Source organism: Mustela erminea, chromosome X (assembly GCF_009829155.1).
Source record: "Mustela erminea isolate mMusErm1 chromosome X, mMusErm1.Pri, whole genome shotgun sequence".
In the NCBI taxonomy this organism is placed as follows: domain Eukaryota; kingdom Metazoa; phylum Chordata; class Mammalia; order Carnivora; family Mustelidae; genus Mustela; species Mustela erminea.
In genome coordinates, this window is record NC_045635.1 from 14013231 (window position 1) to 14135126 (window position 121896).

The following is a 121896-nucleotide window of genomic DNA, read 5'->3' on the forward strand; positions in this document are numbered from 1 at the left end:
TCCATATTGTTTCAAATGGCAAGATTTCATTCTTTTTGATGGCAGAGTAATATTCCATTATATGGACTATTCCATTCTTCTTTATCCATTCATCTGTCTATGGACGTAGAGGATCCTTCCATAGTTTGAGTACTGTGGACTTTGCTATAAACATTGGGGTGCAGGTGCCCCTTCAAATCACTACATTTGTATCCTTTGGACAAATATTTGGTAGTACAATTACTGGGTCATAGGGTAGTTCTGTTTTCAACTTTCTGGGGAACCTCCATACTATTTGCCAGAGTGGCTGCACCAGTTTACATTCCCACCAACCGTGTAATCTCTGCATCCTCGCCAACATCTACTGTTACCGGAGTTGTTCTTTGTAGCCATTCTGACCAGTGTGAGGCAGTATCTCATTGTGGTTTTGATTTGTATTTCCCTGATGCCAGGTGATCTTGAGCATTTTTTCATGTGTCTGTTCGCCATTTGTATGTCTTTTTTAGAGAAATGTCTGTTCATGTCTTCTGCCCATTTCTTGACTGGATTTTTTTTGTTTTGGGGGGGTGCTGAATTTGAGAAATTCTTTATGTATTTTGGATACCAGCCCTTTAACTGATATGTCATTTGCAAATATCTTCTCCCATTCCATAGGATGCCGTTTGGTTTTGTTGACTGTTTCCTTTGCTGTGCAAAAGCTTTTTATCCTGATGAAGTCCCAATAGTTCATTTTTGCTTGTGTTTCCCTTACCTCTGGAGCGGTTTCTAGCAAGAAGTTGGTACAGCTAAGGTCACAGAGGTTGCTGCCTGGGTTCTCCTCTAGGACTCTGATAGACTCCTGTCTCACATTTAGGTATTTCATTCATTTTGAATTTATTTTTGTGTATGTGGTCCAGTTTCATTCTTCTGTATGTGGCTGTCCAATATTCCCAGCACCATTTGTTGAAGAGATTGTCTTTTTTTCCATTAGATATTATATCCTACTTTGTCAAAGATTAGTTGATGACAGAGTCGAAGGTCCATTTTTGGATTCTCTCTTCTGTTCCATGGGTCTACGTGTCTGTTTCTGTGCCAGCACCATCCTGTTTTGATGATTACAGCTTCATAATAGATCTTGAAGTCCAGAATTGTGATGCCTCCAGCTTTGGTTTTCTTTTTCAGCATTACTTTGGTTATTTGGTGTCTTTTCTGGTTTCATAAAAATTTTAGAATTGTTTGTTCCAGCTCTCTGAAAAATGTTGGTGGTATTTTGATAGGGATTACACTGAACGTGTAGATTGGTTTTGGTAGCATAGACATTTTAACAATGTTTTTTCTTCCAATCCATGAGCAAGGAATGTTTTTCTATTTCTTTGTATCTTCCTCAATTTCTCTCAGAAGTGTTCTGTAGTTTTCAGAGTACACATCTTTTACATTCTTGGTTAGGTTTACTCCTAGGCATCTTATGGTTTTTGGTGCAATTGTAAATGGGACTGATTCCTTGATGTCTCTTTCTGCTGCTTCATTGTTGGTATATAGAAATGCAACAGACTTCTGTGCATTGATTTTATATCCTGTGACTTTGCTGAATTCTGGCATCAATTCTAGCAATTTTGGCGGTGGCAGTAGAGGGGAGGGTCTTTCAAGTTTCCTACATAGAGTATCATGTCATCTGTGAAGAGTGAAAGTTTGACTTCTTCTTTGCCAGTTTGGATGGCTTTTACTTCTTTTTGTTGTCTGATTGCTGAGACTAGGACTTCCAGTACTGTGTTGAACAACAGTTGTAGTTGCCGTATTTTTTAGTATCAAATGTTCTGAGCTTCTGAACTAGTGAGGTTAAGCTAGGATATGCTGCAGTAATTAATTGCCAATTCTAACATATATTACTTCTCACACAAAATCCAGCATGGGTGTTCTTGTTGACAGGCTCTCCCTGGTGGCTTTCCTTCAAACCATGACTCAGGGGTCCAGACTCTAACCTCATAAGCCCGTCATTCCCTACATGCTTGGGATTCTCTAAATTTGGTTAGCTAATAAATAAAGTGACTGAATACAGATGATCACATGGTATGATTTAGGGGCCAGACTTAGAAGTGATGGACAGCACTTCCAGCCACTTTCAGTTAGCAGGAACAGATCACATGGCCCCAACCTAGAAAGTTGAGAAATGCAGTTATAACTGAGTGTGCAAGAAGAGCAAATGGGTCAGACAAGCATCTAGCCAATCTCTGTCAGAGCCCTATGCCATGCACCAAGAGAAACCACAGTGCTCTCTCCCACAAAAATATATTATTAAATATCATTATATGTAGTATTCTACATCGTGTTGTAGCAATGATTCACAGCTGAGGGTGATCTGCCTTCTCTCCAGAAAAAAACCTGGCAGTTTTGGTTGTCACAAGATGGCAGATGGCAAACTTCTGGTTTCTGTCCAGCATGTGAGAATCTTGGAAGTTACTACTCCCATTCTCACAATAAGAAAAAAGCTGAAGAAACTGAAAATCAACAACTTCTCTTAGGTCCATCCAAAAATTGAGGTCACAGTGCAAATCCAAAAATTTAAAGAGATAAAATCACAGATACAAAGAATCACAGCTTACTATCAGGAGCAGAAACCAGTACTGGAACCCGTACCCGGGCAGGAAAATGTACACTTCAATTGATGAAATGCTGATGGCAAAGTATGGACAAGGCTGTGAAAATTAAAATCATGGAGGGGCCCAGCCCTAAGGTGAGCCCACACTTTTATGAGTTTTACCTTCAGGAGCCCTGTCAGGTTCTCATAGTTAAGACAGATGTGGGGCAGGGGGGCAGGGGGGAGTCTCCCCTTGCTTCTAGTAGGGGGAGAGGAAAAGTGGTCATTTTAAAATATGCCCAGAGCATGCTGTTTTTCTTAACAAGACCTACCCTTAAGAAAAACTATTTTGCTAGAGCATAACCAATTAGGTGTTTTACTAGAGCCTATGTGATCTGGGAGAAGGGAAACACCCAACTTTAGCCCCATCTATCCTTCCTGTTTCACCTAAGGTTGGGGAGGGATGAAAAGCACTTGTGGAGGCCACAGCCCAGGGGCACAGACTCATCAAAAGGCCAAGACCTAATCATAGGGTTACAAAATGTGTCCCACCACCAACATCTTACCATCACATCAGTAGGGTTCTTGTATAATAATAGAGGAATACAACTGAGAGACCTGCACATCTCAGAGCATATTTAAGAAGTCTGTAGGGAAACCCGAAGGCAACAGCAGTACAAATATAAGGACACCAGAGAAAATTTTAGCCTTTCCACCTACAGCTACAGCAAACAGTAAACACAGTCTAACTCCTAGCCAGGTAGAACATAAAACCTCATATTAGTGGCCTATTTACCTCAGTTCCTTTTACCCATTATATCACATCTGGCTTTCTTAAAAAAAAAAATTACAAAGCACACAAAAAGGCAAAAATCACAGTCTAAAGAGACAAACCAAGCATCAGAACCAGACTCAGATATGGTAGAGATTTTGTAATTATTAGACTGAGAATTTAAAGCTCCTATAATTAATATAACAAGAGCTCTAATAGAAACTGTAGACAACAGAAAGAAGCAAACAGATAATAGAAGCAGAGACATGGAAATCCTAAGAATCAAAAGGAAATGCTGGAGGTAAAAACACTAAAAGAATTGAAGAATTCCTCAGATGGGCTCAGCAGCAGGTTAGAAATGGCTGAAGAAGGAATCAGTGAGCTTTAAGACATGTCAACAAAAACTTCTAAAACTGAAATGCAAAGAGACAAAAATGAAAAGAGAGGGCGCCTGGGTGGCTCAGTGGGTTAAGCCGCTGCCTTCGGCTCAGGTCATGATCCCAGGGTCCTGGGATCGAGTCCCGCATCGGGCTCTCTGCTCAGCAGGGAGCCTGCTTCCTCCTCTCTCTCTGCCTGCCTCTCTGTCTACTTGTGATCTCTGTCTGTCAAATAAACAAATAAAATCTTAAAAAAAAAAAAATGAAAAGAGAGACTGGAACCATAGGATAATTACAAAAGTGTCACATACACATACTGGAATACCAGAAGGAGAAGAAAGAGAGGAAGGAAAAAAGAAATATCTGTAATAAGAATGACTGAGAATTTTCCAAAATTAATGACAGACATCAAACCACAGATCCAGGCATTCAGAGAACACCAAGCAAAATAAATATTTAATTCAGAAAATCAAAGACAAAGAAAAATATTGAAAGAAGACAAAGGAAAAAACACCTTACTTACAGAAGAGCAAAGATAAGAATTACATCTGACTTTTCTTCAGAAATCATGCAAAGAAAGTGAAGTAAAATACTTAACATGTTGAAAGAAAAAAACCCACCAACCAAGATTTCTATATCCAAAAAAATTATCCTTCAACAGTGAAGGAGAAATAAAGGCTTTATCAGACAAACAAAATTAAGGGAATCTGTTGCCAATAGACCTGTCTTGCAAGAATTGTTCAAAGAAGTTCTTCAAAGAGAAGGAAAATGGTACAGGTCAGAAGTCAGATCTACATAAGGAAAGGAAGGATGCTAGAGGAAGAATAAAGAAAGGAAAAATAAGACCTTTTATTTTTCTGAGTCTTAACTGACCTAACAGAATACACTTTGTTCAATATAGCAATAGCAAGAACATATTCAGCAAATACAGCTTATAGATAAGTGAAATAAATGAGAGCAGTGCTATAATGGATTGCGAGGATGGAATGGGAGTATTCTGCTATAAGGCTCTTGCACTACTCATGAAGCAGTACAGTGTTATTTGAAAGTGGACTAGAAATAGTTATATATGTATACTGTAAGTTCTAGAGCAGCCACTAAATAAAAGTTATTTTAAAAATTTAACTGTTATGCTGAGTGGAGAGAAAATAGAATCATACAAAATGCTCAGTTAAAGCCAGAGAAGACAGAAAAACAGTGGAAGACCAAGGAAATAAAGAACAAGAGGAATGAATAGAAAACAGTGACACCTAGAGATATGCTACTGGCATCTAATAAGAGATCAGAGATGCTACTAAACATCCTAAAATGCACAGGATAAGCCCCCACAACAAAGAATCATTCAATCCAAAATGTTAATAGTGTGGAAGCTGAGACACTCTGTATTATAACAAATTCTCTTCTACCCCATGGATTACATACCTGAAAATCTGCTTAGTAAATGTGGCAGAGACAGCTAATCATACAATAAAAATCATACATTCCCTTCCATGATATAGAATTATTGTTAGGAAATGCCTTTTCAGCCAGGTTCTATATTTCCAGCATCTAGGTAGAGCAATATAGCTAGTTTTTGACAAAGGAAGGTGAGCAGAAGTGACGTGTGCCCCTTCTGAACCCAGGGGATTAGAAAACAGGTGTGCTTTCTCTACTTTCTTTTCTTCCACTTGGCTACTAGCTAAATGCAAAAGATTAAACATTGAAGTGTGATGCCCTAGGGACAGCAAAGACACAAGATGCAAGGAGCCTGGTTCCCTGTATGACTTCATGGAACACCGACTGCTGACCAGGAACTTTCTCTTGAATAGTTAGGAAGGCAAGAACAAATTCTATTTTGTTAAACCACTAAAACTGGGGGGGGGGGGGGGCGGGCTACCTTTCATAGCACCTAGAGTCTCCCTAGCTAATACAGTAAAAGTTTATTTTTGTTTCTGTTTTAGAGAAGGAGAAAGAGGGGAGGGAGTGGCAGAGGGAAAGAGAGAATCCTAAGCAGGTTCCACACCCAGTGTGGAGCCCAATGCAGGGCTCCATCTCACAATCATTACCTGAGCCGAAATCAAGAGGTGGACAATAAACCGACCGAGCCACCCATGCACCCTCAGCAAAAATTTTAAAAGGCACTTTCTTCCAAAAGAATTCTGAATTACCAACATTCAAAACTTAGCAAACTCAACACCCAAAGAACAAATAATCCAATCAAGAAATGGGCAGAGGACATGAACAGACATTTCTGCAAAGAAGACATCCAGATGGCCAACAGACACATGAAAAAGTGCTCCATATCACTCGGCATCAGGGAAATACAAATCAAAACCACAATGAGATATCACCTCACACCAGTCAGAATGGCTAAAATCAACAAGTCAGGAAATGACAGATGCTGGCAAGGATGCGGAGAAAGGGGAGCCCTCCTACACTGTTGGTGGGAATGCAAGCTGGTGCAGCCACTCTGGAAAACAGCATGGAGGTTCCTCAAAATGTTGGAAATAGAACTGCCCTATGACCCAGCAATTGCACTACTGGGTATTTACCCTTAAGATACAAATGTAGTGATCCGAAGGGGCACGTGCACCCGAATGTTTATAGCAGCAATGTCCACAATAGCCAAACTATGGAAAGAACCTAGATGTCCATCAACAGATGAATGGATAAAGATGTGGTATATATATACAATGGAATACTACGCAGCCATCAAAAGAAATGAAATCTTGCCATTTGCGACAACATGGATGGAACTAGAGCGTATCATGCTTAGCGAAATGAGTCAAGCGGAGAAAGACAACCATCATATGATCTCCCTGATATGAGGAAGTGGTGATGCAACATGGGGGCTTAAGTGGGTAGGAGAAGAATCAATGAAACAAGATGGGATTGGGAGGGAGACAAACCATAAGTGACTCTTAATCTCACAAAACAAACTGAGGGTTGCTGGGGGGAGGGGGGTTGGGAGAAGGGGGGTGGGGTTATGGACATTGGGGAGGGTATGTGCTTTGGTGAGTGCTGTGAAGTGTGTAAACCTGGAGATTCACAGACATGTACCCCAGGGGATAAAAATATATGTTTATAAAAAATCAAAAAAAAAAGGGAAAAAAAACTTACTATTGGGGCACCTGGGTGGCTCAGTGGGTTAAAGCCTCTGCCTTCAGCCCAGGTCATGATCCCAGGACCCTGGGATCGAGCCCCGCATCGGGATCTCTGCTCAGCACGGAGCCTGCTTCCTCCTCTCTCTCTGCCTGCCTCTCTGCCTACTTGTGATCTCTCTCTGTCAAATAAATAAATAAAATCTTAAAAAAAAAACTTACTATCAAGGTAACACATCTCTTGAATCAATTTCTTGAACTGTTTTAAGACACTGCAGAGTCTGTCATGAGGGCTATGTTATGAAGATGCCACAACTCAAAGTTTTCAAATAAGTTTTTGTTATCTTGAAATAATGACTTTTGCATGTCATTCTACTTTATCCTGCTCCCCAACCCAGTTTAGTAAGATGTATCTATTTTTTAATAGCAGCCCGTAACTAAATTGCCTAGGAACTCTAGAAGCCTATAGGTCAATGACCTTCCAGCACTTCCATGAAGACAACTGTAGGTGCCAACTCACTTGCTAGTAGAAAACCAGTTCTGTTTCTTTTCTCTAGAAGACACTGATCCAGTAGAGTCTGGTCAGTCCTTGTTAATACTTTGCATATTAAAAGAAGTGAATCCTTACCTATATCTAAACATATCCCACTTAAAGCTATAGTGAACTGTGACAGACAAATACATATAAGAATCTGGTATATAACAAAGGTCATCATACTAATCAGTGGTGAACAAAAGCGTTATTATATAACTATCCCAGGTTAAGTAGTTGACTCAATCAGAAAAAAAAAATAAAACAGTTAAATTCATATATCCCCTCATAACACAAAATAACTTCTTGATGGGTTAATGACTAAAAAAGACACACAAATTTTAAAACAAATGCTTAAATCACACTGACATCGTATCAAATTTTCTAAGTATAAAAGCAGAGGAAAAGATACTTTCAGGGAAGATGGAGGAGCAGGAGGACTCTAAGCTCACCTTGTCCCACGGATACAACTAGATACACTCATATCCATGTAAATAACCCAGAAAACAACCAAAGACTAGCCAAACAAACTCCACAACTAAATGTACAGAAGAGGCCACATGTAAAAGAGTAAGAAGGGTCAGAGATGCAGTGGGGAGCTAAACTCCATGGGACTGGCTACTGGAGGGAGGAAGCCCCAGGCACGGAGAGGAATGAGAAATAGACTATCACACCCGGGAGGCTGCATGGGGAAAATAAATCCCCATAGCACTTGGCTTTGAAAATAAGACAGGCCAAATTTTGTGAGTTTTTACAATCAGTGGGACTTAAAGTCTAGAACTTTCAAAAAAAATTAGCAGGTTCAGCTCTGGGAGAGCCCAGAGGGCAATAAGAAGCTAAGTCTCTGCCTTTAAAGAGACAGCACAACAAACAGCCTGTGGAAATACACTAGAGAAGCAGTAGTTTAAAAAACACCTGGGGCGTGTGGGAGAGTTATTTAGTTATTTAGAATTCCTTGAGGGACTTCTCCAGAAAAAGAGTTGCTGCTAGGCACAATTTCTCTTCCCCAACCCCAGCAAAAACACACCACTACCCGTAGGAAACAGCCTGGAACCAGCTTTCCGTACCTAACCTTATGCTGCGTCGCACCCCACCCCACCCCCAACCTCAGTCCCAGGACTGTGGGTACTTTCCCCAGACAACTGTTGCAAACCTCACCAAACACTGTGTCTCCCAACTGTGTGCCCTGCAGGGTCTAGGTCTCAGCAGAAGTCGCTGGTCACCTCCTTCAGAGGATCCTCACACATTGTTAAAACTGTATTCCCACCCCACCCCACATACTTTGCAGACCAGTCCCGTCCAGCCCCCCCCCCCCGGTTTCCACAGCAGGGGGAGCATCCCAGGGTGGGGGTAGAGGGCTGGCACACAAAGCTTGAGAGGTTTCACCCCCCCCCCCACCGTGTGCATTTTGCAGAGTGGCCTCAGCCAGCCCTGTTTCAGCAGCAGCTCTGTGTCCACTGTGGAAGAGGACCAGCCCCACCTTGTTAAAAGTACATGCCCTACCCAGTACTTTCAAGAGTAAGAGACAGAGCTGACTTTCCTAACAGAAAAACAGACAAAGAGAGGGTGTTAGACAAAATGAAGACACAGAGGAATATGTTCCAAATGAAAGAACATGACAAACAGGACAGCAAGAGACCTAGGCTGAACAAAGATAAGTAATATGCTGATAAACAACTTAAAGTAGTGATCATAAACATACTCACTGGACTTGAGAAAAAAGTGGAGGACATCAGTGAGACCTTTAACACAGAGATATAAAAGAACCAATCAGAGATGAAGAACACAATAAGTGAAATTAAAAATACATTAGATGGAATAAATAGCAGGTTAGAAGAACTAGAAGAATGAATCAGCAACTTGGAGGACACAGTAATGGAAAGTAATCAAGCTGAGCAGATTTAAGAAAAAAAATTGCCAAATGAGAACAGACTTAGGAAACTCAGTGACTCCAAAAGTGAAATAAACTTTGCATTATAGGAATTACAGAAGAAGTCTGTAAGAGACTTCTTACAGAAGACAGAAAAGGGGTGGGGTAGAAGTGTATTTGAAGAAATAATAGCTGAAAGCTTCCCAAATCAGGGAAAGGAAAAAGAAATTCAGGTCCAAAAGGCACAGAAAACTCCCAAGAAATTCAATCCAAGGAGGTCCACACCAAGACACACAGTAATTAAAATGTCAAAGAACAATAATAAAGAATTTAAAAGCAGGAAGAGAAAAGAAAACCATTGCATACAAGAGAAACCCCATAGGGTTATCTGATTTTTCAGGAGAAATTTTGCAAGCCAGAAAAGAGGCATGATATATTCAAAGTGCTGAAATTAAAAAACAAAAACAAAAACAAAAAACCCTGCAGCCAAGAGTACTCTATCCAGCAAGGGGATCATTCAGAATAGAAGGAGAGATAAAGAGTCTCCTAGACAAACAAAAGTTAAAGGAGTTCATGACCACTAAACTAGCCCTACAAGAAATGTTAAAGGTGGGGCACCTGGGTGGCTCAGTGGGTTAAGCCGCTGCCTTCGGCTCAGGTCATGATCTCAGGGTCCTGGGATCGAGTCCCACATCGGGCTCTCTGCTCAGCAGGGGGCCTGCTTCCCTTCCTCTCTCTCTGTGATCTCTTCCCTTCCTCTCTCCTACTGTGATCTCTCTCTGTCAAATAAATAAATAAAATATTTAAAAAAAAAAAGAAATGTTAAAGGGGACTCTATGAGTGGAAAGGAAAGACCATAAATAAGAATAAGAAAAGTAAAAAGCACAAAACCAGTAAAAATAAGTATATCTATAAAAATCAGTCAAGGGATTCACAGCATAAAACGCTGTAAAGTATGACACCATATACCTAAAATGTAGAGGAAGAAGAGTAAAGAATGAGATCAAACTGAAGTGACCATCAACTCAATATCGACTGCTATATACAGATGATGCTATATATAAACCAAATGGTAACCACAAATTAAAAACCAGTAACAGATATAAAAAATAAAAAGGAATCCAAGTATATTAATAAAGAAAGCCAACTTATGGTAAAAGGAGAGACTAAGAGAGGGAATGGAGAGGATCCATAAAAAACAAACAGAAAACAAATAAAATGGCAATAAATATATACCTACCAATAATTACTTTGAATGTAAATGGACTAAATGCTTCGATCAAAATACATAGGGTGACAGAATAGATTAAAAAAAAAAGACCCATTGATATGCTACCTACAAGAGACTCACTTCAGACGTAAAGACACATGCAGATTGAAAGTGAGGGGATGAAGAAATATTGATCATGAAAATTGATGTGAAAAGAAAGCTGGAATGTCAAGACTTACATCAGACAAAACTGACCTTCAAAAAAAGACTGTAGGAGCCCCTGGGGGGTTCAGTTGGTTAAGTGTCGAACTCTTGATCTCAGCTTAGGTCTTGATCTCAGTGTCAGGAGTTCAAGCCTTGTACTGAAGCCTACTTTAAAAATTAATTAATTAATTAATTAAAATAATTAATTGTAGGGCACCTGCTGTGAAGTGTGTAAACCTGCCGATTCACAGACCTGTACCCCTGGGGATAAAAATATATGTTCATAAAAAATAAAAATAAATAATTTTTTTTAAAGATTGTAGGGTACCTGGCTGGTCCAGTCAAAAGAGCACACAACACTAGATCTCAGGGTCGTCAGTTTGAGTCCCACATGGGGCGCAGAGATTACTTAAATAAAAAAACTTTCAAAATTTTTTAAATAAAAAGCAAAGACTGTACCAAGAGAAAAGAGGGACACTATATAATCATTAATCAACAAGAAGTCATAACAATTATTAATGTACCCAACACAGGAGCACTCAAATACATAAAAAGTTAATAACAAATATATAAGAACTAATTGATAGTAATACAATAATAGTAGCAGACCCTTGCATCAATGAACAGATCATCTGAACAGAATATCAAGGAAACAGTGGCTTTGAATAACATACTGGAGCAAATGGATTTAATAGACATACTCAGAACATGCCTCCTAAAACAGCAGAAAGCACACTCTTTTCAAGTGTACACAGAACATTCTCCACAATAGATCACATATTTGCCCAAAAAACAAACTTCAACAAATTCATGATCAAAGTCATACCACACATCATTTCTGACCCCAACACAATGAAAAAAGCTGACCACAAGAAAAAATCTGGGAAGAATACAAATACATAGGAGTTAAATAACATGCTACAAACAATGAATGGGTCAACCGGGAAATAAAAGAAGAAATGAAAATTATATTAAGACAAAAGAAAATGAAATCACAATGGTCCAAAACATTTGGGATGCAGCAAAAGCAGTTCTAAGAGGAAAGTTTATAGCAATATAGGCCTACCTGAAAAAGCAAGAAAAATCACAAGTAAACAGCCTAACCTTATATCTAGAGGAGGTAGAAAAAGAACAACACATAAAAACATCAGAAGGAAAGAAATAACAAAGATAAGACTAGAAACAAATTTAATAGAAACTAAAAACAACTATAGAGCTGACTAATGAAACCAGGATCTTGATCTTCAAAAATATCAATAAACTTAATAAACCTCTAGCCAGACATATCGGGAAAAAAAAGAGAAAGAACTCAAAAAATAAAATCACAAATGAGAGAGGAGAAACAACAACCAACACCATAGAAATACAGTAGCTGTAAGAGAGTATTATGAAAAACTATATGCCAACAAACTATATACCAACATGACTTAGAAAAAAATAAATAAATTCCTAGAAACATACAACCCACCAAAACTGAATCAGGAAGAAACAGAAAATTTGAACAGTTATCAGCAATGAGATTGAATCAGTAATCACAAAAGTCTCAATAAACAAAAGTCTAGGACCAGAGAGCCACAAAGGTGAATTCTACCAACATTTAAAGAAGAGCTAATACCTATTCTTCCCAAACTATTCAAAAAAAAAAAAGGAAAACTTCCAAATTCATTCCATGAGACCAGGATTACCCTGATATCAAAACCAGATAAAGATGCTACATGAAAAGAGAACTACAGGCCAACAACTCAGCTGGACATAGATGACAAAATCTTCAACAAAATATTATCAAACTGAATCCAGTAATACATTAAAAGAATGATTCACAGATAAAGATGTGGGGGGGGTGTGCATGTATATATATATATATATATATATATATATATGTGTGTGTGTGTGTGTGTGTGTGTGCGTGTATAAATATACACATATACACACACACACACACACACACACACACACTCACAATGGAATACTATGCACCCATCAAAAACTGAAATTCTGCCAAGGTATTATGCTAAGCGAAATAAATGAATCAGAGAAAGACAACTATCATATGATCTCTCTGATGTGAAGAATTTGAGAGGCAGGGTGGGGGTTATGGAGGAAGAGAGGGGAAAAAAATGAAACAAGATGGGACCAGAGAGGGAGACAAACCATAAGAGACTCTTAATCTCAGGAAACAAACTGAGGGTTGCTGGAGGGGAGGGTGGATGGGAGGGACTGGGGGGCTGGGTGATGGACATTAGGGAGAGTGATATGCTATGGTGAGTGCTGTGAATTGTGTAAGACAGATGATTCACAGACATGTACCCCTGGGGCAAATAATACATTATATGTTCATTAAAAGAAAAAAACGAATCATCACCATGATCAAGTGGGATTTATTCCTGAGATGCAATGGTGGTTTAATATTTGCAAATCCATCATGACATGTCACATCAATAAGAGAAAGGATAAGGAATATATGATCATTTCAAAAGATACAGAAAAAGCATGTGACAAAGTACAACATCCAATCATGATTTAAAAAAAAAAAAAAGCTCTCAACAAAGTGGGTTTAGACAGAATGTATCTCTACATAATAAAGGCCATATATGAAAAACCCACAGCTAACATTATTCTTAATGGGAAAAAACTGAGAGTTATTCCCCTAAGATCAGTAAGCAGACAGGATGTCCACTCTTACCACTTTTATTCAACATGGTACTGAAGGTCCTTAGCCACAACAATCAAAAAACAACAAGTAACTATGGAAAGAACCTAGATGTCCATCAACAGATGAATGGATCAAGAAGATGTGGTATATATACACAATGGAATACTATGCAGCCATCAAAAGAAATGAAATCTTGCCATTTGCGACAACATGGATGGAACTAGAGCGTATCATGCTTAGCGAAATAAGTCAAGCAGAGAAAGACAACTATCATATGATCTCCTTGATATGAGGAAGTGGTGATGCAACATGGGGGCTTAAGTGGGTAGGAGAAGAATAAATGAAACAAGATGGGATTGGGAGGGAGACAAACCATAAGTGACTTTTAATCTCACAAAACAAACTGAGGGTTGCTGGGGGGAGGGGGTTTGGGAGAAGGGGGTGGGATTATGGACATTGGGGAGGGTATGTGCTTTGGTGAGTGCTGTGAAGTGTGTAAACCTGGCGATTCACAGACCTGGGGATAGAGTATTATGTACCCCTGGGGATAGAGTATTACGCCTCCATCGGAAAGGATGAATACCCAACTTTTGTAGCAACATGGACGGGACTGGAAGAGATTATGCTGAGTGAAATAAGTCAAGCAGAGAGAGTCAATTATCATATGGTTTCACTTATTTGTGGAGCATAACAAATAGCGTGGAGGACATGGGGACTTAGAGTGGAGAAGGGAGTTGGGGGAAATTGGAAGGGGAGGTGAACCATGAGAGACTATGGACTCTGAAAAACAATCTGAGGGTTTTGAAGGGACGGGGGGTGGGAGGTTGGGGTACCAGGTGGTGGGTATTATAGAGGGCACGGACTGCATGGAGCACGGGGTGTGGTGCAAAAATAATGAATACTGTTATGCTGGAAAAAAAAAAAAAACAACAAGTCATCCAAATTGGTAAGGAAAAAGTAAAACTTTCACTATATGCAGATGACATGATACTGTATATAGAAGACCCAGAAAACTACTAGAACTGATAAACGAATTCAGTAATGTAATAAGAAAGACAATCAGTATACAGAAATCCACTGCATTTCTGTATACCAACAATGAAGCAGCAGAAAGAGAAATTAAGAAAACAAACCCATTTATAATTGCACCAAAAATAATAAGATACCTAGGACTGAAAGACAATCTACAAAATGGGAGAAGATATTTGCAAATGACCTATCTGACAAAGGGTTAGTATCTGTATTATAGAAAGAACTTACACAACTCAATGCCCAAAAACCAAATAATCCAATTAAAAAATGGGGAGAAGACATGAAGAGACATTTTTCCAAAGAAGACATCCAGATGGCCAACAGACACATGAAAAGATGCTCAACATCACTAATCATCAGGGAAATGCAAATCAGAGCCACAGTGAGCTCTCACCTCACACCTGTCAGGATGCCTAATATCTATAACACAAGAAACAAGAGTTGGTGAGGATGTGGAGAAAAAGGAACCCTCTTGTACTGTTGGTGGAAATGCAAACTGGTGTGGCCACTGTGGAAGACAGAATGGAGGTTTCTCAACAAATTAAAAACAGAATCACTATAGGATCGATTCAGTAATTCACTACTGGGTATGTACCCAAAGAATATGAAAATACTAATTTGAAGGATTACATGCACCCCTGTGTTTACTGCAAATAGCCAAATTATGGAAGCAACCTAAGTGTCCATCAGTAGACAAATAAAGGAGATGAGGATGTGGAGATACACACACACATATACACAGATATATTATTCAGCCATAAAAAAATAATGAAATCTTGCCGTTTGCAATGACATGGATGGAGCTGGAGAGTATAGTGCTCAGCAAAGTAAGCCAGTCAGAGGAAGACAAATACCGTATGATTTCACTCATATGTGGAATTTAGGGAACGAAACAAAGGAGGGAAATAAAGGAGAGAGAAACAAACCAAGAAATAGACTCTCAACACTAGAGAACAAGCTGATGGCGACCACAGAAGAGCTGGATGGGGGAGACAGGTAGAACAGGTGATGGGGATGTCCAGGATGCACATGTCCTGATGAGCACTGAGTAACTTACAGAATTGCTGAATCACTGTCTTGTACCCCTGAGACTAATGTAACATTGTACGTGAACTATACTATCCTGACAATACCACAGACTTCGGATTAGACTTCCCCACCCCACCTACACCTGGGAAAGAAAAGTGACTCACCCCCAACACCACTGATGGGGCTAATTTGGCTAAATGTAACTATACAGCCCCTTTGACAGTGATTGGACAGACTCCCAGGTCTAAACCGGTCAGCACATAGTACTCTCTCAGGTTCCTGGGTTATTCAGAGGTTTGTGTACAACCAGATTTGGGCCAATGAGACACAAAGGATACTTTGGGGAAACTTCTTACAAGATAGCTAGTTCCTGTCTTCCTTGGGTGTTCTGGGGTGTGGAGCTGAGCCCCCAAGTTACTGCAGTGTCCTCTAACAGCCTGGGAATCAAGCCACCCTGTGGAGGAGACCTGAGAGACTCTCAAGAGAGATTAAGTCAGCGCCTTTTTTTTTTCAAGATTTTATTTATTTATTTGACAGAGAAGGACACAGGGAGAGAGCGAACCCAAGTAAGGGGAGTGGGAGAGGGATAAGCAAGCTTCCCGCCAAGCAGGGAGCCTGATGCAGGGCTCCATCCCAGCACCCTGGGATCATGACCTGAGCTGAAGGCAGACGCTTAAGAACTGAGCCACTCAGGTGCCCCTAAGGGAGCCTTGATAGACCCAAGGCTCATCACCGCCCTGCCACCAGGCTCTTCCATATGTGGGGCTATTAACTTCCCATACTTTTCAAGCCACTTTAACATAGATTTCCTAATATATGAAACCAAAACTGATTTTTCCCACTTGAAAAATGGAGCTATCATGAGGCAGAAAGGAATGAGAACAAATGCGATGAAAACTAAGAAATTTTGCTCTTTAACATTACAGTTACAGATAATGAGGGCACCTGGGTGGCTCAGTTGGTTGGGTGTCTGCCTTCAGCTCAGGTCATGATCTCAGGGTTCTGGGATGGAGCCCCACGTTGGGCTCTCTGCTCAGTAGAGAGTCTGCTTCTCCCTCTCCCTCTGCCTCTCCCCCTACTTGTGCACTCGCTGTCTCTCTCTGTCAAATAAATAAGTAAAATCTGAAATAACAACAACAACATTAGGGGTAATTATATCTACTTGAACCAAGCCAAAATTTAGGACGGCTCTCCTGTAACATGAACAAGGGTATTACCAAGAAGGTCTGGTCCAATATGTCCAGAACCAATAATGATTATGCCCACAGGCCGAACAGACAACTGCTCTGCGGAGTGCCTGAACAGGATGTGGTAGGGTGGGTCTGGGGTCCCAAAAGGGAGAGCCAAAAGTTCTGGAATTCTGAGCTGTGGTGAGAAGCAGCAGGAAAGTCCACAGACTTGGTCGTCAAAATGGGTATGAAGCAGCCCTGAGAGGGCCACCACTTTCGGCCAGTGCCCGAAATGCCATGAGCCCCTGGATTTAAGGCTAAGAAGAGGCACATGAGGAAGTTTAGGAGTCCCTAACATCTCACCACAGATTTGGGGATTTTAGCCCCACTGGGATTTGTGTAGAATATTTGTATGGAATAAGGGAACAGTGAGATGGGAGTCCCCATGACACGAAGGTGAGGGGAGAGAGAAAGAGATCCCCAAATCTACAGGGCACTGAGGACCCACTGCTGAATCACACTTTTACAGATGGCAGAGAAATGTGGCTGACACAGTTTTGCCAATGGCAGGCCATTTACGTTTGTTTAAGGGACCTCTAAATAGACCTGCTATATACCAGGCACTGTTCTGAGTGCTTCACATTTATTCATTCCCCCTCAACAAGCCCATGAAACAGGTATTCTTATCATCCTTATTTGCAAGATCAGCAAACTGAGGCACAGAGAGGTTAAGAAACTTGCCCGAGTTTGCACAGCTAGAAACCAAGGCACAGAGAGATTAAGAAATTGGATCCAGGTCACACAGCTAGAAAGTGAGATGCAGCTGGTCACACAGCTGGGAAGTGGTCGAGCCAGGACTCGGATGCAGGGTTTACAGCCAGGGCCCATGCTTCTAATCACCACGCTCCACTACATGCTGTCACATTTCAGTGTCATTGCCGACTTGCTGCTCAATATCCCCTCCTAGGGATGTTCCTCTCTGCATGACAGTTCCCCCTAGGGCCTTGGTGAAGCTACAACAGATTTCAGTACATGTGGTGGTTGTGGGTGGTTCTTCTGTTGGGTCTGGCCCTCAAGCCTGGGACCTCACGTTCCCACAAACTCTGGTTCTGTCACCTTTAACCACCCCGAAGAACAGCCAAAGCTTTGGGTTTGTTAGAAATGCAGCCGACCAGGAGGCTCAGGCCAACCATTTCCCTCTTTACCGAAGCTTCCTGATCATTCCAGTCCTCTGCCCATCACATACCCTCCTTCTTAAATACTATCATCAGTGCCGGGGTCATTAGGGAGAAAACCAATGAAGAGGAAATGATTATAAAAGTTACATCTGCTGTTCAGGCAGCTGTTCCCTTTCCTCATTAGGACAATCAATCATTTTTCAACATCATTTTTGTAACTAGGAAAAGGCTTCATTTATTCTAACACTAAGGAGCAGGAATGAGGGAATTAAATCCCATAGGTCTTTAACTGATAGAATTTTTTAAATATTCTGTCCTCACCAATGACCTAATTAAGCTTTCAGAGAATGATAAACTCTCAGCTCCTCTGTCTCGTTTCCATCTGTGCCTTTGCAGAAGGGGAGCTCCACACCCCTAGGAGTCCATGCCTTCTCTTCTGGCTTTCTCTTTAGCTTCGTCTTCATAGATTAAGCCCAAATTTCTCTGACTTTCTGCAAGGGCTTCTTGGAAATGTGTCATCATCACTAAAACCTTACCATTAAGCTGCAGATTTTCTCAGAGACATTAAGTCCTATTTCTGTGGAATCACAGAACAGTAGGGTAGGAAAATTTTCCCTTGTAATGACCATGAGCCCCAACCAGGGAGAGAAAATGTCCAGGTTCATGTATGAACTTTGTCCCTTACTAGCTATTTGACCTTGGGCGCATTACTTAGCCTCTTGGTGCCTTGGTGTCTTCATATGTAAAATGGAGAATGAAAGTACACACCTACCTCCTAGGGTTGTCATGAGGATTAAGTTTACAGTACATGTGAGGCACTTACAATAATGCCTGGCACACAGTAAAGGCAAAATCGTAGGTTTCTTTATTATTGTGGCTACTACTGTTGCTGCTGCTGTTGACATTACCTGGTCCATCTGGCTCTGATGCCTATGTGCCCTCTTGAACATCCTCTTCTTCAAAACCTCAAAGTCGGATCACCCCAACCACATGCCTTCTCCATGCCTATGCCCTGGCTCTCAAGAGCTTTGGGGGAAATCAAATAAGCGTGTGAAATGCAAACTCATGGTCTCCCAGCTAAGCGCACTCCCCAGATACTCTGTTGTCTGTACCTCTCTGCATCAGTCATGGTCCAGGGAGAAAGATAAGCAGCACAGTTAGTTCCGCAGAGGTAAAGCAGGGATTGGAGGTGAAATTGCTGAAATGAGTATTGGAGGAGTCAAAAGGTAGAGAGGGGGGTGCTGAGATAACACGGAGATGGGAGCTATAGGAATCAGAGGCCACCCCAGCGATGTGGGGGAATGGAAGGGAAAGAATGAGGTTATCAAAACCTAGAAGTCGGGAAGAGGGATCCCATGGAACTGTTATCCAGATCCCCAAAGAGGGGCATTACCCATCTCTGAAGGGACACAATAATGCTGATTATGAGAGTGTTGGGAAAACCATAAACTAGATGTTATGAACTGCAACTGCTGGGCTGATGGTCACAGCAATAGGAAATAGACACGAAACCCACAGGAAGCAAATGGGAAGGAGTAGCCACCTGTTTTGTCTCCCATTGCCAGACTGATCTTTCTAAATATCAAGCATGGCTGGGTCACAAGCCTTCTTAAAGTCCTTCTGTGGCTCTCTCTGCATCTCCAGCGAGTCTGGAATGTAGTTTGGCATAGCGGGGGACTGGAGGTGGCCCTCACCTATGCCTAGTACTTTCCCACACCGGACACTCTCTCTCCTATGACACCAGTACCAGCCATATTCATCGCATTCTTCCAAACACTCCATACCTTTGTTCCAGCCTGAACAACTCTTCTCCCTGAAGTCTTTGTTGATCACCTAAGCTAAATGGCTCACCTAGTGTGTATCACGGTAAGCCCTTCATACTTCTTTTAGCTGATGCTGCTGGGGCCCTTCCCACATCTCTTTGGCCTTTGCCTCTACTGCTTACTATAAACACCAGTGGCTCCACTAAGGGCTGTGGATCTGCCCACCAAAGTGCATCTGGCCAGGTGGTCAGGAATTAGGCTAGGGAGTTAATCTCCCTTGAGGCAGTCTTCAAATACTGACTGGCATAGCTGTGTAACCCCTTGGTGGGGAGAATAAGGCACGTTTTATGCTCCCAGAGTTTCCTGGGGAGGTTGAACCCCAGTTTACTATAGTACTAACTACCTGGCTTTCTTCGGCTCTCTTCCTCAATTCCTTCATCTTTTCTACCAGTACTTCCTGGGATCGCTTTCCAGATAAACTGCTTACACTCAAATCCTTTGCCCATCGCCTGTTTTGGGAGAAAGCCAAATGAAGATACTTTTCTCATAGCCCATTACACAGTGTTGTACTTAATTGCTTAAAGGTCACCCTAAGTGCTCTCAGTTCTCTGAGGGCCAGGACGTTATATCATTCTTTTTTCAGATCTTCAGATAATAACACAGTGCCAGGCACATAATAGGCCCTCCATCCATGCTTACTGACTGAGGGGAGATATGTGAAAACCAGAACAGTGTCACTGTAGAATGTGATGTGTGATGAGCACGGATTACTGAAGGACGCTGGCAAGGAGCTTTGAAATTAACAATTCACATTTTTGGAGGTAGAGCCACTCAGGGAGCCAAAACAAGGGAGCAGAATTGCTACTATTAATCTTTCCATTTCTTCAGAAGGGGATGAAAGAACAGTACCAGAACTTTAGACACATACATGTATAAACACACACAATGCAATGTGAGTCACAGGAATTTTGCCCCCTTCACCATATCCCATAGGTATGGTCCCAGAGCAGCTGTCTCCTCTGATTCTTACAGGCATAGATCCCTTCACCCAGCTTGAAGAAATGTCATGCCAAAGTCCTATCAGTAAGCCAGTGCTTCTTCTCTGAGAAGCTCAGAGAACAGGCAGTCCTAATACTGTCTGACATGGCTGATGTCCAGATTAAAGGCCATCTGCTCCCTCCCTAATCAGGACCGACCATGTTGGGCACACTCCCTCCAGCTTAATCCTTCCTTTGAATGAGACTGACCATAAATAAGAGTCCTGCCCCAATGCCCAAGAGTGTCCCACTTCTCTTATGATGGCCAGCATTAGAAATAAAACCTCCATATACCAGAGTCATCTCAGCTTCTTGACTGGGAAAACTTCTGCAAAGCCTAAGGACTGGATTCTATGAAGTAAGTCAGTCTGACCTCTTCTAGCCAAATTCTACACCAACAGTTTCCTACCATATGCCCTCCTGCCTGGACAGCTTGCAGGTCTCTAAATCAAGACATTTCATTACTTTTTCCAATACTGTAACTACTAGACAGGATTTTTAAATAACAATTATTTTAGTATCTAGCTTTTTGAGGCCCTACAATACACAAGAACCAGTTACAAAGCACTGTGCAAAATGTTTTTCATAGAGAAGCCCATTCGAACCTCCAAACAGCTAGACAGGAAAGGCAAGTGGATTAGCTTCATGTCACAGCAGCGGAAACAGTGGGTGTGCAAAACTGGCTTCAACACAGGCTTTCCAACTCCCAAGGCTGGACACTCCACCACAGTATTATTCTGGCATTATTTCAAACTTCATACAATAGAGTTTTAGTTCTGGAAGGGACCACAGAGATTAACCAAACTCCAACCCCCTTCTGAGGTGCTCTTCTCTGGTAACTGAAGGCACGGCCTTGGCAGACAGACAGACTTCAGTATAGGACTTACAGGTCTGCCACTTAATAATCTGTGTGATCACAGGCAGGCCTCAATCTCCCCATCTATAAAATGGGGGTAATAATAGGTACCTCTTGAGTATAGATTGCTATGAGGGAAAAATGAGATCCTGTATGAAAAGCACTTAGCCTGTTGCTTAGCAAGTGCTGATTAAATATTAGCTAACACATACATAGTACTAACTACATCCCCGGTACTCTTCTAAGTGCTTGTCACATATTTAATTAATCTTAATTCCCACATTATGATGTAGCTATCATAATCCCTACTTTACAGATGGATTAACTGAGGCACATGTTATCCACCAAACCACAGGTACAAGAAGCTCAGAGAACACCGAGCAGGATAAATGAAAACAAAACAAAACAAACCACTATACCTAAGCATATCATATTCAAACTGTAGAAAATCAAAGATAAAGAAACAAAACCTCAAAAGAAGTCAAAGGAAAAAACATATTAGCAATAGAGAAACAAGGATAAGAATTGTTGGACTTCTCAGAAACCATGCAATCAAGAAGAGAGTGAAATGAAATATATAAAGTATGAAGAGAAAAAAATGCACCAACCTAAAACTCTGTACCATATGAAATTGTCCTTCAAAAGTGGAGGAGAAACAAAGACTTTCTAAGACAAAAATGAAGAGAATTTGTTGCCAGTAGACCCACCTTGCAAGAAATGTTAAAAGAAGTGCTTCCAGTTATAGAATGAGTAAGTCATAGGAATAAAAGTCATAACATAAAGAATATAGTCAATGATACTGTAAAACTGATGTATTGAGATAGATGGTACCTACACTTGTAGTGAACATAGCATAATGTGTAAATTTGTTGAATCACTATGCTATACAATTGAAACTACTGTAATGTATGTCAACTACGTTTAAAAAAAAAAAAGTTCCTCAAAGAAAAGGAAAATTGCATAGATCAGAAACTTGGACCTACATAAAGAAAGGAAGAACATCAAAGAGAAGATTAAAAACTTGCTTTTCTTATTCTTAACTGCTCTAACAGATTATCTGTTCAAAAAATAATGGCAAGAATGTATGCAATTACATATGCTTACATGTATGTATGTATGCTTACTTATATGTAAGTAGAAGTGAAATGAATGACAGTAATGATTCAAGAGATGGAAGGGAGAAATTCAGATTCTTTTGTAATGACAAAAAGAATGACAAAGTACCTGCACTATCTCTGAAGTGGTATAGTGTTACTTTAAAGGGGACTTGGGGCCACTTGGATGGCTCAGTTGGTGGAACATGTGACTCTTGATCTCAGGGTTGTGAGTTCAAAGCCCATGTTGGGTGTAGAGATTAGTTAAAAATAAAATTAAAAAATAAAGTGGACATGGATTCACTGTACTTGTATACTGCAAACTCTAGAGCAGCCACTATGAAAGTAAATTAAGTAGTAGATATACTAAAAAATGAGACAAAATGAAATCATATAAAATGCTCAGTCGCACGTATTGCATGGACCACTGGGTGTGGTGCAAAAACAATGACTATTGTTACGCTGAAAAGAAATTTTAATAAATAAATAAATAAATGAGATTGATGGAAACACACACACACAAAAAGAATAAAATTATTTCCCTTTTGAAAGAAAAAACACAAAAGGCAGAAAATATATGAAAGACAAAAATAGGAACAAAAAATAAGGGCAACAGAGTAACAAATACTGTAGATAGCAATCCAATTGTATCAATAATCACTTTAGACATCAATGGTCTAAATACACCAATTAAAAGGCAATGATTGTCAGAGTAGATTAAAAAAAAAAACAAGATTCAACTATATGTCATCTACAAGAAACTCATTTTAAATATAATAACACAGGAGCACCAGGGTGGCTCAGTCAGTTAAGCATCCAACTCTTGATTTTGGCTCAGGTCATGATCTCAGGATGGGACTGTGCCCCACATGCACACTGTGCATGAAGCCTGCTTAAGAGTCTCTCTCCCTTGCCCTCTACCCCTGCCCTCAACACCCACATGTATGCCCAGGCTCGCTCGCTCTCTCTCTCTCTCTCTCTCTCTCTCAAAAGTCAAGATACAAATCAAGATAAAAAGCTTCTGTACAGCAAAGGAAACAGTCAACAAAACAAAGAGACAACCCATGGAATGGGAGAAGGTATCTGCAAATGACACTACAGATAAAGGGCTGATGTCCAAGATCTATAAAGAGCTTCTCAAACTCAACACCCAAAAAACAAGTAAGTCAAAAAATGGGCAGAAGACATGAACCAATGCTTCTCCAAAGAAGACATACAAATGGCTAACAGACACATGAAAAAATGTTCAGCATCATTAGCCATCAGAGAAATTCAAGTCAAAACCACATTGAGATACCATCTTACACCAATTAGAATGGCAAAATTTGACAAGACAAGAAACAACAAATGTTGGAGAGGATGTGGAGAAAGGGGAACCCTCTTACACTGTTGGCAGGAATGCAAGTTGGTACAGCCACTTTGGGAAACAGTGTAGAGGCTCCTCAAAAAGTTAAAAATAGAGCTGCCTTATGATCCAGCAATTGCACTACTGGGTTATTTACTCCAAAGACACAGATGTAGTGACAAGAAGGGCCACATGCACCCCAATGTTCAGAGCAGTAACGGCCACAATCACCAAACTGGGGAAAGAGCCAAGATGCCCTTCAACAAACAAATGGATAAAGACGATGTGGTCCATATACAAAACGGAGTATTACTCAGTCATCAGAAAGGATGAATACCCAACTTTTGCATCAACATGGATGGGACTGGAGGAGATTATACTAAGTGAAATAAGTCAAACAGAGTAAGTTTCACTCACTTGTGGAACATAAGGAATAGCATAGAGGACATTAGGAGAAGGAAAGGAAAAATGAAGTAGGGGTATCAGAGCAGGAGACGAACCATGAGAGACTATGGACTCCAAGAAACAAACTGAGGGTTTTAGAGGGGAGGGAGTTGGGGGAATGGGTTAACCCAGTGATGGGTATTAAGGAGGGCACGGATTGTATGGAGCACTGGGTGTTATATGCAAACAATGAATCATGGAACACTACATCAAAAACTAATGATGTACTATATGATGACTAACATAATAAAATTTTTTAAAAATAAAAATCATAAATAAATATCAAATAAATATTATTTCTTTAATATAATTTAAGTATTTATTTACTATAATTAAAATTATTAAATAACATATAGATGAACTATAAAGGAATGGAGTAAGATATGCCAGGCTAACACTACTTGAAAGAAAGCAGGAGTAGCTATATTAATTTCAGATAAAGCAGACTTCAGAGCAAGGAAAGTTATCAAGGATAAACAGGGGTATTTCATAATGATTAAAAGGTCAGTACTCTAAGAAGACTATGTGTATGCACCTAACAACAGAGCATCAAAACATGTGAGGCAAAACAGATAAAACTGCAAGGAGAAATAGATAAATCCACTATTGTAGGTGGAGACTTGAACATCCCTCTATCAGAAACAGACAGAGCAGGCAGGAAAGCGGTAAAGCCAGTTGAACTCAACAGCACCATCAATCAACTGGATTTCATTGACATCTATAGATGACTCCATTCAACAATAGCAGAGTACAAATTCTTCTCTAGCTCACATGGAACATTCACCAAGATAGACCACATTCTGGGCCATAAAATGCATGTTAATAAATTTAAAATGTATCTTAATACATTTAAAATATATGTTAATAAGTTTAAAAGGATGGAAATCCTATAAATGTGTGCCCTCAGACCACAATGGAATTAAAGTAGAAAACAATAACAGAAAGGTAGCTGGAAAATACCAAAATACTTGGACAGTAAGAATACATTTCTAATTAACACATGATTCAAAGAAGAAATCAAGAGAAATTTTAAAATATTTTGAATTAAATAAAAGTGAAAATACAATTTATCAAAGTTTGTGGGACACAGTGAAAACAGTGCTTTAAAGGTTATTTATAGCATCTAATACATATATTGCAAAAGCATAAATATCTAAAATCAGTAATCTAAACTTCCACTTAGAAAACTAGTAAAAGAGCAAATTAAATCCAAAGTAAGAAGAAATAACAAAAATCCAAGCAGAAATCAATGAAACTGAAATCAATAAAGAAAATCAATAAAACCAAAAGCCATTTCGTTGAAAAGATCAATAAAATCAATGAGTCTCAAGCTAGGCTAACTAAGAAAAAAAGAGAGTAGACACAAATTACTAGTATCAGAAATGAAAGAGGAGACAGCACTCAAAGATAGACATTTAAAGATCTCATGGACATTAAAAAGAAGATAAGGGAATATTATGAACAACTCTATGCCAGAACCTGATAACCTAGATGACACAAACCAATCCCTTAAAACATAGAATCTGCTAAAACTCACATTTGATAAACTTGATTAAAAAATAGCTAAAAATACTCTTAACATATGCTTGGTCCTCGGTATTTATCCAGATGAATTAGAAACTTATATCCACACAAAAACCTGCACATGGGTGCTTTTGGCAGGTTTTTATTTTTAATAAATTGCCAAATTATTAATAACTGCAAAATGTGGAAGCAATCAAAATGTTCTTCAAAAGGTAAATGGATAAACTGTAGTATGTCCAGACAATAGAAGAGTATTCAGTGCAAAAGAAAAAATGAGCTATCAAGCCATATAAAGACACGGAGGAAACTTAACACGTACTACTAATTGAAAGAAGCTAATCTGAAAAGACTACATACTGTATGATTCCAAATATATGGAATTCTGGAAAAGGCAAAACTATGGAGAGGGTGAAAAATCAGAGGTTGGCAGGGCGTAGCAGAGAGACAGGGATAAATACAGCACAGTGGATTTTAAAGGCAGTGAAACTACCCTGTTATGGCACTATCATGGTGGGTACATGTCATTATACATTTGTCCAAACCTCAGACTATACAATATCAAAATTGAACCCCTAAGGTAAACTGTGGTCTTTGGGTGATTGATATGTCAATATGGGTTCACTGATTGTAACAAATAGCCCAGTCTGGTGGGCAATGTTGTTAGTGGGCGAGGCTGAGCATGTGCATGTACGCGACCAGGGGGTAAAAGGCAACTCTGTACTTTCTCTCAATTTTGCTGTGAACCTAAGACTTCTCTAAAAAATCAAGTTTATTAATTTTTTAATAAGTTAAATGGTACATTCTGCAACCAGCGAAAGAGTTCAAGCTTCAGCTAAATGTAAAATAAAGAAGAAAAAAAAAAGTAAGAAGCTGAGGTACAGACTGTTTTAGGTAATAAGAGCAGAGCCAGAACTTGAACCATGGCAACCTTTTTCTGGAATGTGTTCACTTGCCCTCTATTACCACCTTGCCTCTCAACTGTTTGTTGCTAGTATTACTATTATTTTGCAAATGGGAAAAGTGAGACTCAGAGCGATCTGCCACTTGCCAGAGTCCTAGATTCAGTGAGAAACTGTCTAAGATTCTGGGTTTCCTGAACCCCTAAATCCTAGTTCCTCCTCCACTCTCTCACATTACCTCTACATTTCCCCATGTCCCCTCCACCCAAATATCTGGACAGATCCATGTGTATTGTCCTGGAAAAGGGGAAACTTTTGTTCCAAGCACATTTCAGTACTCAGATTCTTTTGGAAGCAAAATGAACTCCTCATTTTCAACCTGGCTTTACCATCAAACTGAGAAGAGGATATGGCTAATGCTAGCTCTCAGTGAATAAATGGTAGGGTGGCCAATCTGCTGCAGGACTCCAGCACTTTGATCATGCTTGGTTTAGGCACCAATTTGCATGGATGCATGAAACACATAGCATGAGTAGAACAAAGACCAGAATGAAATTCAAGTAGGTATATAACTGGGAAACGACTGGTAGATGCAGATTAAAAAAAGAGAAAAAAAACACCCACTGAGAAGCACTAGAAAAGAGCTAGAGAACATTTTTTTTTCTTTTAAAGCTTGTCCAGCTGAAAGAGATCTGCTTTGGTATAATTCCCTGACCCACTTTTTTTTCCTGATAAGAGATAGATAGCCAAGATACCCAGATGTGAGGGATAGTCTATTTGTAGAAGGCACTTATTTGATTAGACACTGCTTTCATTTTATAGCAATTCATATTTCCAAGGGCATCTCTTTCTTTGTTTCATTTTACATCCCAATTTCTATTTCCTTCCACAAAACCCAAAGCTCTGTATTTTTCAAGTTAATACCACAGTGCGCCAGAATGCATGATTATGTGCAGTCTAATTTCCTTTAGGTCACGCGCTCACATTCAGTTATTTTATACATATTGAGAATAGAGCTATCTTTGCTTTGAATTTTTAAGCTGTGAGTTCTGTCTGCTCTAAGATAAATTAGACATAATTCCTAAGGCTTAGTGTGCTCTGGTGAACTACCCTAAGGCCCCAGAATTTCAAACAAATGCCTTTCTTTTTCTCCTTTCAGAAAACTAAGCTGGGTCTCAAAGTATGTCCCTTGCTATTGTGATTTCTTATTATTTTCTTTCATCCTTAGAAGAAATCTTGCAGTTCAGTATGATCCAATATCTCAGTCACAACTGGCTGAGTGATGTTTGTTTAAATAATAACCTTCCCAGATGGCTGATGTTAGCTTTGGGTCAAAACATCATGAAATTAAAGAGTGATCGACATTCAGAAATCACCAGCATGTTGCTGGGTATGTAAACATAATGCAATTCTACCAGATTCTCTGATTCATAACAAACCTGAGAATAAGAAGTTGGAGGAGGCAATTTGGGGGGGGGGTTGCTTAGTTGGGAGGATAGTGGTAAGAAGAGTTTCCAACCCCTGAGGATGAAGAGCTTCAGAAAAATGACAAAGGCCAGGCATCTGGGTGGCTCAGTAGATTAAGCGTCTGCCTTCAGCTCAGGTCATGTTCCCAGGGTCCTGGGATGGAGCCCCATGTCAGGCTCATGCTCTCGCTCTCTCTCGTTCTCTCTGTCTTTGTCTTCTCTATCAAATAAATAAATCAAATCTTTATATATGACAAAGGAGCTACGTATGTGTATGTCCATAATGAGATGTCATGCACAACAATCCTAATAGATATCCCATCTACAATACCCAGTCCTGGGAAGATTTTCAAAGAGAAAGAATGTACCACCTATTATCAAACCTATGGTTGGTTTTATTGTTTGGAAGGTTAGAAGTGTCTTCAGGAGCCTGGCAAAAAATTGGGCTGAACACAAAATGGTACTTTCCCTTAACTCCATCCTAGTATAATTCCACCAAGGCATTCAAATTATGAAATGTCAAAGGTTCATTTATAATCTCTACTTTCACCCCATATGAGAAAATAGATTATCCCATTAAATATACTTATATTTGATAATATACTGTGACCAACTAAGGAGTCCCACCAAAAAGAATACCTTTTCTCCACTTTTTTTTCCACTCCTAAAATTAACACTCAAAGGTAGGTAAGCCAAGGATTAAGGATTCCCTTCCTGTATATTCTGTATACATTGATTTACACTTTTCAAGACATTTTCACACATTTTCTTTGACCTTTACAACAACTCTAGGAGAAGGAAGAATAGATACTGTTTGAATCATTTTACCATTGAGGAAACCAAAATCTAGAGTAAGGCCAATTATTTGGACCAAACTATGCCCCTTTTACTTTTTGGCATACATCAAGACTACAATTTCAATCCTTTGCATTTAGGTGTGAACGTGTGATGGGCCCTGTCCAATAGAAGGTAGGTAGAAGTGATTTGTACCACTTCAAGGCCTGACCCATAAAATCCTCAAAAATATAAGCTCCCCATTCTTTTTTTTTTTTTTTAACACCAGCAGTTTAGCAAATATTTATTGTGTGTTAACAAGACCAGGTGTCAGAAGCTAGAGTACAGATGTCAGGGAATAAGCAGAGAGAGAACAGCATTCCAAGATGACGGTAGAACAACTCCTATGAAGAGCTGGGAGAAAACTGGGTGCAAGAGAACAGATTGCCCAAAACAGGCCCCAGCAGGAGCCCACTGAAGAAGAACCAAAGGTTTAAAACACTGGTCTTGACTGTCCACTACTGAATTGGGCAGTGGTCCCAGTGAGAATGATGGGTCAGCACAGTCAGAGAGAGCACACACACCCATTTTTTCCCTCAATGACTAGCTGAATGAAGACTACTCAAAAAACTTAGAGAATAGCGAGGCGATAATCTGGAAGAAGTTTGAGTTACCACTTGGAGGAAAGTTGTCCAGGAAAACCAGTCAACTAGGAATATGTATTGATATTGTATGAGTGAGAAAGAAGCTTGTGTTGTTTTAAGTGATCACAATTTGGGGGTTGTTTGTTGCAGCAGTTACCTTACATTAATACAGAGAAGTTAAGTGATTTGCCCAGTGTTATACAATTAGCTTTAAAAAAAATAAATAAATAAAGTCACCGAACACCTGGGCGGCTCAGTTGGTTAAGCATCTGCCTTTGGCTCAGGGTCCAAGGGTCCTGGGATGGAGCCCCACATTGGGCTCCCTGCTCAGCTGGGAGTCTGCTTCTCCCTCTGCATCTGCCTCCACCTGCTGCTCCCCTTGCTAGTGTTTTCTCTCTTTTTCTCTCGCTCTCTGCCAAATAAATAAATAAAATCTTTTAAAAAAATAAAGTCAGGACTAGAACTTTGTTCTTCTAGTGCATAGTTTAATATTCATTTGTTTACCAGCACCAACCTTAACAGGCACCCTGCTGTACCCTGTTGCTACCTAAGTAACTGAAAGACTGAAAAGTACGACAAATGAGCCACATGTAGTCAACTATCTGAAGGTGACTTCTTTCTGTTTCTTCCATGTGTTCTTCTAGTAGTTATCTGAAAATTATCTCTCTTGAGCTCCTTTCCTTCTTGGTAGTACAACCAAAAGCTAATAAAACATATATTGTCTCCTACTGAGATAAACTCAAACAGACTTCCTTTAAAAGGACACTGATGAATGAAGCTGCCAGTACATGCAGATAAAAAAACAGTGACTAAAGTCCCACTAGGCATGGGTCACAGATAGATTGTGTCAAGGAGTTGGAGTCCAGAGGACAAGTGTCAAGGCAAGAAGAGGTAGTGAATCCTTTAAGGGGAGAGACATTAGTGAGATGAAGATTCCATCAGGTTGGAGAGAGGTGCAGGCAGTCGTTCAGCACCTTGGAGAGCGCCTAGGACGGCTCTCAGTGTTCATCCTGACCAAGCACATAATTTGCCTGTTCTTCTGAACTCTCTAACTGATAACAGGGCTCATATCCTTTCTGTGAAAAGCTTCATCTGTATAGAATAAGAGATTCATTCTCATTCCTTCTGAGTTCAAGGCCTGTGTCCAGTAGGTAAGTTGGAGCTGCCTCATCTAACCTTACTGAAAACCACATGAGATGTTCACACCGTGGAAAATCTAGAAAAGTACATTCTCAAGGGACTTTACCCTCTTTATGTTTTAGAAACTCTCTTCTGGGTTAGAGGCTGGTTCTTAGGTGGGCCTGGGCTCCAAACACTTCACCAAAGCAAAACCATATTACTATATGAACTACATCATAGCCCTATAATCTTAACAGGATGCTCATTAAAATTATGGGTCCCTTTCTTTCTGAAGGTGTGCTCTCAAGCTTCTTTATAGTCTATGAAAAAGAATTCTATAGAAAAATTAATTTTAAGAAAACTTGGATTAAAATACTTAATACTTAAGGTGCTGTCATACATGTTTTCTCTCTACAAAATACAATGTGATGAGCATCTTCAGGCATATAATTTTTTCTTCCTCTCTTGGGATTATTTTTCCCTTTAAAGATATGGTCCCCAAAGTGGAATTCCTAACTTAAAGGATTTGAACAATGCTCTCAATTGACAGGTATGGCCAAATCCAAATAGGATTGTGTAATTTTACTTTCATTGGAAGTATATAAAAGTATCAGTTTTGGGATGACTAGGTGGCACAACCAGTCAAACATTCAACTCTTGGTTTGGGCTTAGGTTATGATATCAGGATTGTGAGATCAAGCCCTGTGTCAAGCTTCACACTTCGCCCAGAGCTTGCCTGAGATTATCTCTCCCTCTCTCTACCCCTCCTGCTCATGTTCATTCTCTCTCTCTCTCTCTCTCTCTCTCTCTCTCTCTCTCATGATTTCTCTAAAATAAATAAATCTAGGGGCGCCTGGGTGGCTCAGTGGGTTAAAGCCTCTACCTTCAGCTCAGGTCATGATCCCAGGGTCCTGGGATCAAGCCCCGCATCAGGCTCTCTGCTCAGCAGGGAGCCTACTTTCTCCTCTCTCTCTCTCTGCTTGCCTCTCTGCCTACTTGTGATTTCTGTCTGTCAAATAAATAAATAAAATCTTTAAAAAATAATAAATAAATAAATCTTATATATATATATATATATATACACATATATATACATATATATGTATCACTTTCACTAGTATCTGATTAGTAATTTGATTTGTATTCTTTGGTGTCTATACCTAGAACTCCTTTGATAAAGTGCCTAGAACTGTGCCTGGCCCACTGTAGATGCTCAGTAAGTATTTAAGATTGAAGTGAAAGGCTTAACACTTTCCCATTTATATCTGTTTACTGAGTATAGTTCCTCATTTGGAATTGTCTTGTCCTTTTTTTTTATTATTGTGATATTAATATTTTCCTTTTAATTTGTTTAAGATATTAAGCCTGTTTTCCATTTGTTAAAAAATATTTCCTCTATGCTTTTAAAATTTTCTTATATATAAAGTTTTAAGTTTTTTATGTAGTCAGATTTTTCAGTCATAATTGTAAAGTCTATCACTTAAAGGCTTATAAACTTTAGAGAGAACTCCAGAGACCTCATAAAATTCAGTGTTTTTCTTTATGAATTAAGTTTCTATATATATTTTATTCATCTGGCATTATGGGGTGAGGTGTGGGTCTAAATTGATTTTTCTCTAAATTAGTAACAGATACACCAATACAGTTTATAGCTAGAGCTTCTTTTTCCACAGTGTCTTTTGACCTTTACCAGTGGCACTCAGTAGGACATCTGGGTTGGGGGAAAAAAGCAAGGGGATGAGTTTCAAATACCATGAGAAAATATAATATGAGGTAAAAGAGAATTATCTAACACTTTGCTGTGTGGGTTACATGACCCCACTCTCAAAGCGTTTACAATCTTGTTTGTCAAAGGTCAGATTTTTGTTTACTTCATTTATGCGTTTGAATGTAACAATCTAGCTGCCTTCAAGTGTTTCAAAGTAGGCATTGAAATTTCACTTTTACTACAACCTAGATGCACAGTATAAATATAGTTTCTCTATTTCCTAAAAACCTGATATATTATTCTTCGCAAATCCCTATGGCACTTAATTCTGATCCCTGGAGGCTTCTCAATGGAGCCTGGTCAATGGAAATGGAACTGGTATTGGAGAAAAGGTGTCCTTGTATTCTCTGGTGCTGTGTTCCCTGCTAGCCTTGAGGTCAGAGTCCACAGCTGATGAACTTGTTATCTATTTCTGTTTTTGTTTTTGTTTTTGTTTTGGCTCAGTCACTATTCTAGGAACATATTGGCCCTCTCCCTCTAGCTGCTTTAATCTCATCTCTAGAAATCCTTCTCACTCCCCATCACAACTTCCTTCTCACCCCGGGAAACAGGATTCACTCTTTATTCTCTGTGGTGGCCAGCCTCTTGCAGGCTTCCAACACAGGGTCCATACCACATGGAAACTAAGGTTGACTCAGGTTAACCTAACTAAGGTTGACTAAGGTTAACCAAGTCCTCACTGCAGAGGACACTATTGGTGCTCCACAGTGATCCCCTTTGCCAACCAATTCAACAATCCTTCCAGAGGCTGTGTGTTGGTTGCTAACTGCTTGCAAATGTCCCTTTCTTTAAAGAATGTCACCCAACTGTGTGGGGGCCATTTTACCCAGGAAGATAGGCTTACCCCCTCCTTTGGGGTACAGCTCACAGCCAAGGACTAAATGCTACGGGGGAGTGGAATTCTGTCCCCCTTGACACAAGGGGAACCAACTCTATGGTACAATTCATACTACAGAACTCCCTATGAGATCAGGCTAGAGCTAAGAACACATCCTTGCTTAGTACCTTCCCCTGCCCTGTCCCACTTCCCACTTCCCTCACTCCCTCTCTACTGAGAGCACTCCTCCAATAAACAGCATGCACCAGAATCTTTGTCTCAAGCTCTGCTTCTATTGAACATGACCTAAGACACTCACATTGTCTAATAATTCCTCTCTTGACTAGGCTAAGTCATCCCATGTTGGCACACTGGTCTCTGTCCAGAGGACTCTTCTGAGACTTTCAAACCATGAATGAGACAAAAGTTCCCTGGCCTCAGTTTTCCCCAAATTTGTCTCTCAACACAACCCCAGCCTTTTCCTCAGGCCATGCCTATATGAGAGTTCTTATACATCAAAATACTAGTTTTCTCAGTTTTGTGAATTGAAAATACCTTACCTCACTCTGTGGTTTATCTTTTCACTCTTTGTTTTTTTGTTTGTTTGTTTTTTGTGTTTTTTTTTTTTTTTTTGATGAACAGAAGTCCCTTTTCCTTATAGTTAGGATATGTTTTGTACCTTGTTTATGAAATTCTTCCCTATTCACAAGCTCATGAAGATATTTCCCTATATTACCTTCTACAAGCTTTTTATTTCTCATGTTCAGGTTTTTAATACATGAACATATAGGAATATATTAGGGAGTACAGTGTGAGATGGGGTTTAATTTAACTTAATTATCACTCATCTCAGTACTATTTATTCTAAGGACTGACATTTCTCCTCTGTTCTACAGTACAACATATGTCAAATACTGACCTTCTGCATGGCTATATTTCTGGGTTCTTCATTCTATTCCACTGGTCTATTTTTTTTAAAGATTTTATTTATTTGACAGAGAGAGAGAGATCACAAGTAGGCAGAGAGGCAGGCAGAGAGAGAGAAGGGAGGAAGCAGGCTCCCCGCAGAGCAAAGAGCCCAACGCGGGGCTCGATCCCAGAACCCTGGGATCATGACCTGAGCCGAAGGCAGAGGCTTTAACTCACTGAGCCACCCAGGCGCCCCCTATTTTTTTTCTATCCCTGAAGAAAATACATACTGTCTTGATTACTAAGGCTTTGTAATACTCTTGTTATCTAGTGGATAAAGTCTTCCTCTAAATTCTTCTATTTCAAAAGGGTAATGGCTATCCTTAGCTTCTTGTATTTGTATATGAATTTTATTTTTATTTTTTTTAAAAGATTTATTTATTTATTTATTTGTCAGAGAGAGTGAGCGAGAGCGAGCATAGGCAGACAGAGTGGAAGGCAGAGGCAGAGGGAGAAGCAGGCTCCCCGCCGAGCAAGGAGCCTGATGCGGGACTCGATCCCAGGACGCTGGGATCATGACCTGAGCTGAAGGCAGCTGCTTAACCAACTGAGCCACCCAGGCGTCCCTGTATATGAATTTTAAAATCAGTTTGTTAAGTTCCACCAAAACACATGGGGCATCCTTGTCTTGTTCCTGATCTCCAAGAAAAAGTTTTCAACATTTTACCATTTAGTATGTTTGCAGTAGGTTTTTTAGAGATTAAGAATATTCTCTTCTGAGCACCTGGGTGGCTCAATGGGTTAAGCCTCTGCCTTTGGCTCAGGTCATGATCCCAGAGTCCTGGGATCAAGGCCCACATCGGGCTCTCTGCTCAGCAGGAGCCTCCCTCCCCCTCTCTCTCTGCCTGCTTCTCTGCCTACTTGTGATACACCTAGATAACACCACATCAGCCTAAATAACCCAGAAAACAACCCGAAGACTGGCAGAACAGACTCTCCACGGCTAAATATAGAGTAGAGGCCATATTAAAAGGGTAGGAAGGGCAAAAACATGGTCAGGAACCAAGCTGACCTGTAGGACTGTCCATGGGAGGGAGGGGTGTTGTGGGCACAGAGGAAAGAAGAGCAGACCCCACCCCAGGCACCCCAGGAATGGGGAACAAGCACCGGGAAGACAAATCCCCATAACATTTGGCTTTGAAAACTAGAGAGGCTTACCTTGATGAGTTCTTACAATCAGTGGGACTTAACAAGTAGAACTTTAAAAATCAGTGGGCTTGACTCTGGAAGTGCCAAAAGGTGACAGGAAACAGTCCCCACCCTTAAAGAGACAACACAACAAACAGCCCCAGAGAGATACAGCATAGAAGCAGCAGTTTGAAAAATGCCTGAGGTATACAGGATGGAGATTTGTTTACTAATCTCAGGATGTGGTGGAGGGGCAGGAAAACTTCTTTAGGAAACTGCTCAAGGAACAAAAGAGCTTGTAGGCACCATTTCACTCCCCATCCCCTAGCCTAGATACACAGACATCTATGGGAACCAGCAGAGTGTGAACACTCTCCCTCGAGCTTGCTAATAGTGCACTCACCCCTGCACTCTTCTGCAGACTCACCCCCTCCAACCAGCCATGGCAGGAGTTTTCCAAAGCAGCAACGAGTCCCCTCCCACAGCAAACCAGCCCAGACCTTGCTAATATCACACACCCTACGTCTGCGTACTTCTGCGTACTTCTGCAGACCCTCCCACTCCAGCAGCACCTCCACAGGAGTCCATCCAAAGTGGTGCCACAGGCAGCAGTATGAAAGCAGCCCTAACAGTGATTAGCACCACCCCAAAGTGACTCCTGCCCTGAACAGAGAGGAAAAGAAAGACACACACACACACACACACACACACACACACACACACACACACCAGTCTAACTGAAGTCCCAGCAGTCAGCTGGGGGCAGACATCTGGTCTGCCTGCAGGCCCCACCTACCAGTGAAAGCTTTTCAGGGGATAACACAGGGAGAGTGCCCTGCAGTTCACTGCTACTGCAGCTCGGGCAAACACCTGGTCTGACCGAACTCAAGCCCAAGGTAGCCCCAATCTGGCACACTAACACCACCATGACAAAACCCTGCCCATAACAGGCAAAGAAAGCCATTGCAGACTGAACTGCAGGCAAATGCAGCTCAGCCACAACAGTAGGGTACATGCAACACACATAGGAGACACCCCTGAAGCACGAGGTTCTGGCACATTGCACTGCAGGGAGCTCAGGACCTCTTCTTCATAAGCAGGAGAAGAAGCTGACTTTCTTAACACAGAGAAACAGACACAGAGAATTAGACAAAATGAGGAGACAGAGGAATGTGTCCCAAATGAGAGAATAGGACAAAATCACAGTGAGAGAGCTAAACGAAACAGAGATAAGTAAGCCTGACAGAAAATTTAAAGTAATTCTCATAATTGTCACTGGACTTGAGGAAAGAATGGAGGATCTCAGTGAGACCCTCAACAAAGACATATAAAACATAAAAAAGAACCAATCAGAGATGAAGAACTCAATAGCTGAAATTAAAAACACACTAAAGGGAATAAATAATAGAATGAAAGAGCACGAGAATGGATTGGTGACCTGAAGGACAGAGTATTAGAAAGCAGCTAGGCTGAACAGGAGAGAGAAAAAAGAATAATAAAAAATGAAAATGGACTACAGAAACTCAGTGACACCATCAAGGTCATTATATTATAAGGATCCCAGAAGGAGGAGGGGGGGCAGAAAATGTATTGAGGAAAAAAATTGCTGAAAATTTCTCAAATGTGGAGAAGGAAATAGAAATCCAGATCCAAGAGATCCCAACAAAATCAACCAAAGGTGGTCCACACCAAGACACACAGTAATTAAAATGGCAAAAAGTAGAGACAGAGAATTTAAAGGCACCAAAAAGAAAGAAAGAAAGAAAGAAAGAAAACAGTTATGTACAAGGGAAAACCCATAAGCTATCAGCTGATTTTTCAACAGAAACTTTGCAGGCCAGAACAGAGTGGCATGCTATTTTCAAAATGCTGAAAGGAACATTTGCAGCCAAGAATACTCTATCCAGCAATGGCATCATTCAGAACAGAAGGAGAAATAAAGAATTTCCTAGACAAACAAAAGTTAAAGGAGTTCATGACCACTAAACCAGCCCTAGAAGAAATGTTAAAGGGGACTCCTTGAGTAGAAAGGAAAGTCCATAAGCAGAAGTATGAAAAGTAGAAGGCACAAAGGCAGTAAAATTAAGTATATGCATAAAAATCAATCAAAGGATTCACAAAATAGCAAGATGTAAAGTATAACACAATATACCTAAAATGTAGGGGAGAGAGGAGTAAAAATTTAGTGCTTTTGGAATGGGTTCAAACTTAAGCAACCATCAACTTAATATACAATGCTATATGCAGGGGTGCCTGGGTGGCTCAGTAGGTTGAAGCCTCTGCCTTCCCTCAGGTCATGGTCTCAGGATCCTGAGATCGAGCCCCGCATCAGACTCTCTGCTCAGCGGGGAACCTGCTTCCTCCTCTCTCTCTCTGCCTACTTGTAATCTCTGTCTATCAAATAAATAAATAAAATCTTTTTTAAAAAAAGAATGCTATATGCAGAAAATGTTATACATAAACCTAATGGTCACTCTATATAAGTCAATAACTTGAAATAGATAAGTAAAATATAAAGAAAAAGGAATGCAAACCTGTCACTAAAGAAAGACAGCAAGCTGAAAGAGAGCAAGAGAAGAAAGGAACAGAGAAAAACTACAAAACAATCATAAAACAAGTAACAAAATGGCAATAAGCACATATTTATCGATAGTTACTCTGAGTATAAATTGACTAAATGAATCAATCAAAAGACAAAGGGTGACAGAATGGATAAGAAAGCAAGACCCTTCTATATGCTGCAAACAAGTATTCGTTTCACACTTAAAGACACATATAGATTCAAAGTGAAGGGATGGAAAAAGCATTTATCCTGTAAATGGAAGTTGAAAGAAAGCCAGGGCAACAATACTAATATTGGACAAAACAGACTTCAAAACAAAGACTGTAACAAGAGACAAAGAAGGATACTATATGATCATAAAGTGCACAGTTTGACAAGAAGATACAACAATTGTAAATATTTAGGCACCAACATGGGAGCATCCAAATACATAATACAACTAAAAACAAACATAAAAGGAGTAATCAATAGTGATACAAAAAATGGTTTGAGACACCTCACTTACATCAATGGATAGATAATCCAAACAGAAAACGAACAAAGAGTCTTTGAATGATACATTGGACTAGATGGCTCTAACAGATATATTCAGAAAATTCCACCCAAAAACAGAATACACACTCATTTCAAGTACATATGGAATATTCCCTAGAACTGATCATGTATTGGGCCACAAAACAAGTCTTAGCAAATTCAAAAAGACTGAAGTCATATCATGCATCTTTTCCAACCACAATGCTATGAAACTAGAAATTACAAGAAAAAAAATCTTGAAAGAACACAGATATGTGAAGGTTAAATAACATGCTATTAAACAGTGATTGGGTCAACCAAGAAGTCAAAGAGGAAGTTAAAAAATACACAGAGAGAAATGAAAATGAAATACAACAGTCCAAAATCTTTGGGATGCAGAAAAGGCTGTTCTAAGAGGGAAGTTCACAGCAATACAAGCCTACCTCATGAAGCAAGAAAATTCTCAAATAAAGAACCCAACTTTATACCTAAAGGAGATAGAAAAATAACAACAAACAAAACCCAAAACCAGTAGAAAGAAAGAAACAATAAAGATTAGAGCAGAAATAAATGTATTAGAAACTAAAAAACAATAGAACAATGAAACTAGGAGCTGCTTCCTTGAAAAGATAAACAAAAGTCATAAACTTCTAGCCAGAATCATCAAGAGAGAGAGAAAGAGAAAAGACTCAAATAAGCAAATTCCGAAATGAAAGAGAAATAACAACTGACATCACAGAAATACAAACAATTATAGAAGAATATTATGAAAAATTATATGCCTACAAATTGGACAACCTAGAAGAAACAGATAAATGCCTAGAAACCCATAACCTACTAAAACTGAATCATGAAGAAATAGAAAATTGAACAGACTTATTACCAGCAATGAATTGAATCAGTATTCAAAAAACTCCCAACAGACAAAAGTCTAGGACCAGATGGCTTCAAAGATGAATTCCACCAAACATTAAAGAAGAGTTAATATGTATTCTTCTCACACTATTCCAAAAAATAGAAGAAGAAGGAAAATCCAAATTCATTCTATGAGGCTAGCATTACCCTGATACCAAAACCAGATAGAAAACACTACAAAAAGTAGGGGGAGAACTATGGGCCAATATCTCTGATCGACATAAATGCCAAAATTCTAAACAAAACATTAGCAGACCAAATCCAACAATACACTTAAAGAATCATACACCATGATCAAGTGAGATTTATTCCTGGGATGCAAGGGTTGCAAATCAATCAACATGATACATCACATCAATAAGAGAAAGGAAAAGAAACATATGATCATTTCAATAGATGCAGAAAAAGCATTTGATAAAATACAACATCCATTCATGATAAAAACTCTCAACAAAGTAGACTTATATGGAACATATCTTAACATAATATAGGCCACATATAAAGAATCCACAGTTAACATCATCCTCAAAGGTGAAAAACTGAGAACGTTCCCCCTAAGGCCAGGAACAAGACAAGGATGTCCATTCTCACCACCTTTACCCAACACAATCCTGGAAGTCCTAGCTATAGCAATCAGACAACAAAAAGTAATAAAAGGCATCCAGATTGGTAGGAAAGAAGTAAAACCTTCACTATTTGCAGAGGACATGATACCATATACAGAAAATCTGGGGTGCCTGGGTGGCTCAGTCAGTTAAGCACCTGACTCTTGATTTCAGCTCAGGTCATGATCTCGGGATTGTGAGAGCAGGCCCCACATCAGACCCCACACTGGGCATGGAGACTGCTTGAAATTCTTTCTGTCCCCCTCCCGTGGCCCCTCCCCCTCTATAAAAAAACAAAACCAAACCTGTAAGACTTTGCCAAAAAATTCATAGAACTGGTAAGTGAATTCAATAATCAACATACAGAAATTCATTGCATTTGTATACACTGATAATAAAGTAGCAGAAAGAGAAATTAAGAAAACAATCCCATTTACAATTGCACCAAAAATAATAAAATACTTAGGAATAAACCGAACCAAGAAAGTGAAAGACCTATACTCCGAAAAGTATAAAATACGGATGAAAGAAATTGAAGAAGACCAAAGAAATTGGAAAACATTCCATGCTCATGGAACAGAAGAAAAAATACTGTTCAAATGTCTATACTACCCAAAGCAATCTACACACTTGTGCAATCCCTATCAAAATATCAACAGCATTTCTTACAGTGCTAGAACAAAGAATACTAAAATTAGTATGGAACCACAAAAGACTCCAAATAGCCAAAGCAACCTTGATAAGGAAAAACAAAACTAGCATCACAATTCTGTACTTCGAGCTATATTATAAAATTCTAGTGATCAAAACATTATGGTACAGCATAAAAATAGACACATAGCTTGATAGAACAGAATAGAAAACCCAGAAATAAGCCCATAATTATATGGTGAAATAATCTTCGGCAAAGGAGGAAAGAACATACAATGGGGAAAAAGTCTCTTCAACAAATGGTGCTGGGAAAACTGGACAAGCTACATGCAAAAGAATGAAACTGGGCCACTTTCTTACAGAAAAATAAATTCAAAATGGATTAAAGACCTAAATGTGAAATCTGAAACCATAAAAATCCTAGAAGAGAGCACAGGCAGTAATTTCTCAGACATTGGCCATAGTAACATTTTCCTAGCTGTACCTCCTGAGGCAAGGGCAGGGGGAAGCAAAAATAAACTACTGTGACTACATCAAAATAAAAAACTTCTACACAGAGGAAATAATCAACAAAACTAAAAGGCAACCTATGGGATGGGAGAAGATATTTGCAAACAACATATATGACTAAGGGGTTAGTATCCAAAATATATAAAGAAATTATACAACTCAACACCCAAGAAACCCACAAATAATCCAAATTAAAAATGAACAGAAGACATGAGCAGACATTTCTCCAAAGAAGACATCCAGATGGCCAACAGACACATGAAAAGACGCTCAACATCACTCATCATCAGGGAAATGCACATCAAAACCACAAAAAGATAGCACCTGTCAGTATGGTTAGCATCAAAAACACAAGAAATAAGTGCTGGTGAGAAGGTGAAGGAAAGGGAACACTTCTGCACTGTTGCTACAAATGCAAACTAGTACAGCCACTGTGGCAGACAGTATGGAGGTTCCTCAAAAAATTAAAAACAGAATTACTATAGGATCCAATAATTCCACTACTATTTACCCAAAAAGTACAAAAACACTAATTTGAAAAGATATATGCACCCCTTTATTGCAGTGTTATTTACAATAGCCAAATTATGGAAGGAAGCCAAGTGTCCATCGATACATGAAAGGATAAGACGACATGGGGGGGGTGTCTGTGCATTGATGTATGTGTGTGTATAACAGATTACTGAGCTATAAAGAGGAATGACCTCTTGCCACTTGCAAAAATATGGATGAATCTAGAGTATAATGCTCAGTGAAATCAATCAGCCAGAGAAAGACAAATACATAATTTCACTCATATGTGGAATTTAAGAAACAAAACAAACAAAGAAAAAAGAGACAAATAAAAATCACTCCGAATGGGGGCCTGGGTAGCTCAGTTGTTAAGCGCCTGTCTGCCTTCGGCTCAGGTCATGATCCCAGGATCCTTGGATCAAGCCAGGCATTGGGCTCTCCGCTCTGTGGGGAGCCTGCTTCTCCCTCTCCCACTCACCTGGCTTGTGCTCACTCACTCTCTCTCAAATAAATAAATAAATATCTTTACCAAAAAAAAAAAAAAAAAAATCACTGTGAAATACAGAGAACAACCTAGTAGTAACAAGAAGGGGGGGTGATGGGTGAAATAGGTAAAGGGGATTAAGAACACACTCATCATAGGGCACCTGGGTGGTTCAGTCATTGGGCATCTGTCTTGGGTTCAAGTCATGATCCCAGGGTCCTGGGATCGAGCCCCGAGTCAGGCTCCCTGGTCAGCGGGAAGCCTGTTTCTCCCTCTCTCACTCTCCCTGCTTATGTTTACTCTCTCCATGTGTCTTTGTCAAATAAATAAAATCTTAAAAAAAAAAAAGAATATACTCATCATGATGAGCACTGAGTAATCGTGAATGTTCAATGTTGAATCGTGAGTTGGGTAAGATGGTAGAGGCCATTCCACAGCGGACCTAGACCAAGGAGCATCAAGTAGCTACCCAAGAAGGACATCATAAAGCTTTTAAAGAACCACAGTTTGGATTTGTTTCTTGCAGAACAGAAGTTATTAGGAAACACTGAAAATGTGGACAAAACAGCTAACAAGGACCATTTAGTTATAGCCTTTAATCATCTTTTTAAAAGTAAGCATTTCAAGGGTACTGAAAGTGTAAGTAAAGTGTCTGAGCAGGTGAAATGAAGCTTAATGAAGATAAACCCAAAGAAACCAAGTCTGAAGAGACTCTGGAGGAGGGTCCACCAAAATATATAAATTGTGTTCTTAAAAAAGGAGTTAAAACCAACACTCCCAAAATAGGAGGTGCTGTTCACTGCTGGTTTACAGGAACGCTACAGGATGGGACTGGTTTTGATACTATATTCAAATGAGTTCAAAGAAGAAAAATGCCATGCCCTTAAGTTTTAAGCTTATAACAGGCAAAGTTATCAGAGGATGGAACAAAGCACTCTTAACTATGAGTAAAGGAGAAAATGCGCAACTAGAGACTGAACCAGAATGGGCTTATGGAAAGAAAGAATGGCCTGATGCCAAAATTCCACCAAACGCAAAACTCCATTTCAAAGTGGAATTAGTAGGTATTAAAAGAGCACTGCTTCAGATATAAAGACATTATGATGCAACAATAAAACATAGCCTTGAAAAGCTTATGGAACTAATGAAACCTGGTTACCACTGTTAGGGAGGAGTCAACTTGAAAATTCAGGAAGCTAAATATTGTTTACTCAATCCCCAACTTTTAAGATATGTAATCCATTATAATTCCCTAAAGTTTGAAATATTTTACTACAGCTGTATAAAATACTGGTTAAGAACTGGCTTCCCTTTTACCTCTTGTTGTAAACTAAAAGGCTCAATAAATATACATCCATTGTCAAAAAAAAGAATTTTGAATCATTATATTGTATACCTAAAACTAATATAGCACTGCATGTTAATTATATAGGATTTAAAATTTAAAAGAAAGAATATTCTCTTCTCCTACTTTGCTAAGAGTTTTTATCATGAAAGGATATTTAATATTGTCAATGAACTTTCTACATCTATTGAAATAATCACATGATTTCCCCCTTTGTCCTGTTAATGGGATGAATTAAATTGTTTGATTTTTTTTAAGATTTTATTTATTTATTTGACAAAAATCACAAGTAGGCAGAGAGGCAGGCAGAGAGGAGGAAGCAGGCTCCCCGCTGAGCAGAGAACCCAATGTGGGGCTCGATCCCAGGACCCCGAGACCATGACCTGAGCCAAAGGCAGAGGCTTTAACCCACTGAGCCACCCAGGCGCCCAACTGTTTGATTTCTAAATTTAAACCCAACTTTGCATTCCTGGATAAAGTCACATTTGGTCAGGACGTGTCATGCCCGATGAACATTCTTACACATGTCTTTTGAAGCACTATGCACACATTTCTTTCAGCTACAAATATAAGAGTGGAAATGCTGGGTCATAAAGTATGGAAGTTGGTTTCAAGGAAAGAGTAAGGCGCTAGGTACACTGAGTCAAGGCTTCAGGAGGACTGGCGGTAAAAGTCGAGCAGGCAATTAAAAATGTGGGACTGAGTTTGAATAGAAGACAGAAGTGTGGATTTGCGAGTCACCAGCATTAAGCTTCCGTTTGAAACCACTGGGAGGGAAAGCTCCGTGTTGGGGAGGGTCCCGGGAGAGAGAAGAGGATTCCAGATCGACGCTTGAGAAACATCTGTAGCTAAGAGGCAGGACGACAAAGAGCCAGGAGAGAGAGGTATGACTTCAAATGGGTGCAACAAAAACAAAGGAGATCAAGTTTTCACCATTACGGAGAAAACAGGGGTAAGGAGTCTGCAGTCCCGGTGACCAAGAGACCTTCATACTGTTTTCTCCCGTGCTGTAGCTGCTCTAGCCTTCCGTTTACTTTTCATCTTTATAAAGTTCTTCGGCTACTTTTGGAATCATGCCAATGTGCAGGACTGTTATCACCCCAGCAGCTGCTAAGAACATTCTCTACCACCCCAGTGAAACCCTCAGGACACAACACTTAATGAGCACTTACTAAGCATAGGCCTATCAGTCAAAATTAGGACCTCCAAAATAGCAGGCTTTCAAAAGTCAGCTGAAGGTGCATGTGCCACAGGACAAGGCAGTCACACGAATGGACAAAAAGAAAAAAAGAGGTTCCCTTTAAAAAACTATTAACTTCATAGAACTGGGCAGCTGAGATTTCCTGACTTGCTATACTGAACTTACCCCCACACTACCTCTTACGACTTCCTGCCGCACTATTCAAGGAGCCTTTCTAAAGGCTAGTGGAGAAAAACCATGAGAAGAGAGAAAGGGGAAGAAGAGGACAGGTCAGCTGAGTTCTGAGGATAGAAACACTGGAGAAAACTAGGGAAGATGTCAGTAGCTTGCCGCTATACTCTCTGTGAGCAGGAAGTAAAGCAATATACACGCTCTGCATCATTAGGTACCCAGCAACATCCTTCAATACGCAGTGAATGTTAGTCCACAAAATAAATATTTATCATGCTTTTACTCTATTCCAACAAAAACAGTATTTACAAAAATTAAATATCTTATCAGCGGCATAAAAGGTTAAAAGGCAATGGAGAATGAGAGCAGGCACGCCTGGGTGGTTCCGTAGGTTAAGCGTCCGCCTCTTGGTTTTGACTCAGGTCGTGATCTCACGGTTTTAAGATCGAGCCCTGTGTCAGGCTCCACACTCAGTGCACAGTCTTAAGACTTTCTTAAGGCTTTGTCCCTCTCCCTCTGGCCCTCCCCACTCCCCAATCTCTCTCTTTTCCTCTCTCTAAAATCAATAAATAAATCTTAAAAGAAAGAAAGTGAGAGGATAAAATAAGTGTTTGAAAAAAAAAAAAAAAACAGAATGGATAACTTCCAAAACCGAAGAAAGCAAAAATCAAACAAACAGGAACAACAAGAAAGCAAAAAAATTAAACTCAAATATATCAGTAATCTAAATTTTTAGTCACTATCTTTAATAGGTAATTAAGTCTGTTTATATTGGGTGATGAAAACAAAAGCTAGAGCTGGGCACACCTAAAACACAATGACATACATAAGCTAAAATAAAAGGAATGGGAAAAAATATACTAAACAAATAACAAATAACCTAGTAAAATTAGTAACAGGCAAAACAAAATTTTTTTTAAATCTTTTTTTTTTAATTTATCTATTTGAGAGACAGACAGTGAGAAAGAGCACGAGTGAGGAGAAAGTCAGAGGGAGAAGCAGACTCCCCATGGAGCTGGGAGCCCGATGCGGGACTCGATCCCAGGACTCCGGGATCATGACCTGAGCCGAAGGCAGTCGTCCAACCAACTGAGCCACCCAGGCGTCCCGGCAAAACAAAATTTAACGGGGAAATATTCAGTAGTCATAAAGCAGGACCTCATTCGATGACCAAAAAAAGCATTCTATAAGAAGCTATAAAAATTTTGAACTTCCAACCATTAATAACATAGTTGAAAAATATATAAAAGAACACTTTTATAAAATCCACCATTATAGAAGATTTTAATTTCTCTCAAAATGTAAACAATAAGGTGAGCTAAAAACACACATATTAAGAATAGCAAAACTTTAATCATGTCAGATTCCAAGAAGGCTTCCTGATGAATCAGAAAATAGGACATAAACTAAATCACTGGAAACTCCATACTTTGGAGTGCAGAAGCAAAACCAGTTTAAAACAATATAATGAGAAATGATCGTGATAGTTTTATTTTACAGTTTACTGCTTTCTTTGGCTCATGTTTCTATCCAGTTGCAAAGTATCAAATCATTTCAACTGCCATCCTCTGTTTGTTATACTTTCACAGATACTAATTAACTTGATTCTCATAATAAACGTGTGAGGTTGAAAAATTATTATTCTTGTCTATTAAACTCAAGTAAATTAAAACTGCTCCTGCCCATGACCAGAAATAAACACGTTTTTGGTGGTGGAAGTCCCAGAGCTTGTTGAAAATTATCTGAACAATATTCTGGATATACAATAGCATCTTTGTGGTACCCACCCATATCCCTAACCCACCAGCACTTTTTAAAAAGATTTATTTGATGTATTTATTTTAGGTAGAGGGGGGAGCAGGAGACAGAGTTCCAAGCACACCCCATGAGGAACGCAGAGCCCGGCAGAAGTCTGTTTCACAACCTGAGCCAAAAGCAAGAGGCAGTAGCTTAACTAACTGGGTCACCGCGGCACCCCACTAACCCACCAGCATTTTAAAGCCCATTTTTGCCACCAGGGGAGCGGCCTGAAAGGCCTGGAAAGTTAGGGCTCCCCCAACAGTCTTCGACCCAGAATTGAGAGGATTTGCTATCTAAATGTTCCAGCTTCCTCACCCCCAGGAGGGAGCGCTCTGAGGCACATTTTCTCCCCTTCCCAGAGCTCCCCAGCAGGCTGGAGCTCTAGTGGCGCCCTCTCGTGGTTCCTTCCTTGGCCTGTCTCATTCCAGCACCCCTCTACAGTGCTCCTTCCCCCCAGTTCGATGATTTGCACTTGAGTCTTTGTCTCCGGTCTACTTCTACAGGAACCCAAACTAAGATAATCTTTCATTCTGAAGCAAAAATGCATGCTTTACACAATTTTTGTTTCTTTTTTAATGTCAGAGATGACAGAGTCATCGAGGTGTGTTTCTGATCTCCCGAAACACCGAGAATTCGCAATAAAATGCAGTGAGCACCCCAGCATGCATAACCGGGACTAATGGCCTTATTTACAACAGAACACCACAAACCAAGTACCATTCTGGCTACTGCTGAGGGAGAAGGAAGAGTAGAATATTAAGGAATTTATGAAGGATGTAGGGCCAGGGAGAGATTCACAATTCTTCATGCTATAGGGTCGCCTGGTGGCTCAGTCGTTAAGCGTCTGCCTTCAGCTCAGGTCATGATCCAAGGGTCCTGGGATGGAGGCCCCCACCCCGCTCAGCAAGGAGCCGGCTTCTCCTCTGCCTGCTGCTGCCCTTACTCGAGCTCACTGTCTCTCTAATTAATTAATTATTAATTAAACAATTCTTCATGCTACAGGGGTATCACAAATGACTTGCCTGTGTGTGCTCTGAGAAGCTGCACAGGTCAACTCTCCAAAGGCTCCTTGAGATTGCAACGGAGGTTCACATGGCCCTGATTCCAAGTGGAAACTGCTACGCTCAACATCACTGCCACGTCCAGTGGGGACTGGCCGTTACCCGGAGATCTCCCATGAAAGTGGAGACACTGTCTGGGCAAACTCGCTCACTCTCTGAAAGATCAGAGAGAAGCCTGGCTCCAGACTGCCCAACATTACAGCTCCTACCACTTGTGGAGTAAATTATTAAGGAACATTTCTTCTGCCCTTTATGCTTTACAAGAAGATTTGCAACCAATGGTCCTTTGAGGAAATCAAGGGAAAACTGGGAGATTTGTGGATGAGTTACTTGGTTCAAATTATACTTTCCAGCCTTCTTTCAGCCTTCCTTGGACGGAAGAAAGTCTCTAAAGATCATGCCAGATCTTCCTTTGAAGTGACAGGTAGGACAGTGAAAAATAGTTCAAAAAGACCTTTCATTTTCTGAAAGAATGTAAGACCCTGCTTCACCACTCTGCAGTTTAAATAGCTTTATAGAGATTTGGAGGTTATATTTACATTCCCCCTCCTGCTTTGTATCCATGTTTTAAAAGGCCAAATCCTCCCTAAGATAAATAAAGCTTTATCCCCAGGAAAAGTGACTTTGAGTTCTTTGCAATGCATGGCTTCTGCTTCTGGAACTATTGTTTTTCTTCTCCAGTGGGATAATGTTTTCCCCTTGTCTGAATAAACGAAGCACATATTAAACCTGGGGCCAAGAGGGGGAAAAAGAAAAGCAGAAGGAAACTAATGTTTAAAAAAACAACGCGAGAACTTCCCTTGTTCATTCTTGTCCTAGTTCCAGAAAGCGGCTAGTGCGGGCAGAAAGGGCAAAGTGTTCTTGCTCAGTTATGATCACGGTGGAGAGGCTCGGCAGAGTCAGATGCCAGTTATGTTTAGCAACACAAGCCTTTCCTTTTTATCTATGATTGTTTTCAGACTTCACATTCCTATGTGGAAGTCCAGAACTATCCCGTTGTGGCTAGAGATAGGAGAGGGACTGGAGACCAATGGTTGTCAAGGGGCAAATTCCTTCCTAGGCAAAACAATCATATGTGAATCTTCAACATAAAAAAAGCAACTTTAGGGGCGCCTGGGTGGCTCAGTGGGTTAAGCCTCTGCCTTCAGCTTGGGTCATGATTCCAGGGTCCTGGGATCGAGCCCTGCATCAGGCTCTCTGCTTGGTAGGGAGCCTGCTTCCCCCTCTCTCTGCCTGCCTCTCTGCCTACTTGAGATCTCTCTCTCTCTGTGTGTCAAATAAATAAATCTTTTTTTAAAAAGCAGCCTTAGAAGTGGCATTTTGGGGCACCCGGGTGGCTCAGTGGGTTAAAGCCTCTGTCCCCAGCTCAGGTCATGGTCCCAGAGTCCTGGGATCGAGTCCCACATCAGACTCTCTGCTCTGCAGGGAGCCTGCTTCCTCCTCTCTCTCTGCTTTCCTCTCTGCCTACTTGTGATCTCTGTCAAATAAATAAATAAAATCTTTTTTTAAAAAGTGGCACTTTGTCTAAATTTATTTTGTAAGCTCTAAGTCAGATAAGAAGCACCCAAGACTTACTAGGAAAAAAAGAGTAAATGAAAAAAGGAAAGAAAAAAACTAAAAACCTACAACTCTATGCAACCTGATATGGACACAGCAAAAGCTATTACATTTTCCCTTTTGGGGGGACAATGACATTTCATCCAGAGTAGTACACATGAGTTGAGAAGGTGTTTTCCATGAGCGCCAACCCAGAGGCTTGAATTAGTGAAACAAAACAGAACAAAAACACTTGACAAAGCTGTAACCTTGCAAAACAACAAGACATGTATAAGAATGGGACTCCGATAAGCAAACACACCCTAAAGAAAAGCTGTGTAGTGGATGCTGTGGGGAGCCGCCCAGAACCCTCTGGAGGAATGACACATCCATCCCCCCGTGAGGGCTGCGCTCTCCCACACGGGAACCCTAGCCCCTTAGCCCACCCCTGGCTCCCCATCCCCAGGGTAGCTCACATCCAATGACTGGTGAGTGAGGAGGCATAAAGCCCTGGCCCTCTTGCCTCAGGGACAGCTGTCCCAGCTGCTGAGCCCCCAGGACTGGGGCTCAGCCTGTGGTTAGCCCTGCTGTCCTGCTGCTTCCCCAGCGAGAGTGCGCCGCCCTTAACTTCCACACAGAAACATCTGTCTTAGGGTCTCAGGCAGGTGAAAGTCCAACCAGGACCCACATAGCCTACACATGGATCCAATAAGCACTCTCATTTTACTATATTTACTTTCACCGTCTCTCCACATAGACACATATTTAACAGGTATATAGTTCCCAAACTTTTATCTCGAAAATTCTCAAGCCCATGCAAAGAATACCACGAATACTCCTATACTCCCACTGGGTTCAACAATTCTTAACATTTTAGCATACCTTGTCCTTACAAACCTACGTTTTCCTTTGCTACACCATGTGACAGGTTTGCTGACACCTCACATCGCTTATCTCCTAAATACATCTGCGCACACCGCCCAGGAAGAAGTGCCATCTCCACCGGCACAATATTGTCATCACACTTGAGAAAACCAACAATTCCATTCATTACAGGCTTAAAATATTCTTAATGCTGTTTTCAATGATACTCTCATCAAACATTTGTGAAACCTGTGAGGCTTCTTACACTCAAGTTCAAGAAACATTTTTTGAAGGGTGCCTGGCTGACTCAGTGGGTTAAAGCCTCTGCTTTCAGCTCAGGTCATGATCCCAGGGTCCTGGGATCGAGCCCTGCATCGGGCTCTCTGCTTGGTAGGGAGCCTGCCTCTCTGCCTACTTGTGATCTCTGTCTGTCAAATTAATAAATGAAATCTTTAAAAAAAAAAAAAAAGAAACCTGGGGCGCCTGAGTGGCTCAGTGTTTTCAGCCTCTGCCTTCGGCTCAGGTCATGGTCCCAGGGTCCTGGGATCGAGCCCCACATCGGGCTCTCTGCTCAGCGGGGAGCCTGCTTTCCTCTCTCTCTCTCTGCCTGCCTCTCTGCCTACTTGTGATCTCTGTCAAATAAATAAATAAAATCTTTAAAAAAAAAAAAACCTGAAGCGTCAACACTCTGAGGGTAATGAACATATTAGCGATGCAATTGTACAAGCCCCTCCTCGGGCTGGGCTTGGATAGTCCTGTTTAAGTCAGACACCTCAGTTAAGCACGGCTCTTATGTGGTCATTTAGGGACAAGGAAAATATACTGGACATAAGCATGCATATATATGTACCTCCCCCCCCCCCCCCCCCGTCTCTTGCCTTTCCCTGGCCTCCCGCCCCACACCCCTCTTCCTGTGTTTGAGAGGGGAAAAGAAAAGAAACCTACCAATGCCTACACCTTGAAGGCTGGTGGCTGGCATTTCCTTTAAACAGACATCTGAAATAGCTTCTGTTTAAAACAACAAGTATTTCAAGGATTAAAAAGCAAGTATTTCAAGGGTCAGAGGATGGGTGAAATGTAAAAAGCTCATTCCAGTAAATACAACCTACTATGGTCCAATCCCTGCGTCCTAAGCCTGAGGTGGATGCCAAGTCATTTGTGGCTCTGCCTAAAAAAGGAAAGCTCATGTTCTCCTCGTAGCCAGAGGTAAAGTCCTTCCCACTCCCCTTGGCCCCCAGATCTCTTGAAATTACAGGCTAAGAGAAAACCAGTCACCCTACACTCGTCGATACAGTGAAGTAAGCAAGCAGAAAGCTAAACTTACTAGAGCCAGTGGCTTTCAAACTGTTTTGAATCGTGACCCAAATAAGAAATGCATTTTACAGGGCAACCCAGTTTCTATATACAGCAGGAATACAGCGCTAAGAAAACATTTTCCAAAATCACATTGTCCTCTGATATTTTCTATTCTCTTTCTTTGAAATGCTAGTCCCAACTCATTAAACTGATTTTATCACCCACTGACAGGAAATGCCCTGCAGTGTGAAAGTCGTGCTGGAAAGCTGAGATCAAAACTGTATTTTTGGGTTAGACTGCATTCAGAGAAGATCTTTGGCTGTGGCTTTCTTTAGAGCTGACTAAAATCCCACTCTTTGACCATACATTCACATGGTTGGTAGGAGATTCGAACAAAAGTGCCTCTCCACGCCCATTCCCATTCACTGCCCTGCACAGCCACAGTAAATGACCAGACAAGTATCTTCCATCTTGTGTGGTGCATTCACATATCACACGTAACCACACCCATGGTTTTTAATCATGTAAATGGAATTGTATTACATTTGCTTTTGTGTGACTCACTGAACTTAAGAGATGTCTTTGGCATCAGGACACGATTTTCAAATCAGTTTATCCAGATTGACAACGTTCTTTTTGTCAATAGTACTTTGTTGAAGTATAATTTATACAGGCAGTGCACATAACTTAAGTACAGCTTGAGGACTTTTTACATATGTATATCCCTGTGTGACCATCAACCAAATCAATACAGAGAACATTTCCATGATCCCAAAAAGTCTCCTTCGTGCCCCTTCCAGTCAATACCAGGCCCGCAGAGGTATCCACTATTCTGACTTCCGACACCATCCAGTAAAAATTTTATATTCATGATATCATAGAGTAGCTATTCTTCTGTGTCTGGATTCTTTCACACAATCTAATATTTTTGAGGTTCATTTCTGGTTTTGCATATATTAGTAGTTTGGTGGGTTTTTTTTTTTTCTTTACCAAGTGCCATCCCCATCATAATTTTGGCTGTTTTCAGTTTGGGGCTCTTGTGAATGAAGCTACTATGAATGCTCTTTTAGAAATCTTTCTGTGGACATATGCACTAATTTGAGAATATACTTCTGGGTCATAGGTTGTGTGCAACTTTATTAGAGACGATTTTGCGACCATGACTATACCATTTTACATGCCCACCAGCAGTGTAGAAACTTCCAGTTGTCCAATCCTCATCAGCACTTTGCATTGTCAGTCTTTACAATGTTAGCCATTCTGGGGGGCGTATGCTGGTTTCTTGTTACAATTTTAATTTGCATTTTCCTGATAACCTACGATGTTGAGCACTTTTTCATGTATTTATTGGCCATTCCAATATTTTCTTTTATGAAATACTCATTTGAGATTTTTGCCCAATTTTTTAATTGGGTTGTTCATCTTTTTGATTGACTTATAGAATTTTTAGATACATAATGGAAGGGTGCCTGGGTGGCTCAGTGGGTTAAAGCCTCTGCCTTTGGCTCAGGTCATGATCCCAGGGTTCTAAGATCAAGCCCCGCACTGGGCTCTCTGGTCAGGAGGTTGCTTCCCCCTCTCTCTCTGCCTGCCTCTCTGCCTACTTGTGATCTCTGTCAAATAAACAAAATCTTTAAAAATAAATAAATACATACATACATAATGGATACAAGTCCTCCATCAGACATATGTATGCTGAATATTTTCGATCTCTGGTTTGCCTTTCACTTTAGTATCTGCCATATTCTTTGCAATAGATGCATCTTTCCCAATGCAGTAGGTTGGTTTTTTTTTTAAGATTTTATTTACCCATTTGACAGAGAGAGAGAGCCCAAGTAGGTGGAGTGGCAGGGAGAGGGAGAGAGAGAAGCAGGCTCTCCACTGAGCAGGGAGCCCGATGCCGGGCTCCATCCCAGAACCCCAGGATCATGACCTGAGCCGAAGGTAGACACTTAACCGACTGTGCCACCCAGGCGCCCCTGTAGTAGCAGTTTTTAATGTTACTAGTTCTCTGTTCATGGATATTTATACTAATGGGTAAAAATCTGTGCTTCAGTGGAAAACTGCTCTTTGTTTGGAGCAGATCATTCCTGGTTAGCTGGTTCTGATTTTCCATTCTGTAAACTGTATATTGTCGCTCTCGCCAGCAAGAACGACCCGCAAACGTGATGAGGAGCAAACTTCTTTATTAGGGTTTCTTTTAGCGTCTGACGTCTCAAGCAAGTTCTGGCAATATATACATGTAGGCGGTCCAGCCCAGCTATCTAATCACTGCCCTGTGCACACGGTCTCCTCGTGAACCCTTACGTAACCACAGAGGGCTCTATTGTCCTCAAGCAGTAATCATGCGTTTCTCTCTTGGCTCCTGGTGCTGTTCATGTGTCAGCCACGAGCGCACCCATACCCTACCTAGCCAATCATACTCACTTCCTCAATCTTCAGGCATATTCGTCTACATGACTCCTTGCATCTGCTGGATGGCTCTCCACAGTATATAACTGATAGCAATGGAAAATAATTCTTAGCTATAGACACACAAATAAATTCTCCAGTGGAGAGTCAATTAATTGCTGTCCACCACTGTGGGAGAAGCCAGTTTTGCGTCCATTTGCACTTTCCTTTCAATATTCCTAATCTAATAAAAATAAGTTGTTTGGTTATCCTTTGAAATGGTCGTGCCATCTTACTGGTTCCCTAATTAGTAGTGAGTTAAGCAAAATCTCTAACATATGTTTATTTTATATCTGTATGAGAGCCATAATTTTACTGTTTTAAAAAATAATCTTTAACACACTGTTGCCAATTTTTTATCCTATTACAGAGAATGCCGCAACCTTTCTCACACATTTATCTTTGTGTAAAAGTCTCTCAAGACTAAGAGGTCCTCATGCTCTCATGCTCCAAACTGAACCAACTTTAAGCAATGGATTTAACAAGTTCAGCTCCATGAAGGCATACAGGATGAAAATACAGAACTTAGAATTTTTACAGGGGAAAAGGTCAAATTAGGCTCAAGCCAAAGAAATCAAATTCATGGTGAAATTTCAGACATGGTAAGGCAGAGTGAATGAGGAATGCCTTTGTTTACTGAGCACCTACTACTCCCAGACCACTGAGTTAGGCGCTGAAGACAGCAAGGTCAGGCTAGAGGGGGAGAAAAAGACTTCAGCAATTAAGGAATGCGAAGACAGACTGTGTGTGCTCTAATATACCAACTGGAAGAAAGGGAATTAATCCATCTCTAGTCTTCAGGTAATGGTCTCTGAAAGCTTTCAGAGTACCTGGGAATGCTTTCATATGGGAAGAGCCTTTTATATTTGAAAAAGAAAAACTGAAATCGTCCTTTTGAGTTGTTACTGAAATACGACATGTTAGATTAGTTTCAGGTGTACAACATATTGATTCAACAATTCTACACATTACTCAGTGCTCGTCACAGTAAATGCAGTTACTGTCTGTCACCATATGTTACTGGAATACCACTGACTATACTAAGTACTAGGCTGTACTTTTCATTTCTATGACATAACTGGAAATTTCTACCTCTTAACCCCCTTCAACTATTTTGCCCATCCCCACACACTTCCTTTCCAAGCAACCACCAGTTTTATCTCTGTATTTAAGAGTCTGTTTTTACTGTTTGGTTTTTTTGTTTCTTCATTTGCTTTTTTAGATTCCTCATATAAATGGGATCATATGGTATTTGTCATTGTCTGACTTATTTCACTGAGCATAATGCTCTCTAGGTTCATCTATGTTGTCATAGAGGACAACAAATGACAAAATCTCATCCATTTTATAGCTGAGTAGTATCCCATTGTCTATATATACCACATCTTCTTTATCCATTCATCAGTTGATAGATAGCTGAGCTGCTTCCGTATCTTGAATACTATAAATAATGCTGCAATAAAGATAGGGGTGCATGCATCTTTTCAAATTAGTGTTTTTTCTTTGGGTAGATACCCAGTAATAGAATTACTGGATTGTATGGTAGTTCTATTTTTTTTCTTTCTTCCTTTTTTTTCTTTTTTTGTTAATTATTTTTTTTTAAAGATTTTATTTATTTGGCAGAGAGAGATCACAAGCAGACGGAGAGGCGGGCAGAGAGGGAGAGAGGAGGAAGCAGGCTCCCTGCTGAGCAGAGAGCCCGATGTGGGACTCGATCCCAGGACCCTGAGATCATGACCTGAGCCGAAGGCAGAGGCTTAACCCACTGAGCCACCCAGGCGCCCTTGTTAATTATTTTTATTAACATATAATGTATTGGGGCGCCTGGGTGGCTCAGTGGGTTAAGCCTCTGCCTTCGGCTCAGGTCATGATCTCAGGGTCCTGGGATCGAGTCCCACATCGGGCTCTCTGCTCAGCAGGGAGCCTGCTTCCTCCTCTCTCCCTCTCTGCCTGCCTCTCCGTCTGCTTGTGATTTCTCTCTGTCAAATAAATAAATAAAATCTTTAAAAAAAAATAAAAATTAAAAAAATTAAAAAAATTAAAAAAATTAAAAATAAAACATATAATGTATTATTTGCCCCAGGGGTGCAGGTCTGTGAATCATCAGGCTTACACACTTCACACCACTCACCATAGCACACACCCTCCCCAGTGTCCATAATGGTAGTTCTTTTTTAAATTTTTTGAGTAGCAGCCATACTGTTTTCCCCGGCGGTTGCACCAACTGACATTCCCACCAAAATGTCTGAGTGTTCCCATTTTCTCCATACTCTGGCCAGCACCTGTTACTTCTTGTCTTTTTTGTGAGAGCCATTCTGACAGGTGGGAAGTGATATCTCACTGTGGTTTGGATTTTGTGCTTCCCTGATGATGAGTGCTGTTTGAGCACCTTCTCCTGGGTTAAGAAATTAAGTCTTGATCATCACTCTTGTCGTGTAGGAATACCCATTCTGACAAGCCATTCTGATAACAAAGATGTTCAGCTTTATTGCTCGGAATTGTCTGAAGTAGTCATTAAACAGCTCGTGGGTGGATATGGATACCGGAGTGGCACAACTGACTTGTGAGTTCCCCCATCTCTAACGGTGCCTTCCTCCTGGGCAGTGAGAGGATTAAACGCATGAACACTTGTTGTACTCTGTCAGGGGTCAGTTAAGAAAGCAGGAATAAAGGGTTTTAGCATAGGAATTACAAGTTTATGGGACTATTAAACAAGGTAGAAAAGACAAAGTCAAAGGAGGTGTCACCAAAGGTCAAGAAAGCAAACACTGGAGACCTCAGCTTGAAGCACCAACGAAAATTCTTGAAGGATTACTGGAAAGCTGCTGAAGAATCTCCAAAAATCCCCTCACTCTACCCCCACCCGTCTGCAGCAGTGAAGTATCTAATCCTCATGAATTCTTCAGGAAGCTTCTGTAAATCTCACATCTGTCCATGCATCCTCGCTGTGTGGCAAAACAGCTGCTTCTTTGCTTCTGCCTTCAAATTTCATGCAAGTTCCTCTCATCAACAAACTTGAAACTGGAACCATACTGAGACAGGGGTTATAGGAAAGGTGGCTCTCAGCTTCTCTTTTGCAAAGCCAAAGTTCTAGAAGCGGGAGGTGCTGATGCTGAGTTGAGACCTGGCCCAGAGCTGAAGCTCACTAAATGGTGACCAAAATCACCACTGTCCATGAAGCAGCAGGGACACTGAGCAACTGCTTAAGTTCACAGTGTTTGGATTTTTCTCCTTCGTTATCTGTCCATTAATGGTTCAGCCTCCCCTTGCCCCTATCTCATTGTGCAGGGACCAAAAAAGGACTCGATGGTCACCATCCTAAAAGTCAAATGCTTAAGTCAGTAGTTTAGAAAAACATCTGAAAAGATTTATAGGTCTGCGTTAACAGCCTTCACATAAAAGTGAGACTTGAGGTCCAGTCCTGGCTTTGGTGCTAACAACTCTAGGTCTTGGGGCAAACTGCTGAACCTTCTAGTAACTGTTTTATTGAAAAGTTCAAGGCTGTGATGCTTTGAGAAGAACACATTATTCCCAAGACTGTACAACCTCCGTCTTATCAAGGGAACACTAGACAAACCCAAATTGAGGTACATGTTGCAAAATGTCTGACCAGTACTCTTCAAAAGTGTCAAGGTCAGGAAGAACAAGGAAAGATGGAGAACTCCCATAGATTGGACATTAAGAGACATGAGAATTAAATGCAATATAGGATCTTGGATTGAACCCTGAGAGAGCTTTCTTTAGTGGAAAACCCGGCAAAATACAAAGAAAGTCTGGAGTTAACAGTATTGAACCACGTTAATTTCTGAATTTTGTTAATTCAGAAATTGCACCGTGATTATGAAAGCTGTTAACATTAGGAGAAGCTGGGTGAAGGGTATACAGGAACTCTCTGTACTATTTTTACAATTCTTCTGTAAGTCCAAAATCCTCCCCAAATAAAATGTTAAAATATAAAACTGTGCTACTTAAATAGTTCCAAATCTTAATTCACCATCTTCATTGGGCCCTGCAAATTATGTAGCCTGTCCTACATGGAAGTCTATGGAGAAGTGGATAAAACCCTTCCCAAGACACAAAATAATGAAGCAGCAGCAAAATAATTCCCCTGAGCTTGAAGGGAACCTGGAAGGAGCAGAGATAGGAGCTTCTCCAATCGCATGGGTCTTCAGGGCAGGAGCTAAAGCCCAGCTGAGACAAATAGATACCCCAGCTGATGATGGCTAAGAAAAATGACAAAAACCTGATTCCGAACCCTCTCCTCAGCTCTGGCAATGTATAAGACCACTAAAACTTAGAATCAACTCTGGATAAAAGGATAAAAACACCCACCCATTGGTATTCTCCCAGACCTATCTCCATGCATGTCCTGGGCTCTTTACTTGCATTCTTGGGAAACCCAAAAGCCTTGAATGATTAAGGTGAAGTTTCTACTCCCAGCGCGGGAAGGGTCAAAATAGAAATTAAGAGTGACGTCACCAAGATGGAGACATACAGGGGGTCCTGATTTCACTCTCCCTCACTAGAATTATCAACTATTCCCGAACAAGACACCACTGAAAGAATCCCGGAACACCGGGCTGAGGCTGAGGTACTCCCTGCATCACAGGTAGCAAGGCAGACGCCTCCGAAGGGTAAGAGCCTGACACAGGGACCATGACCCAGGGACCGCACAGCCCCTCCCCAGCCCAGCACTGCGGGAAGAGGCCTCCTCTGGGCCTCAGGTTCCTGCGATGGGAAAAGAGCCCAGGTGACAAGCAGTGCCCCAGCATTGCAGGTAGCTCCGCGGGGGACCCCTCCCCTGGTCTCCTCCACCGGGTTTGCAGGGGAATCTCAGTGGGACAGAGAAGGGGGAGGGGCTTGCAACAATTCTCGCAGGGGCCTGGCGGGCACAGCTCCCGAAGGCAGTGCCCAAGCCGTGACCTCCACCTCGAGTTTTGCTCACCTGCAAAACCAATGAACTTGGCAGGGTGCACGTCTGCCGCACTCGGGTCGTCATAGGACGAGGCGTTCTGCCTGCCTTAGAGTCTAGTGGGCCCAGGCCCCAGCCAGGGGCACAGTCACAGCCGCACGTGCGGCGTGGAGAGTCTCGGGACGCACTGACCAGCGAGCCTGGTGGGAACAGCTTGAAGCCTGCGCCTGCGCGCCTGAGCTCAGAGGTGGGTAGGCGGGGCTGCTCGCCCGGGCCCTGCGGGGCAGAGCTGGTACCGCAGTTGGCAGGAGGGGTTCCCTGCCCCTCCCAGACCCGGGATGAATTCACAGCCAGGACTGACTGTAGCTGCCCGCTTCTCCCCCACTGGAAAGCCTGTTTGAAACAGTGGGTGCTTCCAGGAGTGGCCCCACCCCGTCACACCAAGGCCTGGGAGCTGAAGCAGAGCCCCACCCATCATGGGTCCCAGGTCCATCTAACCTGAGGGTCTAGTGAGAACACCTGGAGGCTGTGTAATCAAAATAGAAATTTAGTTGTTACAGAAAAATAAAGGAATATTTCTTGCCCAATTATGTTGGTGTGGACATTTGCGCCTGTCACCTGTCCATCTTACAAATTAATTTTACTACTTGAGATTACCAAGTATTCCATCTCAAAGAGGACCAGCAGGATTTTTATCACGGTGAAAAAAAAAGTCATTGCAAGCTTAACGAATTGTGAGTTAAAATAAGTTAGGCTGGGAGGAGGTGGCAGGGGAAATTTTTAAAAAAAGAGAAGTTGCAGTGGAGGAAGCAATGAACTTGAATGTGGTTCGACCACCAGTTGCAGAATGCTGCAGAGACTGTCCTCCACCAGGTGAGGAAAGAGTCTCTAAAAAGTGAAGAACAACTGAATATCTAAGCCTTGCTGGCCAAAATAAAAATCTTACCATATATTTAAAGAAGTATTAAAGTATAAAATGCTATAATGCTTTAGTAACACTTCAATTTTACCCAGGAAGGGTAAAACACTTCCAAAGTTTTCAGTATCCTTATGACTATGCCCACAATAGTAAATTACTGTATTAAGCAAGAAAGCAAACGCGCTAAGTGTGCCACATCTATGGACCTGGATGAAAAATATGTTATCATTAATTTTTTTAAAATCACTGTGCATTGCATTAGGAAAAGTTCTGTAAAATTACTCCATTGGAAAGAACAACCTAACCATCTGTATTAAGAATATCTTAAATGTCTATTCATTGTATTTATTTGAAAACAAGACAAGAAGATAAACTTATTTATCAAAAACAAGCCTTACGGGCACCTGGGCAGCTCAGTGGATTAAGCCTCTGCCTTCAGCTCAGATCATGATCCCAGAGTCCTGGGATCAAGGCCCACATGGGGCTCTCCGCTCTGCAGGGAGTCTGCTTCCCTTCCCCTCTCTCTCTGCCTGCCTCTCTGCCTACTTGTGATCTGCCAAATAAATAAATAAAATCTTTAAAAAAAAAAAAAACAAGCCTTACGAACAGGCATTTTAAATCTTTAACATTGGATTAATGCAGTAATGGAATGAACCTGTGAAATTTTGAAGGCAGAAAAGGTCTAATTTAGTTTAAAATAAAATATGAAGCACCTTTGTGAAATTTATTTTGCTCAGTGTGGTTGTGAAGAAACCATGTGTAAAAAAAATAAAAATAAAAATAAAGAAGTTGTGTATATATTTTTATAATTCAAACCATGGGAATCATTCTAAAACACTTCCTTAAAAAACGGATATTATAAACTGTGCTAGCCAATACAGCAGCCACGATTCACATATGATTATTTAAATTTTTAATTAGCTAAAATGAGGTAAAATTTAAAATTGGGTTCCTCTAATTTTTTAAAGATTGTATTTATTTATTTGACAGAGAGTGAGAGAGCACAAGCAACAGGGGTGGGCAGCAGATTTAGAGAGAGAAGCAGGCTCCCTGCTGAGCAGGGAGTCCAACACGGCTCTCCGTCCCAGGACCCTGGGATTATGACCCAAGCTGAAGGCAAACCCTTAACTGACCGACACACCCAGGCAGACACATAACCAACTGAGCCCTCCAGGCACCCCCCACATGTGGCTCTCAAGCACTTGAGATGCGGTGATTAGAGAAAGTAAATTTAGGTGCACCTGGGTGGTTCAGTCGGTTATAAGAATCTGCCTGGGCAGCTCAGTCAGTTAAGTGTCTGCCTTTGACTTGGTTACTGCTCCCGGGATCCCGAGATGGAGCCCCACCTTGGGCTCCCTGCTCTGCGGAGAGCCTAGTTTTCCCCTCCCCCTCTGCCACTCCCTCCCCTCTGCCTCTGCACTGTACACATGCACATGCTCGCTCGCACTCTCTCTCTCTCGAATAAATAAATAAATAAGATCTTAAAAAAAAAAAGCCCACATGTGGCTAGCAACTACCATGCTGGACAGCATAAATTTATAGAGCATTACCAATATAATGGTACTGGACAGTAGTGGTCTAACAAATTATATAAGCAGCCATCATAATAAAGTGAACCATGTAAATCCTGAAAATTTTTTGTAAATATAAAGTTTTTGCTTTTGTAATTTTGTTTCTAATCCAGGGAATATTTCACATAGCACAAAATACAAATCAAATTTGAAATCTGCATATATAGTTTAAAATTTAATCTTGCCTAGAATGTAATTTTACTTTTCTATATTAGCTGTATTACGAATAGTGTGTAAAATTATTTGTAAAACTGAATGGTGAAGACGAAGACTAGCTTAGATGAATTAATCTAAATAATTGCGGTCAAAACTCTTTTGCAGTCTATGGAAGATTTTTTGGCTTGAATTATTTATTTTTTAAGACCAATGTAGGGTGCCTGGGTGGCTCAGTGGGTTAAGCCTCTGCCTTTGGCTCAGGGTCCTGGGATCAAGCCCCAAATCGGGCTCTCTGCAGGGAACCTGCTTCTCCGTCTCTCTCTGCCTGCCTCTCTGCCTACTTGTGATTTTTCTGTCAAATAAATAAATAAATAAATAAATCTTTAAAAAAAAAAAAAAAGACCACTGTAGGCATAGCCTAAACATAGAAAGATATGTGTAGAAATACTTTAATTTTATTAACATAAAGGCAACTAACAAATTGTTTATTTGGAGAACAGGGTCATAAAAATCATACCTTACATTTTAATCTTCCTAAAATTAGTTATACTATATTTCACTAACATACTCTAAAAACTGAATTTAATTTTCAAAAAATATATCATTTGAAAAATTGTATCTATTCTACAAATGGACCATATAAGGCCATCCTAAACTACTTTATGAGTCACAAAAATAACAATATTTGTCAACTTTCACACAAATTACCTGGACCAACTTATTACTTTTTATTGAATTTCTTCTTTGCCTTATCAAAAGACAACGTTAATTAATGTCCACTAAACAAGAAAATCCATGGGTCATAAGCAAATGTGCATAACTAAAGACTGAACTCTCACAAGGAAAAAAGCTGTTTTTTTGAACAATACCTAAGAATGCAATAAAAGCGAATGTGACTGAGAGTTGTTCCATACTAAAAGTTGAGATGACATTATAACTAACAAACATTTCTCTTTTCTCTGACAAAATGTTTCTTAAACACAAAACAATGAAATTATACAGTATTTTCTATGGCTAAAACATTCAAGAACTTTAAAGTGCTTAAGCTAAACATAAAATTCTACTCATAAGCAAAATGGATTTTTTTTCATTTGCCAATATTCCTGCTAATATCCTTCAAGATCACTTTTTTCTAATTGAATTTCTGATCAATATTTTCATTTAAATATGTAAGATTCAAATTTGTATGCACTTCAACTAGTAGAATCAATCAGAAAAACAAAGTAAATATATTAAACCTTTACCCAGACATTTCAGAAACCATAACACCAAAAACATCAGTGTCTGAACCTGGTCAGATTCTTTTTATTCATAGTGATATATTCTTAAATTTGAACTACTTCAACAGAAATAAAAAGCCTCCTGACATGATTTTCTGTGATGACTCTTAGAAAACTGTTGTGATAAAATATTATCAGGAGATAAATAAAAGGATGCTGTTCTTACCAGAAGCAAATCAAAAAACCATAGGTCTCATGCCTGGAAAGTTTGGGTCAAACAAAAGTATGTCAATCCTACGAATGCCCTGCTCGTGGATATACAAGAAAGCCAACATGCGTGTTTTGGTTATGTGTAAACCGTGCCTCCCTTCTCAATCAGTGGAGCTGAGACCTCAGATCTGCAGTGATGGTCCACGTGACAAATACGCCACTCCCGGCGTCATGGTTTGCCTATCCAACCAACTATGTCTACCTCACTACCTATGCATGTGTCCCTGATGCTCAGATCACACCTATCGCTAAGAGCTAAACATGCTATTCTCATTCTACCTTGAAACAGCAATGAAAATGACCTTTAGGAGTATACTACCATTCCCTTAATCAGAGGTTCTTATCGGAGTACTGCCCATCACTTCGTTCACAAGATGAAACATTATACATCTTCCAAATGCAATTCTGTCTGCTATGTGGGCAGAGAAAGAACATCAGATATTTCTTCAGTTGTGAATGCAGAACCACACTCCCGCTACAACAAGCTAATTTTGGAATGACAACTTGAGAAACTTACAGGATGATACAACAGTGTTAAAAAAAAAAAAAAAAAAGAATGTAGGGTGGCTGGCATTCAAGTAGTTGAGTCAGTATCTCTTGGCTCTGACTCTGCTGGAGGAGTTGTTGCGGAAGCCACTACACTTTGGATGTGGACTTCTTGAGGTCATAGCGAAGACTACGGATGGAGCTATTGATAGCTGTCACACACAACTTCCAGTCATATCCGGTTTCCGAGAGACTGCAAGTCGGGTAGATGTCTTGAAGAAATTCTGGTGGTAAAACCCGAAAACATAAGTTACTTAGAAAGCACTTCTCAGACAAATGAATTTATTCAACCTCTGTTCTATTGTGGTGACTACGGAACGGTCATTAAAACTTTAATTAAAACTCATGGAGTATAACTATTATTAAATGAGCTGAACAAATCTTTTCATCTAAAAGAATTATAGGAAAAAGCACCATTCTTAAATCACAGTAAAATAACAATATCCCATGACCTCGCCACATAACCAGAATGGAAGTCCTCTCCGGCCTTCGGTACCCGACGTAAACTTTTCCCATTCTTGAATTTATCAAACGTGCGTGTTATTCATTGTATCAAGACCTGCTAAGACTTTGTAACACACAAGAGGCTGCAATGTCTTTTATACTCTGAGAGGCAAGAAGCTGTAACTGCTAAATATTTTGGTACTGCTTGATTTCTCTCCCACGAGAAAGAAGGAGTCTCCCCATCTTGCAGCTGGAGGAAAATGTCTGTAAGGGAAGGCTGCAGAGCAACGTGGCTCAACGCTTAGAGAAAGTGGGTGGACAGACAAAGGGAAAGGTAGAGAAGAGAAATGTTTTTAACCAGAGGAGCAGAACTGTCCTCAGATATTTTTTTAGGTGACTTCCAAAGTGCCTTTGAGGCCTTAGGATAGGATCTGTTGAGCACTACAGGCCGGCATTAGCTGGTTACATTAATTTCACTTGTTTTTCTTTTTTTAATATAATTTTTTATTAACATATAATCTATTATTAGCCCCAGGGGTACAGGTCTGTGGATCGCCAGGTTTATACACTTCACAGCACTCAACATAGCACATACCCTCTCCAATGTCCATTTCCACACCCCCCTCTCCCTACCCCCCTTCCCCCAGCAACCCTCAGTTTGTTTTGTGAGATTAAGAGGCTCTTATGGTTTGTCTCCCTCCCGATCCCATCTTGTTTCATTTATTCTTTTCCTACCCCCAAACCCCCTAAGTTGCCTCTCAACTTCCTCATATCAGGGATCACTTGTTTTTCAGTAAGATTAAAAAGTTGGGAAATCAGGAGAATGTCATGAACACAGCATAGGTCCAAAATTTTTAGCAAGGCAGGTGACAGTTAAAAAGCTTTTATACTCGGGACGCCTGGGTGGCTCAGTTGGTTAAGCAGCAGCCTTCAGCCCAGGTCATGATCCCAGCGTCCTGGGATCGAGTCCCACATCGGGCTCCTTGCTTGGCAGGGAGCCTGCTTCTCCCTCTGCCTCTACCTGCCACTCTGTCTGCCTGTGCTCAATCTCGCTCCTCTCTCTCTCTGATAAATAAATAAAAAATCTTAAAAAAATAAAAAATAAATAAAAAATAAAAAGCTTTTATACTCAAAGGACTACTTACTACATCATGGGGTAGCCTAGGAGGATTTCAGTGGTATGTCCCTGGATTCAGTATCAGGGAGTGGTTTTTTATGTTGCCAGACATCTTTTTTAATTTTTTTTATTTTTATTTTATTATTTTGCTGCCAGACATTGTTATTAACAATAACTAAGAGACTGTAAGAGAAATACAAGCACCCACAAATCTCCTAAAGTGGTTAGTGTTTCCCCAAAAGTGTTCTTTGAAATACTATTCACGAAGAAGTTTCCCGGGGAAAAGATCCTGGTTGTGCAAATGAGCAATGCTACACTCCAGAGGTGGTTCCCTCTGAAAAATCCCGCAGTAAAGAGACCCGCTGATTCAAAGGTGACAGAATCAGATGCGTGAGTTGGGCATATAAATGAGGAAGGTGGCAATGCAGAAAACAACCGAAGGTCAGGACTATGGAGATCTGGGTGGGCTTCAGAGCTAAATGCATTCAAAACGTGTTTCAAAACAGAGTCAGGTGAAATAGATCTATAGGGTAAGGCCCTATAGGGGTGCCCAATCAAGAGCTTCCCTAGCCATTTGACTATAAAAAGCACCTTATTCATGAAGCGCCCATTACCATTCAGGTGTTCTTAAGAAATATTGTTTGGGGGATGCTTGGGTGGTTTAGTCAATGAGTGTCTGCCTTTGGCTCTGGTCATGATCCCAAGGTCCTGGGATCGAGCCCCGCATCAGGCTTCTTGCTCTGTGGGGAACCTGTTTCTCCCTCTGCCTGTTCCCCTTGCTTATGCTCGCCTGCTCTCTCTCTCTGACAAATAAATAAATAAAATCTTAAAAAAAAAAAAAAAAAGAAACATAGTTTGGGGAATGCTGCTCTACACTAACAGGATAAAATGCAAGGGAATAAACATAAAATCCTACACTTATATAAAAAAAAATACTAACAGTATAAACAGGAATAGCCCAAACACTAACAACATCAGTACTAGATAAACATCAGTATGTAGAAAAAAAAGATCTAGGGGTCTTAGGTGACCGTAAAATTAAAAATGGCAAGTGCCATTTTAGTCTGCATTAACACTGACATTGGTCTTGGCAATGATTTTTTTTTTAAGCTGACACCAAAAACAGAAACAACAAAAGCAAAAATAAACCAATGAGACTACATTAAACTAAAAAGCTTCTGTACAGCAAAGGAAGCCATCAACAAAATGAAAAGGCAATCCACTGAATGGGAGAAAATATCTGCAAATCATGTATCTGATGAGGGGTTAATATCCAAAATATAAAAATAACTCAGACAACTCAACAGCAAAAAAAAATCAACCACATGACTTAAAATATGGGCAAAAGATCTGAGTAGATGTTTTCCCTAGGAAGACAGAGAGATGGCCAACAGGTATTTGAAAAGATGCTAAACATCATTAACCATCAGGGAAATGCAAATCCCAACCACAATGAGAGATCACCTCACCCCTGTCAGAATGGCTATTATCAAAAAAACTAAGTGTGGGAGAAGATGTGGAGAAAAGGGAACCCTCGTGCACTGTTGCTGGGAATGTAAACTGGTGTGATCACTACAAAAAAAATAATAATAATGGAAGTTCCTCAACAAATTAAAAATACAACTACCATACAATCCAGCAAGTCCGCCTCTGAGTATTTATCCAAAGAAAACAAAAATACTAACTCTAAAAGATATAAGCACCCACCCTGTTCACTGTAACATTATCTAGTGCTTGCCCCGGCAGCACATACACTGTAGCATTATCTACATAGCCAAGATATGGAAACAACCTAAGTGTCCAAGTATCCACGATGGATGAATGAATAAAGAAACTGCGGTGTATACACGTACACAAATACACACATACACACACACTGGAATATTATCTGGCCATAAAAAATAATGGAATCTTGCCCCTTGGGACAACATGGATGGACCCTGAGGACATTACACGAAGTGAAAATAAGCCAGGCAGAGAAGGACAGATACCCTATGATTTCACTTACGTGTGGAATCTAAAACAACAACAAGATACAGAGAACAGACAGGTAGTTGCCAGAGGCAGGAGGTAGGGAGAGGAAGAAATGGGTGAAGGGGGTTCAAAAGGTAAAAAAAAAAATAATAATAATAAAATGAATACATGTTACAACACATATACACATAGAAAGGAAGGAAGAAGAAAGGGAGAGAGAGAGGGAAGGAAAAAGGAAGGAAGAGGAGAAAGAATGACTTGGCAGGAACAATTTGCAGAGACAGCATGTTTACCAAAAAAATAAAATTTAAAAATTAAAATTAAAATGGCAAGTGTCATTTTAGACTGCATTAACAGCCTAATAAATAACAGTATTATTGTATTCTGGGTTAACTTGAGAACATCTGAAGTTAGTCACTGAATCAGATCATGAAAGATTAGGCAAATATTTCTATGAGGAGTTCCTGAAGGAAATGGAGATATTTACCTGTAAAAGTATAAGACATAGTGGGGAAAAGTTGTGAATAACACTTATATTCTCAAATTCTCATGCTTCCATGTAGAGGAATCTCCAAGTTGGGAAGTTTGGGAAAACTGGGCACGTATGAGCTGATATTTTTATCTCCTCCTTCCAGATTCTAGTGGTTCTCTCTCGCTTGGTTCCAAACTTGAAAGTGGGGAGAGAGGGTGTATTTACTCTCTCTCAATGCTCCAGCAGGATGTAATAGCTCTCTCTACATACTTGAAGGCCTATCATGTGAAAAGTAATTGGACCTACCCTAGTTAGCTCTGGAAGGGATAAGTAGAACAGATGTGTATTACACGCAGGGAAGTAAATTTTAAGTCACTTGGAGGAAAAACCTTCTCATGAATTAGAGCTCCTTTAAAATGTCTTGGGTTGGGACGCCTGGGTGGCTCAGTGGGTTAAGCGGCTGCCTTCGGCTCAGGTCATGATCCCAGCGTCCTGGGATCGAGTCCCACATTGGGCTCCTTGCTCGGCAGGGAGCCTGCTTCTCCCTCTGCCTCTAGCCTGCCACTCTGTCTGCTTGTGCTTGCGCTCTGTATCTCTCTCTCTCTCTCTAACAAATAAATTTAAAAAAATCTTTAAAAAAAAAACAATGTCTTGGGTTGCTGGAGGCAGGAGAATATGGTGATGGAGCAGGAGGACCCAAGACTTCTGTCACCCCATGAACACAACTAGAAAGCTGTCAAATCATCCTAAATACCCCAGAAATCAACCTGAAGTCTGACGGAACAAACCCCACAACTGATGGAAGAAAAGAGGCCACACGGAAGAAGGTAGGAAGTGTGGGGATATGTTTAGGGGAGAAATGGGTGGCAGGTGCTATGGGGTGGGGGAGCCATGCAGAGGAGAGAGAGAAAGAGAAAGGGAGAATGAGAAAGAGAGAGTAGCATACAGGGAATGATACACAAGAAGAACAAGACTGGCTGAATTTCCTGAGTTCTTGCAATTGACAACAGCGATTAAAGCTTGGAGTTTCAAAGGTTAGTAGGCTTGACTGGGATAGAGCCCAGAGGGCACCGCCCTGCTCCTGCCAAGAAGGCAGGCAAACTCCCCACAGGGTGTGGAAACAGTGATTTGAAGAATGCCTGGGGCACACAGGGAGAAGATGACTCTCTCTTCTTGGAGCATTGTCCCTGAGAGGCAGCGAAGATGGCTCTCTGGGGACAAAGGAGCTGGCTGGGGCTCCATTTCCCTCCCCCAGCCCTCAGCAGAAGAATCACAGAGCCACCTGTGGGAAGCAGCAGAGGGAGGATGCTGCTTGCCTAACTTGCTTACACCAAGCCTCACCCCACCCCATTCTGGCAGGACTGCCCTTCTCGGTCAAGCTTGCCTCTGTCCCAGCCTGCTGGGCCCCTTCCAAGAAGACCAGAAGAAGTCCCTGCCCACACCACGTCTCCAGACCAGAGAGTTCTGTGGGCCTTCAGTTCTAGTGGAAGTAGCGTCAGGTCTCATTTCACAAGCAGATCATAGCACACCTACTTAAAACTCACCACATTCTGGCCAAAAATCAAACTCCGCACCGCAAGCAAGGAGAGCTTCTGCAGATGGACAAAGCAGCCAAAACACAACAGCAGAGTGCCTGGAGCTCCCAGCAGAGATACTCCCTGAATTGCCAGGCCCTGGGCGCAACATGACCTCTTCTTCATAAAGCCGTACTCTCAGAAGCAGGAAACATAACTGGCTTTTCTAACACAGAGAAGAAGACAGAGACCGACAAAATGCCAAGGCGAAGGAATTCATCCCAAATGAAAAAGCAAGATAAGGCCACGGCCAGACATCTAAGTGAGAGAGATCTAAATAACACACCTGATGGAGAATTTAAAGCAACAATCATAAGGCTACTCACTGGGCTAGAGGAAAGAATGGACGGCATCAGGGAGACCCTTACCACAGAGATAAAAGAGTTAAAAAAAGAACCAGTCAGAAATGAAGAATGCAGTAAACGAAATTGGAAACAGGCTTGATGCACTGAACTGTAGGCTGGAAGAAGTGACAAAGACAAGAAAGGATCAGAGAAAATCTCCAGAAACAATAACAAAACGAGTAATACAATAGCACTGAATACATATCTATCAGTAATCACTCTGAATGTAAATGGACTAAATGCTCCAATCCAAAGACATAGGGCATCAGAATGGATAAATAAATGAGCCCCATGCATATGCTGCCTGCAAGACACTCATTTAGACCTAAAGACACCTGCAGATTGCAAGTGAGGAGATGGGAGAAACATGTATCACCCAAATGGACATTAAAAAAAACCAGAGTAGCAATAGTACATCAGACAAACTAGATTTTTAAACCAAAGACTAATAAGAGATGAGGAAGGGCACTATATCACAACAAAGGGCAGAATCCAACAACTGTAAATACTTATGCAGCCAACATGGGAGCACCAAAATATATAAAACAATAACAAACATAAAGGAACTCATTGATAATAATACAATAATAATAGGGGACTTTAACATCCCACTTATATCAATGGGACAGATCACTGAAGCAGAAAATCAACAAGGAAACAATGGCTTTGAGTGACACACTAGACCAGATAGACATAACAGATCTATTCAGAACATCCCATCCTAAAGCAGCAGAACACACATTCTTTTCAAGTGCGCATGGGACATTCTCCAGAATGGATCACATATTAGATCACAAATTAGGCCTTAACAAACACAAAAAGACTGAGAGCATACTATGCGCATTTTCTAACCACCATGCTATGAAACTAGAAGTTGACCACAAGAAAAATCTATAAAGACCATAAATACATGGAGGATAAAAAAAACTTGCTTCTAAATAATGAATGGGTCAACCAGGAACTCAAAGAAGAAATTAAAAAATACATGGAAACAAATGAAAATGAAAACACAATTGTCCAAAACTTCTGGAATGCAGCAAAAGCAGTTTTAAGAGGTAAGTTTACAGCAAGACAGGCCTACCTCAAGAAGCAAGGAAAGTCTCCAATATGCAACTAATCTTACACCTAAAGGAAATAGAAAAAGAACAAACAAAGCCTAAAGCCAACATAAGGAAGGAAATAAATATTAGAGCATAAATAAATGATATAGAAACTTTAAAAAAAGAACAGATGAATGAAGTCAGGAGCTGATTTTTTGAAAAAAGTAATAAAATTGATAAACCTCTAGCCAGACTTAACAAAATGGAAAGAGAAATGACCCAAATAAAATCACAAATAAGAGACAAGAAATAACAACGAACATCACAGAAATATAAACTATCATAAAAGAATATTTTAAAAAAAAATATTCCAAACAATTAGGCAACCTGGAAGAAATGGATAAATTCCTAGAAACATATAAACTACCAAAACCAAAACAAGGAGAAATAGAAAACTTAAACATCCTGATAACCAGCAAAAAGAAAAAAATAATAATCAGTAATTTAAAAATCTCCCAATAAATAAAAATCCAGGACCAGATGACATCACAGGTCAAGGCTACCACATATTTAAAGAGTTAATACCTATTCTTCTCCAACTATTCCAAAAAATAGAAAAGGAAGGGAAACTTCCAAATTCTATGAGACCAACATTACCTGATACCAAAAGCAGATAAAGACTCCACTAAAAAAGAGAACTACAGGCCAATATTCCCAATGAACCTGGATGCAAAAATTCTCAATAAAGTACGAGCAAACCAAATCCAACAGGACATTAAAAGACTCATTCACCTCAATCAAGTGAGATTTATTCCTGGGTCGCAAGGGTGGTTCAATATTCCCAAATCAATCAACATGATATGCCATATTAATAAAAGAAAGAATAAGAACCATATGACCATTTCAAAAGATGCAGAAAAAGCTTTCGACAGATAAGTTGTTTTTTTTTTTTTTAGTAATCTCTATACCCAATGTGGGCCTTGAACTCACAACCCCAAGATTAAAAGTTGCATGCTCTTCCAACTGAAGTCAGCCAGGCGCCCCTCACCATTATTTAACACAGTACTGGAAGTCCGAGCCACAACAATTGGACAATAAAAAGAAATAAAAGGCATCCAAATCAGCAAGGAGGAAGTAAAACCTTCACTATTTCCAGATGACATGATACTCTATATAGTATCATGACATGATACTCTATATATCTTTAGATACTCAAAAGATTCTAGCAAAAAATTTCTAGAACTGATACACGAATCCAGTCAAGTTGCAGAATACAAAATCAACGTGCAGAAATCTGTTGTATTGCTATACACCAATAATGAAACAGCAGAAAGGGAAGTCAATTCCACTTACAACTGCACCAAAAACTCTAAGATACCTGGGAATAAACCTAATCAAAGAGGTGAAAGACTTGTACTCTGAAAATTATAAAACACTGATGAAAGAAACTGAAGATGACACAAACACATGGAAGGATATTCCATACTCTTGGATCAGAAGAACAAATATTGTTAAAATGTCTATACCACCCAAAGCAATCTACGCATTTAATGTAATCCCTATCAAAATACCAACAGCATTGGGGCACCTGGGTGGCTCAGTGGGTTAAGTCCTCTGCCTTCAGCTCAGATCATGATCTCGGGGACCTGGGATTGAGCCCTCTACTCAGCAGTGAGCCTGCTTCCTTCTCCCCTCTCTCTCTCTGCCTGCTTCTCTGCCTACTTGTGATCTCTCTCTGTCAAATAAATAAATAAAAATCTCTTTAAAAAATAGCATTTTTCACAGAGCTAGAACAAACAATCCTAAAATTAGTAGGGGACCACAAAAGGACTCCAAATAGCCAAAATAAACTTGAAAAAGAAAAGCAAACCTGAAAGCATCACAATTCTGTACTTCAAGTTATATTATAAAGCTCTAGTGATCCAAACAGTATGTTACTGGCACAAAAATAGACATATAGCTCTATAGAACAGAATAGAAAACCCAGAAATAAGCCCACAATTATATGGTTAAATCATCTTCACCAAAGGAGGAAAGAATATGCAATGGTAAAAAGGAAGTCTCTTCAACAAATGGTGTTGGGAAAGCTGGACAAACTACATGCAAAAGAATGAAACTGGGCCACTTTCTTACACCACACACAAAAATAAATTCAAAATAGAAGAAAGACCTAAATGTGAGACATGAAACCATAAAAATCCTAAAGGAGAACACAGGCAGTAACCTTTTCAACATCAGCCATAGTAATATTTTTCTAGACATGTCTCCTGAGGGAAGGGAAACACAAGTAAAAATAAACTATTGGGACTTCATTAAGATAAAAAGCTTCTGCACAGCAGAGGAAACAATTAAACTAAACTAAAAGGCAACCTATGGAATGGGAGAAGATATTTGCAAATGACATATCCGATAAAGGGTTAGAATCCAAAATATATAAAGAACTTATAAAACTCAACACCCAAAAAATTGAATAATCCAATTAAAAAATGAACCAAAGACATGAGTAGCCATTTCTGCACAGAAGACAGCCAGATGGCCAACAGACACATGAAAAGATACCCAATGCCACTCATCATCAGGGAAATGCGAATCAAAACTACAATGAGGTGTCACTTCACACCTATCAGAAAGGCTAAAATCAACAACACAAGAAATAACAGGTGCTGGTGAGGATGCAGAGAAAGAGGAACCCTCCTCCACCACTGGTGGGCATGCAAATTCGTTCAGCCACCCTGGAAGACAACATGGAGTTTCCTCAAAAATTTTTGAAATAAGTCAAGCAGAGAGAGTCAATTATCATATGGTTTCACTTATTTGTGGAGCATAACAAATAACACAGAGGACATGGGGAGATGGAAAGAAGGGAGTTGAGGTAAATTGGAAGGGGAGGTGTACCATGAGAGACTATGGACTCTGAAAAACAACCTGAAGGTCTTGAAGGGGCGGGGGGGTGGGAGGTTGGGTGAGCCTGGTGGTGGGTATTAGGGAGGGCACTGATTGCATGGAGCACTGGGTGTGGTGCATAAACAATGAATACTGTTACACTGAAAAGAAACTAAATTTTAAAAAAAGTTAAAAATAGAACTACGCTATGATCCAGCAACTGTTGTACTGAATATTTTCCCGAAGAATATAAAAAGACTAATTCAAAGGGATACATGCCCCCTGTTGTTCACAGCAGCATTATCTACAACAGCCAAATTATGAAACCAGCACACATGTCCATCAACTGATGAACTGGTAAAGAAGAGGTGATATATATATGTACATTGGAACATTACTCAGCTATAAAAAGAATAAAACGTAGGGCACCTGGGTGGCTCAGAGGGTTGAGCCACTGCATTTGGTTCGGGTCATGATCTCAGGGTCTTGGGATCAAGCCCCACATTGGGCTCTCTGCTCAGCAGGGAGCCTGCTTCCTCTTCTCTCTCTGCCTGTTTCTCTGCTTACATATATGATCTCGCTCTCTCTCAGTGTCAAATAAATAAATAAAATCTTCGAAAAAAAAAAAGAAGAAGAAGAAGAAAACCTTGCAATTTGCAAGGCCATGAAAAGACTTAGGAAGTATTATGCTAAGCAAAATAAGTCAGTCCAAGAAAGACGAATTCTACTCATATGTGGAATGTAATAAACAAACAAACAAAAAATGAACAGATGGAAAGAGAGAGAGAGGCAAACGAAGAAACAGACTATTTTTTAAAAAAATATTTTATTTATTTATTTGACAGACAGAGATCACAAGTAGGCAGAGAGGCAGACAGAGAGAGAGGAGGAATCAGGCTCTCTGCTGAGCAGAGAGAATGTGGGGTTCGATCCCAGGACCCCGGGATAATATGAGCCGAAGGTAGAGGCTTTAACCCACTGAGCCACCCAGGTGCCCAAGAAACAAACTCTTAACTATAGAGCACAGAGATGATTACCAGAGGGGAGGTGGGTGGGTAGGGGTTGGGTGAGACAGGTGATGGGGATCAAGGAGGGCACGCGTCCTGATGACCGCCAGGTGATGTACGGAAGTGTCAAATCACTACATTGTACACCTGAAACTAATATTACACTCTATTTTAACTAACCACGATTTAAATAAAAACTTAAAATAAATAAATACAAACAAAATTTTTAAAAATGTACTGGATTGCCATCAGTAGAAGTGTTTGAGCGGAGGGGAGGCAACTATGTCAAAGCTGAGATCAAATTCCTGCTCTGGGGGAAAGGTTGTCTTGGAGGATGTGTAACGTACTTCCTATTGCTAAGACTTTACGGTTCTGTGATATGCAGAAATGGGTGGAGAGCATAGGAGTAAGGTTGTGCACTGACTGCAAATCTGCCACCCACGAACTGTCTCCATGTAAAGCACTCTCTAAAGACCCCTGAAGCAATACTGAACTCTCATCAGAGAGCATCAAACAACAGTTTCTTCGTAAAATCAATACCTTTGGCTAGCAGATATATTTACTTTTGATTATTAGTTTCCAGAAGAGTGCCCCCAAATAATAAAATCTTAGAATAAAAAATTATATCAGAATAGAAGAATCAACTACTTTACTTAGTCAGTGGGATACCAATCAGCAGTTAAAATCCATGAGCAAGATCTCAAAAACATAATGTGGAGTGATAAAAATTTGCTAAAGGGGGCACCTGGGTGGCTCAGTGGGTTAAAGCCTCTGCCTTCAGCTTAGGTCATGATCCCAGGGTCCTGGGATCGAGCCCCGCATCGGGCTCTCTGCTCAGCAGGGAACCTGCTTCCCTTTCTCTCTCTGCCTGCCTCTCTGCCTACTTGTGATCTCTGTCTGTCAAATAAATAAATAAAATCTATAAAAAAAAATTTGTCAAAAGGATACATACTATATATCCCCATTTATGTACACTAAAACAACCATAGAATGACATTATATATTATTTATAGATCTATCAATATAGGTAGCAAAAGCATAAAATACGTATGTGAATGATTCATCTAACTCTAAGATTATGGTTACTTTTGGGGAGAAAGACAAGGGAAACAGTTGGTGAGATGAGTTTTAATTATATCAGTAATGCCTTATTATTTAAAAAAATAACCTGTAGCACAAAAAGCAAAGCATCTACATCTGTACTGGGCTGCCAGGTCCTTATTATACTACTATATCATTTTCTGTACATTTTTGTGTGTTTTAAATTATACTGAATCAATAGTTCTAAAGAAATTGCACTGGAGACTATAAGGTCCAGTCCTTCTACGAGTGCAGAAATCTCTGGTCACTCGGCCTTTGTTCCGACTCTTCATTCTCCAAGTTCATTTTATCCCTATATTAAAGTAAAATATGCTTTCTGGTCAGATTCCCCTCCTTGGGCCTGGCTCTGCCCACAACCCTAGGACAATGATGATGATTCTCTTGCATTCTCTCTGCTGAAACAATTCACATGGCTGCCCTTCCATACAGGAATAGAACTTGGAGTCTTACAGCAAATTTGTTAAAATATGCCCCATGTGGATAGTATGTCAAACTCATACTGAATATTTTTTACTACAAAAGACATCTTCTCAGCTTGTAATATAATTCAATAAGGGATAAAACAAAATGAAATGCGTAGAATAATATCTTTAGTCCACTTTTGAGGAACTAATATATTCCAGATATTTAAAGAACTATAAAAGTCACCTCTTTTCCCTCACTTAAAAAAATGTTTTTAGAAAAAAACATGTTTTTAGGGCACCTGGGTGGCTCAGTGGGTTAAAGCCTCTGTCTTCGGCTCAGGTCATGGTCCCAGGGTCCTGGGATCGAGCCCCACATCAGGCTCTCTGCTCAGCAGGGAGCTTGCTTCCCCCTGCCCTCTGCTTGCCTCTCTGCCTACTTGTGATCTCTGTCTGTCAAAACAAAAAATGATTTAATTAGACTGGGGCGCCTGGGTGGCTCAGTCAGTTAAGCTTCAGGCTCTTGGTTTCAGCTCAGGTCATGATCTCAGGATGGTGAGATGGAGCCCCACATCGAGGGGAAGTCTGCGTCTCTCCCTCTCCCTCTCCCTCTGTCTTACATACACGTTCTCTCTCTCTCTCTCTCCCAAAAATAAATAAATAAATCTTTAAAAAGATTATTTTAACTAGAAAGATATTTCTCCTATAAACATCTCCATTTCCAAATTGTTTACAAAGTCTGTGTTCTTTTTTTTAACCAGAAGAGGTATTAGGTTTTGGTTTTTTGCCCAGTGGGTTAGCTCCGTGATGTCCAAATTGCCAACTGTGACCAATTACTAGGTCGTGATGTCAGTGATGGCAGCACTTTTAAAAAAATGTAATAGAGGGGTGCCTGGATGGCTCAGTAGGTGAAGTATCTGCCTTCAGCTCAGGTCCTGATCCTGGGGTCCTGGGATCAAGCCCACAGCTGGCTCTCTGCTCAGTGGGGAGCCTGTCTCTCCTTCTGCCTCTGCCTGCCACCCCCCCCCATTTATGCATGCTCTCTCTCTCTCTCTGTCCAATAAATAAGTAAATAAATAATCTTTTTAAAAGTGTAATAGAATAGAAACCACTGGAATGTAATCTCATCGAAATAAACATTGTGAAGCTTTTGCTTGCATTTTTAAAAACTCATACACACATCTCCTGAGTCACAACATAAACCCTATTTTTTTACTATGAGTTGCAATAAAGAAAAAAGACAAGTTTGAAAACAAGTGGGTAGACGATAGCGAATGCTTACAGAAGGTCCTGCAAGCCAGGCTTCTTTAGTTTAGTCTGAAACCCGAAGTGTTCAGATTTGCTGGGTATGTGTGATATGAAGACAGGAACCAAACAAGAACCAACTAAGATCAGTCTGGGGCTCAGAATCTCTCTTTGCTGGGGCCCAGTGACACAAGTAAGAAGTATTCTGCTTCCTGCTTTGTCCAAATTTAAATTTGCACAGGATCGCTTTTGGAAGCTATATCATCTCTACACATCACAGATAAAGACTGCCCTGAGCTCACGTGCACAAGAAAAATCTAGCAAATTACCCTGCTGTGCTATTGTTGACACTCTGGCAAACTGACAAAGCCCGGCAGCTTTGACCTTGATCCTCAGTAAACCAAAGTGTTTGGGTTTCCCTATGATGGCAAGACAGAGCAATTAGCCTGGAGAGCCCGAATGCAGAAGAGAAACAATTCATGGAACCATTCCTTGTTATACCCTAAGGAAGGAATTAGTGAGAGCTCCCTCTCTCCTCAGAACACAAACAAACTGAATGGATTGTAGTTTCAGCCCTTCTGTAATGTAACTAGCTTTTTATTTATTCTCACATACTGAACATGCGACCAACCTCGAAGAGCGTGAATCCTGTTGGGGTTAAGGGCATACATGCCATACCCCAGATTTCCATAGACATTACTTTTTATCAAGACTTCTTCTGTGAACAGGTTGCGAATGAGGTATCTGGCTGCCAGTTCTGGGCGAGACTTCCCTTTGGCTATAGTCAGTACCGAATGTGGCAACTGTATATTTCTACCTGGATTTCCAAGATATTCTAGAAGCAAAAGAGGAAAAAGATGTCAATGTTCATGGCAAGGTCAAGTTTTTGGTTTTTTTTTAAGGCTTTGATTTTTCTGAATTTTTAGGCTCCAGAATCTGAGAACTTAAAAAATAGTAAGCCCTTAAGCTTTTAGTGTATCATGAGATAGCATGAGAGACGAAACAGGAATCACTGCTGATGTGATTACGGATACTCCAGTGGTTCAGGGAAACGACTCAGTGTTCTCTTACCTAGTAGGACAGAATCAGTTTTATTAACATTATGCTTTTTTTTTTTAAAGATTTTATTTACTTATTTGACAGACAGAGATCACAAGGAGGCAGAGAGGCAGGCAGAGAGAGAGAGAGGAAGCAGGCTCCCTGCTGAGCAGAGAGCCCGATGCGGGGCTGGATCCCAGGACTCTGGGATCATGACCTGAGCCAAAGGCAGTGGCTTAACTCACTGAGCCATCCAGGCGCCCCAACATTATGCTTATTTTTCATAACAAATTCTAACGAAGTAATTTCAGTGCACTGTTATCCTCTTTATAACAAAGACTTGTTCAAAAAGAAGCAACAAGATTCTTACTAAAATATTTACAATTTTTAAAAAGCAAGTTTTCTGTTGGGTATTAAAGTCATCATTTAAAAATCAGCAAACTCAGCTATCATATTTTAGTTACCTTACTTGAACTGAAAAATAAATTTTAAGTCTATTTTCATTCCTCAACCCCACAGCCTAACCATGTTCATCTCACCTCAGTCCTAGTGATTCAAATTAACTACATTTAAAAATATTCTATTTTATATACAATAAAGAATTGTTTATTGGAGAAAATATGTTAAAGAAATATAATATGATTCTTACATGTCAATAAGCATATTTTTCATCTTGGAACATTCATCATTTAATGGGTGGCCGTATTAATTACTGAAACCCCCAGATCCAGCATTTACCAAGAGACACTGAATTATTTAAAAATAAGTTCATTTAGCGGGTCTTAAGACTTCACTCTAGAAGATTCTCCTAGTAGTATTTATCAAAGTCAGAAAAACAGGTTAATACTCTTTAACTTGGTAATTTCAATTCTGAGAACCTAACTTAACAATCCAAGGGGTGCCTGGGTGGCTTAGTTGGTTAAGTGTCCAACTCTTGATTTTAGCTCAGGTCATGATCTCAGGGTCTTGGGACTGAGTCTTGCGTCCAGCCCCAAGCTCGGCATGAAGTCTCCTTGTCCCCCTCCCTCTGCTCCGCCCCACCACTTGCATGTGCACACTTGCTCTCTCTCTCAAATAAATAAATAAATAGAATCTTTTTAAAAGATAATGCTAAGTCTTCTGTTCATGAACATGGGATATCTATGTATTTAGGTCTTTCCTAATTTATTTCAAAAATATCTTGTAATTTTCAGAAAGCACACCTGGCACTTCTTTTAATAAATTCATCCCTAAACATTTTATTAAACAAAAGGCTCCATGCTCAGTGGGGAGTCTGCTGGAGATTCTCTCTCTCCCTCTCTCTCTCCCCCTCTTCCTGCTCACTTGAACTCTCTTTCTCAAATAAATAAATAACCTTTAGAAAAAGAAAAAAAGAAAGAAAGAAAGAAAGAAAGAAAGAAAGAAAGAAAGAAAGAAAGAAAGAAAAGAAAAGAAAAGAAAAGAAAAGAAAAGGATCTGGGACTCCTGGGTGGCTCAGTAGTAGAGCGTCTGCCTTTGGCTCAGATCATGATCCCAGAGTCCAGGGATCAAGCCCCACATCGGGGTCCCTGCTTGGTAGGAAGCCTGCTTCTCCCTCTCCCACTGCTCCTGCTTGTGTTCCCTCTCTGGCTGTGTCTCTCTGTCAAATAAATAAATAAAATATTTTTTAAAAAGTAAAGAATTCAAAATATGTACAAAGCTATCCAAACGAGTTTTTTGGCAGCATGATTTGTGTTACTGATAATCCCCTCCCCCAAAAAAAATCCTCAAAAAAAAAAAAAAAAGGAAAGAGGCAGGTAGTTAAACAAGTTAGGATATACTTACTCAATGGAATATTATACACTGTTAAAAGCAATGATCATAAACAATGGAGATTCTTGAGGAAAACACACATATCATGTTTATTTTCTTTTTTTATTAAAGATTTATTTATCTATCTATCTATCTATCTATCTATTTATTTATTTATTTATTTATTTGACAGAGAGAGACACAGCAAGAAAGAGAACCCAAGCAGGGGGTGTGGGAGAGGGAGAAGCAGGCTCCCCGCCGAGCAGAGCGCCGGATGCGGGGCTCAATCCCAGGACCACGGGATCGTGACCTGAGCAGAAGGCAGAGGCTTAACGACTGAGCCACCCAGGCGCCCACACATATCATGTTTAAAAAGAAGCGTGAATATATAGAGACCATAATGTTTTAAAAGGTAAGAAAAAAATTAGAAGAAAATTAAAATGTTCATCTTAGTTTTTTATGGTATCTTGATCATAGGAGCCTTTCTTTCCTGCAGAATATTTTCGACGTTTTCAAAACAAAACGGTGTAAGAGACTGTACACAAAGTGGGCAGCTGCCTGGCTCACAGTTGATTTAGTTGGCCCTATCTCCTGGTTCTAGACCTGGGACCTAAGCGCTGTAGAGATTCTTTGTCCTAGGAATCTAACAGGGACGAGAGGGAACTAGAACGTAGAGATCATGGAAGATGCAGACAGAGCCCCCACAGACCTCAGTGGGCAAGAGAGGTCACAATCTAAGGGTTGGTGGTTTGGCTCCTGTTTACGGCTTGGTTTGCTCCACGCTTCTTCAAATCCAGGAGCTCTTCATCCACTGATTTTTGCTATGGTTTAATTAGGCCAGGGTTTGTTTCTGCGGTATACAGCCTGAACAAATACAGTAGTTACAGGGGCGCCTGGGTGGCTCAGTGAGTTAAGCCTCTGCCTTCGGCTCAGGTCATGATCCCAGGGTCCTGGGATCGAGTCCTGCATCCGGCCCTGCTTCCTCCTCTCTCTCCGCCTGCCTTTCTGCCTACTTGTGATCTCTCTCTTTCTCTCTGTCAAATAAATAAACAAAATCTAAAAAAAAAAAATCCAAAAAACAAACATAGTAGTTATTTTACTTTTATAATGGAAAAAATATATATAAAGATGCACCTTTTAAATAATTTCATTGGAAGAGGTTCACAGGTCATACCCTACTGAGGGTTGGCAGGGGAGAGACGGAAAAGAGTTTGGCCACCTCAGGTGCCACTAAACCCGAGCAGACTGAGGAGGAGGTGTCGGGAAGCATGAGTGGCAGGTGCACAGTCACCTACGGAACCCACCGCCCCTTGATACGAATGCAGTAGGATGTGCCTCCAGCCGACAGCGAGCAGTGGGGGCAAAATGTTTTGAGGAATGAGATTCATTAATTCACACAAAAACCGTTTAAAGAGCACCTGTCATGTGTCAGGCACAGAGAGAGCAAGACCCCTGAGTCACAACCCGCTGTAGCTCCTTCTGCCTAACCAGAGAGTTTGCCCGGCTTGAAGGAACAGACCCAGAGCTGCTTTCTGAAGGAAAAATAGCAGATGTAGCTTAATGTTAAAAACTATCAGTCTCGGGGCGCCTGAGTGGCACAGTTGGTGAAGCATCCAACTCTTGGTTTCAGCCCAGGGCGTGACCTCAGGGTCATGAGATCGAGCCCCGGGCCGGGCTTCGTGCTCAGCACAGAGTTGGCTTAAGGTGCTCTCTCCCTCTCCCTCCGCGCACTCACGTGCTCTGTTTCTCCTGTCTCTCAGATAAATAAATAAATAAACCTATCAGTCCCAGAAGTAGGTTTCTATATTTCATTAACCCATTAATAGGAGAGATTAAGTTGTTTAGATGTCTCATTATGAAAAGTTTCAAAAATCTTTGAAAGTAGAACAGTACCCTGAGCCCCAGGAATGTACCATCCAGACTCAACATTTAGCATCAAGAGAACTCGTATTAATAACTCACCCAGTGCTTCATAACATATCACTGAATTCTCAGTGGGACGTTCTTGAACTCCTTGAGGGTAAACACTGCTGTTCCACCAAGAATTCCCATTTTCTCCTGTTCTGAAGGCAATGGTTCGCTCACAAAGCTGGGAACTGCTTTCATGGCCATCAGTCCCCCCTTTATCGTTCAAATCTGTAGGCGCTGGGATGTCGAGACTGGGGGGGCCTTTATTGCTGTCACCAGTTTTCTGCTGAAACACAACATTGTGTCTATAATAACCAAAGTCCCCCTGTGAGAAGATATGGTCACGCTCCATCACCTGCCAGGGCCCCCCAGATTGGCGAGGGAGCAACGGTCTTTAATAAGGTCACCAGAAACCCCCAGGTAGTGTGCGCCGTGACAGAAGCAGACATGTGGCTTAGCCTCTTGGAGGGCTCGGTAGCTTTATCTAATGATAACTGCTGGCGCCAAATAAGTGCTTAGTAAACATTTCCTGAAGAAACGCGTAAATGAGTCTGTTCTGAGTTGACAATTTGGGGGTTTTTATTTTTTTACCATTCTTGTTTGTTTTCTCTTTTTCCCCAGTGGCTAGAGACTCTAGGAATCTCTAAAGACCTTGGGGATTTTTTTTTTTAAGCTGTGCTTGAGACCCACTTTCTTGGCATATGTCACCAGACCCTCTGGTGCCAAGGGTGGGAGAGCTCCAGCATTCACGACTTTCTTTGAAAGCGTCTCCCGTGATTCGGTGACAACCCGCACTCTAGGCCAGGACTTCCCACATGGCTCTGTACACGCGAACCCCCTGGGGTCTTGCTAAAATGCAAATTCTGCCTCTGCAGGTCTAACGGGACCCTCAAGACTCTGCACTTCTCACAAGCTTCCCTGCGGGGCTGCCGCTGTCACCCGTCGGGGACCGTCTCCCTCGGAGTCAAGGACACGGCAGGTACATGGCAGCTGCTGCTTCTCTCCTGACGCTGAAGCACATATGCAAATTAGCATTTTCCAGGCAGCATCATAATTTTACATTCAAATGTTGAGGGTGCAATTTTTGTAGGATAGAAAAGGGAATGTGACAAATAAGCAGATTTGGTTTCAGACAGATGGTGCTTGAGCTATCACTGAAATCAAGCCGTTCACCAGGAAAACAGAAGCTCAGCTACAGATATTCTGGGCAAATAGCTTCCATGCACTTACTCTAGAGATGCAGGACCAACGAGACATGGCGAGAATAACATGGGCTTTGTAGAGAGGTGGGTGGAAATGAGAAATTGTTAAGTTAAATGCTTCAACAGGAGAAAGCAATAGACGTGACACTCTCCCCTGCGGGCCCATTTGTGTTAAAAAAAAAAAAATCTCTAATGCACTTTCATGATTGAATGGATGCGAGAAAAGCCAGATTCCTGTTTAACAAGTAACTAGGGACATGGTAAGATACCGGCAGCAGCTGAACCTCACGGCCAGCACGACATCCACCAGGTTCTGCCATCACTGAAAGGGGACAAAGACAGAAGCGCCTCCCTTTGCTGCCATGCCACAGTCTCCCCTTCTCTGCGGTACTCAGCGGGATGCTGAAAAAGATTTCCCAAACATCTCTGCAGCTGAGAACTCTTCTTCATATACCCTATGCCTTCAAATACACTGATCGTAACACTCCATTTGCTTCGTTTTCTCTTTAGGATATTTGTATGGAGCATAAATATCAAAGAGTAAAATAAACAGGCAGAGACCATACACTGCCCACAAAATTAAATAAACAAGATTTTGAACACACGACCTAAAGATGCCATGTGTCACACTCTCCATTCTGGAACTGTATACAGTATGCCCTGATACAGCAGTGACCATATTTAAATAAAAAATAACTTACTGGTGCTGTGAGGGATTCGGCACATAAACAATAGATCAGAGAATTGATATCAGCAACACAAGTTTTCCAGTCTTTTCCACATTCACGCAAATCATGGTTGGGAAAATTTGTTGCCAGATGTTCTGCAAATAGTGGAAAACATTGATGAAAATTTTATAAAAAGAAAACAAAACCCAAAGAACTGATGAGACTTTTTTAGTTGAAAATACTGACATTTTCTATTTTGAATTACTGCTCTTTTCTCTCTTTCTGAGAGTTTAAAAATTCTACCAAAAAAGGATGTTTTGCTGAGTATCTCACTTCTTCTAAGGTGCAATTCCCCTATAAAACACTGATGTGGGGAGCCACTAACGAGGCTGTGGTGCTTTTATTAAACTAAGAACAGATACTATACATAAATCTTAGCCAAACAGCTGAGAAGCGATGAGGTTATGGTGCTTTCAAAAAAAAGTGTGTAACAGAATGTCAACTATTTCTGGGGGCTAATGCCATTGAATAACCCTATGGATATATTAAAACTGAAAAGGAAACCTGTAAGCAGAAAATGGTGTTATAGCCAACACTCTTAGACTGCAGTGTATTTATTTGGGACACTACGTGTCCATCTTCCCTAGAAGCTATTCCCTCTGCCTAGAATATCCTTCCTATTCATCTAGCTAAGGATTTAAAATCTAGCCCAAGTGTTCTGTCCTTAGTAAGCCTCCCCCAGTGCCCTCAGAGTAGTTGCTTACTCTCTGAGCTTCTACAACATTATCGCCCTGGACTGGGATTGATCTGTTTCCCTCAACAGTCCTTTCTAGACTGTGAACTCCTTGAGGTCAGAAATACTTATTCGTTGTTATGGTCTCAGTGCCCATGAGTTCTACAACCTTCAACCAAATTGCTGGAAGCGGGGAAGGCAGGAGGCTGAATTAGATTAATCATGACTTTCTATTTCTCTTTTGTCAGTTAGTAGCACCAAAGTGTGTTTTAATCCTCCCCATTTTGGGGGGCTTTTTTCTTTATTTTTTTAGTACCAAGATTGAGCACTAAAAAATTGACTTAGTTCTAGCCATAAGCAGCTATAATCAATGAAGCTTGTCTTGGGCGCCTGGGTGGCTCAGTCGGTTAAGCGCCTGCTTTCAGCTCAGGTCATGATCCCGGGGTCCTGGGATGGAACCCCATGTAGGGCTTTCTGCTTAGCAGGGAGCCTCTCCCTCTGACTGTCACTCCCCCCGCCAACTTGTGCAGTCTTTCTCTCTCTTTCTCTCTTTCTCTGTGAAATAAATTTTTTTAATCTTTAAAAAAAATAAAAAATAAATCTTGTCTTATTCCATTAGTCTATGGACAAGTTGCATTCTTTACAAGTTGTTACCCATTACGTAATGTTAAATTGTAAAATCGGGGTCAGACAGGTGAAAAACAGCTCTAAGATTTACACAGTCTTCCTCACTAGCTCTTAAACTTCCAATAACATTCATCAGACGACCCAGTGATAATCAGACAAGACTTCACAAAGAGTTTACATACCTCTTATTGCAGCCACTTTGTTTGGATCTAGAGGTTGGCGGCCTTGGGAGTTGATGCCTACCCAGCTGCGCACCAGAATTTCCTTGGAGAACAAAACATGAACCAAGTAGCGGGCTGCATGCCTCGGATGGCTCTTCTTTTGTGCAGTCAGCAAATTAATATTAAGCAACCTGACATTCCTTTTTGGATCACCAAGATACCCTTTTAAAACACAGAGAGAAAGTAAAGTCTTGGTTTTCTCATGCAAGGATACCAAGAAAGTGCCCAAGAAAATTAAACTAATTGATTTCTAATTCACTAATTTCTACTTGGATAAATCTTTTCCTATACCCCTCTCTCCCTTCAAAAGGTCTCTTTGATGCCATCTGCATAACTTAGCATTTTTCACTTTTGCTCTTCTTGAATTTTTGGTACTTGAACTAGTCATTTCATTGTCTTGAATAAATTCAACTCTTGGGCCAAAGATGCATATGCAAACATGTGGCTCTGAGATCCCACTGCTCCCTTTTATCATCTAAAAGTACACTCGGAGCCATATTACTGTAGGAGTATATGTTCCCTAAAGATAATCTAGAAAGTATGGGCGGGCATAATTAAGAAAATTTTGAAAAAGCTAACATTTATTGAGTAACTACTATATATATCAGGCACTGGGCTAAATATTTTATGTCTATAAGCTCGGTTTCATTATCCTAACAACTTGTTACCCCTTTGAAGAGGAAACTGAGGGTCACAGAAGGTAAGGCATTTGAATAAACTCACAGAGCCAGGTTTTAAATCTGTTTATAAGCAAAGTGCTGTGAACCATTACTCTGCTAATGCCTTCTAGTCTTTTTGTTATTTCTTCTTTTTTAAACACAGAATTAAAATCATACTTTGTATATAGTCTGAATCCTGCTTCTTCAGTTACCATTCTATTTCAAGCATGTCTTCATTTTCTTTGGGTTTTTTCTTTCAAGTCGGCATTCCTATCTTCATGATTTTCCTGACAGGTGACATTTATGTTACACTTACCTTCTGAGCACTGTGTTAAGGGCTTTCAGTGAATTATTCCATTTGAGTCTCACACTTCTATGAAACAGGTACGATGATTTTTGTCACTTCCCCAAAGGAAGAAACTAATACTTAGGTTAGAGACGTGGCTGAAGACCACATGGTTAGTAAGACACAGAGCTGGGATTTGACCCCAGATGGTCTGACCTAGGAGCCCATGCTCTCGACCATTGTGCTTTACTGTTTCATACCCCACGGATATACCAGGAATAACTTAGCTAATTCCCTATGGTTGCTTGTTTGGCTGCTCCCGATTTTTCACGATTCTGAAAAGAACATCCTGTACCAAAATTTAAATACAAATCTTTTCTATTGATTGAATTTTCAGATATCAGTGGGATTACTGAGTCAACTGGCATGAATACTTCCACGGATGTTTACACAGACTACCTTTCAGAAAATTTTCACCACCGTATACTTCTAACCACAGCATATCATAGTGCCCATTTAGTAATAAAGAATACAATATTTGAAGTTTTTTTCTAGTTTAGTTAGCAAAACAATTTAAAAGAAAAGCATCTCCTCTAGGACAGGAGTCAGCAAACTCCAGTCCCCAGGCCAATCCCAACACCAGTTTGTGTAAAGCGAGTTACACTGGCACAAAGCCACACCCATCCATCTACCTACATCTGTGGCTGCTTTCATGCGACAGCAGCAGAGCTAAGTAGTTGTGACAGACACCAGATGGCCCACAGAGCCTAAAATAGTTCTGATCTAGCCCATTACTGAAAAAGTTTGCTGAGCCCTATGCTAGAATATTAATAAGAGAATAGCTACCAGAAGTAGAGACACAAAGGAACTATAAAATATTAGGAAGGCTTGCCCTTAGAAACTACAGAACTTAGGGTCCCTTCCTCTCTGCCACTGTGGCTTGGCAGGGAATACAGGAGGGTGTGAAGAAACATGAGCTTTAAGTCAGAGAGGACCGAGAGTTCCAGAACTGCCACTCACTAGCTCTGTGACTTTGAGAATGGGAGTAATAAAAACACCTACTTATGAAGTCATTTGAATATTAATAGAGAAGAGATATGTCAGTTGATTAGCACAGTGTCTTGTACATAATACTCAATAAGTGTTAGCCATTCTGATTAATATAACCTAAAACCAACCTTTAAAATAGAAAACAAAAAGCTTCCATTAGCCTGTATCAAGGATGTTTGAAGAATATAGGTTAAATGGCGTTGCTTGTAATACGTGTCATTTCGCACTCACCAAAACCAGAAGGGCCGCAGAGAGATGGCGAGATAGAATCTTGGCTATTGTTCTTTTCCAATGCAACTGGGTAATTCATTATCTCAGGGACGTTTCCCACGTTGTTTTCTGCTTTTAACAGTATTTCTACAGGTAAAAGCGCTGGAAGAAAAGGAGTCTCAATTGTAAATTCACCATCCAGCAAACTATCGTTCAGGTGTGAAGGAGAAATAAACACATTCTCAGACAAAGAAAACCACAAGTGTTTGTCACTAGCAGACCTACTCTTAAGGAGAGGTTACAGGAAGATCAACAGAAAAGTTATGATGACAGAAAGAATCTTGGTGCATCAGGAAGGAAAAGGGAACAACAGAAATAGCAGAAGTATGTATGAAGGGAAACTTGATCATTCATTCCGTATAAAATGGAATGGCTATACCGGAAAACAGTTTGGCAGATTCTTATAAAACTGAATCTTCGATGATCACATGACACAGAAATTTCACTCTTGGGCATTTATCCCAGAGAAATAAAAGCTCATGATATGACACCAAAGCCTGCACATGAGTGTTCTTACCTTTATTCATAATAGCCAAAATCATGACAACCCAGTTGTCCTTCAGCAGGTGAATGGTTCAACAAGCCATGGTAAATCTAATACCACAGAATACCATTCAATAATAACAAGAAATAAAGAACAGAAGAGGCAGAAATATGGATGAATATAATGCAATCATGAGTTCTATAAATCATGCTTCATGACCGAAACAAAAATGAAAACGCCATCTGACATCCAAGACAGTAAGTTAAAAGTGAGGAGGGCACAGGAAACTAAGTGGAATTAAAAGTTTCAGCACTTCATTCCAAGTGGTAAAATGCTGAGACCAGTAGACTGTGATAAGTCACATATATATAAAATAACATCCAGAGCGACCACTGGGAAAACTGTACAAAGCAATATATTAAAAAACATAAAGATGGAACATAGAAAAATATTCAGGTAACCCACAGGAAGGCAAAAGAAGATAAACAAAAAAAGAATGAGAGGGGCGCCTGGCTGGCCCATTCAGTAGGGCATGCAGCTCTCAATCTCGGGGTCATGAGTTCAAGGCCCACATTGGGTGTAGAGATTACTTAAAAAAATTAATTGAAGGGGCGCCTGGGTGGCTCAATGGGTTAAAGCCTCTGCCTTCAGCTCAGGTCATGATCCCAGAGTCCTGGGATGGAGCCTGAGGACAACAGGCTCTCTGCTCAGCAGGGAGCCTGCTTCCCCCACCCCCGCCTCTCTGCCTGCCTCTCTGCCTACTTGTGATCTCTCTGTCAGATAAATAAATAAAATCTTTTTTAAAAAAATTAATTGAAGAAACTTTTAAAAATGAGAAAATAGGAAACAAAAGAAATGTAACAAAATGATAGACTTAAGTCTATGATAGCAATAATTATCTGGTATGTAGTTAACCTAACCATATCAGTTAAATGAAAACAAGTGATAATGTGGATGAAAAAGATCAACTCTGTGGTGTTTACAAGAAACTCTGTAAGTTCAATTACATAGATTGAATGAAAGTAAAAAGATGGAGAAGAATATACCATGCAAACATGAGTCCAAAAAACAGCAGAGTAGCTGCGTTGACATCAGATAAAGTAGACTTCAGGGCAAAGAAATTTACTACAAACAAAGATGAAAAAGATCAACCCGAGGAAGACAATGATTCTCAACATGCCAAATGATAAATTCTCAAAATACATGAAACAAAAACTGAAAGAGCTGAAAGAAGAAATAATGAAATCCATAATTCAAGTTGAGGACCTCACATCCCCCCTCTCTTAGCAACTGGTGCGATAAGCAGACCAAAAATCAGCAAGGTTATAGAAGATCTGAACAACACACTCGACCAACAGGATTCTCATTATAGAACATTCCACCCAACAAAACCAGAATAGATTTTTTTTTTTTCGAATGCCTGTGGAACAAATGTTCCTCTGTGCCAGGGAATATGTGCAAAGTTGAAATGCCTGCGGAGCTTTCACCAAATCAAGGCACATCCTACACCAGAGGAAAAAAATCTCAACAAGTTTAAAAGAAAAGATATCATATTGAGTATATTTTCTGACCATAATAGAATCAAAATAGGAATCAGGAATAGACAATAGAAAGTTTTCAAAGAAATAATAAAATACATAGGACTTAATGAAAATACAACACATCAAAATATAATTAAGGCAGTACTGAAAATGAAATCTACAGCATATATCTGTAATCTGAAATCTATAGCATAATATAAATGCTTACATTAGAAAAGAGAACAGTTCTAAATCTATAATCTAAGTTCCTACACCAAAAACTAAGAAGAGTAAAATAAACTCCAATAAGCAAAGAGAATGAAATAATAAAGAATAAAAATCAATGAAACTGAAAAATATGAAATCAATGAAACAAAAAACTGATGCCTCCAAAAGATTAATAAAGCTAATAAAACTCTAAAAAGAATTACAAAAAGAAAGAGATGACACAAATCATCGATACCAGGAATGAAAGAAGTAATCCAGCAGCCATCAAAATGATAATAGGGAATATGACAAACTGCTTTACGTTCATAAAATTTGATAACCTAGAAGTGTTGAACCAATTCCTCCAAAATTACACAGACCAAAACTCAACCAAGATGACATAGATATCTAAGCAGTCCTATATCCACCAAAGACATTAAATTTGCAATTAAAAGCCTTCAGAAAAGGAATCTATAGGCCCAAATGATTTTATCAGAGATTTTTCACCAAACATTTAAAAAAGTAACACCAATTTTTCATATACTCTTCTATAAAATACTATAAAATTATAAAGAAGGAGAGAACACATTAGCCTTTGATTGGGTTAGAGATGAAGCCAGGGAAGGAACAACATACGACATGGTTATAAACAGGCAACGAGAGGGTTCTTGGAAGTAATTTGCCACTATAGTGGCGAATACCTGAACGCAAGCATCTTATAAAAGTACAGAGCACAAAACACACGCGCAAACATACAAATGAAAACAAGTCAGTCTGGGGACATATGAATAGATGTGTAGATTGTATTGATGCCAAAATCCTACTTTTGATATTTTACTCTATTTTTATAAAATATTAGCATTGGGAGAAATGTGGTTAAGGGTACACAAGATCTCTCTGTATTAATTTCATGTATTATATGTGATTCTGAAATATCTTCAAATGAAAATTTTAATTTTGAAAAAGCTATCACTAAGAATTCATATTAAGAATGTTGATGAACCTAAATTAGAGAGTGCTACTCACAATATGTATCATTTCGAACTCACCAAAACCAGGAGCAAGAAAGAAAGATTCTGAGCCAGTATCTTGTTCGTTGTCATTTTTCATTAAAATTGGGGAACTTGTTGTCTCAGAATTCATTTCTTTGCCAGATTCTGTTTGAACAACATTTTGATCAGTGAAACATTTTCAAGGGCTGCAAGACAAGACATCTCAACAGTGATTTTTCTATCACGCGAAACTATCTTTTAAGAATGAAGCAGAAATAAAGACATTGTCAGACAAAGGAAAACTACAAAAAAAATGTTGCCGGCTGACTTATCTTTAAAACGTGGCTAAAGAGGAATATGAGCAAAAGGATATGATGAAGGAAGGAATCTTGGAGCATAAAGAAGGAAGAAAGAAGAACAGAAAGAGCAGACTCGTGCACGCAGAAAAAACGAGATCTCTCATAAATCACTGGTGGGAGTGGAAATGGTACAGCGACACTGGAAAGAAGTTAGGCAGTTATCTTACAAAACTCAACTTACCCTTACCGTAGGACCCAGCAACTGTGCTCTTCGGCGTTCTCTCAGAAAAACGAAAACAGGTATTCACACAGAAGCCTGTACACGAGTGCACATGGCAGCTTTACTCCTAATAGCCCAAAACTGGAAACGACCCAGAAATCCTTCAACCAGGGGCAGATAAACAAACCACGGTAGATCCATACCGTGGAATAGTAGTCAGCGATTAAAAAGGAAGAACAAGAGACATACGTGGCAACTTAGATGAAGCTGGAGGGAATCATGCTGAGTGAGGAAAGGCCATTCTGAGAGATTATATGCCATGAGAGTCTATCTGCAGAAAGCTCTTGAAAAGACAAAATTCTAAAGAAGAGCAGCAGATGAGTGGCTGCCAAGGGCAAGGACAGGGCAGAGTAGGCATAAGAGAGTAGGAAGAGGGAAGCAGGTGTGGGTTTAAAGGGTGATGAAGGGTATGAAACCCTACTCACATCATGAAATTACTAACATAAAACTGAATACACACACACATAAACCCATGCACAGATACAAATAAAACTGAGAACATCTCAATAAAATCCGTGGATTGTATCCATGTCTATACACTGCTTGTGATACTATAGTTCTGCCAGATTGTAACACTGGAGGAAACAGGGTGAAGGGTACACAGATGTGCAGCTAAAATTTTCTCAATACAGAACTTCTAATTTTTACCTGTTAATTTTAATTAATTTTTAATTAGGAAAAGCTACCATTAGATCACATGAAGGGTACTAATGATTCTAGATCACATAGGGCTACTTGTAATATGTTTCATTTTAACTCACCCACATTGGAAGGAATGAAGTAATATGCTGAATTTTCTTGACCACCATCATTTTCCACCAAAGTTTGATAATCTGTCATCTGGGTGCTATTCTCCAGGCTGGTTTCTGCTTTGACCAAAACTTCTATAAGGACAACATTTTTTAAATGCTACAAAAAAAAAGACTACCAACCTCATGTTCTATAGCCAATGAAACTATTCTTCTGTACTGAAGCAAAAATAAAGATATTTATGGACAAAGAAAACCAAAAATATTTGTCACTAACTGATTTATGCTTTAAAAAAAGGTTAAAGGAAAATCTTCTTGCAAGAACACATATAAAAGAAAGAATTCTGGAGCACTGGGGAGAAAGAACAATGGAAAAAGCAGAAATGTGGATGTAGAGAAACTGGATCACCCATACATTGTTGGCAGGAAAATGGTACCAGCTACACTGGAAAGCAGTCTGTCAGTTTCTTATAAAACTAAGGATGCGATTACAAAAGGACCCACGGGGCGCCTGGGTGGCTCAGTGGGTTAAAGCCTCTATCTTAGGCTCAGGTCATGATCCCAGGGTCCTGGGATCGAGCCCCGCATCGGGCTCTCTGCTCAGCGGGGAGCCTGCTTCCTCCTCTCTCTCTGCCTGCCTCTCTGCCTACTTGTGATCTCTGTCAAAAATAAATAAATAAGGGGCGCCTGGGTGGCTCGGTGGGTTAAGCCACTGCCTTCGGCTCAGGTCATGATCTCGGGGTCCTGGGATCGAGTCCCACATCGGGCTCTCTGCTCAGCAGGGAGCCTGCTTCCCTCTCTCTCTCTCTCTCTCTCTGCCTGCCTCTCCATCTACTTGTGATTTCTCTCTGTCAAATAAATAAATAAAATCTTTTTAAAAAATAAATAAATAAATAAATAGATAGATAGATAGATAGATAGATAAATAAAATAAAAAATAAAAAAGGACCCAGAAATTGTACTCTTGGGCATTCATCCCAGAGAAATAAAAATTTGTGTGAAAGAGTGCAATGAATTTGAAAAGCAAAACTAAAAATGATAAACAAGTATTCATAGCAGCTCTAACCCTAACAGTTAAAAACAGGAAACCTGGAGGTTTTGAACAGATGAAGAGATTTTTAAAAATCTTGGTGTATCCCTACATTGGAATAGTACTCAGCAAGAAAAAGGAAGAAATGACTGATCCCTGCAGCCACACGAATGAGCTCCCAGGAAATTACACTGAAGGAAAGGAACCAGTATCAAACACCATGCAATTCCATTTATAGAACAATGCTGAATGGACAGATTATAGATCTGAAGAGTAGATTCCAGACTGCCAGTAGTTAGAGACAGTGCAACGCATGGAACTGGGGAGAAAAGTCCTCTGGAAGGAGTAGGTGTGGTTACAAGAGAGCAATATGTTGTGATAATTTTCTACTGTTTTTGCAAGATGTTACCATTGGGAGAAATCGGAGAATGGGAACACAGGTTTTCTCTGTATTTTTTTTTACAACTGCACGTGCAGCTAAATTTTTCTGAAAATAAAAACTTTGGTCAGAAAAAGTTACCACTATCAGGGCGCCTGCGTGGCTCAGTCGGTTAAGTGTCTGCCTTCAGCTCAGGTCATGATCCCCAGGTCGTGGGATCAAGTCTCACATTGGGGGTTCCCTGCTCCATGGGGAGTCTGCTTGTCCCTCTCTCCCGGCTCCTCCCCCCCACTTGTGCTCATTCTCGTTCTCTCTCATTCTCTCTCAAATACATAAATAAAATGTCTTTCTAAAAATTAAAAAAAAGAAAAATCTACCACTATCTTACACTAAGGATGTTGATGAATCTAGATTAAAAATGCTACGTGTCAAATGTGTCATTTCGAGCTCACCGAAACTAGGAGGAAGGCAACGTAACGAGGAAATGTCTTGACCAATGCTGTCTTCCAATAAAACTGGATAACTTATGGTCTCAGGGTTCTCTTCTGGGCTGGTTTGAGCCTTTACAAACATTCCTACAATTAAAATATTTTCAAATTATGGAAAGACGCGAAATCTCAGCCGTGAAATCTTGATCGGGCAAAACTGTCCTTCAATAAAGGAGCAGACTTGTGAGAACATGAGAACATTAACAAATGGACTTGGAGGGTATTATGCTAAGTGAAATAAGCCAGACAAGTAAAAAAAAGACAAATACTGCATGGTATCACTTACATGTGGAATCTAAAAAGAAAAAAAAAAAGTCAAACTCATAAAAACAGAAGGCAGAATAAATGAACAGCAATTGCCAGGGGTCACGGGGGTGAGGGAAGTGGGGAGAGGCTGGTAAGAAGGTACCAACTTTCAGTTATATTGTAGGTAGGGACAGAGGATCTAGCATACAACCTGGTGACCATAGCTCGTAATACTGTATCGCATCACTGAAATTTGCTTAAGGTAGAACTGAGCATTCTCCCCGCCAAAATATGAAAGGTAAATATGCAAGATGGCAAATATGTTAATGAACTCAGTGGCAGGAATCATTTCACTAGGTACAGGTACATCAAATCATCACCCTTTACATGCTCTAAATATATTACAACTTTATCTGTCAATTTTACCTCCATGATGCTGAAAACAAGAAATGAATATCCAAACTGTTAAAAGAAAAAAAGAATGAAGGGAAAATCATGACATTCTCACACAAAGGAAAGCCAAAAGTCTTTGTCACTAGCTGACTTACATTTGAGAACAGTTAAATGAAAATCTATCAGGAAAGAATGATGAAAAAACAAATTGTGGAGCATTAAAAAAGAAGAAAGAATGACAAACACAGCAGAAATCTGGATGCAGAGAAACTGGACCGCTCCTACATTGCTGGTGGGAAAGTAAAATGGTACCGCGTCTCTGGAAAACCGCGGGGGCAGGTTCTTATTATATTAAACATGCAATTACTGCACAAACAAGCATTTGCACTCTCCAGGCATTTATCTAAGAGAAATCAAGATCTATGTTTACACAAAAACCTGTCCATAAGCGGTCACAGCAATTTTACTTGTAATACTGAAAGCTGGAACGAAGTCCAGACGTTCTTCAACCAATACACAAACGTGAACCCCCGCACCATGGAATAGTACAAAGCAACAAAAAAGAAGGAAATGCTGATACACGCAACAAGTCAGATGACTCTCCAGGGAATTATGCTCAGATGGGTGCGGTTTCAGAAAGGCAAGGTGACACATCCTCATGGTGATGGCAATGTTCTCTATCTTGACCGGGGTTGTGGACACCAAACCTACTCATATGATAAAATCAAACAGAATTAACACATACACAAAAATCAATACAATGGAATTGGGGGCCTTTCAGTAAGACCCGTGGGTGGCATCAATGTCAGTACCCTGGCTGTGATGGTCTATCATAGTTCCTCAACATGTTATCATTGGCAGAAATGGGTAAAGCATAAATGAGATCTCTCTGCATTATTTCTTACAACTACATGGGTATCTTAAATTACTATGATATCACAAGTTTAATATTCAAAAAAAGCTATCGCTAGCTGGCATGAAGAATGTCGGTACTTCTAGATTAAACAGTGCTACTTGAAATACGTATCGTTTCAAACTAACCGAAATCGGGCGGGATGGAGAAAGATGAAGAGGCAGGAGCTGGGTCACTGTCATTTCCCGACGAAGTTTGGTAATACACTGTCTGACAGCTGTTTTCCAGGCTGGTTTCCGCATTTTCCGGCGTTTCTACAAGTACAACTTTTTCAACTGTTGAAAGACAAGAACTCTTAACTGTGAATTCTGTACTGAGTGAGATTATCTTTCAGGAAAGAAAGAGGAAATAAAGACACTCTTGCACAAAGAAAAATCTTTCTAAAAACTGTTCCTAGCAGATTTACTATTAGAAGATAGCTAACGGAAGATCTTCCAACAGAAAGGATGGTATGAAAGAAGGAAGCTTGTGGGATCAGTAAGGAAGAAATTGTACTAGAAAGATCAGAAATATAGATGGGGAGAAAGTGGACCCCCCCCCATACATTGCTACTGGAAATGTAGAATAGCCCAGCCTCTCTGGAAAACTGTTTGGCAGTCTTTATAAAACCAAACATGCTATTATCGTTAAGACTCAGCAACTTCGCGCTTGGCATTCATGACAGAGAAATGAAAACTTGTATTTACATAAAAATCAGTACATGAATGTTCACAGCAGCTCAACTTTACTTCTCGTATCCACAAACTTGGAAAGGAAAAAAAGCAGATGTCCTTCAATGTGTGAATGTTAAAAAAAAAAAAAAAACTGTTGTGTATCTATACCACGGGAAACTCTCCACCAATTGATGAGAAATAAAAACTTATATTTACCCAAAAATATGTACACAGATATTTATAACTGCTTTGCTCCCTAATGGCCAAACACTGAAAAAAATTCAGATGTCCTTCAGTAAGTGAACAATCAGACAAAATGTAATATATCCATAACACTATTTTCATCAATAAAAGGAATAAACTATTAATATAGAAAACAAACTAGAGGGCGCCTGGGTGGCTCGGTGGGTTAAGCCACTGCCTTCGGCTCAGGTCATGGTCTCAGGGTCCTGGGATTGAGTCCCGCATCGGGCTCTCTGCTCAGCAGGGAGCCTGCTTCCCTCTCTCTCTCCGCCTGCCTCTCCGTCTACTTGTGATTTCTCTCTGTCAAATAAATAAATAAAATCTTTAAAAAAAAAAAAAGAAAACAAACTAGATGAGTGTCCAGGCGATTCATCTGAGTGGGGGAAAAAAGCTAATCTGAAAAGGTCACATCATGGAAGACTCCACTTCTATAACAATCTGAAGAGACAAAATTACAGCAACAGAGAAAAGATCGGAGATAGCTCGGTATTGAAGATAGGTCTTGGGGGCAGGGAAGGTGGGTCGGGTTGTAAAAAGAGGCACTAACGAGGGATCCTTGAGTGATGGACGTGATCTCTACCTTGACTGTGGGAGATGTGCGAACCCACTCATACAATCAAATTACATAGTGATAAATACACACATGCACGCACATACACAATACACACACACACACACACGTGCGCGCGCACGTGCAAGTAAAACCGGAGGCATCTCGATCACACCTGTGAACCGTATCAAGGTCAATGGCTGGGTTGTAACACTCAAATACGGCTCTGACGGGTGGTATCACTGGGGAAAATACGGAAAACATAAGCGGGATCTCTCTGTGTTATTTCTTACAACGGCACCGAATCTTGAATTACGTCAAAATTAAAAGTTTCGACAAAAGCTGTAACTGGCTTGTATTAAGGATGTCGAGGAACCTAGATGAAACAGAGCTACACGTGATATGTATCATGTTCAACTCACCGAAATTGGGCGGGAGTGAGGCCGATGAAGAGTCAGTCCCTGGGCCATTGACACTTCCCAGCAAAGCTGGGTAATAGATTGTCTTAGAGCTGTTTTCCTGGCTGGTTTCTGATTTTTCCGGCACTTCTATGAGTATGAATTTTTCAGCCGCTGAAAGACAAGAACCCTCAGCTGTGAATTCTCCATGAGGCAAAACTACCCTTCGGGACAAAAGTGAATTCTGCAACAAAGGAAATCTAAAATCTGTCCCCAGCAAACTTACCTGTATAGAAAGAGGAAAGGAAACTCTTCCAACAGAAAGGGCATGATGGAAGAAGGAAATGTGGAACATCAGGAAGAAAGAAAGCACAACAGGAGGAACAGAAATGTGGCCGCAGAGAGACACAATCACTCTTCCATTGCTGGTGGGAATGAAACCTGGTAGTGTCTCTGGAAAGCTGTTTGACGGTTGCTTTATAGAACGAAACACGCTATTACCAGAAGATCCAACATTGTTGGCATTCATGACAGAAACAAAAACATATTTACACAAAAACTGGGACGTGGATGTTCACGGCAGCTTTACTCCCAATACCAAAAACCAGGGGGGAAAAAGCAACAACAACTCGTGTCCTCCGGTGGCTGAATGGCTGCAAACAACTCTTGCACACTGCAGCTACAGAAAAGGGGGAAGGGGCTGCTCCATCCAGCCATCTGGACGAATCTTCAGGGAATTATGCTGACTGAAAAACACCGAACAATCTTCAAAGGTTAATACCATAAGATTCCCTTTATAGAACACTCTTGGAGTGACAAAATTATAGAGAGCAGTGTTTGCCAGGGGCTAGGGGAATGGACAATGGTGAAGGAAAGGGCAGCCCGATAGAGGGGGGTATGGTTCTAAAAGTGCAAGACGACGGGGCACCTGGGTGGCTCAGTGGGTTAAAGTCTCTGCCTTTGACTCGGATCATGATCCCAGGGTCCTGGGATCGAGCCCCACATCGGGCTCTCTGCTCAGTAGGGAGCCTGCTTCCTCCTCTCTCTCTGCCTGCCTCTCTGCCTACTTGTGATCTCTGTCTGTCAAATAAATAAATAAATAATCTTTAAAAAATAAAATAAAAGTGCAAGACAAGGGATGCCTGGGGGCTCAGTCAGTTAAGCCTCTGGCTCTTGGTTCCAGCTCCAGTCATGATCTCAGGGTCATGGTCTCAGGGTTGTGGGATCGAGTCAGACTGTGTCAGACTTCTCCACACTTGGTGAGGAGCCTGCTTGAGATTCTTTCTCTCCCTCTAGCCCTGCCCCTGGCTCGTGCACTCACACACACACACACACACACACACACACTCTCTCTCTCTCTCTCTCAAATAATAAATAAATAAATAAAATTATTTTTAAAAGGAGCAAGATGAGGTATTTCAATGGCAATGGAAACGTTCTGTATCCTGACTCGGGTGGTGGACATCAAAGCTACTCACCTGATAAAATGAGATTGAAATAAATACAAATGCACACAAATCACCACAAGTACAGCTGGGCACATCTCAGTAATATCTGTATATTGCATCCATGTCAATACCCTTGTTGGGGAATTTTACTACAGTTTTGTAAGATGTTATCAATGGGAAAAATGGGCAAAGCATAAAATGGATGTCTAGATCTTATTTCTTATAAATATATGTGAATCTAAAATTGTTTTAAAATAGCTTAATTAAAAAAAAAATACCACTAGCTTCCATTAAGGATGCTGATACATCTGGATTAAACACAGCACTACTTACGATATGCATTATTTGAAACTCACCAAAATTGTGTGGGAGGCAGACAGATGAACATTGGTCACTGTTATTTCCTGGTAAAGTTTGGTAATTTGTCATCTCAGGGTTGTTTTCCAAGCTGGTCTCTGTTATTACTGGCATTTGTACAGAAAGAACATTTTTCAAGTGCTTAAGAAAATATCTCCTGACCGTTAATTCTCTATGTAGCAAAACTATCCTTCATTACTGTATAGGAAATAAAGACATCGTCACATGAAGAAAACCTGAAAGAACTTGTCCCTTGCAGACTTACCTTTAAATAAAGGCCAAAGGAAAATATTCAAAGAGAAAAGATATGATGAAAGAATGGATCCTTAAGTATCAAGGAGAAAGAACAATGGAAAGAGAAGATAAAGGCATAAAGAGAAATTGTGTGATTTATATATTATATGTGGAAGGTCAAATGACACAGCTCCTCTAAGAAAATGTTTAGCAGTTTCTTGTAAAACTACACATGAAATTGTCATATGACCCAGAATTGCCCTCGTGGGCATTCACCTCAAAAAAAATATAAAACTGGGGTGCCTGGGTGGCTCAGTGGGTTGGGCCTCTGCCTTCAGCTCAGGTCGTGATTTCAGGGTCCTGGGAACGAGCCCCACATCAGGCTTTCTGCACAGTGAGGAGCCTGCTTCCTCCCCTCTCTGCCTGCCTCTCTGCCTACTTGTGCTCTCTCTCTGTCGAATAAATAAAAATAAAAATCTTTAAAAATATATATATAAATTTAAGTGTCCACAAAAGCCAGTACATAACTGTTTACACAGTTAAACCTCTGATGGCCAAAAGTTAGAAATCTCCTGGATATCCTTCCATGGGTGAAGAAACAAACAGTTGTACATCCTTACCATGGGAGAACATTCGACAATAAAAAGAAAATGATGTTTAGGGGGAAAAAAAAGTCATGCCCAAAGGCTATATCGTATTTTAATTCCATTTAAATAACAATATTCAAGTGACAAAATTCTAGAAAGGGAGATCAGGTCACTCTTCGCTAGGATATGAAGAAAAGGTGGCCAGAGGAAGGTTGTTGAGGTCATAAAGGGCAATGGGCAGTGACAATGAAAGCATTCTGGGTCACAACTATGATGATAAATAAAATTCATGGAATAAAATTGCACTGAACTGAAAACACACACACACACACACACACACACACACATACAAATGTGGACTGAATCCATGCCACTACCTAGTTGCGCTATTTTACTATGGTTTTCCAAGAGGTGATCATTGGGGAAAATGGGTAAAACATAAATGGGATCCCAGATATAATTTCTGACAGCTACATGCGAATCTACAATTACCTCAAAATAAAAAGCTTCATTAAAAAAAGAGCTGGCACTGACTTGACATTAAAGATGTTGGGGAAGCTAGAGGCATGACTTGTAATATGTATCACTTCAAACTCACCAAAATTAGGAAGGATGAAAACAGATGAGACAGTATCTTGGCCACTGCCATCTCCCTGGGAACTTGGGTAATATACTGACTCCATACTGTTTCCAAGGCTGGCTTCTGCTTCTCCTGGCATTTCTACAAATAAAAGGTTTTCAGGCGCTGTAATACCAGAACTCGCATCCACAAATTCTACATTGGATGAAACTATCCTTCCAGAAAGAAGGGGAAATAAAGACATCGCACACAAAGGAAAACAAAAAGATTTTTGTCCCTGGCAGGCTTACTCCTACAGAAAGCTTAAAGGAAAATCTTCTGTCAGGAAGGATATGAGGAAAGAGGTCTGAAGAAGAACTACGTAAAGAGAAGAAATAAGGATGTGGAGAAACCGGATCACTCATAAAAAACTAGACATGCAAATAATGTATAACCAGGAATTGCACTGCTGGGTATTCGCGTCCGAGATACGAAAACTTGTATTTACTCAAAAACCTGTACGTGAACATCCGTGGCAGTCTTACTTCTAATGATCAAACACTGGGTTTGGGGCAGGGGGACAGGAGGAACCAGAAATCCGCTTTGACAGATGAACAATTAAACTACAGAACAACTATACACAGAACAGGACCGAACAATAAAAAGGAAGGAGCTAGTGATACACGCAACAACTTGGTTTAGTCTTCAGGCACCACCCTGGAGTGGAGAAAAAAAAAAAGCCAATTTCAAAAGGTGACATACTGTATGCATCGACTATGTAACAATTTTGAAGCAACAAAGTTCTAGAGAGAGAGAACAGATACAGGGGGCCAGGAGTCAGGGAGAGGAGAACAGAGACGCGACTCAAGTAAATGTCCTGGTGATGGCAACGTTCTATACCTTGACTGTGGCCGTGGACGTGCAAACGTCACGTGATAAAACTGCAAGGAACCAAATGCACAGACACACAGTGAAACAAGTCAGTCCAGGGTGAGTAAGATATGCACATTACAGCACATCAGTATCCAGCTCAGGATGTTTCACTGGAGTTTTTTACAAGATGCCACCTTTGGGGGAAATTGGCTAGGGGGCATCACTCGATTATTTCTTAAAACTACATGTGAATCTACATTTATCCCATAAAACTTTTAACACAAAAAATAGCTGCAGCCAACCACGCTTCAATTTAAAAACCAGCTATTGCTAGTTCCCATTAAGAATGTCTTTAGGGACGCCTGGGTGGCTCAGTCGTTAAGCGTCTGCCTTCAGCTCAGGTCATGATTCCAGGGTCCTGGGATCCAGCTGTGCGTGGGGCTCCCAGGTCAGCAGGGAGCCTGCTTTTCCCTCTCCCTCTCCCCCAGCTTGTGTTCCGTCTCTCGCTGTCTCTCTCTTCCAAATAAATAAATAAAATTTTTAAAAAATAAATTTTAAAAAGAATGCTTTTTAATGCGGATGAAAGGATGCTATTTATAATATAGGCCAGGTCAAACTCACCGAAATTGGAGGGGATGCAGAAAGCCAACGGAGCCGGGTCAGGGCCCACGTGGATAGGTCCCTGTCCAGTTGAGCAGCTGGCCACCTCGGGGGAGAGTGCCACGAGGGGTTCTGCCGGGGGCAGGAGTGCTGCAGGCAGAGCCGGACGCTGGGCAGAGGAGAGATCCCCGGTGACCTCTTCATCTCCTTCACTGAAAACATAGGACAGGACAGCAAGCCCAGGAGCTGGGCTGCCTGGTATGACGCTGGGCTGCAATGAATACGTGGAGACAATTTTGGGAAGGGGAGGACTCTCCCTGACGACCAGCTCTGGCAGCACGGCTGGCTGAAGAGAGATCTCCGCAGGGTTGGGCAGGACATGGTCCTCCTTCCTTCCCCCTGGTCCAGGTGGGCGGTCGTCTCCCTGTCCAGGGTAAGAGAACACAAAGGGTTATGCTCTCGTCTTTGGTTCCTGGACTTGAACTTCTTCATGAGGTAGACAATTAAACCTTTTTTGTGTAAATCCAGATGACCACAAACCCATTATAAATCATCTAAAAAAGTTGATACAAGCATGAACGGCTCCTTTCCTTGCAACATCATTTTCCACGGTTAATGACAAAGCCTGAATTTTTATTATATGATTTTTATTCCTCTCCAAACCTACATTTTGACTGCATATTCTACATTACGGTTACAAACATAAAAATCTTCAGTGTCATGATTTCTCAAACCTGAACTTCAGCATTCATCCAAAAGATGCTGAGTGTCCCATCTGTTGCTAAAGTAAGTATACATCAGCCCTGCTAATCTCAGAGTCATAGTTCTCTCTCGCTTCTAAGAGACTGGTCTCTTTAGGAACTACAGGTTAATCAAAGTAGCATCAATGTATTTATAATACTTACACAGTTTGGCAACAGTGGTTTCTCCCACGGCTGTTGCATTTTTGAAATGATTCCACAAAGGTTGTTTACCTGCCTATTGGTGCTTTCAATAAGTTCATGCAAGTCCTATTACAATAAAACAAGTATTTTAGCAGTTCCTATTTCAAAAGAAAAGTAACATATGAGAAAATACCATTAAGCCACATTTTAATTGCTACAAACAAAAAAAGCTCTCAAGTCCTCAAAAATGTCTTGTTAATGCCACAGGATGCCTGGCTTTGGTGACACAGAGCGGAGCTAAGGGAGATAAGCAGCCCAACCTCCTACTCAACAACTCCAGGCCATGCGGGCGTTTTAAGAAGCTTTAATACTGGAAAGTAAATGTACCACCATTCTTATAAGCCACCATATTTATGATGGAGTCATTTTATATCAAGGAAGGGGCTGTTTTAGGAAAGAAAGCTTCAAATCTACTAAAAAAGCCAAAGAGCCTCTTTCCATATAACCATGGTGAGAATTCAGAGGCAGTGGGCATTCTGTGCTGGAAAGAACAGTGAGCCAAATAGAACAGACGTGACTTTTGGCTTCAAAGTATTTCAAAGGTAATCAATAATTAACCTTATAAAACCTTCCAGTATATGTTCCCTATTAGCCAACCAGGTATGTGGCTAAAGAAACCTGAGAATTTTTCAAATACACAGAAATTTTATTCAGGCCAAAAATACACTTAAGCAGGAGGCCAGGACCATTTCCTTATTCATTCACTCAAACATTTATTGAGGGCCTACTTACTACCTCTTGGAACTGCTTTGCTAGGTGCTGGGACTGTGGACAGAAAGGAAAACAACGAGAGCCTGCCCTAAGGAACAGCCAGGTGAGTCGGGGAGAGAGGATTTCAATAAAGTGATGGGCAGCCTAAAGCAGTGGTTTTCTAAGTGTGGTCTTGGACCAACAGCATCCATGTCTCCTACTGGCTTGTCGGAAATGCCCCATCACCCACACCACACCTGCTAAATCGGGAACTCTGAGAGCAGGGGCAGCGATCTGCTTTCACGAGCCCTCCAGGTGGTTCTGGTGCATGATCAAGTGACCCAATGACCGACAGCACTGAGGTGAACCGTGGAGGCTTTAGGGGAACACGCCTGGGTGCAAGGACTAGCGTTCTGCAGCTTATCAGCTGTATGACCTTGGGCAAGTCACTTAACTTCTCTGTGCCTTAATTTCCTCATGTATAGAATCCAGATGAGAATCTCAGAGTTCTCTCAAGGACAAAGTGAGGCGCTGTGGTGTGTTAGTACTCCCATCCTAACAACAATACTACATGACAACGCACCCAGTAGTGCTCAACCATCCATCAATAGTCATATTATTGCTGTGACTCTGATGGCTACGACACAGGTAAGAATGGGAGGCCACGTGTGCACAGAACAGGAAGACCTAACCCAGGCTACCGGTCGTGGCAGTGTTGTCAGAGGAGATGTCCCCATTGAGGACTAAAAGACGAGACGGTGTTCACCAGGAAAGATGCACGGAAGGGCAGAGAGGGCAGAAGGAACAGTACATTCAAAATACCCAGAGAGAACACAGAAGTCAGATGTGTAGACAGTGAACATAAATGACGTTCAAAGAGCCGGGTGTCCTAAGGGAAGGAGAGAGAAGGCGTGACCGAAAGAGGGACCGGAGGCCCCACGCGGACGTGAAGCTGTGGGAGGGATGCGGAGAGTGACGGAGACGGAAGCCGAAGGGCCAGCACGGGGCCACTGACCAAGGGAAGCGTCCCGGCACAGGGAAAGAGGCTCAGAGGCAGAAAACTGCACCGCCTTCGCCTTATAGAGGGAGATGCCCGAAGGACAGATCCCAGCCTAGTGGCTGGCTGTGGGGAGAGGAATTGCGACTCAGAGGGATTTGGGCCTCACGCTCCACCCCACCTTGGCCTCCCTGAAATAAGCAGCGAGGGCCGGGCCCTCCGGGGCTTGCGGGGAACGGAGAGGGAGCTGACCAGAGTGCTGGCGAAGGGCCACGGGACAGTGGAGGGATCCCGGCAGGCGTCCCCTCTGCTTCCCAGCCTGCACAGGGCTGGAATCTTCCTGAAGAGGACACTGGGCAAGGACAGAAGAAGAAAAGACAGAAGTGTACAGCGACCGGTCTCGACCGGTAAGGGAAAGGGTTGAAGAAAGGAGAGAACTCGCACGCCGGGAGAAACGGGGAGGATCCCCGATGGTCCGTTTCGGGGCTGGGATGGGACACTGGGCACTTCTCCTCCTCCACGTTCTAGCTCACCACATCTGGCACCATCGCTCAGAAAGAAGGCCCTGGCAGAGCAGTGGCAGCCCGGGGGTCGTGGGTGCTTACATGAGGCAGGCCGGGAATGGCCCCCCTGGAAATCCGAAACCCCCCCCACCGCCCACCCTCCATACCTCCTTCCCCAAAGACCTGCTCTGTTCCTTTGAAGCAGTCCACTTCTGCTCTCAGTAACAGTGATAAAGACTCACCTAAACATGCTTTACTTAGGTGGGGTAGCTCATCTTAATCCAACAAACTTTGTATGTTAACAACTACTTTTTAAAAAATAAACTTCCATTACCTCTAGAGGATGCAGCTCACAAAATCCTTGATAATTACCCCCATCAATCTCTACCAGCATACTAACTTTCACAAAATCCCCTCAAAACTACGTAAGATATACTCTTTAAAAAACAATGGGATGGGGGCGCCTGGGTGGCTCAGTGGAGTAAGCCGCTGCCTTCGGCTCAGGTCATGATCTCATTGTCTGGGATCGAGCCCCGCATTGGGCTCTCTGCTCAGCAGGGAGCCTGCTTCCCCCTCTGTCTCTGCCTGCCTCTCTGCCTACTTGCGATCTCTCTCTCTGTCAAATAAAATAAAAATAAAATCTTTAAAAAAAAAAAAAAATGGGATGCTGCCATTTTCTTTCAATTGAGAAATCTTGATAAGCATTTAAACACAGACTAAATTTCACTGAACTAAGCTAATTTCCTTAAGAGAGAATATTGGAGAAATTAAATACTAAACAATTTAGATGAAAGAGATTTAACGACATTTAATCAGCTATGGGTTTTTCAGTTTTAAGCTACAAAAGCCATATTTTTATTTCAAATTTTTCACCTAGAGATACTCTTCTAACTAGAAAATTTTCTTGAAACGCGGCACAATAGAGTGATAATCATACAGAATTTGACATGACAAACTTTCTACTAATAGCACAATGACATTAAATGAGGTCAAAAAAAAACACTTCACTCAAAATTTTGAAAAAATACATTTAACAGATAGAAATTTGATACCTTGCAATGGTGGTGTAGTTCTGTAAGTCGGTTTTGATGACTTTCATCATGGAAACCTTCAAATGCATTGCTTGCCTATTAATATTATAAAAATAAGAAGTTAAAGCTTAATATCAGTAGGACCCAAACTAAGCACTAGAAAAATCAGTACTTTATATATTTGTCTTAATTATTTTCTTTTTCATCTGCATTCCAAAAGCATTTCAAACGTCTTATAAAACAGAGATAAAGTAAAACCAAAATCCATATTCACATGAGAATGAAACAGATAAGAGCTGGTTAAAAAGGGGATGAGGGGCGCCTGGGTGGCTCAGTGGGTTAAAGCCTCTGCCTTCGGCTCAGGGCATGATCCCAAGGTCCTGGGATCGAGCCCCACATCGGGCTCTCTGCTTAGTGGGGAGGCTGCTTCCTCCTCTCTCTCTGCCTGCCTCTCTGCCTACTTGTGATCTCTGTCTGTCAAATAAATAAATAAAAATCTTTTTTTAAAAAAGGGGGGGATGAGGAAAGAAGTTATCATATAAGAACTTGGGTTTAAGAAAAGCTGCTTAAACTCAAGTTCTTATATGATAGCATGAATACATAGTTTATAATATATATAAAGACAGATATAGAAATAAAGATGTATGTGTATGCTTGGAATAGTATACGTATGTTTCCTAGCTCTGTCCGCTGGGAAGGCTTAAGGTCAATGACACAAGACAACCAGTGAAAATATCTGGTGTCCAGATTATGGTTTCTAAATACCATTCTCCAATAAAGGAACCAGGGCTCCTTGGAGAGAGGTGAATTCCAGGGCTAGGTCCCTAAAAGTATGAATGAGCCTAGAACATCTTATGATGTCAGAAAATCAGGAAGTGCTCAGAAAAAAGTTGGGCCATGTGAAAAGGCCACAGGATCCAACTGGAAGGAGCTTCCAATAACCAAAGTTGGAAAATTTGATCAATAAAATAATGATAACATGGGATTATAAAAACTCATATAATATACAGTGAATGCTCATGCATCCATATAAATATAAAATACATAATTGAATAAATAAATGGAATAGAAAGGATAGCTCTTCCTGACAAATGAATTTCTTTTAATACATACATGGGAATGAGACAAATAGAGAGTCACCATTTGGCAAACACCATACTAGTGATTATTGCAGGTAAAATCCACAAGCTAACTCAACTCAGTGTGGGTAAAATGGTGAGGAGAAAAAGGATATCAGCAGAGTCCCCCAAAGTACTTCCCGCCTAAGGTATTTCCCCACAAGGGGCAAAGCAGTAACTTTACAGTGGAAAAATCCAGAAGGTACCACGTTAACCAAGAGATCGATGATAACATCACCAGTAAAAACATACACAGACACCATGTGTCCCTGATAACGATTCAATAAGGAGACAACATTTGCGTGGTGTTCTTGCCAAAAATGGATAATCTCGATCTATTCAAGAGAAAAATATCAGACATACCAAAACTGAGGGACATTTTACAATTGTACAATGTACATTTGTAAATGTACACTCATCACAAATGTCAAGATCATGAAAGACAAGGAAAGAATGAGGGATCGTCAGAGACGAGAAGAAACTGAAGAGAGAAAACTAAACTCAATGTGGGATCCTAGATTAGATCCTGGAACAGAAAAAGGACAAGGGGAAGAATGGTGAAACTCAAACAAGGACTGCAGTTTAGCTAATAGTCCTGTAGCGACGGGAATATCGTGGTTGTGAAAACGGTACTGTGCTTACATAATTACCATAATTTTAAGTTATACGGGTAAGTTAACATTAAGGGAAGTTGTATGAAGTGTATACACGAGAACCCTCTGTAATATATTTGCCCCTATTCTGTAAATCTAAAATTATTTCAAAAATGAGAAAGCTACTCAGAGTACAAAACTGCTGTGAATTCCCTGTTAGTCAAGGAAAAGAAGGAAATCAAATGGTTAAGTGTTCATTTGTCTTGTTATGGAAGCATCTAGTCATGAGAGAGAAATATTTCCTTCAGCTCTCAAGTTCAGAGTAACTCCACAGTATGTGAAGGTTGAAAATGAACTTAAATCATTTTCCTTATGATAGTAAGTGTGAATATATTTGGCAATTAGCAATTAAAATTATGTAAATATTCAGTCTGATATGCATTCATTAATGACACTTCCAACTTCTTCCCAATCGGGTATTTGTGTTCTCGTCCAGGGACGATTTATTAATAAACCAAAAGAAAAAGAAAGAACTGAAGAAACATTCAGGACTTCAGTTCTGCTGTCAACAAGCACCAAAGGCATGAAGGTCCTTTGCCCACTGCAAATACTACAGCAACACACAAAGATATACAGCTGACCCTTAAACAACATGGGGGTAAACTGTGCGAGTCCACTTATATATGGATTTTTTTTTCAAAGAATATAGTGCAATACTATACACGTATTTTCTCTTCCTCGTGATTTTCTTACTAGCATTCTGTACTCTAGCCGGCTTTTTTGTTCGAATACAATATATGATACATATAACATGCAAAATACGTGTTAATTGACTATCGGTAAGACTTCTGGTCTACAGTAGGCTATTAGTAGTTGGGTTTGGGGGAGTCCAAGTTACACGTGGATTTTCGACTGTGCAGGGGTCAGCACCCCTAACGCCCACATTGCTCAAGAGTCCAGTGTACTTGTTGACTATTTTCTCATTCACCCAACTACACTTAAGACACCATTTTTACCAAGCTTAACCCCTTGCGTACTTCAGGGTAAAAAGACTAGTCTTCTAGTAATCTGGCACCAGAACTGCTTTAAAAGCAAGTATTTCCAACCGGAAACAAAGAACCAAAGGTTTTATGGCTTTTGATTTTCAAATAATCCAACAGTGACACTCTGTGGACAATCTAAGAAGCACTAAGGCCCCACCTTTTCTCAATAAATTAATCTCTAAGATGCCTTAAATTGTTTTTTGGAATAAAGGAGGGTATAAGTAAGTAGACAGACAGAAAATAACCATTATATTTAATTATAACAACTCTAAGGATGAATTATGGACTATAATAATAATTTTAATATAAACATACCAAGTAAATATTAATGTTTTTATTTTAAAATGTTATCAATCAGCCCTGCATTGCCAATTTATTAGACAACAAAAATTATATGGAATTACAATAGAGACTAGTCATTATAGAAACAATATTGCCATCTTACCGTTGTGTAATGCTTTATACTTTCCACAAAGTGCTTTCGCGTAACTATGTCAGAAACCATGACTCTCAGTAGGCATTTAACATTATTCCCAAAGATGAACATAGTGGGGCTGTTAGAAGTTAAGAGAATTGCCTGTACTACTTAGGTATTTACGAATGTCCTCATCCTTATATAAGTAAGTAAATATATTTTCTGGTAAGCTAGATTATATATAGTCTAATAATCTATTTCATTCTACTTCAGAGATCAAGAAGCACAGCAGAGTAGGATGGAAATGTCAAACAGTACAACTACATCAAGAAACTGGCAGTTTCTTCTAAACTTTACTATCCTGTGACCCAGTGTTTGTACTCCTGAGTCTTTACTCAAATTAAATGTAAACATACATTCACAAAAACACTTCCATAATCATCTTCAGAGCCACTTTACTCATAATACCCCAAACTGGAAACAACCCAAGTATCCATCAAAAGGAGAAGGGAGGGGTGCCTGGGTGGATCAGAAGGTTAAAGCCTCTGCCTTAGGCTTAGGTCATGATCCCAGGGTCTTGAGATCAAGCCCCGCATCGTGCTCTCAGCTCAGCAGGAAGCCTGCTTCCTCCTCTTTCTCTGCCTGCCTCTCTGCCTACTTGTGATCTCTGTCTGTCAAATAAATAAATAAAATCTTTTTTTATAAAAAAAGGAGAAGGGATAAACAAATTATGACATTCATGCAACAGAATATTACTCAGCAATGAATGGGAATGAAATGTCAGTAAAACCAGATGAATCTCTGAAACATTATTCTAAGAAAAAGAGACTGTGCCACAGGAGTACATACTGTATGATTCTGTTTATATAAAGTTCTAGAACAGGCAAAAGTAATCTATAATGGGAAAAATATTAGAATGTTGTTTCTCCAAGGTTTGGGAGTAGAGAGACATTCTGGGAAGAGAGAGGCATGAGGGAACTTTCTGGGATGGTGGAAGTGTTCTCTGTCTTGATGACGGGGAGAGGTATACACATTTGTCAAAACCACTGAACCGTTCACTGTATGAAATTAAACTCAATTTAAAAAAAAGAAGTAGGTGGGCGCCTGGGTGGCTCAGTGGGTTAAGCCGCTGCCTTCGGCTCAGGTCATGATCTCGGGGTCCTGGGATCGAGTCCCGCATCCGGCTCTCTGCTCAGCAGGGAGCCTGCTTCCCTCTCTCACTCTCTGCCTGCCTCTCTGCCTACTTGTGATCTCTGTCTGTCAAATAAATAAATAAAATCTTTAAAAAAAAAAAAAAAAGAAGTAGGGCGCCTGGGTGGCTCAGTGGGTTAAAGCCGCTGCCTTCGGCTCAGGTCATGGTCCCAGGGTCCTGGGATCGAGTCCCACATCGGGCTCTCTGCTCAGCAGGGAGCCTGCTTCCTCCTCTCTCTCTCTCTCTCTCTCTCTCTCTCTGCCTGCCTCTCCATCTACTTGTGATCTCTGTCAAATAAATAAATAAAATCTTTAAAAAAAAAATTTAAAAAAAGAAGTAAAGCAGAATGAAAAAACAAAAAAGGATATTCAATTTAATATACAAACCATATTACCCACCCTTAAAAAAGATGAGCATCCTCTTTTGAGCTGTGGGGAGAGAAGCTCCATTTCCACTGAGTTCGAGCTGTATCTTTTTAAATTTGCTAGATGGTTCATTTGTGGAACTGCTTGGTCACATAGGGCTGGTAAACCACCTACTCCTGAAAAGCAACACATTAAAAAAGTTATTTCACAGACTTACTACCGTCATCAACTTAATAGGGATATGTTCTCCAAATGCCACTCAAACTGAACCGGAGTCCTGGCTAAATTTTAGAGAGTGACAAAACAATAACTCTCCCAGTAGTGATGTAGAATAAACCCTTAAAAATTGAAGGGCTAGGTTGCCACTCCTAGGAATAAGAATCAAGATCACACACAAATTCTAAATTATGAAATGAACGCTTCACAACCGAAAGGCTACAGAGTAAATGCTGGAAACAAATAACAAGAGAACCTAACTGCTTTTTGAAAGGAGCCCCCCAAAGCCTTTTTACTTAGGGAAGCAGCAGGCCTCCAAATGTGAGTCAGGAGTCTATTCTGGCGTGGGCCACTCCCTCCACAGTGTGGACTGGGCAGACCACAGAGACATGGCCTCCTCATCTGCCGGGTGAGAACTGGTCCACATTAGCTCTAAGTCACTAGAACTCTAAGATTATGATTGTTTCCCTAGTTACACTTCATATTAAACCTAAACAAATGTACGTGAAATATAAGCCCCAGAATATTCTAGAATGCTGTAGGCTCAGTGATGGTTCTGAGCTCCATAACGAGGAAAAGATACAGAATGCAGTGTTCCCATATTCTGTCTTGTAGTAGGAAAGCCTTGGCGGCTGGCATCACTGTCCTGGGAGGGGGACCTGCGTGACAGACCTAGATGTCATTAGCCATCTTGAGCCAGGGAAGCAATCAGAAGCAGAGTGAAGGAAAATTAACTCTCAAGTTAGATAAAGGCAAGCCAACACGGTGGGGAAAATTCAGTGATAAACTAACTCCAATTTGAGGTGTAACTTCAATTTTTATTTTTTAAACTGGTTGTTTTATTCGGATTGTAAGACTGAGAATGAATAATTGAACCGGGGTGTTTTCACACAAAGAAAGCCTACACAGCGATGAGGACAAGCCAACTATTGATACACACGGAAGTTCACAGCCCCAACTCGGAACAGAAGCCAGATGCCAAAGTATATAATTATGAGTTATATTAAGAGATATATATTTGGGGGGCCTGTGTGGCTCGGTGGGGTGTCTGCCTTCCGTTCAGGTCAGGATCCCAGGGTCCTGGGATGGAGTCCGGAGGTGGGCTCCCTGCTGAACGGGGAGCCTGCTTCTCGCTCTGCCTCTGCCCCACCCCCTGCTCATGCAGGCAAGCGATCCCTCTCTCTCAAATAAATAAAATCTTAAAAAAATATATACATGGGGCACCTGGGCGGCTCAGTGGGTTAAGCCTCTGCCTTTGGCTCAGGTCATGATCTCAGGGTCCTGGGATCAAGCCCTGCATGGGGCAGGGGGTGTCTCTGCTCAGCGGGGAGCCTGCTTCCTTCTCTCTTTCTGTCTGCTTCTCTGCCTACTTGTGATCTCTGTCTGTCAAATAAATAAATATTTTTTAAAATATATATATATATATGCATATATATATATACACACACACATATTTGGTCTCCCTGTGTTTCTGGCAGATCCCCTAAAACCCTTGGAATTTAAGTGAGGAGAGTGATAAAGGTGTCTTTTGTTATGTTAATGGAGTGTAAAGCCTCTAATTCACCTAAGGCTGAGGGCTGGGCCGCCAGGGGGGAAGGGAGCTGTAATGAGAGGGTTGGACCTTTCAGTCCTACCCACTGACCTTCAGGAAGGGGAGAGGGCTGGAGGTTGTTAGTTGGCAGTGGCTAATGGCTTAATCGATCATGCCTATGCAATGAAGCCTCTGTAAAGACTCAAAGCGCAGGGTCCAGAGAGCTTCCGGGTTGGTGAGCACATGGAGATCTGGAAAGAGTGGTCCCGGAAAGGGCGTGGAAGCCCCCCCCTTCCCCCATGCCTCTTTCTTCGTATCGCTTCTGGCCGGCTGTTCCACGGTTGTATAAACCAGCAATCTGGTAAGTAAAATGTTTCTCTGAGTTCTGTGGGCTGCTCTAGGAAATTAACCAAACCGGAGGGGGTCACGGGAACCTGTTCCAGCCACTGAGTCAGAAGACTGGGTAATGCCCCAGGCTTGCAACTGGTGCCTGCAGGGGAAGGGGGGTGCGGTCTTGTGGGACTGAGCCCCGCACATGTGGAACCTGACGCTGTCCCTGGGTGGATAGTGTCAGAATTGAGCTGAATACTCAGACACCCGGCTTGGGTCCAGGAATTGCCTGGTGTTAGGTGAGAAGCCCTCACCACCAGGACCAACACAGTCCGGAACTAGGTCCAGGAACCTGAGTGAATTGTGTATGATTCAGTTGTTCTGAAGCTCAAAAATAGGCAAAAGTCATCAGTGGTGGGAAATGTCAGGATAGTGCTGCTTCACAAGAGGGCCCGAGACTGGAAGGGAGGTGAGGGCTGATTCTGCGGGGCTCCGCACCTTCTATTTCTTGGTGCTGGTGCTGCTTATACTTGTGTGTTAACCTGCAAAGTCTTTAAGCTGAGTATTTGTGATTTGTGCATATTTTTGTGTGTGATAGATTTCTATAAAAAATCTACCTAAAGGGGCACCTGGGTGGTTCAGTGGGTTAAGCATCTGCCTTTGGCTCAGGTCATGATCCCAGGGTCCTGGGATCAAGCCCTTCGTGGGGCTTCCTGCTCACCGGGGAGCCTGATTCTGCAGCTCCCCTGCCTGCCACTCCCCCTGCTTGTGCTCGCTCTCCCTGATATTGGGAGGGTTTCTATTTTACCAAATTCATTAATGTTACTACGATTTCTTGGACTGCTGTTACACTCAGTCTTCACTAGGAATAGAAGAACATTCAACTAGATTTTCTCCTAGTTTTCTATACTTCCATTCATTAGATATTCAACTCTTTAATCCATCTTGAAATTATGTAAGTGTGTGATATGAGGTGAAATCCAATGGACTTTTTCCGCCAATAGTTAGCATCTGTACCAGTATGATTTACTATGTTTCTCTTACTAAAATACTACAGTGCATTAACTCCAAATTCTTTGTTTTTATGAGCTTCCTGCTGCATTAAATCTGGCTCCTTATTTCAAAACTAATACCATCGTATTTTAATAATTGTAACTTTTAAAATGTTTTAGTGTTTCATATGGTAAAATACCACCGGTCCCTTAAACATATTTTTCCAAGATCTTTTTTTTTAAGTTATATAAGAGTGTTTTTTCTCCTCTAGGAACAATTTGTTTCTCTTCACTTAATCAAGTCTTATTTTATGACCTTCATTAAAGTATTTGCTCCCCTTTCATACAGATTCTGCTATTTTTGTTCATTTATTCCTTAGGATTTTTAATATTTAGTTGTAGCCATTATCAACTGGGTTTTCTTCCATTTTATGGAAAACACATATATATTCTTTTTATATACATAAAATTATATTATTTATTTATTACTAATATTTATTACTATTTATTAATAATTATTATTTATATTTATATGTGAAAATATAATTGCATATGTAATATATTTAATAATAAAAATACATAATATATAAATATATATATATTCTTTTTTTTTTTTTTAAGTAGGCTCTATGCCCAACATGGGGCTTGAACTCATGACCAGCCCCAAGACCATGAGTCCCATGCCCTAACTACTGAGCCAGCCTGGTGCCTCAATCCTATATATATTCTAATTGCTTAATGTTATATAAGAAAACAATTTAGGGATTTTTGGTTTTGTTTCTGTTTTTAGATTTTATTTGTTTATTTATTTGAGAGTGAGAGAGGATAAGCAGGGGGTGCAACAGGGTGAGGGAGAAGCAGGCTCCCCGCTAAGCAGGGAGCCCAATATGGGGCTTGATCCCAGAATCCTAGGATCATGACCTTAGTCAAAGGCAAACACTTAACCAACTAAGCCACCCACGCACCTCAACAATTTGTTTTTATAAATTTAAAAAATTATCTATAATGACTCAAGAAAAAAAATAGAAAATCTCAGCAGACCCATAACAGGTAAAGAGATTGAATCAGTCATCATAAACCTCCCAACGAAGAAAAGGCCTGGACCCTCTAGAGGGCTTCACTGGTGGATCTACCAAACATTAAAAGAATTAACACCAATCCTTCTCAACCTCCTCCAAAAAACTAAAGAGAGAACACTTCCTAATTCATTCTATGAGGCCAGAATTACCCCAATACCAAAATACCCAATAGCCAAAGCTAGAAAAAGGCACTACAAGAAAGGAGAATTATAGACCAATATCCTTTATGAATACAGATGCAAAAATCCTCAACAAAATAATAGCAAATGTAATCCAGTAGCAAATTAAAAGGATTATTCACTATGCCTAGAGGGATTTATCCCAGGAATGCAAGGGTGGTTCAACAAAAGAAAAACCAATCAACGTAACACATCATATTAAAAGAACAAAGGGAAGAAGCATGATGTTATGTATATTTTACCACAGTAAAAAATTACCTGGCCAACTTTTCTGAAATCCCTTATCCTAAATTTTTACATTGGTTGGAAAGATAAAAGGGATCAGACGATAAGGACTGCATTGCAACTTCCTTTTCTTTACTAAACATGTATTGGTCTTTCCAAACTAACACTTTTAGATATACTGCAACCCCTTTAACAGCTTCTTACTTTTCTTTTTTTTTTTTAAGATTTTATTTATCTATTTGACAGACAGAGATCACAAGTAGGCAGAGAAGCAGGCAGAGAGAGAGAAGGAAGCAGGTTCCCCGCCGAGCAGAGAGCCCGATGCGGGGCTTTATCGCAGGACCCTGGGATCATGACCCAAGCCAAAGGCAGAGGCAGAGGCTTTAACCCACTGAGCCACCCAGGTGCCCTGCCTCTTACTTTTCTATCATGCAGATAGGCCATGATTCATTGAACTAGTCCCTAATTCACGGATATTCAAGTTACTTCTCAAGCTTTGCTCATGTGAAGAACACTGCTGAACAGTCTTACCCATCTGCAAATAGTTCTGTGGGATAAAGTCCTAGATGTAGAAATGATAAGTCAAAGGGTATCCACATTTGAAAAGTCTCCTAGTTCTCTCCCACTAAAGAGGGCTTCTGGAATCAGCCAGACATTCTGTAACACACTAGAAAGTATTCTGCTGGTTCTGCACATAGTTTTAAAACCAGAGCAGAGGACAAGTGCTATCAACATGTTTTGACGTCAGTTCGATCAGGGGTTGGCAAACTACAGCCTACAGGCCAGATCCACCTTGCTGCCTATTTTTTATGTAGCCCACAAGCTAAGAATGCTTATATTTTTTGTTTGGTTGTTTTTTTTTACATTTTGAAATGATTAAAAAATGGGCGCCTGGCTGGCTCAGTCGGTGGAGCATGCAACTCTTGATCTTGGAGCTGTGAGTTCGAGCCCCAACACTGGGCATAGAGCTTACTTAAAAAAAATTAAAATGTAATTGTATTTGAAGTGTATAAAATTTGAGTAACTCCTAAAAATGGAGATTAAATATAAAATATCAAAAAACTATTTTAATTATTTTAATATGAAAAATTATTTTCAAAAATGATTAGAGAACAAAACCAAAAGAGTATTTTATGAAATGGAAAAATGATAGGAAATTCAAACTTCAGTGTTCGTAAGTAAAGTTTTACTGAAACACATCACACTCCTCTGTTTATATATCAGCTGCTTTCTTCACCAGCAGAGTTGAGCAGTTGCAACAGAGCCTTTATGGCTGTAAAGCCAAAGATATTTACTGTCTGGCCCTTTACAGAAACAGTTTGCTGCTCTCCGATCTAAGCAATAACTTTTTTTTTTAAGATTTTAATTATTTATTTGAGCAAGAAAGAGCACACAAGCAGGGAGGAGGGTGAAAGGGAGAGGGGGAAGCAGACTCCCCACTGAGCAGGGCTTGATCCCAGGACCCGGGGATCATGACCTGAGCCAAAGGGAGATGCTTCACCAACTGAGCCACCCAGGCATCCCTAAGCAGTAACATTTTTAAGGAGTAAGAAACCCAATTTTCTACACAAAGGGCAAAGAACAAATTGTCCCATAGCTAACAAAGAAATGTTCCAAGGGCTTAAGTCTCTGGGCTCTGTGTGTGAGGGAGGAGGTGAATGACCTCACATTTCTTTCACTGCTGTGACTGAGAAGCAGCCACTGAAAGGTCAAGTAGCTACCGCACTTCTGGTTACAAGACTTCACTTTCCATGGACTCTTTTTTGGGGTAGTAATGTAAAGGGTGCTGCATTTTTAATTTCAAGTTCCAGCTGTTTACTGCTGATATATAGGAAAGGGATTGGCTTTTGCTATTAACCTTGTATCACACAATCGTGCTATAATTGCTTATTAGTTCCAGTTTGTACAGATTCTTTAGATCTACATAGATAATTGTGTCATCTGTTCAACAAACTCTTGATCCAAGTTGTTTCTCCCATAAATTCAGTTTTCCTTTGCCACCAGATATTTACAGTCAGAGTTACCAGCTATAAACAGTTTTTCAAAGACAGATAATATATTCTCCCAACGCTTTCTGAGGCTACCCTCCCAGCTCCGTAGAGTGAAAATGGAACAGGAGACATGGCAAAGCTTAAATGAACAGAAAAAGCAAGCACACGTAAGCACTGTGACATGACCATGAAGCTTGTCCTGATAAGAACTGACAAGTGTAAAAGTTATAAGAATATTTAAGCAATTTACTGGATATCAGGACCAAGGAGAAAAATTTTGTGGAGAAGGAAATAGAACAAAATTACCATATCTCATTTGGGATAGTTGCTGATAGTTATCATGGCTGGCTTGAAAATTTGGTTCTATAGTCAACATGCCATCAGTGGGAAGTGTGTTCTCTGTAAGTTCTGTTTCAGAGTCTTCTATTATCACAACACCAATGTCATCATCGCCTTCACTGTCATCCTCAACGGTTATAATAATATAATCTAGGAATAAGCAAAGAGAAAGTTTAGTTACCACATAAAATAATCAGTGTCTAGAAGAAACCACCTTATAAAGTTTTGGAGTGTTTAAAAAACATTTTAGCTGAAAAAACATTAAATATTTTCATGTCTCTAATCCCTGCAAGTCAGCTAAGAAATAAATTGCTTTGTATGAAGCTTTGAGATATATATACAGATAAATATATATGTGTGTGTGTGTGTACATATATATATATTTATATGTGTATATATACACACATACATTAGTATTTCTAGTACTTCCAATTTTAGAGCAGTAAATTTCTCCCCATTTAATAAATGTAAATACCTAGCCCATGCTGCTCTGTGTTCAGTGATACGCTTTTAACTTTTAAATGATACAGCTAATGTTACATAGCCACACTCTACTGACCATGAGTTCCCGGACATGTTCTCTAAACCTTAATATTAATCTTTATGATAATAAATAATATAGAAATAAAACACAGTCATAACTATTGTTATGAAACAAATTCAAATTGAATCTCACAAAACATAAAATAAGTAGCCACAAATAAACGAGATGTGAAATATCAACTCCATAAACCATTCTAATGACCATGAAAATTAGCACACCACGCAAAATGTATGCTACATGAACAGGCTGTTTTACTTTTTACGGTTGGCCTGAAAAAGAAGAACATGTTTAAGCTTGAAGTATTAACTCGCAGATCACGCGCACTGTGCATCACAACTTGGATTCAATACAGTTATTTGAAATAGACCAAAACTTTAGAATCGAGTAATTAGCCAGTGTAAGGGAATGTGCTGGTGTGAAAATGATACTGAATTAGGAATCACATGATATGGGTTCCAATTCAGGCTCTTTAGCCATCCAAAGGTATGACCTTTTGGCCAGATACATTTATTCTTTCGCCTCTGTTTTCTCATCCATAAAAACACAGGACTAGGTTTGGAGATTCGCTGTGAAATCTACTTAATAGTCTTCATGGAAAAAATGGAACATTAGAAACTACCTAATTATTCAAACAAAAAGGAATTGCTTAAATAAATTATGGCATACTGCCAATGAGAAACACATTCTCATTTAGTGATAACAGAAATGCTGGTGAAATAATGTCAGGCAGGAAGGGTTAAAGCATTAAAAGCAGGGTCAAAGCAGAAAAAATATGATGTAATCCTAATGTTGTGAACAGAAGGAAACATACCAGTTGTTATCTCGTAGTCACTATCTCTGGGTGGCAAAATGACTTTCATTAGACTTCTCTTGTGTTTGTTAAGATTCTCTACAATAAACTTTATAGACTTCATAATCAGAAGAAAATAACAAAGGTAACTGAAGTTTTATTTTTAAGACAAGCTTTTATATGTTAACAGATTTTTCACACTAGACCCAGTAAAACTACTGACAACTCCACCCAGGTTTCTCAGTAAATTTGTAAAATTCCAATTAATTCCTTTAGGTATATACATAACCTCCATGAGCCAAGACATAACATTTAGAAGCTTTTTGAAGATTATGCTTCTACGGTGCAAGGATCCAAGTTGCCCTGAACTTAACCAGATACGGCACAGTTCACAGTGATGCAGACTGCAACCTTCCTTTCACATGAGGACCACTGTAAGAAATCCAACCCAAAACACAGCAGGTGACAATGGCCAGACTGGTCTGCTTTTCTAGCAAAACTGTGTCAATACATTGAACAATACTTTCTAAATCTCCCAGAAGAACTCTCAAAAGAAGTCCTTCCACATCCATGTCAAACTTTAGAGAGGACAAAGTTGGCCAGGTGAGAGCTTATGCCACCAAAACTGTATCCCAGAGACCAGTCCTTGCAGCAGGCAGGCTTGAAACTAAATCGAGCCCAGCCCTGCTTTAGAAAACACAGTGCAGAAGAGTTGCTTATAAAATCATTATCTGTAAACATTAAATCAGTTTACCACTTAATGTTCTAAAACCACAAAGCAGTCCCAATTTGGGGAGAAGTGGGTAGAGGCAAAAGGGCGGTTCCCAACACACTACGTTAGAGCCTTTTCTGTCAAACAGTGGTGCTCAGTCAAACAGCAGGTGGGATGGGCCCTGAAGCATCGTCGGAAGGGCAACCCTATTTTCTAGGGGTCCTCACATTTTGTTGTATCCTCCGACTCCTTTTTAAGTCTCGTCTGCCCTCTCAAAGCAAAGAACTGGCTCTTTACGTGGGGACTTTTATACACCTACATTTTTATTTTCTTTCTGCTTGTTTGTTTTTACAATAAAACAAGGCTGCGCTGTCTTCGAGCAAACGTGGTTACCACCAAAGCCTTAAGAAATCAAATCTCAATTTCAAAAGATGTCATAATGAATCAACTGCTGGTTTGTCAATCCTTTAAATTCAAAGTCTTGGTCCTTTAGGACCCCCGCTTCCTCTGACAGGGAAAGAGAAAGGATAAAGGATCAATACATCCCAAGAAGTCAACACCAAGTACTTAATGAGTGGCCATATCTCAAAAGCTTATGAACACAGGCATCTCAGGAGAGGTCGTGGGAAACCCCAAACCACCCCACTGCCGCGCTGCTGAATACGAAGCTGTAAAGTGAAGATTTAACCTTCCGCAAATCAAATAGTCTCCTCTCGGGAGCACCCCCGGCCACTAAGCCAAGTCACTTTCATGCCCTAGTGGTCATGCTGCACAGCTGTTTACGGTATGGACACATCCCACAAGGCCTTTGGGGAAAAAGTGCCGCCGTACATAGTTTGGCGCCAGCACCCTCCATGCCACCCTGCAGAAGGCGCACAGAAACAGGTCACAGCGCCCCGGTCTCCCAAATGGATACGGCTGAGACTGCTTTATGACCACTAGGGGTCCTAGAAAGAACTACCTCCCTCGTGCTGGAAACTAGGCCCCGCCTCTCACCATGCGGCTCTCTTGAGCCCCAGTGTCACTTTGAGCCTCTCAGATGCTATAAGTCCTGGAAACGCCATAAGCCCCAGAGACCCCTCAAACCCCAGAATCATCTCAAGCTCCTAGGATACCACGAACCCCAGGAATCTAGTGAGACCTAGCGTCAGCTCAAGCCCTAAGTACACCATGAACCCCAGGGACCCCTCAAATTCTGGGATCACCTTGGCCAATGAATTCTAGGGACACCATGACCCCAAGCGTCACCTCAAGCCCATGGCACACTGTGAACTGCAGGGACCCCACAAGCCCCAAGATCAATCAACTCGAGCTCCTGAAACACCATGAACCCCAAGAATGCCCCGGACCCAGGGCCAGACCTAGCCTGTAACACCTGGGTTCCTAAATGCCCACTAAACAGACAGGGATAGCGGTCCAGAGGTCATCACCGGACACGCCCTGGTAGATGACAAGACAATGACTTGGTCCCCTGCGAGGCCCTCTAGGTGGGCACAGTGCGAACCCTGTCAGTTTCCCCTCCCCCCCCGCCCCCCACCCCCGGCAAGATTAAGAAAGAGGCAGAAGCGAGTGGAACAGCCTTGGGAAGGGCACCTTACCCTCCTCTTCAGACATTGTGAGGAAGGGAGTCCCACTCTGAGTGCTGTAGGATCGGCGTCTGCGCTGCGGCTGGACCCGCTGTATCGCGGCCGTGCCCACGAGGCAACTGCAGCAGATAGAGGCGCCAAACGGAAGGACTGAGACTTCCCCTCATAAGAGAAGCTTCTGCGACTGCGCAGTAGCGCCCAGAACCCGCCATGGGAGCGGGAGCGCGACTGTTGGGGGTAGGGTAGAGGTGGCGCCAAATGTGGCGCCTTGCCTCGCTCGGTTTGTACCTACACATATACATTTTATGAAATGTGCTTTCCCCTGCCCGCAAAATGTGAACCGGTAGCCACCAGTGTAATTCTGCTCCTCCCAAAATGCTCTTCACACAATACATCATAGAAAAAATGTACAACGTCAGAATTCGGACTTCCTAATGTTTTCCGGGTTGTGTATTCATGTCCAGCGCCACCTTTGGGAACAAATCTGAAAATAATCCAACTTTTAAAATATGTCGCTAATAAGACTCCGCTAAATACACACCACCTTGCGCTTTAGATGTCCTACTCCCTATGTGCCATTTTCTAAAGAGCCATGTCCTTCATTCCAACTTAAAAT

General features: G+C 40.7%; 1 protein-coding gene and 1 pseudogene across 1 annotated transcript; one reads left to right on the forward strand and one right to left on the reverse strand.

Moving 5' to 3' along the window:
• The first annotated feature begins 16492 nt into the window (after positions 1 to 16492).
• On the forward strand, positions 16493 to 43133 carry LOC116583495 (annotated as a pseudogene).
• An 18702-nt stretch (positions 43134 to 61835) lies between these two features.
• Positions 61836 to 121407, reverse strand: BEND2 (BEN domain containing 2). The gene is made up of 19 exons (XM_032331520.1): positions 121293 to 121407; positions 117616 to 117798; positions 110800 to 110942; positions 106062 to 106136; positions 102781 to 102885; positions 101897 to 102299; positions 100442 to 100564; positions 99022 to 99129; positions 97242 to 97391; positions 95502 to 95648; positions 93786 to 93908; positions 91937 to 92059; positions 90654 to 90761; positions 87355 to 87495; positions 85090 to 85290; positions 83581 to 83702; positions 81732 to 81963; positions 77593 to 77796; positions 61836 to 63583 (listed from the first exon to the last, which is right to left on the reverse strand). The coding sequence occupies exons 1-19, from the start codon at positions 121306 to 121308 to the stop codon at positions 63450 to 63452; spliced, it is 2841 nt and encodes a 946-aa protein (XP_032187411.1). The 5' UTR covers positions 121309 to 121407; the 3' UTR covers positions 61836 to 63449.
• Positions 121408 to 121896: the final 489 nt, after the last annotated feature.

What these genes read in the sequence shown, in the direction of transcription:
- BEND2 (XM_032331520.1), bottom strand. An exon ending in TTTCATCCTTCCTAATTTTG is followed by an intron (nt 99,130 to 100,441) that starts GTGAGTTTGAAG and finishes TACAAATGCCAG; the next exon opens with TAATAACAGAGACCAGCTTG. An exon ending in GATATGTTATGAAGCACTGG is followed by an intron (nt 77,797 to 81,731) that starts GTGAGTTATTAA and finishes TTTTGCTTCTAG; the next exon opens with AATATCTTGGAAATCCAGGT.